Raw genomic sequence first — 144179 nt, 5'->3', positions numbered from 1 at the left:
CAGAGACACGTTGTGTTCAGGGTCTGCTGATAGTCAAGATGTTTGTGTGTCAATGTTCATATAATAGAGTGAATTTGTGAGGTAAATGTGTCCTAAGGTGAACAGCATGATGGCATACATTTAAAAAGGTGATTACCATCACTGTGTGTTTCCCCCGTTTTAATAGGTTATCTTCCAGCTACAAATTCCAGTGCCAGGGAAGAAGACCTTTGAGAAGCATCAATGCATCACTTGTTTGTGTCTCCTGCTTATTAAGTATTATTCAATAAATGTGCTGTTTAACAATTTCTTCTACTCATCTACACTTTACTGCAGCTGTACACTAGAGTGCTCCCTACATTTAGTCAGAAAATCACTCCAACCAAAGAAAGGACCGGAAGGAGGCGAAAATATACCAGACAAAAAACAGGGACCTGGACTTGGAAAACACAGACAGACTTACTTGACACAGAACGTCGACATGTAATGACGCCACACAAGACAAGAGACTCACAAGGCTTAAATACACAAGGGAGGTGCAGGTGGTTGGACACAGGTGGAAACGATCAGGCACGGCAGACAATCACAGGGGAAGACAGGACAAGGCAGGAAGTGAAGTTACCCAGGGACACAAGAGACATTGAACTACAAAATAAAACAAGACAAGAACCCAAACCGTGACACAACTTCAGTCTTCAGCATATCAAGTTGCTCATCAGGAGGTTTTAACAAATTTATAGAGTCCAATTTTTACTTTCAATGGGGATCGGTAGGTATATTTATTCTGTATCATCCTACAATGTGGAATTTTGTAAGTTGAAAAACACTGATCTAGAGGGTCTGAGCTCCACCCACCAGTCTCACGAAATCCAGCGGGAAACATTGCACCATGTATTATATTGTATTATAAAACACTCACAAAGATTGACATCGAGAAGCAGGGGAATTCTTTCAAGATTTCTGCAGTGGGGTGTTGTGATACACTCACCTAAATGATTATCAGGAACACCTGTTCAATTTCTCATGAATGCAATTATCTAATCAATCAATCACGTGGCAGTTGTTTCAATGCATTTAGGGGTGTGGTCCTGGTCAAGACAATCTCCTGAACTCCAAACTGAATGTCAGAATGGGAAAGAAAGGTGATTTAAGCAATTTTGAGCGTGGCATGGTTGTTATACTGAATACTGAAAAAAACACTAGTTACAACCGAGGTATGCAGCAGAGCATTTGTGAAGCCACAACACGCAAAAGCTTGAGGCAGATGGGCTACAACAGCAGAAGACCCCACCGGGTACCACTCATCTCCACTACAAATAGGAAAAAGAGGCTGCAATTTGAAAGAGCTCACATAAATTGGACAGTTGAAGGCCTAAAAAAATGTTGCATGGTCTGATGAGTCTCAATTTCTGTTGAGACATTCAGATGCTAGAGTCAGAATTTGGCGTGAACATGGATCCATCATTCCTTGTTACCACTGTGTAGGCTGGTGGTAGTGATGTAATGGTGTGGGGGATGTTTTTTTGGCAAACTTTACGCCCTTTAGTGCCCATTGGGCATCGTTCAAATGCCACGGCCTACCTGAGCATTTTTTATGGCCACCATGTACCCATCCTCTGATGGCTACTTCCAGCAGGATAATGCACCATGTCACAAAGCTCAAATAATTTCCAATTGGTTTCTTGAACATGACAATGAGTTCACTGTACTAAAATGGCCCCCACAGTGACCAGATCTCAACCGAATAGAACATCTTTGGGATGTGGTGGAACAGGAGCTTCGTGGAGGTGCATCCCACAAATCTCCATCAACTGCAAGAAGCTATCCTATCAATATGAATTCTCAATCTCAAGAATGCTTTCAGCACCTTGTTGAATCAATGCCACTTAGAATTAAGGCAGTTCTGAAGTCGAAAGGGGGTCAAACACAGTATAATGATGGTGTCCCTAATAATCCTTTAGGTGAGTCTATATGGTCTTCTGTACTTTTGTACTCTTTGGAGGCACTGTCGAATGGTGTCCAAGTTGGGCCTCATCTTTAGGCACTCCTGTTTAATTGTTTCCATATGGTGGCTCGTACTCCTTTCATCCTCTCTAGCATCCAATTAATCTGTTTGCTAAGTGATAAACAATGGCAAAGTTAGGATGTAGCTGGAGCATTGTAAATCAGATATAAAATATTCTGTTAAGATTATCAGCTACTTGCTTAAACTTATTCAACAATGTAGATGAAAACTAGCCCTGTTTTTCTTCAGAAGGACCAAGGGCTGAACATCTGACAATCTCTTTCTCCCTGTGTTTGGTGCAGAGTATTTCTGCCTCATTTTGTCTATCTCGTCCACATTTACCAGTGGCTTCCTTTCTTTTTTAAACTTGTTTTTCAAAGATTCATGCAATGCATCTTTGGAAAGATATAGATTTACTCCAGATTCTATACATGAATATTTAATAATCAATGACATCAAGTCAATTCTTAGTTGCAAGGTAATCAAGTTTGAAAATTATTAATCTCGTTTTGTCAATGCGAGAATACTTACATATCCAGTTCCATAACTTTCCTTCAGGAAAAATGAGCTGCACATACTGAATATGAGGTGGGTACCTGTAAGTTTTCAAAAGAAAAAAACACAAGAAGTTATACAAGATTGATGTCTCAGATCTGCGCAATATACAGAGATACCAACCTCAAATGATCAGAAAGTGCAGTAAAAAGGACTGCACATATGTAGTTTGCATCATTATGTTTTTATTAAACGTTTTGCTTCTATTATGAAACACACATGAAACTTACATTTTGTCTTGTCTCAGATGGTCAAAAAGCGCTTGAATAAGCATGTTTTTATTCTGTTCCTGGCATGGGACTTCTGAGCTGGATCCTTGTTGGTCAGTACCGAGAAGAGTGTTGGAGGAAACCGGACTTGGCATTTTATCATTGGTGGGGCAGCTAGGGCTCTCTGATTCTGAGGGGCTTCACTTTCACTGCAGAAGGGGAGAAAAATCCGATAATTTAAGACATCTCTTTTGAATTTTAGATAAAATGAGATGGTTTCACTATAAAACGTTACTCACACTTTCAGTGTTGTGCTAAAGCAGACACCAGCTTCACTTGGTGTTTTATCTTAGGAAAGATTCGCTCACTAATTCTTTCAGACATCTGGACAAGTGTAGGCCCATCTACTTCATTATCTATGGCAGAGAGAAAAAATAATGAACCAAAATCCTGTTAGGATGGGGTACGAATGGCCTTGGCTCATGTCCATGTTGCGGAATTAACATTCTTGCCTTGCTTACTGATGAAGATCTTTGAATGGGCGATTTATCAGTGTAATGAGGTCTTCACCATCACAACTGTACTTATCCAAAGATTGAAAGTCCACCTCATCTTCAGGTGGACTTCAAAAGCTCATCTGTATCTTGGATATGATATGAATGGTGATTGCTTACAAACTCCACTGTTGTGAAGAGTTTTCCAACAAGATGCCAGTTACCCCAAATTTGCAGAATCAGGGTTATCTTCACAAACAGCAGTATCTGCTCTGCCTGCACTAGATCAAAAATTAAGTGATCCCCGACATCATACTTGACAGAGTTCGTAACGATGCGCTTAGTTTTCCAGAGTTTCTCATCAACAGCAATCTCCAAGCTCTGAAAGTGAGCCTGGAAGGTCTTTTAAGAGGCAGCTCACTTGCTGCTGCATCATCTGTGATGAGACTTTTGGACTGCCACTCCCAACATTGCTGACGCGGATTTTTATTTTGTGCTAGTCTGATAAACATTCACGTAGGTATTGGTGACTAGCAATCTTCTTGAAATAGTAATGTTTGGCCTCAAACCGCATACACCAATGGGACCAGGCTGACCCATACTCAAGGATAAGTCAAGGATAATGTACCAGGAAATGAAGCTTAGGTATGAAGGAACTGGGAAACAGTTTACTGAAACCTGTCAGAAACAGATTAATCAATTAATCCAGATGGCTTATCTAATGAGTGCTGATGGTTGGAGTAAGAATTGTCTCTCTTATTTCTCTGACTACAAGGTAGAGATGCCAATACTTATTGCTCTCTTCGATCTTGTTTGCAATGAGGAAAGGCAGAGTTCTGAATAATGTCCATTTCTCAATAGCTTTTCCTGATATTTGTCCATCAAGTGCAACTTTCTCGGGTATCACAACAGGTTTGGAAAGGCAATCATTCTGGCCAAAAGAAAAATGCTTTAGAATGTCATTAACCTCTTGAATGCCAAAAGTTTTGTGCAAAGCCTTCAAAACAGACTTATCTGGTCTAAATATATGTTTGTGTGCTTTCCTCGTTGCAAACTGAACCCAATACGCTTAGCAATGGAATATACTGAAGAAAGTGTATTTTTTCCCAGTAGAAGGGTCTACACCCAAGATACTGTATATTGAACATGTTCGATGAAGTTCAATTTCTCAACACAGTATCTCTCTAGTTGATATGTGCTATTCACTGCACTAAAACAGTATTCAACCAAATTATCATCTTGGACAAATTAAAGTAGAAGATTTGAAATATCAACATTGATATTCTGCAAACATTCATAAAATATCTGCCTATTGTTTTCAATGAAATAGAGAGTCAACTGTTTCACTGATAGGGGGATCACAGTCTGGGATAAATTGCAATTCCAGGCCTTGACATCTATGTTTCTTTCTCAAATGGTTCCTCAAAGACTTCACAGAGGAGTAGTCTCTCGGACAGTTCTCTAGTCCACACACAATTAGAAATCCACTCTCGTTCTCATGGTATAGTTGTTGGTGTTTTTCATATGTTGGTTTCCTAGAGGTACATCGTGGACATTGGTAGGATGTCTCCTGTAATGGCAAACATATATGTAACTCTTCTAAATGGTTCATTTGTATAACCAGTTTATTAATTGCAAGTGCTGAGATGGAAAGGCCATGGTATGAGAGCTGAAGTGTTCTGCACTGATAAATGTCCCCAGCGTCCTAGCTCTAGAGACAAAACAAAGTAGGTCGTATGTGTGTAACCAGATTTGTTTTCAAGTGTTAGGAGGGCGAGTCCATGGTCAAAGAACTGATGTGTCACATGGATTAGCTGTCCCGAGTATCCTGGCTGTAGAGACTCAACAAGGTGGTCAAGGTTTCGGTTGACGCCACCGATAACTGAACTTGTGTATAAAAACTGCCTCGTTCTGTTAGGGGGCAAGTTGGTTCATGACAGTCTGCAGAGCACGTAGCTGTTGTGACCTTTCTTCCCTTGCAAGGAAATAAACGGAGAAGGACATATTTGACTCGGAGCCTTTTGTTTCTTACTTTACGATTGTCTGTGCAAAATCTTCCACCATAATTTGGTGTCAGAAGTGGGATCGTTTGAGGTTCCGTCAGGACGTCCGGGAAGGGGCCACTTCAGGATCCAGCAAAACGTGATTCTGCCCTATACCTCATCAGATCAGAGAGAGGGGACCGGCGACCAAAAGGGGCCTGATTGACTTCAACACGATCCAACGAGAAAGATTTTCTCACAAATCGGGTAAGAAGTTGATATTCTAATTTTCAAACAGGGTTTTCTGAATTGTAACGGGTGATAACAGATTACAGACGGGTATTTGGTACTCTGGGATTTTTTTTTTTTACATTTTTTTTCCTCTTCTTATGAAGTCCAAATTCCGGTTATTGATTGGGTTTCTAACGAGGATAACTTGTCTTTTTCCAGTTATTGAAAAATGTGTATGAAATCATAAAAGTAATTGTAAAGTATTTCCGGCTCATCAGCATCCAACTTTTTACTAAGGAAGACAGGGGCAATTTGCGGATTGACGATTGTATTCAGACTAACACTCGAAAATCGTATAATTGTGACCCTTGACCAAGAAGAAGACAGGGACAATTGACAATTGTGACCCTTGACCGAGGGGGAAGATGGGAGTGATTTTGCGAACTAACTATTGTATTCAGTCCAACACTGAAATCGCATAATTGCAGTCCTTGACCTAACAGGAAGACAGGAGCAATATTGGGGTTTTCAGACGGTAATCTGAAAACAGATATTTGCGCCCTTGACCTATATTTATTAACCAGTATTTTGGTTGGGTTTTAACTTGTATTTTTCCTACGTAAAAGAAAATCAAGACTTATAGTGACGACTATATTTTAAGGAATAAAAAGTATACTTCATCACGCCTGAAAGATGGGTGGTGTACAGGGTAAAAGTAAAAAGGAAAGGAGTCCTCCGGAGGGACCCACTATGGATCTGATGAGAAGGAAATATGGAGATCAATCTCTAGAGTTCTTGCCTGAGTGGTCAAAGGATTTTGGGTTCCCTGTAAATGCTTCTTTCAGTAGAATAAAACTGAACATGTTACGAACAGACTTAGAGGGAAAACAGAAGGTTATAAAAACTCAGAAGGTGATAAAAGGCAAAGACTTGGAAGACATTGAGAAACAGAGTAAATGGTTGAAATGGTGGGAGAATGAAAACCTGGGCTGGCGCACACTGCATAACTAGCGGTGGACAGTGAAGTAGTGTGGGGGGGGGGGGTGCAGCTGAAACAAATAAAGAGGCATGACACGCAAAACTTGTGTTTGGTCCCTGTGGGACATTTAGTAGGTGACACAAACAAAACAAAAACAAAACAAAAGGTACACACACACAACCAAATAAGGGAGGAGAAGGGGATTGTGGGGACTGGGGTCAAAGTAATGAAATAAACAAAATGTCCCTTTTGTTCTACACCCCTTTCCCTGCCTAACACAATCTATCCCTAACCAGCTCACCTCTCTATTGCAAAAACTACAGGGGTGACCCCACCCAGCTAATTTAGTGTGTGTAACAAAGTTTTACCTACGTGATGGAAATGTACACCCATGGGCAGAACTACCTACCCCTTCTCCAGAACTGAGGTAGAGCTGTGCCATCAGTGTGGCAACGTATGAAGAAATACATAAAAGAACATATAATGTTCACCCTAAACCAAAACGTTTGCTTGCCACTGACGATATACAACTCTATTAACATATACAAATCAACTAAAATCCCTTAAGCTCGGTTGGCCGAGTGTGTAGCACAGCCGCTTTGTGGCACACAGTTATTTTGCGCGACACGGTTCGAATCCCGGTAGAAGAAGAGGCGTATTGTGAGCGGCTGTACGCTCTCGTTTAACTTCGGCTTAGTTCATGTCCAATACAGTCTGTTAATGTACAAATGTCAGCTGTCTATTACGGAATCTTACAGACACAAACCACACTGATGACATGAAGAAGAGTTAAAGCCCCGTTATTATTGGACATGGATACAATCCGAAGCCGAAGGTGTTTTGGGCGCACGCTCCTGATCTTGAATCTAGAATCGATTGCTCTTCCTTAGTGTCCCGGATGTTGGTGTGCCAAAGTTGAATTTTTTTGGGTTGAATATTGTAACCTCCGGATGTTGGTGTGCCAAGGTTGAATTTTTTTGGGGTTGAATATTGTAGCCTCCATTTCGAATATTTCAACATTTTTTTTTTTTAGGTTGAATTTTTTTGCGGTGTTTTAATGTTGAAAAACATTCAGGTACATAATTACAATGCATAAATATTCAGTGCTAGAAATTCAATCAACTTTTTATTTCAACCCCCGATGGCACAGATTTACTTCCATAGGTAGAGTACAACTGGGTCTCGACAAGATCCAAAACAATATTGGCCAGGCCATACAAAACACACAGCCTCTCCTTTTCTTTCTCTCTCTCTTCTGTTCCTCAACCAGGCTGGTTATATAGGCCACCAGCTCATTAGCTGACTGCTCCCCAGGTCTTATACGGCCACGCCTCCTCGCCAACAACCAACCAGCACTGCACACCTGTAAGCCATGAAAAAAACAAAACACTACCCCCACTCACAGTTAAAGGCATAGAGACAAAACATGGGGACATGTAACATGAGTGTAGAGAAAGAAAGCGAATGGCTAAAGAATTGACATGCGCAAAAACCACATTGGTTGAAAAAACAGATCCAAATGTTATCGAACAAAATGACCGATGTGCATCTTCTCCTTTGTATCCGGGTCTCACAGGGGCTGGGAGCCCTCTCCTCAACACATGCCCACCGCCGTACCCTGCTTCACCAGCGGACCAGCAACCTCTGCCATCACAAACCACAACGGTTCACAACACCCGGCAGAGGGAGAGACAGGAAGCAGCAGCGAAAGCAGCACACGAACGACTCCTCACAGAGCAGGCGAGAGCACGCGAAGAGGAGGAAAAGAGACAGGACGCTCTCCTCACTCCATCTCGCTCCGAAGGAGCTACTGGGGTGGTTACTTCTCCCATCAAGAAACTGACTGCAGAAAAATTGGACAATTTGTCCCCCCCAGAGCAACAATCTACATCAGATGTTGTTTCCCTCTCTTTCGACCCTGAGGGAGTTCCCCGGGATGCAAAACCTGTGTTCCAAACCCCAATGATTCAAGTACCAGGACACTCAGGTCCCATACTTGTTTTCCGTCCTTGGACTGATACGGATGTCAGAGCTGCAATGGCTCATCTCCCGCCTATGCAGAACTCGGGAAGAGTGTTTGCTGAAGCATTCATGGACTTCTGTAAGCAGTTCCTGCCCAACTTTGCTGAAATTCGACGTGTTCTGATGAGTCACGTGGGTCGAACTCACTACCAAAAGCTCAACCAGCTGGTTGCAGGAGACACCAGTGCGCACAACGTCGATTGGAGTACAAATGAAAATAAGCCGTACAGAGACGCACTCACGGTTTTGAGCGACGGCATAAAGACATTGTTGCGCATGCGCAATCCATGGACATAGAGAGAGCTGACCACAAGGGGAAAACGCGTTCACATCAGATTGAACTCGCACAACTGACTATGCTCCAAGCTGTCACTCAACTTACCAGGAACGACCGCCCATGGAATCCCAACCAACGGGGCCGATTCAGGGGGCGTGGTCGGGGCATGACGAGGGGACGCTCCTCCTGGAACCAGGGGGGAGCACAGCTGTATCCACCCACTGACAATGATACGTGTTTCCGCTGTGGCGAACAAGGACATTGGCACAGAGACTGTCCACAAAAAACACCTCGTAGAGGATGGGGGCGTGAACTAGCCAGACGCGGAGGCACAATCACACACACACACACCAGAGCAACAACAAGCTCTCAAGGACATCACAGAGCAGTTGAGAACACAACAAAAGCTTTCACTTAAATACACATATGCAAAGTTTTCAGGAAAATCATTCGAAAATATGCCCACCACTATGGTGCAAGTTCAAGGCAAACTTTTATCATTTTTGGTTGATTCTGGGGCTACACATTCTGTAATACAACAAAAGTATTTTCCAGGTCAGAAACTTAGTGGCAAACAAGTTTTCTCACAAGGAGCCTCAGGGATGACTATTGTAGAGAGATTTACAGCACTTATGACCAGTACGCACACCGTTTTTGCTGTCCTCTTGCTGTCCCATTAATCTAATGGGCAGAGACCTCATGTGTTCTTTCGGCATTAGCCTCATCTCCACTCCTACAGGTTTGCAAGTGGTGAGATGCAGAGCCATTGACGAGATGGCAAAAACAGTGACCCAATGTTTGTGTACCAGTGGTGGCTTCCGGTTGCCCCAAAATCAGAACTGTCCCAACTGGCAGCATCACGCGTCCAGCCTGAGGCAGAGTGCATGGATGCTTCACATCTCCACTGTACTGCTCATGTGTCACATGGGCCAGATAAGCAATATGATGAATTGTTTCTACAGGATCTGAATGATCAAATTGCATGTATGACATTGTTTTGGTCCACATTTAAATGTGCTGTTTCCGTTTCTCTCACCCCCTCAGCAGCACCTCTTTAAAGTGGACTCTTCTTTCCCACACATCTCCTTGTCTAAAGCAGCAACGGACCAATTGAGAGATTTGGGACCTTTTGTCGCAGCGTGCGAGGCAATGGCAGATTGGGAGGCTACACCAGATCCAACTGTGATGCGCTCTCCGTCGACAGGCTTCTTTAAACAGCCATTCGCATGTTGCACACCTGCTCTCAGATCTGTTTATGTCACGGATGAAAATAGCATATTTTCTGACACACACACTGATGCATTTTTGACTGATGTCTCCTCTATTTCTCCTGCCCTCAGTTCTGTTCCAAAGACCTTATGGGCAGCGCATAAATATGACGTGGGACTCATCAAAAACTGCCAACCTGTGGTCCTCACAAACATCAATACCCACTGCGCCAAGCTCCAACACAAAAACAGTGTGAAAAGGACACACTCAATTGCTTCAACACTTAGCAGCAGAAGGACACAAGGCCAGCCTATCTAAACTACAGTTTGTTTCACAAAACGTTCATTTCCTAGGCCATGACATTTCCGGTGAAGGGAAGACACTCTCACCAAAACGCATTGCCTCAATTGTAACACTTCCAAAATCACAAACCAAGAAACAGATGATGTCATTTTTGGGCATGTGTTCCTACTGTAGGTTATTTATTCCAAATTACTCCCAACTCGAACAACCTCTGTCCGCATTGATACATGGGAAAAATCTCAGCGCGCATGATAAAATTCAGTGGCTCCCTGCAGCCTCTCAAGCTTTCACGGGCATGAAATGCGCGTTACAAGTTCCTCCGACTTTGGGTCTTCCTGATCCTCACAAACCGTTGACGAACGTTCTGGCTGTATGACATCAGTGCTCCTACAATCCCATGGCGATAAACAACAACCAGTAGCTTATTTCTCCGCAAAACTCGATCCGGTAGCAGCAGGCTTACCACAGTGCCTTCGAGCTGTGGCAGCGGCTGAAAAGGCTCTTACAGCCTCTCGTGACATTGTAGGCTATGCTCTGCTAACATTATTAGTTCCACATTCGGTGTCACTGATTCTTCTCGAACAGAAATCGTCTCATTTATCTGCAGCGCGTTGCCTTCGATATCACACATGTCTCCTAGACATGCCAAATGTTACAGTAAAACGCTGCAATGTCCTCAATCCTGCATCTCTTCTCCCCATTCCAGAGGATGGAGAGGAGCATAATTGTTTGGCTGAGCTGGAAGCTCAGTGCACACCTCGACCAGACCTCGCAGATACACCTCTGCACAACAGTTACCTGGTAATGTAAGTTGACGGATCTGCTTCACGGGAACCCCCTGACTGGTACTAATCTCGTGGGTTTCTCTGTTGTTTCAGACTCAGCTGTTCTGTGTTCCGGCCCTCTTCCATGTCATCTCTCAGCCCAAGCAGCAGAATTAATAGCGCTAACAGAAGCTTGTAAACTGGCTAAGGATAAAACGACAACCATTCACACTGATTCCAGATACGCTTTTGGCGTGGTTCATGATTTTGGCGCATTGTGGAAACACAGAAACTTTCTCAAATCAGATGGCAAACCAGTGTTACACCACACCCTTATAGCAGAACTATTGGATGCCATTTTGTTGCCCACAGCTATTGCCATTTGTAAATGTGCAGGGCACACATCCGACACGGGCGACATCGCAGAGGGGAATGAGCGAGCAGACTTAGCTGCAAAAGCAGCTGCTAGACGTCCTCTTCCCATAACATCACACCCAGTTCCTGCCATGTGTTCTCTTCCCTCCTCTCTTGCAGCCGTGCAGTCCCTCTCTACTTCAGATGAGAGACGTCTATGGTCCTCCTCCAACTTCAAATTCATAGACGGCATCTGGTATGGTCCAAATGGTAATCCATGCTTACCTAAACATTTCTTCCCTCACTATGCGAAATTGACTCATGGGTTAGACCATGTGTCAAGAGCAGGAATGTTAAGTATCATTGATGCAACATGGTTCACAAAAGGCTTTGCAGCTTACGCACAAAGGTTCTGCCAAGCATGCATAACATGTGCAACTCACAATATAGGTTGTTCAGTGCAGGTGTCACATCATGCAGCACATCCACCGCCTGCAAGACCGTTTGAACATGTAATGATGGATTTTGTGGAACTCTCCCCATCGGAAGGTAAGAAACACTGTCTTGTAATGGTAGACATGTGGTCTAAATGGGTTGAAGTGTTTCCTTCCAGTAAGCAGACAGCCTCCACAGTGGCTGAAGCCTTGATTTCAGAGATCATTCCTCGCTGGAGAATCCCAAGTAAAATTTCTAGCGACAATGGTTCACATTTTGTCAACCAAGCAATCACAGAATTAAGAGCATACCTGGTTATTAACTTAAAAACACACTGCGCATACCATCCGGCCAGTGGAGGAGCGGTAGAGAGAGAGAATGGAAGATTGAAAACAAAACTGGCCAAATGTTGCGCAGACACAGGTCTACCTTGGACAAAAGCGCTGCCATTGGTTCTGATGTACATGCGAATGAGGAAACGAACACGCAGCAACCTAAGCCCATTTGAAATCCTTTTTGCAGTTCCTCCCCATATTGGTGTGGAAGCCCCAGGGACACCACTTCCTTCCACCACACTGTGCGAGAATGACATGTTAACCTATTGCATTCGACTGTCTTCCACTTTGTCTGATGTAAGAAAACAGGTTGTAGCTGCACTTCCGAGAGAAGCAACGGGTCCGTTACACCGACTGCAACCAGGTGACTTCGTGGTGGTGAAGGATTTCAGGAGAAAGAGTTGGAAAGCTAAGGGGTGGCAGGGTCCATTCCGGATTCTCCTGGTCACCCAAACAGCTGTCAAGGTAGCTGAAAGGGCAACTTGGGTCCACGCATCCAATTGCAAGAAGGTTCCGGATCCAGTACCTGTAGAGGGCTCAGGCGACCCTACCCCCACAACAAGTGTCAATCAACCGACACCACCGTTGCAGTGACCACGGACAGGTTACCAACGGGCAGTTGACCGACAGACACACAGTGCATTGTGATCTGTGTTGACTGTCTACAACGCGGATGCCTCACAAGAAAGAAGGTTGGCAGACTCCACATCCCAACGTGTACCTGCGGACCAACACAAGAAGAAGAACACGACCAGGACCCCTCCACATAGACACAGTAGTCGTTTGTGTCACCACAGTTTTATTCATATTATTGCTTGCTTCAGTTTCATTGTATCTCAGCATCTTTTTGTGATTCCGTAGTCCGCTACCTAAAGAGTGGTTCTTTCCTTATCATGGAGCGACAACGCCCATGGAGCCCCCTCAGACGACTGGGGGGAACTCGGGTAACCATGTGTTTATTTGCAGGTGTCATTTTATTTGTGTTAATTCCATATTTTGTCCTCCACCAGAAACATTTAGACGACTTACGTGACCAACGCGACAACAAGACTCACTCTAACTCGACCATTCACAACCGCACCAAGCGAGGACTGACCCGCCTAGACAACTGGTTTGAAAATGGGATAATAAATAACGTTAAATCTATTCTTATTGGTGTCCTGCTGGAAGTTTCCGTTGAATAAGTTACATGTCCTGTTAAAAACTTGCTTGTGTCACTACATTAAATAATGTGTATATACACAGCATTCAGGGACTTTGCATTATTAAGGTCTGCATTATCTGTAGTCACAAAATGTGGCTCATAGTATAAGTGGCCACAAAGTGGCCCCGTCTCTCTCCTGTTCGCGAGCGAGAGCCATCAGAGGATAGTTTCATGGTGGGCATAAAGGGATGGACATTGTCAGAAACAATGCTCAGGTAGGCCGTGGCATTTAAACAATGCCCAATTGGCACTAAGGGCCCGAAAGTGTGAGAAAACACCATTACATCACTACCACCAGCCTCCACAGTGGTAACAAGGCATCATGGATCCATGTTCTCATTCTGTTTAAGCCAAAAAAGACTCTACCATCTGAATGTTTCAACAGAAATTGAGACTCATCAGACCATGCAACATTTTTCCAGTCTTCAACTGTCCGATTTTGGTGAGCTCTTGCAAATTTCAGCCTCTTTTCCTATTTGTAGTGGAGATGGGTGGTACCCGGTGGGGTCTTCTGCTGTTGTAGCCCATCCGCCTCAAGGTTTTGAGTGCTGTGCCTTCACAAATGCTTTGCTGCATACCTTGGGTTGTAACGAGTGCTTACAACTGAGGTTGCTCTTAAAGTTGCTCTTCTATCAGCTTGAATCAGTCGACCCATTCTCCTCTGACCTCAAGCATCAACAAGACATTTTGGCCCACAGGACTGCCGCATTCTGGATGTTTTTCCCTTTTCACACTATTCTTTGTAAACCCTAGAAATGGTTGTGCGTAAAAATCCCAGTAACTGAGCAGATTGTGAAATACTCGCTTTTTCATAGGGTTTTTTGGACCATTCTTAGTCTGGCCCCTCGCCTGAGACCACTTTGCAAAGGGTAACCCTACCAGGAGCACAAGGCTCCCGACAACACAGCCCTCAGGGTGAAAGGGACACACAAACCTTTTTATCAGCTTTTTATCATATTCAAAAACTCTTGCATTGTTGCATGTGCTTCAGAAGTGCGAAGAAGTGCAAAGAGTGCTCCCGCTGGAGAATTTTTTGCCCACTTTTACCGATTGACTTGAACTTTTGCACAGAGGTGCTCTTGGATGTGCTCTACAAAAAAGTAAATCATGGTCGACTAACTTTAGCGTTAGCTGTGTCGTTGCTGTCCACGGACAGATCTCCTCAAATCTCCTCACTTGTGTGATTCCAGTGCTCCAGATTTAAAAACAGAGTGGGTCAACAGGAGATCAATATGCCGAAACCATTAAAAGCAGAGAAGCAGTATGTAGATTTGGCAACGGAGGAGGAGTGCGTTAGCCTCAGTCGTGTCATTGGGCTAATGGATCAACAAAAGGATATGTTCAAGGAGTTACTCCAACAACAACAGGAGAACTTTAAAGCATTCATAAAAATGATTGTGGAAACTACAAACACCCTAACGGACGGAATACTAAAGGACATTCAAGATCTTAAAACAATCCTAAAGTTTACACAAGGTGAGGTGGACAATCTGAAGGAAGAGAAGGTAAAACTATCCGAACATAGTGATACATTGCAATCTGATGTCTACAAAGTATGTGAAAGTTTGCTCACTATCACCGACAAAATTGAGTACCTGGAGGCGCAGAGCCGTAGAAACAACTTTGTATTTGAGGGAGTGATGGAGTCGGCGGGGGAGACCTGGCGGCCAAGGCGGAGGAAAAACTGAAGCAACTGTTGACAGAGAAGCTCCAGCACAAGGTGGAGGTGGAACGGGCTCACCGTATAGGGAAACCTCACGGCGGGAGGGACCGGCCGAGACCCATTATAGTCAAGCTACGGCGCTGGAAGGATCGTGAAATTATTTTGCAGCGTGCAAAACGTCTCAAAGGATCCAACATTTTCATAAACAAGGACTATATGGACACCGTTAAAAAGAAGCGAAAAGAATTGATGCCAGAATTGAGAGCCGCAAGAGCGAGGGGCGATATAGCTTTCTTGCGGTATGACAAGCTAATAGTTCACCCGCGCACAAGCACACTAAACCCAGTTTAAACATCAGGATAATCGACATAATTATGGTATGTTGAAGCACTTCCTTTTTCATAGCCAATAATAATAAGTCTACTATAGGAAGTACCGATTTTGAACTTTCATTAAGGCAAATTACGGAATCAAATGATATGGATTTTGCATATTTGCAGTGTGACTTACAGAACACTGAGTTTGACATCGACCCTGAAAATAACTTCCTTACAAGAACTGTTAATAACTGTCAATATTATACAGAGGATTCTTACAACTGCAAGTTCAAAAATGTTAACTCATTCTCCGTAATCCACTTCAACAGTAGAAGCCTTTATGCAAATTTCTATCACATTAAGAATTACTTAAAACAGTTCTCAAATTCATTCAGTGTGATTCTAATAACAGAAACATGGATACACAATGATAAAGAAATGGAGTTTGCTATTGATGGTTATGAGTTCATAAGTCAGAAAAGAAGAATTAAGCACGGTGGGGGCTATGTTTGTATACTTGAATTTTAGTTATAAAATAAATGAAAATATGACCTCTGTGGTGGATGATATACTAGAATGTCTTACTATAGAAATTGTAAGGACAAAAAAGAAAAACATAATTGTAAAATGCATTTATAGAACACCGGGATCTAATATAGATGTGTGTAATAAGTGGATGGAGGAGCACTTTTCACAGTCAAATCAGAAACTTATGTTTGTTCGGGGTGTTGGGGGATCTTGACATCGATCTGCTAAACCCAAACAAACATAAAAACATTTATTTAGCATAGGATTGTTTGCTTTAATAACTAAACTGAGTAGAATTACAACTTATAGTGCTCCTTTAATCGATAACATTTTTTCAAATGAAATAGAAACTAATACAGTTAGCGGACTAATGATAAACGATATCACCGATCAAAAAAATGAAGATGGATACCATTTATTGGTTTAGAAGGGTAAAAACAAAGAAAACAAGCAGCGATGAACGGGCCTTCGCCCCCTTGCACGTTGTGGTGGGGCGGCGGTCGGCCGGACTCGCAGTTAAAAAGAAGAAAAAAACGCTGGCTCTAACGGGAAGCGAACCCGGGTCAAAATATTGAAAGTCCTGTGGCTAACCAACGGAGCTACGTGCTGAGTTGTGATTACATAATCGAAAAGTGACCTAAAAAAAGGAAATTCACCTACATTGCGTCAGGGCAGAGAAATCAATCTGTGGGGACTATATTTTGAAGCATTGTTCAATAAACACAATTTAAGTCACATCAGGAGTCTAATTAATTATGTTGGGGCGATGTACAAAGTGCAAAACATGAATAGCGGTTACTTTGAACAGAAATACATTACGTTAGAGCTGGCGAACTCTCGCGATAACAGCATAAACTCACGCGAGACTACGAGCTGTGGCTCCGCTCTGGGCAGAATACGTCAATTTATTAATTAAATTAAAAATGTAATTATATTGAACTGTTCGTGTTATTTGTCTAGTTTAGATATGTCAAACTTGCGACACGCTGCCGAACGGCTGCGGCGTCCAGACCAGTCCGCCACTGGACTGCGTACTGCAAGCTGCCCCGCGTCTGCCTTTCCTTCAGTCAGCTGTTAGTTCCGTTCCTGCTGATCCTACACCGCAGCCGACAGTAAACTCAAATGAGTTTGACAAACGTCCTCTAAAGTGTACAAAGTCAATAACCTCAGCAAGGAGAGTAAACTGACTCATTTTGTTCGTTAGATCAGCCGGAGACGCGGGAAAAAGAGTAGAAAAAAAAAAAGAGATTTTTGGGACGGGACTCGAACTCGAGATCCCCACGGGAAAAACGTTGGAGCATGCTTAGAGCTAAAGGCCCACTTGAGAATCTGGGAGGAAAACGTCCCTGATAAGGGGTTCATGGCTCTCTGCAAAAAATACAGTGAATAGTCACACTAAAAAAATTATAACTGCCTTCCTGTTTGTCTTAGAGAAAATTCCTCAGAGACTTTTTTAAGTCTCCCTTTAATACATATGGTAAAAAATCAGCAGACTTGTAGATTAAACGGCGTGCCGGCGGGGCTTCGTCAAAATCTTCCAGGGGGCGCAATGGAGGCAATTTTTCACTTTTGATCCAAAACTCCACATCAGGTCTGTAAAGGTCATCACGTAGGATACTCAGAGGTTTTCAAGAGTTTTGGAGTGTGCCGAGGCTCAGAAGATGTGCTTGAACTTTCATGCAAAGATGACGTCGTCACAGCAACAAAGTTGGTCCAAAACTCCCAATTCTCACTGTGAGCCATCGTCACAGTCGTACGTCTTATATTCCCAGATTTGAAGTTGATCACATTAAAGGGCTAGGAAATGGACATCTAAATGTAGAAACTTTGCATTGACCTAAGCCAATAGGTGGCGCTATACTTTTTCGAAAATCACTGCATGGCATTACTTTAAGGCCTACACAAGCATCACGAATAAACATTTCTAGCCAGAAATATCAATGTTCCTTGGAGTTATACCATTTTCCGTTCTGGAAAAAAATCTTCCAAAATTGTCCAAACTGCACGCACGCTCACGCCCAGGTAGTTTTATGAAAACTCTTGATTTTAATAACTTTTGACCCCAAGGGTGTCAGGAACCACTTGCCAGATTTTGAAATGGATCGGATTTAAACTCTCGGAGGAGTTCGTTTGTTTGTAAATGCAAAAATTGAAGGAAATGGCCAAAAATACACAGAATCACCACAGCGCCCCCTAATGTTCAAATATTCTGGGAAAATTTGGGGATGTTCTAGGACTCAATGTGAACATGTCCTCAAAATTTGGTGAAAATGACGGTTAGAAAAAAAAAAAGTTATAGGCCTTTGAATTTGCAGGACACAAACCTACAAACTTCATTGGTCCATAACTTTATTGAAAAATGAGATATCAACATTCTTTCAATAACTTTTGATCGCATCGAGCCAACGATCATTTTGCCGAAGATTTCGTAAGAATCGGACCAAGCGTCGGGGAGGAGTTCGCAAAAACGTGTTTTTCACAAAATTCAAAATGGCGGCCATAAAACGGTAGGCGCATTTGCATACCATAATTTTTTTTGTGTACAGCACATCCAAGAGAACCTGTGTGAAAAGGTTCCAAGTCGATCGGTGAAAGTAAAAAAAATAATTAACATTGCGATCACTTTGGGGGGCGCTAGAGAGTTCTTTTTTTTCTCCTCTAATTGCGGGACCCGAATCATACGTCAATTTTGCGCACTTCTGATGCGCGTGCAAAAATTCAAGAGTTTTTGAACATGATGAAGTCCCCAAAAGTGCGTTCGAAGTGGCGAAATAATAACGTAGAAGAAAAAAAATTAAAGCTGCAAGCAGCGATGAACGGGCCTTCGCCTATTCTCGCGCGTCGGGGTGGGGCGGCGGTCGGCCGGGCTCGCGGGTCAAAAAAGACTAAAGAGACTAAACGAATCACTCTCGGGGCTGCCATTCAAACCTGAATCTGCGGCCTCGCGAACGGAATCCACCGACGCCGGGCTGTTGCCCCGCTGCAAAAGACCTGCGGAGTAATTGTTACGGGTCTCGGGCACGATGACCACAATAAGTATCACAGCAACACTTGTCTCGTTCTCCAGTTTGCGTCTGTATAATTGATTCAACACATATACACATCCAGTGCATTTTTCTTGTCCTGTATATCTTAGATATCATAGATGCAGTCTCAATCAAGGTTAATTCCCAGAAATATCCACCTGTAATTACCTTAGCTGTTATTTCTGCCTACTATAGTTCCTATTGACCAACTACATAAGGGATATTTCCATACCATATTGACTATGATAAACGTATACAACTCTTATTCACATATGGACGTTGCACTTTAGAATGTGTATTGATTAACTCGGCATGTACCAAACCATATTGACAAGTAAAAAAAACAAAATATGACTAAACATGACTGAATAAATCACCGCCCAAAACATGTTAAAGATAAGTGGCATTATAAGTACAATTTAAGTGCTACCATTTGTTAGTGCTACGGTTTGCTAGTGTTTTGGTCAAGGTAGAGTCTAAAAAGGTGTGTCTTGAGTTTTCGACGGAAGATGGAGAGGCTCTCTGCGGTCCTGATGTCATCAGAGAGCTCATTCCACCATCTGGGAGCAGGACAGCAAAGAGTCGCCATCTCGTCGAGTGCTTTTCTCTCAGTGAGGGAGGAACAAGCAGCTTGCCAGATGCAGATCGGAGTGCGTGGGTTGGGATGCAGGGTTTCACCATGTCCCGGATGTAGACTGGTCCCGATCCATTCACAGCGTGGTCCGTCAGTACCAATGCTTTGAACTGGATGCGGGCAGCCACTGGTAACCAATGAAGTGAAGGGAGAAGCGGTGTGGTGTGGGAGTATTTCAGAAGGTTGAAGACCAGTCGAGCTGCTGCATTCTGGATGAGCTGCAGTGGTCGAATGGCGGTAGCAGGGAGACCTGCCAGCAGAGAGTTACAGTAGTCGAGGCGAGAGATGACAAGAGCCTGAATCAGTACCTGCGCCGCCTTCTGAGTGAGAAGGGGTGGTATTCTCCTGATGTTAACGGTGTTCGCCAAAGTTAACGGTCAGGTCCTGAGTGGGCGAGTTTTTTCCAGGGAAGAAAAGTAGTTCAGTCTTGTCGGGGTTGATCTTCAGGTGATGGGCGGACATCCACTGGGAGATGTCAGTCAGACATGCAGAGATCCGTGCCGCCACCTGAGTGTCCGAGTCGGGGAAGGAGAGAATTAGTTGGGTGTCTGTGTTTTACAATTATGCAGACAGAACAAAATATACATAAAGAAATGCTTTCCCACCTCGCTGGAGTTGAAAGCCACGTGTCCAATGTGCCATTCCCATTGCATGTGTACAGACTGTAAAGCCCTCTGAGGCAAATGTGTAATTTGCGATTTTGGCCTATACAAAATAAAATGAATTGAATTGAATTGATGGTGGCATGACTTTGCACGGGCCATCTGAAAATATTTGAGCACCAACGTGTATTATCAGAATACGATTATGGCTGTCAACAGATTATAGACAATTGACTAGTTAATCACACGTTTTGAAAACATTTATCTTGATTACAATATTTTTTTCTCTTATATTAACTGTTTACAGTTTAGTAATTTGTCGTTTCAACTCCATAATGAGCTTGACGTGTGTATATTATTTCTTTGGAATGAGGGGCATATTAATCATATCATTTAATGTTAGATTCATGCTCATTGTGAAGGCAATAAATATATAACATATTGAAAAGCATTGAAGACGCACAATACATTACGTGTCATTTAGCTGCGCCCGGCTGCACGCTGCGGGCAGATTATAGACAATGAAGTTAAACAACAAAGTAGTTAAGTTAGCTGCTGCGAGTAGTAGTGTGTAAATAAAGTGATTCAATCGGGCCAAGTTATTTAGGGCACACGGAAACGTAAACAAAGTGGCGCTGATAGAGTGAAGAGGGGTCTTTTATCCCCGTGAAGCTACCGTAGTTAGCTCAGCTAAAAGACGTATGCTGGTTGTTATTGTTCAGTGCTAAATAAAAACCCTCTTGAATGTAGAACACAACTCACGTCTGGCCTCATACCATGACAGGCACATTAATGTTGACAATTAACTTCGTTAGCCTTGTGTTCACCTTTCCTGCCGGTCCGTCTCTGACCGTAGTCGGAGTTTGCAGGGGGAGGCGTTGCTGTCTGCTCCAGGGCCAAAGTACTGTCGGCTAAGTAAACTTTGGGGTTAATTCCCTTCGTCCCGGGGTTGGTGAATAAAAGTCCGCTTTACTTTCTTTGAGGATTTATTAATCTAACACTGAGTAACACAGTTACAGTACAGACAATTCTCCGGCCGCTACATCCACTCCGTCATCACAACAACAACACAACTTCCTCATGCGCTCTCCCCCTCCGTAGCCCGTGCGTGTAGCTCTTAAAGGGGCCGCACCATTTTCTCTAGTAACATCACAATCACGTATGTTGCAGAATACGTCTATTTAAATCCAGATGTAAATATATTGAACTGTCCGTGTTATTTGTCCAGGTTAGATGTGTCGTTACTCGCAACCAGCTGCCCGGTCCGCCAGCTGAGTGCCTCAGTCTGCTGTTTCATTCTGTTCATGTGCCACGGAGCAGCTTCTGTCCTTAAACTGAAACGATTTTCACAAACCTGCTCTTAAGTGTAGTTATTTAAGTCAAACACATCAGCAAGGAGCGTAAACTGAATCATTTTGTTCGTTAGATCAGACGACACGCGTTTAAAAAGAGGAGGAAAAAAAAATGATTTCGTCGGGAGTCGATCCCACGACCATAACTTCGGGGGGCCAACACCTTACTCACTGAGCTATTCTTCCAGATGGATTTTAGAATTCGAAAAGTCATTGAAATAGGAATGGTCACTCTCCGCCAAAAGTACAGGTAATATTCACACTAAAAAAATTATAACTGCCTTCCTGTTTGTTTTAGAGAAAATTCCTCAGAGACTTTTTTAAGTCTCCCTTTAATACATTTGGTAAAAAATCAGCGGACTTGTCAGTCAAACAGGGTGCGGGCGGGGCTTCGTCAAAATCTTCCAGGGGGCGCAATGGAGGCAATTTTTCACTTTTGATCCAAAACTGCACATCAGGTCTGTAAAGGTCATCACGTAGGATACTCACAGAGGTTTTCAAGAGTTTTGGAGTGTGCCGAGGCTCAGAAGATGTGCTTGAACTTTCATGCGAATATGGCGACGTCACAGCCACAAAGTTGGTCCAAAACTCCCAATTCTCACTGTGAGCCATCGTCACAGTCTTACGTCTTATATTCCCAGATTTGAAGTTGATCAGATTAAAGGGCTAGGAAATGGACATGTAAATGTAGAAACTTTGCATTGACCTAAGCCAATAGGTGGCGCTATACTTTTTCGAAAATCACTGCATGGCATTACTTAAAGGCCTACACAAGCATCATGAATATACATTTATAGCCAGAAATATCAATGTTCCTTGGAGTTATACCATTTTCCGTTCTGGAAAAAAATCTTCCAAAATTGTCCAAACTGCACGCACGCTCACGCCCAGGTAGTTTTATGAAAACTCTTGATTTTAATAACTTTTGACCCCAAGGGTGTCAGGAACCAGTTGCCAGATTTTGAAATGGATCGGATTTAAACTCTCGGAGGAGTTCGTTCATTTGTAAATGCAAAAATTGAAGGAAATGGCCAAAAATACACAGAATCACCACAGCGCCCCCTAATGTTCAAATATTCTGGGAAAATTTGGGGATGTTCTAGGACTCATTGTGAACATGTCCTCAAAATTTGGTGAAAATGACGGTTAGAAAAAAAAAAAGTTATAGGCCTTTGAACTTTCAGGACACAAACCTACAAACTTCATTGCTCCATAACTTTATTGAAAAATGAGATATCAACATTCTTTCAATAACTTTTGATCGCATCGAGCCAACGATCATTTTGCCGAAGATTTCGTAAGAATCGGACCAAGCGTCTGGGAGGAGTTCGCAAAAACGTGTTTTTCACAAAATTCAAAATGGCGGCCATAAAACGGTAGGCGCATTTGCATACCATAATTTTTTTTGTGTACAGCACATCCAAGAGAACCTGTGTGAAAAGGTTCCAAGTCGATCGGTGAAAGTAAAAAAAATAATTAACATTGCGGCCACTTTGGGGGGCGCTAGAGAGTTCTTTTTCTTCTCCTCTAATTGCGGGACCCAAATCATACGTCAATTTTGCGCACTTCTGATGCGCGTGCAAAAATTCAAGAGTTTTTGAACATGATGAAGTCCCCGAAAGTGCGTTCGAAGTGGCGAAATAATAATAATAATAATAATTCTTGCAATTTCAATAGGGCTTTCGCCCGACTTTCAGTCGGCTCAGGCCCTAATTAAAGCTGCAAGCAGCGATGAACGGGCCTTCGCCTATTCTCGCACGTCGGGGTGGGGCGGCGGTCGGCCGGGCTCGCGGGTCAAAAAAGACTAAAGAGACTAAACAAATCACTCTCGGGGCTGCCATTCAAACCTGAATCTGCGGCCTCGCGAACGGAATCCACCGACGCCGGGCTGTTGCCCCGCTGCAAAAGACCTGCGGAGTAATTGTTACGGATCTCGGGCACGATGACCACAATAAGTATCACAGCAACACTTGTCTCGTTCTCCAGTTTGCGTCTGTATAATTGATTCAACACATATACACATCCAGTGCATTTTTCTTGTCCTGTATATCTTAGATATCATAGATGCAGTCTCATTTAAGGTTAATTCCCAGAAATATCCACCTGTAATTACCTTAGCTGTTATTACTGCCTACTATAGTTCCTATTGACCAACTACATAAGGGATATTTCCATACCATATTGACTATGATAACGCTGCGGGCAGATTATAGACAATGAAGTTAAACAACAAAGTAGTTAAGTTAGCTGCTGTGAGCACGGTTCTACTCATAGTGTGTAAATAAAGTGATTCAATCGGGCCAAGTTATTTAGGGCACACGGAAACGTAAACAAAGTGGCGTTAATAGCGTGAAGAGGTGTCTTTTGACGCTGTAAAGCTACCGTAGTTAGCTTAGCTAAAAGACGTATGCTGGGTAAGACTGGAGAACGCACAAGGAAAACGTAATCACTCACCGTCAAAAGCGTTTCCACTTCGTTGAGTACATGTGGACGTAACCATCGGTGTGTAGTTAGCAAGCTGGCTGACTGGCTGGCCCGTCCGGCAATCGCTAGCTCCTCTCTCTAGCCCAGTTAGCTGTCCGTGCCGTCGAGCAGATATAACAAGCCCTTAAACAAAACGTACCTCACTGGCTGCACACATCCAAGAGGGAATGAGAACACTTTGCTTACATCCACATAGTAGTAATAGTTCATGAAGTATAGGTGTGTAGTTAGCAGTTTAAAATACGGAGCGGTGATACTGTGCCTGTTCAACACAAACCCGGAATCCAGTGGCGTACATGCGCAGACTACGTGCGCACAGCCGCGCACGTAGTCTGCGCATGTCCGTCAACCAAGAATAGGGAATTCTGGGTGATGAAGTTCTTTAACTTACCAGTTCCCCGTAACATCTATTTACATCACAAAACGTATTTGCATCTCCACCCGTATGTTGCAGAATACGTGTATTTAAATCCAGATGTAAATATATTGAACTGTCCGTGTTATTTGTCTAGGTTAGATATGTCAAACCCGCGACACGCTGCCGAACGGCTGCGCCGTGAGCCAGCTGTCCTGCATCAGCCTTACCTTCTTCTGTCAGCTGTATGCGCGGCCACGGAGCAGTTTCTGGCCTTAAACTGAAACGAGTTTGACATACCTGCTCTTAAGTGTACAAAGTCCATAACCTCAGCAAGGAGAGTAAACTGAATCATTTTGTTCGTTAGATCAGAAGACACGCGTTTAAAAAGAGGAGGAAAAAAAAAAAAAAATTGACTTCGCCGGGACACGATCTCACGACCATTGCATCGGGGGGCCAACACCTTAGTGACTGAGCTATTCTTCCAGATGGCTTTGAGAATTCGAAAACTCACTCAAATAGGATTGGTCACTCTCCGCCAAAAATACAGGGAATATTCACACTAAAAAAATTGTAACTGCCTTCCTGTTTGTTTTAGAGAAAATTCCTCAGAGACTTTTTTAAGTCTCCCTTTAATACATTTGGTAAAAAATCAGCGGACTTGTCGGTCAAACAGGGTGCGGGCGGGGCTTCGTCAAAATCTTCCAGGGGGCGCAATGGAGGCAATTTTTCGTTTTTGATCCAAACCTGCACATCAGGTCTGTAAAGGTCATCACGTAGGATACTCACAGAGGTTTTCAAGAGTTTTGGAGTGTGCCGAGGCTCAGAAGATGTGCTTGAACTTTCATGCAAAGATGACGTCGTCACAGCAACAAAGTTGGTCCAAAACTCCCAATTCTCACTGTGAGCCATCGTCACCGTCTTACGTCTTATATTCCCAGATTTGAAGTTGATCACATTAAAGGGCTAGGAAATGGACATGTAAATGTAGAAACTTTGCATTGACCTAAGCCAATAGGTGGCGCTATACTTTTTCGAAAATCACTGCATGGCATTACTTAAAGGCCTAGACAAGCATCATGAATATACATTTCTAGCCAGAAATATCAATGTTCCTTGGAGTTATACCATTTTCCGTTCTGGAAAAAAATCTTCCAAAATTGTCCAAACTGCACGCACGCTCACGCCCAGGTAGTTTTATGAAAACTCTTGATTTTAATAACTTTTGACCCCAAGGGTGTCAGGAACCAGTTGCCAGATTTTGAAATGGATCGGATTTAAACTCTCGGAGGAGTTCGTTCGTTTGTAAATGCAAAAATTGAAGGAAATGGCCAAAAATACACAGAATCACCACAGCGCCCCCTAATGTTCAAATATTCTGGGAAAAATTGGGGATGTTCTAGGACTCATTGTGAACATGTCCTCAAAATTTGGTGAAAATGGGGGTTGGAAAAAAAAAAAGTTATAGGCCTTTGAACTTTCAGGACACAAACCTACAAACTTCATTGGTCCATAACTTTATTGAAAAATGAGATATCAACATTCTTTTAATAACTTTTGATCGCGTCGAGCCAACGATCATTTTGCCGAAGATTTCGTAAGAATCGGACCAAGCGTCTGGGAGGAGTTCGCAAAAACGTGTTTTTCACAAAATTCAAAATGGCGGCCATAAAACGGTAGGCGCATTTGCATACCATAATTTTTTTTGTGTACAGCACATCCAAGAGAACCTGTGTGAAAAGGTTCCAAGTCGATCGGTGAAAGTAAAAAAAATAATTAACATTGCGGCCACTTTGGGGGGCGCTAGAGAGTTCTTTTTCTTCTCCTCTAATTGCGGGACCCGAATCATACGTCAATTTTGCGCACTTCTGATGCGCGTGCAAAAATTCAAGAGTTTTTGAACATGATGAAGTCCCCAAAAGTGCGTTCGAAGTGGCGAAATAATAACGTAGAAGAAAAAAAATAATTAAAGCTGCAAGCAGCGATGAACGGGCCTTCGCCTATTCTCGCACGTCGGGGTGGGGCGGCGGTCGGCCGGGCTCGCGGGTCAAAAAAGACTAAAGAGACTAAACAAATCATTCTCGGGGCTGCCATTCAAACCCGAATCTGCGGCCTCGCGAACGGAATCCACCGACGCCGGGCTGTTGCCCCGCTGCAAAAGACCTGCAGAGTAATCATTACGGGTCTCGGGCACGATGACCACGATAACAAAAAGATGCATTCCTGTAAAATAAAGGTAGAGTCTGAAGCGCAAGAATCACAGCAAACGCTCGTCTCGTTCTCCAGTTTGCGTCCGTATAATTGATTCAACACACGTACAGTTTACATCCAGTGCATTTTTCTTGTCCTGTATATCTTATAGACGCAGTCTCAATCAAGGTTAATTCACACCTTGGTTTAGTCGAGGTAGAAGGACGACAGCTAACCCCACCTCTTTTGCTCCATCAAGATATGTTAACTTTTTAACCAAACCCGCTGGATGACGAAGTGGCTGTCTTCCTGAAGAGAGCTTTGCTGAATGAAATAATTAATAATACATTGACTAAGATACACTCTTCCTCCAGGGCTTAATATATCGGTAAGTTCAGTTTGAATCAGTTAAGCCGTGTAGAAACTTTGCATTGACCCAAGTCATTAAAATTAAAAAAGTTCCAAGCCATCCAGGCCTATATGTCGTCAAGACAATTGAGTAGTTGTCCAACAGAGTTATCCTTTTTTGTTTTAAGATAAAAACCATAGCTGTTATTACTGCCTAATATAGTTCCAATTGACCAACTACATGAGACATTTCCACACCATATTGACCGTGCAATCTCTTCTTCAAACTCCGTTTGAAAGAAGACCACTGGCTGAAAAACAAAAAATAAAAGAAATGGGACCGGACCAGCCACAAATTAACATCAGACAGCAGGTGAAAGACAAGGAAGCGTCGTACACTAGAGGCTTTTCGCGGACATGGTACACTAGGAAGCCGTGGCTAACCGGCTGTGGAGTAACTAACTCGCTGTTTTGCTTCCCTTGTTTGCTTTTTAAAACCGCAGCGACCGATCGAGTCTGGTGTGAAAACGGTGTTCAGGACATGAAACATTTCATCTCATCTGCTCCTCCAAGCACTCAGCATCTTATCTGCTCCTCCAAGCACTCAGCATCTCCTCTGCTCCTCCAGGCACTCAGCATCTCCTCTGCTCCTCCAGAGATGCTGTTGTGTCCCTGGAGGAGCAGAGGAGATGCTGTTGTGTCTCTGGAGGAGCAGAGGAGATGCTGTTGTGTCCCTGGAGGTGCAGAGGAGATGCTGTTGTGTCCCTGGAGGAGCAGAGGAGATGCTGTTGTGTCTCTGGAGGAGTTTTATGTTTTTTTTGTGTGTCTGTCTTAGAGGTGGTTTGCTGTACGATTTATGTGAACACTGGAGACAATGTAAATAATTTTTATTGACTTGCTCACCATTACAATTGGTAATGCACAGTCTTCTTCATCTAGTGGTTACTCCATGTAATAACAGCGACTATTTGCCTCTTTGTGTATATTGAATATTGACGCAAATTACAGCAATTATAAGTTCACCTTGTATGACTTGGTTTCCTAATATGATGTGTATGACTTGGTATGACCTTGTCTTTGAAAGAACAATATTTGAAATCTACAAGGACATTCTAAATTCATAATAATTACATTAGATGCTATTTGTTTTTAAGTCGTTACTTTGGTGTTAATGTAATAAATAAACGGCAGAAATCTCCCTCAGCCCCCCCTACTTTTTCCATCACCAGCCGCCACTGCTTAACAGTAACCCGTAATATCACAAAACGTGTTTGCATCTCCACCCGTATGTTGCTTCCCAACGGAGCCACCAGCTCACTGTGATTACGCAATACAAAATGGCGGAGAGTGCGATCTTTGGGGACTATATTTTGCAGCATTGTTCAATAAACACAATTGAAGTCACATCAGGAGTCTAATTAATTAAGAAAGGGCGATGTACAAAGTGCAAAACATGAATAGCGGTTACTTTGAACAGAAATACATTACGTTAGAGCTGGCAAACGCCAGGTCACTCACGTCTCCCCCTCCAGCTCCACACATACGGCAGCTGTGCCCAGCAGCCGTATGTGGCTGAAACGAGTGTGACACAGCTGCTCTAAGTGTACAGTTATTTAAAAACCTCAGCAAGGAGAGTTACCTGAATCATTTTGTCCGTTAGATCAGCCGGACACGCGTTTAAAAAAAGAAGTAACAAAAAAAAAAGTATGATTTCGTCGGGACTCGATCTCACGACCATAGGATCGGGGGGCGGTCTCTTACCAGGAGAGCTAAACCCTCTGATGGCTTTGAAAATTCGAAAACTCACTGAAATAGGATTGGTCACTCTCCGCCAAAAATTCAGGTAATATTCACACTAAAAAAATTATAACTGCCTTCCTGTTTGTTTTAGAGAAAATTCCTCAGAGACTTTTTTAAGTCTCCCTTTAATACATTTGGTAAAAAATCAGCGGACTTGTCGGTCAAACAGGGTGCGGGCGGGGCTTCGTCAAAATCTTCCAGGGGGCGCAATGGAGGCAATTTTTCACTTTTGATCCAAAACTGCACATCAGGTCTGTAAAGGTCATCACGTAGGATACTCACAGAGGTTTTCAAGAGTTTTGGAGTGTGCCGAGGCTCAGAAGATGTGCTTGAACTTTCATGCGAATATGGCGACGTCACAGCCACAAAGTTGGTCCAAAACTCCCAATTCTCACTGTGAGCCATCGTCACAGTCTTACGTCTTATATTCCCAGATTTGAAGTTGATCAGATTAAAGGGCTGGGAAATGGACATGTAAATGTACAAACTTTGCATTGACCTAAGCCAATAGGTGGCGCTATACTTTTTCGAAAATCACTGCATGGCATTACTTAAAGGCCTACACAAGCATCATGAATATACATTTATAGCCAGAAATATCAATGTTCCTTGGAGTTATACCATTTTACATTTTGGAAAAAAATCGTCCAAAATTGTCCAAACTGCACGCAAGCTCACGCCCAGGTGGTTTTATGAAAACTCTTGATTTTAATAACTTTTGACCCCAAGGCTGTCAGGAACCAGTTGCCAAATTTTGAAATGGATCGGATTTAAACTCTCGGAGGAGTTCGTTCGTTTGTAAATGCAAAAATTGAAGGAAATGGCCAAAAATACACAGAATCACCACAGCGCCCCCTAATGTTCAAATATTCTGGGAAAATTTGGGGATGTTCTAGGACTCATTGTGAACATGTCCTCAAAATTTGGTGAAAATGACGGTTAGAAAAAAAAAAAGTTATAGGCCTTTGAACTTTCAGGACACAAACCTACAAACTTCATTGGTCCATAACTTTATTGAAAAATGAGATATCAACATTCTTTCAATAACTTTTGATCGCATCGAGCCAACGATCATTTTGCCGAAGATTTCGTAAGAATCGGACCAAGCGTCTGGGAGGAGTTCGCAAAAACGTGTTTTTCACAAAATTCAAAATGGCGGCCATAAAACGGTAGGCGCATTTGCATACCATAATTTTTTTTGTGTACAGCACATCCAAGAGAACCTGTGTGAAAAGGTTCCAAGTCGATCGGTAAAAGTAAAAAAAAAAATTAACATTGCGGCCACTTTGGGGGGCGCTAGAGAGTTCTTTTTTCTCTCCTCTAATTGCGGGACCCGAATCATACGTCAATTTTGCGCACTTCTGATGCGCGTGCAAAAATTCAAGAGTTTTTGAACATGATGAAGTCCCCGAAAGTGCGTTCGAAGTGGCGAAATAATAATAATAATAATAATAATAATAATTCTTGCAATTTCAATAGGGCTTTCGCCCGACTTTCAGTCGGCTCAGGCCCTAATTAAAGCTGCAAGCAGCGATGAACGGGCCTTCGCCTATTCTCGCACGTCGGGGTGGGGCGGCGGTCGGCCGGGCTCGCGGGTCAAAAAAGACTAAAGAGACTAAACAAATCACTCTCGGGGCTGCCATTCAAACCTGAATCTGCGGCCTCGCGAACGGAATCCACCGACGCCGGGCTGTTGCCCCGCTGCAAAAGACCTGCGGAGTAATTGTTACGGGTCTCGGGCACGATGACCACAATAAGTATCACAGCAACACTTGTCTCGTTCTCCAGTTTGCGTCTGTATAATTGATTCAACACATATACACATCCAGTGCATTTTTCTTGTTCTGTATATCTTAGATATCATAAATGCAGTCTCATTTAAGGTTAATTCACAGAAATATCCACCTGTAATTACCTTAGCTGTTATTACGGCCTACTATAGTTCCCATTGACCAACTACATAAGGGATATTTCCACACCATGTTGACTATGATAAACGTATACAACTCTTATTCACATATGGACATTGCACTTTAGAATGTATATTCATTAACTCAGCATGTACCAAACCATATTGTCATGTAAAAAAACCAAAACATGACCAAACATGACTAAATAAATCACTGCCCTTGCATACTGAACAAATATTGCATTCTGGATTCATTTTAAGTCACATGAGGAGTCTTGTGCATGCCAAGAATCAAACCCTGGTTTACTGCGCCAGGGGCCAACGCTCTGCAGATGACCTATATGGTCCAATACAATTTCACAATCGAAACGTCACTCAAATAGGATTGGTGCCTCTCTTGCAAAAATACAGCGAATTTTAATACTTAAATGAGAGCTAAAGGAGAAAATAAACGCAGTAGGTCACATAAGTTCTGTCGGATGTTCAAGTTGCCCAGAAGGATGAGCGGCGAGCTGTCATCTGGAAGTTGTAACTCTTCCATTCGTTGTAGAAGTAAATAACTTCTTCTCTGGAAGGATCATTTTCCGCTGTGGTCCAGTCGACTTGGGTCTTTGCCACGATTGCCCGCGGTGAAGCCCACCTGTGCCGTGTGGTGGAAGAAAAAAAGAAGGCCAAATTATTACATCCATCGAGAGTCACACGATATGGAATGCTGTTGTACGAATGCGGGAAGAAGTCTTTTACAATTATGCAGACAGAACAAAATATACATAAAGAAATGCTTTCCCACCTCGCTGGAGTTGAAAGCCACGTGTCCCATGTGCCATTCCCAGTGATGTCCTCAGACTGGTGGCATGACTTTGCACGGGCCATCTGAAAATATTTGAGCACCAACGTGTATTATCAGAATACGATTATGGCTGTCAACAGATTATAGACAATTGACTAGTTAATCACACGTTTTGAAAACATTTATCTTGATTACAATATTTTTTTCTCTTATATTAACTGTTTACAGTTTAGTAATTTGTGGTTTCAACTCCATAATGAGCTTGACGTGTGTATATTATTTCTTTGGAATGAGGGGCATATTAATCATATCATTTAATGTTAGATTCATGCTCATTGTGAAGGCAATAAATATATAACATATTGAAAAGCATTGAAGACGCACAATACATTACGTGTCATTTAGCTGCGCCCGGCTGCACGCTGCGGGCAGATTATAGACAATGAAGTTAAACAACAAAGTAGTTAAGTTAGCTGCTGCGAGCACGGTTCTACTCAAAGTGTGTAAATAAAGTGATTCAATCGGGCCAAGTTATTTAGGGCACACGGAAACGTAAACAAAGTGGCGCTGATAGAGTGAAGAGGGGTCTTTTATCCCCGTGAAGCTACCGTAGTTAGCTTAGCTAAAAGACGTATGCTGGTTTTTTATTGTTCAGTGCTAAATAAAAACCCTCTTGAATGTAGAACACAACTCACGTCTGGCCTCATACCATGACAGGCACATTAATGTTGACAATTAACTTCGTTAGCCTTGTGTTCACCTTTCCTGCCGGTCCGTCTCTGACCGTAGTCGGAGTTTGCAGGGGGAGGCGTTGCTGTCTGCTCCAGGGCCAAAGTACTGTCGGCTAAGTAAACTTTGGGGTTAATTCCCTTCGTCCCGGGGTTGGTGAATAAAAGTCCGCTTTACTTTCTTTGAGGATTTATTAATCTAACACTGAGTAACAAAGTTACAGTACAGACAATTCTCCGGCCGCTACATCCACTCCGTCATCACAACAACAACACAACTTCCTCATGCGCTCTCCCCCTCCGTAGCCCGTGCGTGTAGCTCTTAAAGGGGCCGCACCATTTTCTCTAGTAACATCACCATGACGTATGTTGCAGAATACGTCTATTTAAATCCAGATGTAAATATATTGAACTGTCCGTGTTATTTGTCCAGGTTAGATGTGTCGTAACTCGCAACCAGCTGCCCGGTCCGCCAGCTGAGTGCCTCAGTCTGCTGTTTCATTCTGTTCATGTGCCACGGAGCAGCTTCTGTCCTTAAACTGAAACGATTTTCACAAACCTGCTCTTAAGTGTAGTTGTTTAAGTCAAACACATCAGCAAGGAGCGTAAACTGAATCATTTTGTTCGTTAGATCAGACGACACGCGTTTAAAAAGAGGAGGAAAAAAAAATAATTTCGTCGGGAGTCGATCCCACGACCATAGCATCGGGGGGCCAACACCTTACTCACTGAGCTATTCTTTCAGATGGATTTGAGAATTCGAAAACTCACTGAAATAGGATTGGTCACTCTCCGCCAAAAATACAGGAAATATTCACACTAAAAAAATTATAACTGCCTTCCTGTTTGTTTTAGAGAAAATTCCTCAGAGACTTTTTTAAGTCTCCCTTTAATACATTTGGTAAAAAATCAGCGGACTTGTCGGTCAAACAGGATGCGGGCGGGGCTTCGTCAAAATCTTCCAGGGGGCGCAATGGAGGCAATTTTTCAATTTTGATCCAAAACTGCACATCAGGTCTGTAAAGGTCATCACGTAGGATACTCACAGAGGTTTTCAAGAGTTTTGGAGTCTGCCGAGGCGCAGAAGATGTGCTTGAACTTTCATGCGAATATGTCGTCGCCACAGCAACAAAGTTGGTCCAAAACTCCCAATTCTCACTGTGAGCCATCGTCACAGTCTTACGTCTTATATTCCCAGATTTGAAGTTGATCAGATTAAAGGGCTAGGAAATGGACATGTAAATGTACAAACTTTGCATTGACCTAAGCCAATAGGTGGCGCTATACTTTTTCGAAAATCACTGCATGGCATTACTTAAAGGCCTACACAAGCATCATGAATATACATTTATAGCCAGAAATATCAATGTTCCTTGGAGTTATACCATTTTACATTTTGGAAAAAAATCTTCGAAAATTGTCCAAACTGCACGCACGCTCACGCCCAGGTAGTTTTATGAAAACTCTTGATTTTAATAACTTTTGACCCCAAGGGTGTCAGGAACCAGTTGCCAGATTTTGAAATGGATCGGATTTAAACTCTCGGAGGAGTTCGTTCGTTTGTAAATGCAAAAATTGAAGGAAATGGCCAAAAATACACAGAATCACCACAGCGCCCCCTAATGTTCAAATATTCTGGGAAAATTTGGGGATGTTCTAGGACTCATTGTGAACATGTCCTCAAAATTTGGTGAAAATGACGGTTAGAAAAAAAAAAAGTTATAGGCCTTTGAACTTTCAGGACACAAACCTACAAACTTCATTGGTCCATAACTTTATTGAAAAATGAGATATCAACATTCTTTCAATAACTTTTGATCGCATCGAGCCAACGATCATTTTGCCGAAGATTCCGTAAGAATCGGACCAAGCGTCTGGGAGGAGTTCGCAAAAACGTGTTTTTCACAAAATTCAAAATGGCGGCCATAAAACGGTAGGCGCATTTGCATACCATAATTTTTTTTGTGTACAGCACATCCAAGAGAACCTGTGTGAAAAGGTTCCAAGTCGATCGGTAAAAGTAAAAAAAAAAATTAACATTGCGGCCACTTTGGGGGGCGCTAGAGAGTTCTTTTTTCTCTCCTCTAATTGCGGGACCCAAATCATACGTCAATTTTGCGCACTTCTGATGCGCGTGCAAAAATTCAAGAGTTTTTGAACATGATAAAGTCCCCAAAAGTGCGTTCGAAGTGGCGAAATAATAACGAAGAAAAATAATAATTCTTGCAATTTCAATAGGGCTTTCGCCCGACTTGCAGTCGGCTCAGGCCCTAATTAAAGCTGCAAGCAGCGATGAACGGGCCTTCGCCCCCTTGCACGTCGGGGGGGGGCGGCGGTCGGCCGGGCGCGCGGGTCAAAAAGAGACTAAGGAGACAAAATAAATCACTCTCGGGGCTGGCATTCAAACCTGACTCTGTGGTCTCATGAACGGAATCCACCAAGACAAGGCTATTGCCGAGCTGCAAAAGGCCTGCAAAAAGTTGACAAGTCACATCAGGAGTCTTAATAAATAGGTTGAGGCGATGTACAAAGTGCAAAACCGAAATAGAGGTGAAAAAAAAAGATCTTCCGCACCTGGAATCGAACCCGCATCTCCAGAGCCAGGGGCCGAGTGCTCTGCAGATGAGCTATCTGCTCTGATACAATTTTGTACTTCGAAACGTTCCTCAAATAGGATTGGTGACTCTCCTTCAAATCTACAGGGAATATTCACACTAATAGAGTTATAACTGACTTCCTGTTTGTTTTAGAGCATAGTCCTCAGAGACTCTTTTAAGTCTCTCTGTAATACATTTTCTCAAAAACCACCGTACTTGTAAGTCAAACAGAGTGCCGGACGCCGCTTCGTCGAAAACTTCCAGGGGGCGCAATGGAGGCAATTATTAACTTTTGAACCAAAACTCCACATCAAGTCTGTAAAGACCTTCACTAAGGACACTCACAGAGGTTTTCAAGAGTTTTGAAATTTTCCAAGGCTCAGAAGATGTGCGTGAACTTTCATGCGAGGATGGTGTCGTCACGGCAACAAAGTTTGTCCAAAACTCCCAATATTCACGGTGACCTATCATCACAGTACTAAGGTTTATATTCCCAGATTTGAGGGGGATCAGATTAAAGGGCTAGGAAATGGACATCTGACTGTAGAAATTTTGCATTGACCTAGGCCAATAGGTGGCGCTATAGATTTTTCAAAATCCTTTCATGGCAATACTTATAGGCCTACACAAGCATCATGAATCAAAATTTCTAGCCAGAAATATCAATTTTCCTTGGAGTTATACCATTTTACATATTTGAGGAAAATCGTCAAAAATCGTCCAAACTGCACGCAAGCTCACGCCCAGGTAGTTTTATGAAAACTCTTGATTTTAATAACTTTTGACCCCAAGGGGGTCAGGATCAACTGGCCCGATTTTGAAATCGATCGGATTTAAACTCTCGGAGGAGTTCGTTCGTTTGTAAAACCAAAATACGGTGGAAATTGCGAAAAAAAGGCCAAAATACAGTAAATCACCATAGCGCCCCCTAATGTTCGATTTTTTTTTAATTCTCAGGGCAAGTTCTAGGACCCAATGTGAACATGTCCTAAAGATTTGGTGGCGACAGGCCTTTTACTTTTTAAGTTATTGGTCTTTCCTTTTTAGGCCACACCCCCGACAAATTGATTGGTCCATCAATTAAAAACCCAATGAGATATCAACAAGCTTTTAATAACTTTTGATGGCATTGAGCCACTGATCATTTTGGTGAAGATTTCGTCAAAATCGGACCAAGCGTCTGGGAGGAGTTCGCAAAAACGTGTTTTTCACAAAATTCAAAATGGCGGCCATAAAACGGTAGGCGCATTTGCATACCATGATTGACTTTTTTGTAGAGCACATCCAAGAGCACCTGTGTGCAAAATTTCAAGTCAATCCGTAAAAGCGGACAAAAATGTCCCCAGAGGCAGCACTTTAGGGGGCGCTAGAGAGCACTTTTTTTCATCCCCAAATTGCGCGACCCCAAGAATATATAAATTTTTCGCACTTCTGAAGCGCATGCAAAAATTCAAGAGTTTTTGAACATGGCAAAGGCCCCAAAAGTGCGATTGAAGAGGTGAAATAATAATAATAAGAAGAATTCTTGCAATTTCAATAGGGCTTTCGCCCGACTTTCAGTCGGCTCAGGCCCTAATTAAAGCTGCAAGCAGCGATGAACGGGCCTTCGCCTATTCTCGCACGTTGGGGTGGGGCGGCGGTCGGCCGGGCTCGCGGGTCAAAAAAGACTAAAGAGACTAAACAAATCACTCTCGGGGCTGCCATTCAAACCTGAATCTGCGGCCTCGCGAACGGAATCCACCGACGCCGGGCTGTTGCCCCGCTGCAAAAGACCTGCGGAGTAATTGTTACGGGTCTCGGGCACGATGACCACAATAAGTATCACAGCAACACTTGTCTCGTTCTCCAGTTTGCGTCTGTATAATTGATTCAACACATATACACATCCAGTGCATTTTTCTTGTCCTGTATATCTTAGATATCATAAATGCAGTCTCATTTAAGGTTAATTCCCAGAAATATCCACCTGTAATTACCTTAGCTGTTATTACGGCCTACTATAGTTCCCATTGACCAACTACATAAGGGATATTTCCACACCATGTTGACTATGATAAACGTATACAACTCTTATTCACATATGGACATTGCACTTTAGAATGTATATTCATTAACTCAGCATGTACCAAACCATATTGTCATGTAAAAAAACCAAAACATGACCAAACATGACTAAATAAATCACTGCCCTTGCATACTGAACAAATATTGCATTCTGGATTCATTTTAAGTCACATGAGGAGTCTTGTGCATGCCAAGAATCAAACCCTGGTTTACTGCGCCAGGGGCCAACGCTCTGCAGATGACCTATATGGTCCAATACAATTTCACAATCGAAACGTCACTCAAATAGGATTGGTGCCTCTCTTGCAAAAATACAGTGAATTTTAATACTTAAATGAGAGCTAAAGGAGAAAATAAACGCAGTAGGTCACATAAGTTCTGTCGGATGTTCAAGTTGCCCAGAAGGATGAGCGGAGAGCTGTCATCTGGAAGTTGTAACTCTTCCATTCGTTGTAGAAGTAAATAACTTCTTCTCTGGAAGGATCATTTTCCGCTGTGGTCCAGTCGACTTGGGTCTTTGCCACGATTGCCCGCGGTGAAGCCCACCTGTGCCGTGTGGTGGAAGAAAAAAAGAAGGCCAAATTATTACATCCATCGACAGTCACACGATATGGAATGCTGTTGTACGAATGCGGGAAGAAGTCTTTTACAATTATGCACACAGAACAAAATATACATAAAGAAATGCTTTCCCACCTCGCTGGAGTTGAAAGCCACGTGTCCCATGTGCCATTCCCAGTGATGTCCTCAGACTGGTGGCATGACTTTGCACGGGCCATCTGAAAATATTTGAGCACCAACGTGTATTATCAGAATACGATTATGGCTGTCAACAGATTATAGACAATTGACTAGTTAATCACACGTTTTGAAAACATTTATCTTGATTACAATATTTTTTTCTCTTATATTAACTGTTTACAGTTTAGTAATTTGTTGTTTCAACTCCATAATGAGCTTGACGTGTGTATATTATTTCTTTGGAATGAGGGGTGTAGGAGCCATACATCGTTTTGATTATTCTTTTGTATTATTCTTTCCTTCTACATTGTTTGTATGTGTGCGTGTGGTGTGACGTCATTTGTATCCACGACACCGTAAGGGGGTGTGGTGTGTGTGTGTGTGTGTATATTAGTGTGTGTCTGTTCACCTGTGGGGTGTGGTGGTTTGGAGCATGGCTGCAGGGTGAGCATGGGGAAAAACTCTCTTTTGACCGTCAGCGTCATTGTAATCGTCACCGTCATTGTTATCACCATCGTCAATGTCATCGTCACTTCAATGGAGTTTCATGTGCTTTGATACTCACTTGACCAATAAAATGCATCTGGTAAAGTAAGCGATTTGCGTATGTTACTTCTCGGTGAAACGGACGCGTCATTAGTATGATCCCCTCATGTCTTAGCCTGCTGCGGCTTTTTGGATATTGTTTATTGTGTAAAAGCCGCTATAAGGGGCATATTAATCATATCATTTAATGTTAGATTCATGCTCATTGTGAAGGCAATAAATATATAACATATTGAAAAGCATTGAAGACGCACAATACATTACGTGTCATTTAGCTGCGCCCGGCTGCACGCTGCGGGCAGATTATAGACAATGAAGTTAAACAACAAAGTAGTTAAGTTAGCTGCTGCGAGGACGGTTCTACTCAAAGTGTGTAAATAAAGTGATTCAATCGGGCCAAGTTATTTAGGGCACACGGAAACGTAAACAAAGTGGCGCTGACAGCGTGAAGAGGGGTCTTTTATCCCCGTGAAGCTACCGTAGTTAGCTTTACAGGAACAAAATACGTATGCTAGTTGATGTTCTTCAAGTATAGCTATTTAAGTCAATAACCTCAGCAAATAGAGTAATCTGAATCACTTTGTTCGTTAGATCAGCCGGAGACGCGGAAAAAAAGAGTAGAAAAAGAGATGTTTGTGACAGGACGTCCCTTAAACAGCTGTTAGCATGTTCCCCGCAGTATCCCCGCTATTTAAGTGGGTAAGACTGAAGAACGCACAAGGAAAAAGTCATCACTCACCGTCCAAAGCATCTCCACTTGGTTTAGTCCGTTTGGGTGTAAGCATAGGTGTGTAGTAAGCAGTTTAAAATATAAAATGCGGACTGGATACAACTGGACCTGCAGCTGTTCAACGCAGAGGCTCCAATGGCGACCTCTCGCGATAACAGCATTAACTCACGCGACACTACGAGCCGCCCTCTACTCTGCGCATGTCCGTCAACAAAGACTGCTGGGTAATTGAGTTCTTTAACGTAACAGTTTCCCGTAACATCAAGTAAAATCACAAAACGTGTTTGCATCTCCACCCGTATGTGGCAGAATACGTGTATTTAAATTCAGATGTAAATATATTGATCTGTCCGTGTTATTTTTCTTGGTTAGATGTGTCAAACTCGCGACACGCTGGCGAACGGCTGCACCGTCCAGACCGTACCGGGCTGCAACGCCAGCTCCTCCCTCCAGCTCCACACATACGGCAGCTGTGCCCAGCAGCCGTATGTGGCTGAAACGAGTGTGACACAGCTGCTCTAACGTGTACAGTTATTTAATAACCTCAGCAAGGAGAGTTAACTGAATCATTTTGTCCGTTAGATCAGCCGGACACACGTTTAAAAAAAGAAGAAACAAAAAAAAAAAGGATAATTTCGTCGGGGCTCGATCTCACGACCATAGGATCGGGGGGGCGGTTTCTTACCAGGAGAGCTAAACCTTCTGATGGGTTTGAGAATTCGAAAACTCACTGAAATAGGATTGGTCACTCTCCGCCAAAAATACAGGAAATATTCACACTAAAAAAATTATAACTGCCTTCCTGTTTGTTTTATAGAAAATTCCTCAGAGACTTTTTTAAGTCTCCCTTTAATACATTTGGTAAAAAATCAGCGGACTTGTCGGTCAAACAGGGTGCGGGCGGGGATTCGTCAAAATCTTCCAGGGGGCGCAATGGAGGCAATTTTTCACTTTTGATCCAAAACTGCACATCAGGTCTGTAAAGGTCATCACGTAGGATACTCACAGAGGTTTTCAAGAGTTTTGGAGTGTGCCGAGGCTCAGAAGATGTGCTTGAACTTTCATGCGAATATGGCGACGTCACAGCCACAAAGTTGGTCCAAAACTCCCAATTCTCACTGTGAGCCATCGTCACAGTCTTACGTCTTATATTCCCAGATTTGAAGTTGATCAGATTAAAGGGCTAGGAAATGGACATGTAAATGTAGAAACTTTGCATTGACCTAAGCCAATAGGTGGCGCTATACTTTTTCGAAAATCACTGCATGGCATTACTTAAAGGCCTACACAAGCATCATGAATATACATTTATAGCCAGAAATATCAATGTTCCTTGGAGTTATACCATTTTACATTTTGGAAAAAAATCTTCCAAAATTGTCCAAACTGCACGCAAGCTCACGCCCAGGTAGTTTTATGAAAACTCTTGATTTTAATAACTTTTGACCCCAAGGGTGTCAGGAACCAGTTGCCAGATTTTGAAATGGATCGGATTTAAACTCTCGGAGGAGTTCGTTCGTTTGTAAATGCAAAAATTGAAGGAAATGGCCAAAAATACACAGAATCACCACAGCGCCCCCTAATGTTCAAATATTCTGGGAAAATTTGGGGATGTTCTAGGACTCATTGTGAACATGTCCTCAAAATTTGGTGAAAATGACGGTTAGAAAAAAAAAAAGTTATAGGCCTTTGAACTTTCAGGACACAAACCTACAAACTTCATTGGTCCATAACTTTATTGAAAAATGAGATATCAACATTCTTTCAATAACTTTTGATCGCATCGAGCCAACGATCATTTTGCCGAAGATTTCGTAAGAATCGGACCAAGCGTCTGGGAGGAGTTCGCAAAAACGTGTTTTTCACAAAATTCAAAATGGCGGCCATAAAACGGTAGGCGCATTTGCATACCATAATTTTTTTTGTGTACAGCACATCCAAGAGAACCTGTGTGAAAAGGTTCCAAGTCGATCGGTAAAAGTAAAAAAAAGAATTAACATTGCGGCCACTTTGGGGGGCGCTAGAGAGTTCTTTTTTCTCTCCTCTAATTGCGGGACCCGAATCATACGTCAATTTTGCGCACTTCTGATGCGCGTGCAAAAATTCAAGAGTTTTTGAACATGATAAAGTCCCCAAAAGTGCGTTCGAAGTGGCGAAATAATAACGAAGAAAAATAATAATTCTTGCAATTTCAATAGGGCTTTCGCCCGACTTGCAGTCGGCTCAGGCCCTAATTAAAGCTGCAAGCAGCGATGAACGGGCCTTCGCCTCTTCTTGCACGTTGGGGGGGGCAGCGGTCAGCCAGACACGCGGGTCAGAAAGAGACTAAAGAGACAAAACAAATCACTCTCGGGGCTGGCATTCAAACCTAAGTCTGTGGTCTCATGAACGGAATCCACCAAGACAAGGCTACTGCCGAGCTGAAAAAGGCCTGCAAAAAGTTGACAAGTCACATCAGGAGTCTTAATAAATAGGTTGAGGCGATGTACAAAGTGCAAAACCGAAATAGAGGTGAAAAAAAATGATCTTCCGCACCTGGAATCGAACCCGCATCGCCAGCGCCGGGGGCCGAGTGCTCTACAGATGTGCTATCTGCTCTGATACAATGTAGTAATTCGAAACGTCCCTCAAATAGGATTGGTGACTCTCTTGCAAAATTACAGGGAATGTTCACACTAAAAAAAATTATAGCTGACTTCCTGTTTGTTTTAGAGCATAGTCGTCAGAGACTTTTGCTTCAGTGACCAGAGCAGAGACAGTTTATGGAGATCGCAGAGTAAACGTGTTTGCATCTCCACCAGTATGTGGCAGAATACGAGTATTTAAACCATAGATGTAATTATATTAAAGTGTCTGTAAGCTGCCCCGCTACCACAAGCGCCCCACGTCAGCTGTTCGCATTAACTCAGCATGTACCGAACCATATTCTCATGTAAAAAAACTAAACATGACAAATTAAATCACTGCTCCTGCATACTGAACAAATATTACATCCTGGATTCATTAAATACATTTTAAGTCACATCAGGAGTCTTATTAAATAAGTTGTGGCGATGTACAAAGTGCAAAACCGAAATAGAGGTGAAAATAAAAAGATCTGCCGTGCTGGGAATCGAACCCGCATCTCCAGCGCCGGGGGCCGAGTGCTCTACAGATGTGCTATCTGCTCTGATACAATGTAGTAATTCGAAACGTCCCTCAAATAGGATTGGTGACTCTCTTGCAAAATTACAGGGAATGTTCACACTAAAAAAAATTATAGCTGACTTCCTGTTTTTTTTAGAGCATAGTCGTCAGAGACTTTTGCTTCAGTGAGCAGAGCAGAGACAGTTTATGGAGATCGCAGAGTAAACGTGTTTGCATCTCCACCAGTATGTGGCAGAATACGAGTATTTAAACCATAGATGTAATTATATTAAAGTGTCTGTTAGCTGCCCCGCTACCACAAGCGCCCCACGTCAGCTGTTCGCATTAACTCAGCATGTACCGAACCATATTCTCATGTAAAAAAACTAAACATGACAAATTAAATCACTGCTCCTGCATACTGAACAAATATTACATCCTGGATTCATTAAATACATTTTAAGTCACATCAGGAGTCTTATTAAATAAGTTGTGGCGATGTACAAAGTGCAAAACCGAAATAGAGGTGAAAATAAAAAGATCTGCCGTGCTGGGAATCGAACCCGCATCTCCAGCGCCGGGGGCCGAGTGCTCTACAGATGAGCTATCTGCTCTGATACAATTTTATACTTCGAAACGTCCCTCAAATAGGATTGGTGACTCTCTTTCAAATCTACAGGGAATATTCACACTAATAGAGTTATAACTGACTTCCTGTTTGTTTTAGAGCATAGTCCTCAGAGACTCTTTTAAGTCTCTCTGTAATACATTTTCTCAAAAACCACCGTACTTGTAAGTCAAACAGAGTGCCGGCGCCGCTTCGTCGAAAACTTCCAGGGGGCGCAATGGAGGCAATTATTAACTTTTGATCCAAAACTCCACATCAAGTCTGTAAAGACCATCACTAAGGACACTCACAGAGGTTTTCAAGAGTTTTGGAGTTTGCCAAGGCTCAGAAGATGTGCTCGAACTTTCATGCGAGGATGGCGTCGTCACGGCAACAAAGTTTGTCCAAAACTCCCAATATTCACGGTGACCAATCATCACAGTACTAAGGCTTATATCCCCAGATTTGAAGTGGATCAGATTAAAGGGCTATGAAATGGACATCTGAGTGTAGAAATTTCGCATTGACCTAGGCCAATAGGTGGCGCTATACTTTTTCGAAAATCTTTTCATGGCAATACTTATAGGCCTACACAAGCATCATGAATTAAAATTTCTAGCCAGAAATATCAATGTTCCTTGGAGTTATACCATTTTACATATTTGAGGAAAATCGTCAAAAATCGTCCAAACTGCACGCAAGCTCACGCCCAGGTAGTTTTATGAAAACTCTTGATTTTAATAACTTTTGACCCCAAGGGGGTCAGGATCAACTGGCCCGATTTTGAAATCGATCGGATTTAAACTCTCGGAGGAGTTCGTTCGTTTGTAAAACCAAAATACGGTGGAAATTGCGAAAAAAAGGCCAAAATACAGTAAATCACCATAGCGCCCCCTAATGTTCGATTTTTTTTTAATTCTCAGGGGAAGTTCTACAACCCAATGTGAACATGCCCTAAAGATTTGGTGGCGACAGGCCTTTTACTTTTAAAGTTATTGGTCTTTCCTTTTTAGGCCACACCCCCGACAACTTGATTGGTCCATCAATTAAAAACTAAATGAGATATCAACAAGCTTTTGATAACTTTTGATGGCATTGAGCCAATGATCATTTTGGTGAAGATTTCGTCAAAATCGGACGAAGCGTCTGGGAGGAGTTCGCAAAAACGTGTTTTTCACAAAATTCAAAATGGCGGCCATAAAACGGTAGGCGCATTTGCATACCATGATTGACTTTTTTGTAGAGCACATCCAAGAGCACCTGTGTGCAAAATTTCAAGTCAATCCGTAAAAGTGGACAAAAATGTCCCCAGAGGCAGCACTTTAGGGGGCGCTAGAGAGCACTTTTTTTCATCGCCAAATTGCGCGACCCCAAGAATATATAAATTTTTCGCACTTCTGAAGCGCACGCAAAAATTCAAGAGTTTTTGAACATGGCAAAGGCCCCAAAAGTGCGATTGAAGTGGTGAAATAATAAGAATAATAATAATAATTAAAGCTGCAAGCAGCGATGAACGGGCCTTCGCCTATTCTCGCACGTCGGGGTGGGGCGGCGGTCGGCCGGGCGCGCGGGTCAAAAAGAGACTAAGGAGACAAAATAAATCACTCTCGGGGCTGGCATTCAAACCTGACTCTGTGGTCTCATGAACGGAATCCACCAAGACAAGGCTACTGCCGAGCTGCAAAAGGCCTGCAAAAAGTTGACAAGTCACATCAGGAGTCTTAATAAATAGCTTGAGGCGATGTACAAAGTGCAAAACCGAAATAGAGGTGAAAAAAAAAGGTCTTCCGCACCTGGAATTGAACCCGCATCTCCAGCGCCGGGGGCCGAGTGCTCTACAGATGTGCTATCTGCTCTGATACAATTTTATACTTCGAAACGTCCCTCAAATAGGATTGGTGACTCTCTTTCAAATCTACAGGGAATATTCACACTAATAGAGTTATAACTGACTTCCTGTTTGTTTTAGAGCATAGTCCTCAGAGACTTTTGCTTCAGTGAGCAGAGCAGAGACAGTTTATGGAGATCGCAGAGTAAACGTGTTTGCATCTCCACCAGTATGTGGCAGAATACGAGTATTTAAACCATAGATGTAATTATATTAAAGTGTCTGTTAGCTGCCCCGCTACCACAAGCGCCCCACGTCAGCTGTTCGCATTAACTCAGCATGTACCGAACCATATTCTCATGTAAAAAAACTAAACATGACAAATTAAATCACTGCTCCTGCATACTGAACAAATATTACATCCTGGATTCATTAAATACATTTTAAGTCACATCAGGAGTCTTATTAAATAAGTTGTGGCGATGTACAAAGTGCAAAACCGAAATAGAGGTGAAAATAAAAAGATCTGCCGTGCTGGGAATCGAACCCACATCTCCAGCGCTGGGGGCCGAGCGCTCTGCAGATGAGCTATCTGCTCTGATACAATTTAGTGGTTTGAAACGTCCTTCAAATAGGATTGGTGACTCTCTTGCACTACTACAGGGAATATTCACACTAATATGGTTATAACTGACTTCCTGTTTATTTTAGAGCATAGTCGTCAGAGACTTTATTTGAAGTCTCCCTTTAATACAATTGTTAAAAAAATCACCACAATTGTAGGTCAAACATGGTGCCGGCGCCGCTTCGTCGAAAACTTCCAGGGGGCGCAATGGAGGGATTTCTTAGCATTTGATCCAAAACTCTACATCAGGTCTGTAAAGGTCATCACCTAGGACACTCAATGAGCTTTCCAAGAGTTTTGGAGTTTGCCAAGGCTCAGAAGATGTGGTTGAACTTTCATGCGAAGATGACGTCATCACAGCAACAAAGTTGGTCCAAAACTCCCAATTCTCACTGTGAGCCATCGTCACAGTCTTACGTCTTATATTCCCAGATTTGAAGTGGATCAGATTAAAGGGCTAGGAAATGGACATGTAAATGTAGAAACTTTGCATTGACCTAGGCCAATAGGTGGCGCTATACTTTTTCGAAAATCTTTTCATGGCAATACTTATAGGCCTACACAAGCATCATGAATTAAAATTTCTAGCCAGAAATATCAATGTTCCTTGGAGTTATACCATTTTACATATTTGAGGAAAATCGTCAAAAATCGTCCAAACTGCACGCAAGCTCACGCCCAGGTAGTTTTATGAAAACTCTTGATTTTAATAACTTTTGACCCCAAGGGGGTCAGGATCAACTTGCCCGATTTTGAAATCGATCGGATTTAAACTCTCGGAGGAGTTCGTTCGTTTGTAAAACCAAAATACGGTGGAAATTGCGAAAAAAAGGCCAAAATACAGTAAATCACCATAGCGCCCCCTAATGTTCGATTTTTTTTTAATTCTCAGGGCAAGTTCTAGGACCCAATGTGAACATGTCCTAAAGATTTGGTGGCGACAGGCCTTTTACTTTTTAAGTTATTGGTCTTTCCTTTTTAGGCCACACCCCTGACAAATTGATTGGTCCATCAATTAAAAACCCAATGAGATATCAACAAGCTTTTAATAACTTTTGATGGCATTGAGCCACTGATCATTTTGGTGAAGATTTCGTCAAAATCGGACCAAGCGTCTGGGAGGAGTTCGCAAAAACGTGTTTTTCACAAAATTCAAAATGGCGGCCATAAAACGGTAGGCGCATTTGCATACCATGATTGACTTTTTTGTAGAGCACATCCAAGAGCACCTGTGTGCAAAATTTCAAGTCAATCCGTAAAAGTGGACAAAAATGTCCCCAGAGGCAGCACTTTAGGGGGCGCTAGAGAGCACTTTTTTTCATCGCCAAATTGCGCGACCCCAAGAATATATAAATTTTTCGCACTTCTGAAGCGCACGCAAAAATTCAAGAGTTTTTGAACATGGCAAAGGCCCCAAAAGTGCGATTGAAGTGGTGAAATAATAAGAATAATAATAATAAGAAGAATTCTTGCAATTTCAATAGGGCTTTCGCCCGACTTTCAGTCGGCTCAGGCCCTAATAAGAAGAATTCTTGCAATTTCAATAGGGCTTTCGCCCGACTTTCAGTCGGCTCAGGCCCTAATAATTAAAGCTGCAAGCAGCGATGAACGGGCCTTCGCCTCTCCTCGCACGTCGGGGTGGCAGCGGTCGGCCGGACTCGCGGGTCAAAAAGAGACTAAAGAGACTAAATAAATCACTCTTGGAGCTGGCATTCAAACCTGAGTCTTTGGTCTCATGAACAGAATCCACCAAGACAAGGCTATTGCCGAGCTGCAAAAAGTTGACAAGTCACATCAGGAGTATTATTAAATAAGTTGTGGCGATGTACAAAGTGCAAAACCGAAATAGAGGTGAAAAAAAAAGATCCGCGGTGCTGGGAATCGAACCCACATCTCCAGCACTGGGGGCCAAGTGCTCTGCAGATGAGCTATCTGCTCTGATACAATATTGTAATTCGAAACGTCCCTCAAATAGGATTGGTGACTCTCTTGCAAAACTACAGGGAATATTCACACTAAAAAAGTTATATCTGACTTCCTGTTTGTTTGTTTTAGAGCATAGTCATCAGAGACTTTTGCTTCAGTGAGCAGAGACAGTTTATGGAGATCGCAGAGTAAACGTGTTTGCATCTCCACCAGTATGTGGCAGAATACGAGTATTTAAACCATAGATGTAATTATATTAAAGTGTCTGTTAGCTGCCCCGCTACCACAAGCGCCCCACGTCAGCTGTTCGCATTAACTCAGCATGTACCGAACCATATTCTCATGTAAAAAAACTAAACATGACAAATTAAATCACTGCTCCTGCATACTGAACAAATATTACATCCTGGATTCATTAAATACATTTTAAGTCACATCAGGAGTCTTATTAAATAAGTTGTGGCGATGTACAAAGTGCAAAACCGAAATAGAGGTGAAAATAAAAAGATCTGCCGTGCTGGGAATCGAACCCGCATCTCCAGCGCCGGGGGCCGAGTGCTCTACAGATGTGCTATCTGCTCTGATACAATGTAGTAATTCGAAACGTCCCTCAAATAGGATTGGTGACTCTCTTGCAAAATTACAGGGAATGTTCACACTAAAAAAAATTATAGCTGACTTCCTGTTTGTTTTAGAGCATAGTCGTCAGAGACTTTTGCTTCAGTGAGCAGAGCAGAGACAGTTTATGGAGATCGCAGAGTAAACGTGTTTGCATCTCCACCAGTATGTGGCAGAATACGAGTATTTAAACCATAGATGTAATTATATTAAAGTGTCTGTTAGCTGCCCCGCTACCACAAGCGCCCCACGTCAGCTGTTCGCATTAACTCAGCATGTACCGAACCATATTCTCATGTAAAAAAACTAAACATGACAAATTAAATCACTGCTCCTGCATACTGAACAAATATTACATCCTGGATTCATTAAATACATTTTAAGTCACATCAGGAGTCTTATTAAATAAGTTGTGGCGATGTACAAAGTGCAAAACCGAAATAGAGGTGAAAATAAAAAGATCTGCCGTGCTGGGAATCGAACCCGCATCTCCAGCGCCGGGGGCCGAGTGCTCTACAGATGAGCTATCTGCTCTGATACAATTTTATACTTCGAAACGTCCCTCAAATAGGATTGGTGACTCTCTTTCAAATCTACAGGGAATATTCACACTAATAGAGTTATAACTGACTTCCTGTTTGTTTTAGAGCATAGTCCTCAGAGACTCTTTTAAGTCTCTCTGTAATACATTTTCTCAAAAACCACCGTACTTGTAAGTCAAACAGAGTGCCGGCGCCGCTTCGTCGAAAACTTCCAGGGGGCGCAATGGAGGCAATTATTAACTTTTGATCCAAAACTCCACATCAAGTCTGTAAAGACCATCACTAAGGACACTCACAGAGGTTTTCAAGAGTTTTGGAGTTTGCCAAGGCTCAGAAGATGTGCTCGAACTTTCATGCGAGGATGGCGTCGTCACGGCAACAAAGTTTGTCCAAAACTCCCAATATTCACGGTGACCAATCATCACAGTACTAAGGCTTATATCCCCAGATTTGAAGTGGATCAGATTAAAGGGCTATGAAATGGACATCTGAGTGTAGAAATTTCGCATTGACCTAGGCCAATAGGTGGCGCTATACTTTTTCGAAAATCTTTTCATGGCAATACTTATAGGCCTACACAAGCATCATGAATTAAAATTTCTAGCCAGAAATATCAATGTTCCTTGGAGTTATACCATTTTACATATTTGAGGAAAATCGTCAAAAATCGTCCAAACTGCACGCAAGCTCACGCCCAGGTAGTTTTATGAAAACTCTTGATTTTAATAACTTTTGACCCCAAGGGGGTCAGGATCAACTGGCCCGATTTTGAAATCGATCGGATTTAAACTCTCGGAGGAGTTCGTTCGTTTGTAAAACCAAAATACGGTGGAAATTGCGAAAAAAAGGCCAAAATACAGTAAATCACCATAGCGCCCCCTAATGTTCGATTTTTTTTTAATTCTCAGGGGAAGTTCTACAACCCAATGTGAACATGCCCTAAAGATTTGGTGGCGACAGGCCTTTTACTTTTAAAGTTATTGGTCTTTCCTTTTTAGGCCACACCCCCGACAACTTGATTGGTCCATCAATTAAAAACTAAATGAGATATCAACAAGCTTTTGATAACTTTTGATGGCATTGAGCCAATGATCATTTTGGTGAAGATTTCGTCAAAATCGGACGAAGCGTCTGGGAGGAGTTCGCAAAAACGTGTTTTTCACAAAATTCAAAATGGCGGCCATAAAACGGTAGGCGCATTTGCATACCATGATTGACTTTTTTGTAGAGCACATCCAAGAGCACCTGTGTGCAAAATTTCAAGTCAATCCGTAAAAGTGGACAAAAATGTCCCCAGAGGCAGCACTTTAGGGGGCGCTAGAGAGCACTTTTTTTCATCGCCAAATTGCGCGACCCCAAGAATATATAAATTTTTCGCACTTCTGAAGCGCACGCAAAAATTCAAGAGTTTTTGAACATGGCAAAGGCCCCAAAAGTGCGATTGAAGTGGTGAAATAATAAGAATAATAATAATAATTAAAGCTGCAAGCAGCGATGAACGGGCCTTCGCCCCCTTGCACGTCGGGGGGGGGCGGCGGTCGGCCGGGCGCGCGGGTCAAAAAGAGACTAAGGAGACAAAATAAATCACTCTCGGGGCTGGCATTCAAACCTGACTCTGTGGTCTCATGAACGGAATCCACCAAGACAAGGCTACTGCCGAGCTGCAAAAGGCCTGCAAAAAGTTGACAAGTCACATCAGGAGTCTTAATAAATAGGTTGAGGCGATGTACAAAGTGCAAAACCGAAATAGAGGAGAAAAAAAAAGATCTTCCGCACCTGGAATCGAACCCGCATATCCAGCGCCAGGGGCCGAGTGCTCTACAGATGTGCTATCTGCTCTGATACATTGTAGTAATTCGAAACGTCCGTCAAATAGGATTGGTGACTCTCTTGCAAAACTACAGGGAATATTCACACTGATAGAGTTATAACTGACTTCCTGTTTGTTTTTCAGCATAGTCGTCAGAGACTTTATTTGAAGTCTCCCTTTAATACAATTGTTAAAAAAATCACCACAATTCTAGGTCAAACATGGTGCCGGCGCCGCTTCGTTGAAAACTTCCAGGGGGCGCAATGAAGGGAATTTTTAACTTTTGATCCAAAACTCTACATCAAGTCTGTAAAGGTCATCACCTAGGACACTCAGTGAGCTTTCAAAGAGTTTTGGAGTTTGCCAAGGCTCAGAAGATGTGCTTGAACTTTCATGCGGAGATAGCGTCGTCACGGCAACAAAGTTGGTCCAAAACTCCCAATTCTCACTGTGAGCCATCGTCACAGTCTTACGTCTTATATTCCCAGATTTGAAGTTGATCAGATTAAAGGGCTAGGAAATGGACATGTAAATGTAGAAACTTTGCATTGACCTAAGCCAATAGGTGGCGCTATACTTTTTCGAAAATCACTGCATGGCATTACTTAAAGGCCTACACAAGCATCATGAATATACATTTATAGCCAGAAATATCAATGTTCCTTGGAGTTATACCATTTTACATTTTTGAGAAAAATCGTCAAAAATCGTCCAAACTGCACGCAAGCTCACGGCCAGGTAGTTTTATGAAAACTCTTGATTTTAATAACTTTTGACCCCAAGGGGGTCAGGATCAACTTGCCCGATTTTGAAATCGATCGGATTTAAACTCTCGGAGGAGTTCGTTCGTTTGTAAAACCAAAATACGGTGGAAATTGCGAAAAAAAGGCCAAAATACAGTAAATCACCATAGCGCCCCCTAATGTTCGATTTTTTTAAAATTCTCAGGGAAAGTTCTAGGACCCAATGTGAACATGTCCTAAAGATTTGGTGGCAACAGGCCTTTTACTTTTAAAGTTATTGGTCTTTCCTTTTCAGGCCACACCCCCTACAACTTGATTGGTCCATCAATTAAAAACGCAATGAGATATCAACAAGCTTTTAATAACTTTTGATGGCATTGAGCCAATGATCATTTTGCTGAAGATTTCGTGAAAATCGGACCAAGCGTCTGGGAGGAGTTCGCAAAAACGTGTTTTTCACAAAATTCAAAATGGCGGACATAAAACGGTAGGCGCATTTGCATACCATAATTGACTTTTTTGTAGAGCACAACCAAGAGCACCTGTGTGCAAAATTTCAAGTCAATCCGTAAAAGTGGACAAAAATGTCCCCAGAGGCAGCACTTTAGGGGGCGCTAGAGAGCACTTTTTTTCATCCCCAAATTGCGCGACCCCAAGAATATATAAATTTTTCGCACTTCTGAAGCGCATGCAAAAATTCAAGAGTTTTTGAACATGGCAAAGGCCCCAAAAGTGCGATTGAAGTGGTGAAATAATAATAATAAGAAGAATTCTTGCAATTTCAATAGGGCTTTCGCCCGACTTTCAGTCGGCTCAGGCCCTAATTAAAGCTGCAAGCAGCGATGAACGGGCCTTCGCCTCTCCTCGCACGTCGGGGTGGCAGCGGTCGGCCGGACTCGCGGGTCAAAAAGAGACTAAATCACACCACTTTTGCTCCATCAAGAAATATTCACCTTTTAACTACACACACCGGATGACCACGTCGCTGTCTTCCTAAAGAAATCTTTGCTTAATAAATTAATGAATACATTTAGTAAGATACGCTTCTCCTCGGGGGCATTTTATATTGGTGAATTCAAATTGAATCAGTGGAGCCAAGTCCTTTCAGCTAAAATTAATATTGCAATCTTATCCCTGTAAAATAAAAGGTAGAGTCTGAAGCGCAAGAATCACAGAAACACTTGTCTCGTTCTCCAGATTGCGTTTGTATAATTGATTCAACACATATGCTATTTACATCCAGTGCATTTTTCTTGTCCTGTACATCTTATAGATGCAGTCTCAATCAAGGTGAATTCACAGAAATATCCACCTGTAATTACCTTAGCTGTTATTACTGCCTAATATAGTTCCTATTGACCAACTACATAAGGGACATTCCCACACCATATCGACTATCATAAACCTATACAACTCTTATTCACATATGGATATTGCACTTTAGAATGTACATTCATTAACTTAGCATGTACCAAAAATATACAACATGACAAATTAAATCACTGTCCCTGCATACAGAACAAATATTACATCCTGGATTCATTAAACACATTTCAAGTCACACCAGGAGTCTTATTAAATAAGTTGAGGCCATGTACAAAGTGCAAAACCTAAAAAGTTAAAGCTGGCGAACTCTCGCAGTAACATGAACTCACGCGCTGTTACTTTGCAGTGGCTGAATAAACTTTTAAAAGGCTTGATCATATTTAGCAGGTCGACCCAACCATGAATGAAGTTATATTCAATGTAGGATTTAATTGGAGTTTAAAACAACTATTTCACACTGAAACGTTTCCCTTTGTTCATGACCAAGCTTTAACAGGGGCACACCAGTCCTACTCAATTAGTTATTGTAACTGAAGGGGGCTCATTAACCAGAACACAACAGATAAATCCCCTGTAACAACACACAAGCACCTCCAATGCGTGTTAATGTCATTAGCAACAAATAGCCATAGATGCGGTAAACGACAGGCCAATCTTAACACTGTTGCTCTTAACTGAATGCAGGAAAACATGCATTCACATCATTCAAGACTACCCATAACGAAGAGGTCCGTGCATACAATAAAGTTCAATGTTATTCACACTGCGTCCTCAGTATTATGTCCACCCGCAGTTCACAGTTCTACCCGTTCAGTTAAAAAAAAAGCTACGATCCGCTGCCCACATTGCTGTTCGTGGACAAAGTGGAGTAACATGTGGCAGGGTACTTACTCACAAACGTCTGTTAGTGGCGTGGGAGAGAGAGGGGGAGAAAGCCGGTGAGCTGCGGTCACATCACGGGCTGTCGAGGCGAGGCGGCTGGCCGTCGTTGTTTGCTGGCGCGGTGAAGCCTGCGGCGTTGGTGACGAGCTAATAAAGTTGCTAAAGTTAGCTAAACACTTCACTAGCTAGCGAGGAGACCCCACATAGCACTACACGAGCTATATTTTGCTAACCGCGGCGCCGGATGATCTTCAACGCCGGAGGTGACGCGGACCCTGAACTTAACTTGAAGCTAAACTTGCAGTTGCCAGACGTATCCTACCGTCCCGTGATTGTGAACGCGGTCCCCGCCATTCTTCCTCCTCCTTGCTCTTTGTCTGTCCCGCGTCCCGCACCTCTGCTCGCCTGGGCCATAGACATGTATAGAAAGGCTAGATGGCTTACCGGCGCTGAGAGCCAATGGGACCCGACGACGTCACACGGCGGCCATCTTAGGACAGGACCGCTCGTCCAGTTATAACATTAAAGTCTACTGTGCATGTAGTGCTGAAATAACTATATTTTGCTCAATTTTCAATCGATTTTCAAACGGCTTGGTGTGTCATAAACGTCAGGGATGCGGCTATTTGACTGCATACTAATACTACATACTGCATACTACATACTTTAAACATCGCCATGAGCAGAGCAGGCAGTTTATGGAGATCGCAGAGTAAACGTGTTTGCATCTCCACCAGTATGTGGCAGAATACGAGTATTTAAACCATAGATGTAATTATATTAAAGTGTCTGTTAGCTGCCCCGCTACCACAAGCGCCCCACGTCAGCTGTTCGCATTAACTCAGCATGTACCGAACCATATTCTCATGTAAAAAAACTAAACATGACAAATTAAATCACTGCTCCTGCATACTGAACAAATATTACATCCTGGATTCATTAAATACATTTTAAGTCACATCAGGAGTCTTATTAAATAAGTTGTGGCGATGTACAAAGTGCAAAACCGAAATAGAGGTGAAAAAAAAATGGTCTGCCGTGCTGGGAATCGAACCCACATCTCCAGCGCTGGGGGCCAAGCGCTCTGCAGATGAGCTATCTGCTCTGATACAATTTAGTGGTTTGAAACGTCCTTCAAATAGGATTGGTGACTCTCTTGCAATACTACAGGGAATATTCACACTAATATGGTTATAACTGACTTCCTGTTTGTTTTAAAACATGGTCCCCAGAGACTTTATTTGAAGTCTCCCTTTAATACAATTGTTAAAAAAATCACCATACTTGTAGGTCAAACAGGGTGCACTATGGAGGCAATTTTTCACTTTTGATCCAAAACTCCACATCAGGTCTGTAAAGGCCATCACTAAGGACACTCACAAAGGTTTCCACATTCATTCATTAAAACACATTTTAAGTCACATCAGGATTTTTATTAAATAAGTTGTGGCGATGTACAAAGTGCAAAACCGAAATAGAGGTGAAAAAAAAAGGTCTGCCACACCTGGAGTCGAACCCACAACTGCAGCACTGGGGGCCAAGTGCTCTGCAGATGAGCTATCTGCTCAGATACAGTTAAGTGATTCGAAACGTCCCTCAAATAGGATTGGTGACTCTCTTTCAAATCTACAGGGAATATTTACACTAAAAAAATTATAACTGCCTTCCTGTTTGTTTTAGAGCATAGTCCTCAGAGACTCTTTTAAGTCTCTCTGTAATACATTTTCTCAAAAACCACCGTACTTGTAAGTCAAACAGAGTGCCGGCGCCGGTTCGTCAAAAACTTCCAGGGGGCGCAATGGAGGCAATTATTAACTTTTGATCCAAAACTCCACATCAAGTCTGTAAAGACCATCACTAAGGACACTCACAGAGGTTTTCAAGAGTTTTGGAGTTTGCCAAGGCTCAGAAGATGTGCTCGAACTTTCATGCGAGGATGGCGTCGTCACGGCAACAAAGTTTGTCCAAAACTCCCAATATTCACGGTGACCAATCATCACAGTACTAAGGCTTATATCCCCAGATTTGAAGTGGATCAGATTAAAGGGCTATGAAATGGACATCTGAGTGTAGAAATTTCGCATTGACCTAGGCCAATAGGTGGCGCTATACTTTTTCGAAAATCTTTTCATGGCAATACTTATAGGCCTACACAAGCATCATGAATTAAAATTTCTAGCCAGAAATATCAATGTTCCTTGGAGTTATACCATTTTACATTTTTGAGAAAAATCGTCAAAAATCGTCCAAACTGCACGCAAGCTCACGGCCAGGTAGTTTTATGAAAACTCTTGATTTTAATAACTTTTGACCCCAAGGGGGTCAGGATCAACTTGCCCGATTTTGAAATCGATCGGATTTAAACTCTCGGAGGAGTTCGTTCGTTTGTAAAACCAAAATACGGTGGAAATTGCGAAAAAAAGGCCAAAATACAGTAAATCACCATAGCGCCCCCTAATGTTCGATTTTTTTTTAATTCTCAGGGGAAGTTCTAGGACCCAATGTGAACATGTCCTAAAGATTTGGTGGCGACAGGCCTTTTACTTTTTAAGTTATTGGTCTTTCCTTTTTAGGCCACACCCCCGACAAATTGATTGGTCCATCAATTAAAAACCCAATGAGATATCAACAAGCTTTTAATAACTTTTGATGGCATTGAGCCAATGATCATTTTGGTGAAGATTTCGTCAAAATCGGACCAAGCGTCTGGGAGGAGTTCGCAAAAACGTGTTTTTCACAAAATTCAAAATGGCGGACATAAAACGGTAGGCGCATTTGCATACCATGATTGACTTTTTTGTAGAGCACATCCAAGAGCACCTGTGTGCAAAATTTCAAGTCAATCCGTAAAAGTGGACAAAAATGTCCCCAGAGGCAGCACTTTAGGGGGCGCTAGAGAGCACTTTTTTTCATCGCCAAATTGCGCGACCCCAAGAATATATAAATTTTTCGCACTTCTGAAGCGCACGCAAAAATTCAAGAGTTTTTGAACATGGCAAAGGCCCCAAAAGTGCGATTGAAGTGGTGAAATAATAAGAATTAAAGCTGCAAGCAGCGATGAACGGGCCTTCGCCTATTCTCGCGCGTCGGGGTGGGGCGGCGGTCGGCCGGGCTCGCGGGTCAAAAAAGACTAAAGAGACTAAACGAATCACTCTCGGGGCTGCCATTCAAACCTGAATCTGCGGCCTCGCGAACGGAATCCACCGACGCCGGGCTGTTGCCCCGCTGCAAAAGACCTGCGGAGTAATTGTTACGGGTCTCGGGCACGATGACCACAATAAGTATCACAGCAACACTTGTCTCGTTCTCCAGTTTGCGTCTGTATAATTGATTCAACACATATACACATCCAGTGCATTTTTCTTGTCCTGTATATCTTAGATATCATAAATGCAGTCTCATTTAAGGTTAATTCCCAGAAATATCCACCTGTAATTACCTTAGCTGTTATTACGGCCTACTATAGTTCCCATTGACCAACTACATAAGGGATATTTCCACACCATGTTGACTATGATAAACATATACAACTCTTATTCCCATATGGACATTGCAATTTAGAATGTATATTCATTAACTCAGCATGTACCAAACCATATTGTCATGTAAAAAAAACCAAAACATGACCAAACATGACTAAATAAATCACTGCCCTTGCATACTGAACAAATATTGCATTCTGGATTCATTTTAAGTCACATGAGGAGTCTTGTGCATGCCAAGAATCAAACCCTGGTTTACTGCGCCAGGGGCCAACGCTCTGCAGATGACCTATATGGTCCAATACAATTTCACAATCGAAACGTCCCTCAAATAGGATTGGTGCCTACATACAGCGAATTTTAATACTTAAATGACAGCTAAAGGAGAAAATAAAACGCAGTAGGTCACATAAGTTCTGTCGGATGTTCAAGTTGCCCAGAAGGATGAGCGGCGAGCTGTCATCTGGAAGTTGTAACTCTTCCATTCGTTGTAGAAGTAAATAACTTCTTCTCTGGAAGGATAATTTTCCGCTGTGGTCCAGTCAACTTTGCCATGATTGTGATGCCAACCTGTGCCGTGTGCTGGAAGAAAAAAAGAAGGCCAAATTATTACATCGATATGTAATGGAATGCTGTTGTAAGAACACAGGAAGAAGGCTTTTACATTACATGTCATTTAGCTGACGCTTTTATCCAAAGCGACGTACAATAAGTGCATTTCCACATAGAGATACAAACTCAGAAGAACAAGTAACAAGAAAGTACATTTTTCATTAACTAAGCAGTTTCAAAACATGTTAAAGATAAGTGGCATTATAAGTACAATTTAAGTGCTACCATTTGTTAGTGCTACGGTTTGCTAGTGTTTTAGTCAAGGTAGAGTCTAAAAAGGTGTGTCTTGAGTTTTCGACGGAAGATGGAGAGGCTCTCTGCAGTCCTGATGTCATCAGAGAGCTCGTTCCACCATCTGGGAGCCAGGACAGCAAAGAGTCGCGATCTCGTCGAGTGCTTTTCTCTCAGTGAGGGAGGAACAAGCAGCGTGGCAGATGCAGATCGGAGTGTGTGGGTTGGGATGTAGGGTTTAACCATGTCCCGGATGTAGACTGGTCCCGATCCATTCACAGCGTGGTACGTCAGTACCAATGCTTTGAACTGGATGCGGGGAGCCACTAGTAACCAATGAAGAGAACGGAGAAGCGGTGTGGTGTGGGAGTATTTCAGAAGGTTGAAGACCAGTCGAGCTGCTGCATTCTGGATGAGCTGCAGTGGTCGTATGGCGGTAGCAGGGAGACCCGCCAGCAGAGAGTTACAGTAGTCGAGGCGAGAGATGACAAGAGCCTGAATCTGTACCTGCGCCGCCTTCTGAGTGAGAAGGGGTCGTATTCTCCTGATGTTAACGGTGTTCGCCAAAGTTAACAGTCAGGTCCTGAGTGGGCGAGTTTTTTCCAGGGAAGAGAAGTAGTTCAGTCTTGTCGGGGTTGATCTTCAGGTGATGGGCGGACATCCACTGGGAGATGTCAGTCAGACATGCAGAGATCCGTGCCGCCACCTGAGTGTCCGAGTCGGGGAAGGAGAGAATTAGTTGGGTGTCTGTGTTTTACAATTATGCAGACAGAACAAAATATACATAAAGAAATGCTTTCCCACCTCGCTGGAGTTGAAAGCCACGTGTCCAATGTGCCATTCCCATTGATGGTGGCATGACTTTGCACGTGGCATCTGAAAGTATTTGAGCACCAACATGTATTATCAGAATACGATTAGGGCTGTCAACAGATTATAGACAATTAACTAGTTAATCACACATTTTGTAAAACATTTATCTTGATAACAATATTTTTTTCTCTTATATTAACTGTTTACAGTTTAGTAATTTGTTGTTTCAACTCCATAATGAGCTTGACGTGTGTATATTATTTCATTGGAATGAGGGGCATATTAATCATATCATTTAATGTTAGATTCATGCTCATTGTGAAGGAAATAAATATATAACATTGAAAAGCATTGAAGACGCACATTACATTACGTGTCATTTAGCTGACGCTTTTAAACAACAAAGTAGTTAGTTAGCTGCTGCGAGTAGTAGTGTGTAAATAAAGTGATTCAATCGGGCCAAGTTATTTAGGGCACACGGAAACGTAAACAAAGTGGCGCTAATAGCGTGAAGAGGGGTCTTTTATTCCCGTGAAGCTACCGTAGTTAGCTTTACAGGAACAAAATACGTATGCTAGTTGATGTTCTTCAAGCATAGCATAGGCTGCCCTGGGCTGTGCTAAATAGTGCACAGCAGCCACAGCCGGCAGTAAACTCAAATTAGTGTGACAAATCTGCTCTAAAGTGTAGTTATTTAAGTCAATAACCTCAGCAAATAGAGTAATCTGAACCACTTTGTTCGTTAGATCAGCCGGAGACGCGGAAAAAAAGAGATGTTTGTGACGGGACGTCCCTTAAGCAGCTAATAGCACCGAATTAGTGTTAGCATGTTTACAGTATCCCCGCTATTTAAGTGGGTAAGACTGAAGAACGCACAAGGAAAAAGTCATCACTCACCTACCAAAGCGTTTCCACTTGGTTTAGTCCGTTTGGATTTAAGCATAGGTGTGTAGCTAGCAGTTTAAAATATAAAATACGGACTTGATACGAGCTGCAGCTGTTCAACGCCGGGGCTTCAATGGCGACCTCTCGCGATAACAGCATTAACTCACGCGACACTACGAGCCGCCCTCTACTCTGCGCATGTCCGTCAACAAAGACTGCTGGGTAATTGAGTTCTTTAACGTAACAGTTCCCCGTAACATCTAGTAAAATCCCAAAACGTGTTTGCATCTCCACCCGTATGTGGCAGAATACGTGTATTTAAATTCAGATGTAAATATATTGAACTGTCCGTGTTATTTTTCTAGGTTAGATGTGTCAAACTCGCGACACGCTGGCGAACGGCTGCACCGTCCAGACCGTACCGGGCTGCAACGCCAGCTCCACACATACGGCAGCTGTGCCCAGCAGCCGTATGTGGCTGAAACGAGTGTGACACAGCTGCTCTAACGTGTACAGTTATTTAATAACCTCAGCAAGGAGAGTAAACTGAATCATTTTGTCCGTTAGATCAGCCGGACACACGTTTAAAAAAAGAAGAAAAAAAAAAAAAGTATGATCTCGTCGGGAGTCGATCTCACGACCATTGCATCGGGGGGCCAACACCTTACTCACTGAGCTATTCTTCCAGATGGATGTGAGAATTCGAAAAGTCACTGAAATAGGATTGGTCACTCTCCGCCAAAAATTGAGGTAATATTCACACTAAAAAAATTATAACTGCCTTCCTGTTTGTTTTAGAGAAAATTCCTCAGAGACTTTTTTAAGTCTCCCTTTAATACATTTGGTAAAAAATCAGCGGACTTGTCGGTCAAACAGGGTGCGGGCGGGGCTTCGTCAAAATCTTCCAGGGGGCGCAATGGAGGCAATTTTTCACTTTTGATCCAAAACTGCACATCAGGTCTGTAAAGGTCATCACGTAGGATACTCACAGAGGTTTTCAAGAGTTTTGGAGTGTGCCGAGGCTCAGAAGATGTGCTTGAACTTTCATGCAAAGATGACGTCGTCACAGCAACAAAGTTGGTCCAAAACTCCCAATTCTCACTGTGAGCCATCGTCACCGTCTTACGTCTTATATTCCCAGATTTGAAGTTGATCACATTAAAGGGCTAGGAAATGGACATGTAAATGTAGAAACTTTGCATTGACCTAAGCCAATAGGTGGCGCTATACTTTTTCGAAAATCACTGCATGGCATTACTTAAAGGCCTACACAAGCATCATGAATATACATTTATAGCCAGAAATATCAATGTTCCTTGGAGTTATACCATTTTACATTTTTGAGAAAAATCGTCAAAAATCGTCCAAACTGCACGCAAGCTCACGGCCAGGTAGTTTTATGAAAACTCTTGATTTTAATAACTTTTGACCCCAAGGGGGTCAGGATCAACTTGCCCGATTTTGAAATCGATCGGATTTAAACTCTCGGAGGAGTTCGTTCGTTTGTAAAACCAAAATACGGTGGAAATTGCGAAAAAAAGGCCAAAATACAGTAAATCACCATAGCGCCCCCTAATGTTCGATTTTTTTTTAATTCTCAGGGGAAGTTCTAGGACCCAATGTGAACATGTCCTAAAGATTTGGTGGCGACAGGCCTTTTACTTTTTAAGTTATTGGTCTTTCCTTTTTAGGCCACACCCCCGACAACTTGATTGGTCCATCAATTAAAAACTAAATGAGATATCAACAAGCTTTTGATAACTTTTGATGGCATTGAGCCAATGATCATTTTGGTGAAGATTTCGTCAAAATCGGACCAAGCGTCTGGGAGGAGTTCGCAAAAACGTGTTTTTCACAAAATTCAAAATGGCGGCCATAAAACGGTAGGCGCATTTGCATACCATGATTGACTTTTTTGTAGAGCACATCCAAGAGCACCTGTGTGCAAAATTTCAAGTCAATCCGTAAAAGTGGACAAAAATGTCCCCAGAGGCAGCACTTTAGGGGGCGCTAGAGAGCACTTTTTTTCATCGCCAAATTGCGCGACCCCAAGAATATATAAATTTTTCGCACTTCTGAAGCGCACGCAAAAATTCAAGAGTTTTTGAACATGGCAAAAGCCCCAAAAGTGCGATTGAAGTGGTGAAATAATAAGAATAATAAGAAGAATTCTTGCAATTTCAATAGGGCTTTCGCCCGACTTTCAGTCGGCTCAGGCCCTAATAATTAAAGCTGCAAGCAGCGATGAACGGGCCTTCGCCTATTCTCGCGCGTCGGGGTGGGGCGGCGGTCGGCCGGGCTCGCGGGTCAAAAAAGACTAAAGAGACTAAACGAATCACTCTCGGGGCTGCCATTCAAACCTGAATCTGCGGCCTCGCGAACGGAATCCACCGACGCCGGGCTGTTGCCCCGCTGCAAAAGACCTGCGGAGTAATTGTTACGGGTCTCGGGCACGATGACCACAATAAGTATCACAGCAACACTTGTCTCGTTCTCCAGTTTGCGTCTGTATAATTGATTCAACACATATACACATCCAGTGCATTTTTCTTGTCCTGTATATCTTAGATATCATAGATGCAGTCTCAATCAAGGTTAATTCCCAGAAATATCCACCTGTAATTACCTTAGCTGTTATTTCTGCCTACTATAGTTCCTATTGACCAACTACATAAGGGATATTTCCATACCATATTGACTATGATAAACGTATACAACTCTTATTCACATATGGACGTTGCACTTTAGAATGTGTATTGATTAACTCGGCATGTACCAAACCATATTGACAAGTAAAAAAAACAAAATATGACTAAACATGACTGAATAAATCACCGCCCAAAACATGTTAAAGATAAGTGGCATTATAAGTACAATTTAAGTGCTACCATTTGTTAGTGCTACGGTTTGCTAGTGTTTTGGTCAAGGTAGAGTCTAAAAAGGTGTGTCTTGAGTTTTCGACGGAAGATGGAGAGGCTCTCTGCGGTCCTGATGTCATCAGAGAGCTCATTCCACCATCTGGGAGCAGGACAGCAAAGAGTCGCCATCTCGTCGAGTGCTTTTCTCTCAGTGAGGGAGGAACAAGCAGCTTGCCAGATGCAGATCGGAGTGCGTGGGTTGGGATGCAGGGTTTCACCATGTCCCGGATGTAGACTGGTCCCGATCCATTCACAGCGTGGTCCGTCAGTACCAATGCTTTGAACTGGATGCGGGCAGCCACTGGTAACCAATGAAGTGAAGGGAGAAGCGGTGTGGTGTGGGAGTATTTCAGAAGGTTGAAGACCAGTCGAGCTGCTGCATTCTGGATGAGCTGCAGTGGTCGAATGGCGGTAGCAGGGAGACCTGCCAGCAGAGAGTTACAGTAGTCGAGGCGAGAGATGACAAGAGCCTGAATCAGTACCTGCGCCGCCTTCTGAGTGAGAAGGGGTGGTATTCTCCTGATGTTAACGGTGTTCGCCAAAGTTAACGGTCAGGTCCTGAGTGGGCGAGTTTTTTCCAGGGAAGAAAAGTAGTTCAGTCTTGTCGGGGTTGATCTTCAGGTGATGGGCGGACATCCACTGGGAGATGTCAGTCAGACATGCAGAGATCCGTGCCGCCACCTGAGTGTCCGAGTCGGGGAAGGAGAGAATTAGTTGGGTGTCTGTGTTTTACAATTATGCAGACAGAACAAAATATACATAAAGAAATGCTTTCCCACCTCGCTGGAGTTGAAAGCCACGTGTCCAATGTGCCATTCCCATTGCATGTGTACAGACTGTAAAGCCCTCTGAGGCAAATGTGTAATTTGCGATTTTGGCCTATACAAAATAAAATGAATTGAATTGAATTGATGGTGGCATGACTTTGCACGGGCCATCTGAAAATATTTGAGCACCAACGTGTATTATCAGAATACGATTATGGCTGTCAACAGATTATAGACAATTGACTAGTTAATCACACGTTTTGAAAACATTTATCTTGATTACAATATTTTTTTCTCTTATATTAACTGTTTACAGTTTAGTAATTTGTCGTTTCAACTCCATAATGAGCTTGACGTGTGTATATTATTTCTTTGGAATGAGGGGCATATTAATCATATCATTTAATGTTAGATTCATGCTCATTGTGAAGGCAATAAATATATAACATATTGAAAAGCATTGAAGACGCACAATACATTACGTGTCATTTAGCTGCGCCCGGCTGCACGCTGCGGGCAGATTATAGACAATGAAGTTAAACAACAAAGTAGTTAAGTTAGCTGCTGCGAGTAGTAGTGTGTAAATAAAGTGATTCAATCGGGCCAAGTTATTTAGGGCACACGGAAACGTAAACAAAGTGGCGCTGATAGAGTGAAGAGGGGTCTTTTATCCCCGTGAAGCTACCGTAGTTAGCTCAGCTAAAAGACGTATGCTGGTTGTTATTGTTCAGTGCTAAATAAAAACCCTCTTGAATGTAGAACACAACTCACGTCTGGCCTCATACCATGACAGGCACATTAATGTTGACAATTAACTTCGTTAGCCTTGTGTTCACCTTTCCTGCCGGTCCGTCTCTGACCGTAGTCGGAGTTTGCAGGGGGAGGCGTTGCTGTCTGCTCCAGGGCCAAAGTACTGTCGGCTAAGTAAACTTTGGGGTTAATTCCCTTCGTCCCGGGGTTGGTGAATAAAAGTCCGCTTTACTTTCTTTGAGGATTTATTAATCTAACACTGAGTAACACAGTTACAGTACAGACAATTCTCCGGCCGCTACATCCACTCCGTCATCACAACAACAACACAACTTCCTCATGCGCTCTCCCCCTCCGTAGCCCGTGCGTGTAGCTCTTAAAGGGGCCGCACCATTTTCTCTAGTAACATCACAATCACGTATGTTGCAGAATACGTCTATTTAAATCCAGATGTAAATATATTGAACTGTCCGTGTTATTTGTCCAGGTTAGATGTGTCGTTACTCGCAACCAGCTGCCCGGTCCGCCAGCTGAGTGCCTCAGTCTGCTGTTTCATTCTGTTCATGTGCCACGGAGCAGCTTCTGTCCTTAAACTGAAACGATTTTCACAAACCTGCTCTTAAGTGTAGTTATTTAAGTCAAACACATCAGCAAGGAGCGTAAACTGAATCATTTTGTTCGTTAGATCAGACGACACGCGTTTAAAAAGAGGAGGAAAAAAAAATGATTTCGTCGGGAGTCGATCCCACGACCATAACTTCGGGGGGCCAACACCTTACTCACTGAGCTATTCTTCCAGATGGATTTTAGAATTCGAAAAGTCATTGAAATAGGAATGGTCACTCTCCGCCAAAAGTACAGGTAATATTCACACTAAAAAAATTATAACTGCCTTCCTGTTTGTTTTAGAGAAAATTCCTCAGAGACTTTTTTAAGTCTCCCTTTAATACATTTGGTAAAAAATCAGCGGACTTGTCAGTCAAACAGGGTGCGGGCGGGGCTTCGTCAAAATCTTCCAGGGGGCGCAATGGAGGCAATTTTTCACTTTTGATCCAAAACTGCACATCAGGTCTGTAAAGGTCATCACGTAGGATACTCACAGAGGTTTTCAAGAGTTTTGGAGTGTGCCGAGGCTCAGAAGATGTGCTTGAACTTTCATGCGAATATGGCGACGTCACAGCCACAAAGTTGGTCCAAAACTCCCAATTCTCACTGTGAGCCATCGTCACAGTCTTACGTCTTATATTCCCAGATTTGAAGTTGATCAGATTAAAGGGCTAGGAAATGGACATGTAAATGTAGAAACTTTGCATTGACCTAAGCCAATAGGTGGCGCTATACTTTTTCGAAAATCACTGCATGGCATTACTTAAAGGCCTACACAAGCATCATGAATATACATTTATAGCCAGAAATATCAATGTTCCTTGGAGTTATACCATTTTCCGTTCTGGAAAAAAATCTTCCAAAATTGTCCAAACTGCACGCACGCTCACGCCCAGGTAGTTTTATGAAAACTCTTGATTTTAATAACTTTTGACCCCAAGGGTGTCAGGAACCAGTTGCCAGATTTTGAAATGGATCGGATTTAAACTCTCGGAGGAGTTCGTTCATTTGTAAATGCAAAAATTGAAGGAAATGGCCAAAAATACACAGAATCACCACAGCGCCCCCTAATGTTCAAATATTCTGGGAAAATTTGGGGATGTTCTAGGACTCATTGTGAACATGTCCTCAAAATTTGGTGAAAATGACGGTTAGAAAAAAAAAAAGTTATAGGCCTTTGAACTTTCAGGACACAAACCTACAAACTTCATTGCTCCATAACTTTATTGAAAAATGAGATATCAACATTCTTTCAATAACTTTTGATCGCATCGAGCCAACGATCATTTTGCCGAAGATTTCGTAAGAATCGGACCAAGCGTCTGGGAGGAGTTCGCAAAAACGTGTTTTTCACAAAATTCAAAATGGCGGCCATAAAACGGTAGGCGCATTTGCATACCATAATTTTTTTTGTGTACAGCACATCCAAGAGAACCTGTGTGAAAAGGTTCCAAGTCGATCGGTGAAAGTAAAAAAAATAATTAACATTGCGGCCACTTTGGGGGGCGCTAGAGAGTTCTTTTTCTTCTCCTCTAATTGCGGGACCCAAATCATACGTCAATTTTGCGCACTTCTGATGCGCGTGCAAAAATTCAAGAGTTTTTGAACATGATGAAGTCCCCGAAAGTGCGTTCGAAGTGGCGAAATAATAATAATAATAATAATTCTTGCAATTTCAATAGGGCTTTCGCCCGACTTTCAGTCGGCTCAGGCCCTAATTAAAGCTGCAAGCAGCGATGAACGGGCCTTCGCCTCTTCTTGCACGTTGGGGGGGGCAGCGGTCAGCCAGACACGCGGGTCAGAAAGAGACTAAAGAGACAAAACAAATCACTCTCGGGGCTGGCATTCAAACCTAAGTCTGTGGTCTCATGAACGGAATCCACCAAGACAAGGCTACTGCCGAGCTGCAAAAGGCCTGCAAAAAGTTGACAAGTCACATCAGGAGTCTTAATAAATAGGTTGAGGCGATGTACAAAGTGCAAAACCGAAATAGAGGTGAAAAAAAATGATCTTCCGCACCTGGAATCGAACCCGCATCGCCAGCGCCGGGGGCCGAGTGCTCTACAGATGTGCTATCTGCTCTGATACAATGTAGTAATTCGAAACGTCCCTCAAATAGGATTGGTGACTCTCTTGCAAAATTACAGGGAATGTTCACACTAAAAAAAATTATAGCTGACTTCCTGTTTGTTTTAGAGCATAGTCGTCAGAGACTTTTGCTTCAGTGACCAGAGCAGAGACAGTTTATGGAGATCGCAGAGTAAACGTGTTTGCATCTCCACCAGTATGTGGCAGAATACGAGTATTTAAACCATAGATGTAATTATATTAAAGTGTCTGTAAGCTGCCCCGCTACCACAAGCGCCCCACGTCAGCTGTTCGCATTAACTCAGCATGTACCGAACCATATTCTCATGTAAAAAAACTAAACATGACAAATTAAATCACTGCTCCTGCATACTGAACAAATATTACATCCTGGATTCATTAAATACATTTTAAGTCACATCAGGAGTCTTATTAAATAAGTTGTGGCGATGTACAAAGTGCAAAACCGAAATAGAGGTGAAAATAAAAAGATCTGCCGTGCTGGGAATCGAACCCACATCTCCAGCGCCGGGGGCCGAGTGCTCTACAGATGTGCTATCTGCTCTGATACAATGTAGTAATTCGAAACGTCCCTCAAATAGGATTGGTGACTCTCTTGCAAAATTACAGGGAATGTTCACACTAAAAAAAATTATAGCTGACTTCCTGTTTTTTTTAGAGCATAGTCGTCAGAGACTTTTGCTTCAGTGAGCAGAGCAGAGACAGTTTATGGAGATCGCAGAGTAAACGTGTTTGCATCTCCACCAGTATGTGGCAGAATACGAGTATTTAAACCATAGATGTAATTATATTAAAGTGTCTGTTAGCTGCCCCGCTACCACAAGCGCCCCACGTCAGCTGTTCGCATTAACTCAGCATGTACCGAACCATATTCTCATGTAAAAAAACTAAACATGACAAATTAAATCACTGCTCCTGCATACTGAACAAATATTACATCCTGGATTCATTAAATACATTTTAAGTCACATCAGGAGTCTTATTAAATAAGTTGTGGCGATGTACAAAGTGCAAAACCGAAATAGAGGTGAAAATAAAAAGATCTGCCGTGCTGGGAATCGAACCCGCATCTCCAGCGCCGGGGGCCGAGTGCTCTACAGATGAGCTATCTGCTCTGATACAATTTTATACTTCGAAACGTCCCTCAAATAGGATTGGTGACTCTCTTTCAAATCTACAGGGAATATTCACACTAATAGAGTTATAACTGACTTCCTGTTTGTTTTAGAGCATAGTCCTCAGAGACTCTTTTAAGTCTCTCTGTAATACATTTTCTCAAAAACCACCGTACTTGTAAGTCAAACAGAGTGCCGGCGCCGCTTCGTCGAAAACTTCCAGGGGGCGCAATGGAGGCAATTATTAACTTTTGATCCAAAACTCCACATCAAGTCTGTAAAGACCATCACTAAGGACACTCACAGAGGTTTTCAAGAGTTTTGGAGTTTGCCAAGGCTCAGAAGATGTGCTCGAACTTTCATGCGAGGATGGCGTCGTCACGGCAACAAAGTTTGTCCAAAACTCCCAATATTCACGGTGACCAATCATCACAGTACTAAGGCTTATATCCCCAGATTTGAAGTGGATCAGATTAAAGGGCTATGAAATGGACATCTGAGTGTAGAAATTTCGCATTGACCTAGGCCAATAGGTGGCGCTATACTTTTTCGAAAATCTTTTCATGGCAATACTTATAGGCCTACACAAGCATCATGAATTAAAATTTCTAGCCAGAAATATCAATGTTCCTTGGAGTTATACCATTTTACATATTTGAGGAAAATCGTCAAAAATCGTCCAAACTGCACGCAAGCTCACGCCCAGGTAGTTTTATGAAAACTCTTGATTTTAATAACTTTTGACCCCAAGGGGGTCAGGATCAACTGGCCCGATTTTGAAATCGATCGGATTTAAACTCTCGGAGGAGTTCGTTCGTTTGTAAAACCAAAATACGGTGGAAATTGCGAAAAAAAGGCCAAAATACAGTAAATCACCATAGCGCCCCCTAATGTTCGATTTTTTTTTAATTCTCAGGGGAAGTTCTACAACCCAATGTGAACATGCCCTAAAGATTTGGTGGCGACAGGCCTTTTACTTTTAAAGTTATTGGTCTTTCCTTTTTAGGCCACACCCCCGACAACTTGATTGGTCCATCAATTAAAAACTAAATGAGATATCAACAAGCTTTTGATAACTTTTGATGGCATTGAGCCAATGATCATTTTGGTGAAGATTTCGTCAAAATCGGACGAAGCGTCTGGGAGGAGTTCGCAAAAACGTGTTTTTCACAAAATTCAAAATGGCGGCCATAAAACGGTAGGCGCATTTGCATACCATGATTGACTTTTTTGTAGAGCACATCCAAGAGCACCTGTGTGCAAAATTTCAAGTCAATCCGTAAAAGTGGACAAAAATGTCCCCAGAGGCAGCACTTTAGGGGGCGCTAGAGAGCACTTTTTTTCATCGCCAAATTGCGCGACCCCAAGAATATATAAATTTTTCGCACTTCTGAAGCGCACGCAAAAATTCAAGAGTTTTTGAACATGGCAAAGGCCCCAAAAGTGCGATTGAAGTGGTGAAATAATAAGAATAATAATAATATTAAAGCTGCAAGCAGCGATGAACGGGCCTTCGCCTATTCTCGCGCGTCGGGGTGGGGCGGCGGTCGGCCGGGCTCGCGGGTCAAAAAAGACTAAAGAGACTAAACGAATCACTCTCGGGGCTGCCATTCAAACCTGAATCTGCGGCCTCGCGAACGGAATCCACCGACGCCGGGCTGTTGCCCCGCTGCAAAAGACCTGCGGAGTAATTGTTACGGGTCTCGGGCACGATGACCACAATAAGTATCACAGCAACACTTGTCTCGTTCTCCAGTTTGCGTCTGTATAATTGATTCAACACATATACACATCCAGTGCATTTTTCTTGTCCTGTATATCTTAGATATCATAGATGCAGTCTCAATCAAGGTTAATTCCCAGAAATATCCACCTGTAATTACCTTAGCTGTTATTTCTGCCTACTATAGTTCCTATTGACCAACTACATAAGGGATATTTCCATACCATATTGACTATGATAAACGTATACAACTCTTATTCACATATGGACGTTGCACTTTAGAATGTGTATTGATTAACTCGGCATGTACCAAACCATATTGACAAGTAAAAAAAACAAAATATGACTAAACATGACTGAATAAATCACCGCCCAAAACATGTTAAAGATAAGTGGCATTATAAGTACAATTTAAGTGCTACCATTTGTTAGTGCTACGGTTTGCTAGTGTTTTGGTCAAGGTAGAGTCTAAAAAGGTGTGTCTTGAGTTTTCGACGGAAGATGGAGAGGCTCTCTGCGGTCCTGATGTCATCAGAGAGCTCATTCCACCATCTGGGAGCAGGACAGCAAAGAGTCGCCATCTCGTCGAGTGCTTTTCTCTCAGTGAGGGAGGAACAAGCAGCTTGCCAGATGCAGATCGGAGTGCGTGGGTTGGGATGCAGGGTTTCACCATGTCCCGGATGTAGACTGGTCCCGATCCATTCACAGCGTGGTCCGTCAGTACCAATGCTTTGAACTGGATGCGGGCAGCCACTGGTAACCAATGAAGTGAAGGGAGAAGCGGTGTGGTGTGGGAGTATTTCAGAAGGTTGAAGACCAGTCGAGCTGCTGCATTCTGGATGAGCTGCAGTGGTCGAATGGCGGTAGCAGGGAGACCTGCCAGCAGAGAGTTACAGTAGTCGAGGCGAGAGATGACAAGAGCCTGAATCAGTACCTGCGCCGCCTTCTGAGTGAGAAGGGGTGGTATTCTCCTGATGTTAACGGTGTTCGCCAAAGTTAACGGTCAGGTCCTGAGTGGGCGAGTTTTTTCCAGGGAAGAAAAGTAGTTCAGTCTTGTCGGGGTTGATCTTCAGGTGATGGGCGGACATCCACTGGGAGATGTCAGTCAGACATGCAGAGATCCGTGCCGCCACCTGAGTGTCCGAGTCGGGGAAGGAGAGAATTAGTTGGGTGTCTGTGTTTTACAATTATGCAGACAGAACAAAATATACATAAAGAAATGCTTTCCCACCTCGCTGGAGTTGAAAGCCACGTGTCCAATGTGCCATTCCCATTGCATGTGTACAGACTGTAAAGCCCTCTGAGGCAAATGTGTAATTTGCGATTTTGGCCTATACAAAATAAAATGAATTGAATTGAATTGATGGTGGCATGACTTTGCACGGGCCATCTGAAAATATTTGAGCACCAACGTGTATTATCAGAATACGATTATGGCTGTCAACAGATTATAGACAATTGACTAGTTAATCACACGTTTTGAAAACATTTATCTTGATTACAATATTTTTTTCTCTTATATTAACTGTTTACAGTTTAGTAATTTGTCGTTTCAACTCCATAATGAGCTTGACGTGTGTATATTATTTCTTTGGAATGAGGGGCATATTAATCATATCATTTAATGTTAGATTCATGCTCATTGTGAAGGCAATAAATATATAACATATTGAAAAGCATTGAAGACGCACAATACATTACGTGTCATTTAGCTGCGCCCGGCTGCACGCTGCGGGCAGATTATAGACAATGAAGTTAAACAACAAAGTAGTTAAGTTAGCTGCTGCGAGTAGTAGTGTGTAAATAAAGTGATTCAATCGGGCCAAGTTATTTAGGGCACACGGAAACGTAAACAAAGTGGCGCTGATAGAGTGAAGAGGGGTCTTTTATCCCCGTGAAGCTACCGTAGTTAGCTCAGCTAAAAGACGTATGCTGGTTGTTATTGTTCAGTGCTAAATAAAAACCCTCTTGAATGTAGAACACAACTCACGTCTGGCCTCATACCATGACAGGCACATTAATGTTGACAATTAACTTCGTTAGCCTTGTGTTCACCTTTCCTGCCGGTCCGTCTCTGACCGTAGTCGGAGTTTGCAGGGGGAGGCGTTGCTGTCTGCTCCAGGGCCAAAGTACTGTCGGCTAAGTAAACTTTGGGGTTAATTCCCTTCGTCCCGGGGTTGGTGAATAAAAGTCCGCTTTACTTTCTTTGAGGATTTATTAATCTAACACTGAGTAACACAGTTACAGTACAGACAATTCTCCGGCCGCTACATCCACTCCGTCATCACAACAACAACACAACTTCCTCATGCGCTCTCCCCCTCCGTAGCCCGTGCGTGTAGCTCTTAAAGGGGCCGCACCATTTTCTCTAGTAACATCACAATCACGTATGTTGCAGAATACGTCTATTTAAATCCAGATGTAAATATATTGAACTGTCCGTGTTATTTGTCCAGGTTAGATGTGTCGTTACTCGCAACCAGCTGCCCGGTCCGCCAGCTGAGTGCCTCAGTCTGCTGTTTCATTCTGTTCATGTGCCACGGAGCAGCTTCTGTCCTTAAACTGAAACGATTTTCACAAACCTGCTCTTAAGTGTAGTTATTTAAGTCAAACACATCAGCAAGGAGCGTAAACTGAATCATTTTGTTCGTTAGATCAGACGACACGCGTTTAAAAAGAGGAGGAAAAAAAAATGATTTCGTCGGGAGTCGATCCCACGACCATAACTTCGGGGGGCCAACACCTTACTCACTGAGCTATTCTTCCAGATGGATTTTAGAATTCGAAAAGTCATTGAAATAGGAATGGTCACTCTCCGCCAAAAGTACAGGTAATATTCACACTAAAAAAATTATAACTGCCTTCCTGTTTGTTTTAGAGAAAATTCCTCAGAGACTTTTTTAAGTCTCCCTTTAATACATTTGGTAAAAAATCAGCGGACTTGTCAGTCAAACAGGGTGCGGGCGGGGCTTCGTCAAAATCTTCCAGGGGGCGCAATGGAGGCAATTTTTCACTTTTGATCCAAAACTGCACATCAGGTCTGTAAAGGTCATCACGTAGGATACTCACAGAGGTTTTCAAGAGTTTTGGAGTGTGCCGAGGCTCAGAAGATGTGCTTGAACTTTCATGCGAATATGGCGACGTCACAGCCACAAAGTTGGTCCAAAACTCCCAATTCTCACTGTGAGCCATCGTCACAGTCTTACGTCTTATATTCCCAGATTTGAAGTTGATCAGATTAAAGGGCTAGGAAATGGACATGTAAATGTAGAAACTTTGCATTGACCTAAGCCAATAGGTGGCGCTATACTTTTTCGAAAATCACTGCATGGCATTACTTAAAGGCCTACACAAGCATCATGAATATACATTTATAGCCAGAAATATCAATGTTCCTTGGAGTTATACCATTTTCCGTTCTGGAAAAAAATCTTCCAAAATTGTCCAAACTGCACGCACGCTCACGCCCAGGTAGTTTTATGAAAACTCTTGATTTTAATAACTTTTGACCCCAAGGGTGTCAGGAACCAGTTGCCAGATTTTGAAATGGATCGGATTTAAACTCTCGGAGGAGTTCGTTCATTTGTAAATGCAAAAATTGAAGGAAATGGCCAAAAATACACAGAATCACCACAGCGCCCCCTAATGTTCAAATATTCTGGGAAAATTTGGGGATGTTCTAGGACTCATTGTGAACATGTCCTCAAAATTTGGTGAAAATGACGGTTAGAAAAAAAAAAAGTTATAGGCCTTTGAACTTTCAGGACACAAACCTACAAACTTCATTGCTCCATAACTTTATTGAAAAATGAGATATCAACATTCTTTCAATAACTTTTGATCGCATCGAGCCAACGATCATTTTGCCGAAGATTTCGTAAGAATCGGACCAAGCGTCTGGGAGGAGTTCGCAAAAACGTGTTTTTCACAAAATTCAAAATGGCGGCCATAAAACGGTAGGCGCATTTGCATACCATAATTTTTTTTGTGTACAGCACATCCAAGAGAACCTGTGTGAAAAGGTTCCAAGTCGATCGGTGAAAGTAAAAAAAATAATTAACATTGCGGCCACTTTGGGGGGCGCTAGAGAGTTCTTTTTCTTCTCCTCTAATTGCGGGACCCAAATCATACGTCAATTTTGCGCACTTCTGATGCGCGTGCAAAAATTCAAGAGTTTTTGAACATGATGAAGTCCCCGAAAGTGCGTTCGAAGTGGCGAAATAATAATAATAATAATAATTCTTGCAATTTCAATAGGGCTTTCGCCCGACTTTCAGTCGGCTCAGGCCCTAATTAAAGCTGCAAGCAGCGATGAACGGGCCTTCGCCTATTCTCGCGCGTCGGGGTGGGGCGGCGGTCGGCCGGGCTCGCGGGTCAAAAAAGACTAAAGAGACTAAACGAATCACTCTCGGGGCTGCCATTCAAACCTGAATCTGCGGCCTCGCGAACGGAATCCACCGACGCCGGGCTGTTGCCCCGCTGCAAAAGACCTGCGGAGTAATTGTTACGGGTCTCGGGCACGATGACCACAATAAGTATCACAGCAACACTTGTCTCGTTCTCCAGTTTGCGTCTGTATAATTGATTCAACACATATACACATCCAGTGCATTTTTCTTGTCCTGTATATCTTAGATATCATAGATGCAGTCTCAATCAAGGTTAATTCCCAGAAATATCCACCTGTAATTACCTTAGCTGTTATTTCTGCCTACTATAGTTCCTATTGACCAACTACATAAGGGATATTTCCATACCATATTGACTATGATAAACGTATACAACTCTTATTCACATATGGACGTTGCACTTTAGAATGTGTATTGATTAACTCGGCATGTACCAAACCATATTGACAAGTAAAAAAAACAAAATATGACTAAACATGACTGAATAAATCACCGCCCAAAACATGTTAAAGATAAGTGGCATTATAAGTACAATTTAAGTGCTACCATTTGTTAGTGCTACGGTTTGCTAGTGTTTTGGTCAAGGTAGAGTCTAAAAAGGTGTGTCTTGAGTTTTCGACGGAAGATGGAGAGGCTCTCTGCGGTCCTGATGTCATCAGAGAGCTCATTCCACCATCTGGGAGCAGGACAGCAAAGAGTCGCCATCTCGTCGAGTGCTTTTCTCTCAGTGAGGGAGGAACAAGCAGCTTGCCAGATGCAGATCGGAGTGCGTGGGTTGGGATGCAGGGTTTCACCATGTCCCGGATGTAGACTGGTCCCGATCCATTCACAGCGTGGTCCGTCAGTACCAATGCTTTGAACTGGATGCGGGCAGCCACTGGTAACCAATGAAGTGAAGGGAGAAGCGGTGTGGTGTGGGAGTATTTCAGAAGGTTGAAGACCAGTCGAGCTGCTGCATTCTGGATGAGCTGCAGTGGTCGAATGGCGGTAGCAGGGAGACCTGCCAGCAGAGAGTTACAGTAGTCGAGGCGAGAGATGACAAGAGCCTGAATCAGTACCTGCGCCGCCTTCTGAGTGAGAAGGGGTGGTATTCTCCTGATGTTAACGGTGTTCGCCAAAGTTAACGGTCAGGTCCTGAGTGGGCGAGTTTTTTCCAGGGAAGAAAAGTAGTTCAGTCTTGTCGGGGTTGATCTTCAGGTGATGGGCGGACATCCACTGGGAGATGTCAGTCAGACATGCAGAGATCCGTGCCGCCACCTGAGTGTCCGAGTCGGGGAAGGAGAGAATTAGTTGGGTGTCTGTGTTTTACAATTATGCAGACAGAACAAAATATACATAAAGAAATGCTTTCCCACCTCGCTGGAGTTGAAAGCCACGTGTCCAATGTGCCATTCCCATTGCATGTGTACAGACTGTAAAGCCCTCTGAGGCAAATGTGTAATTTGCGATTTTGGCCTATACAAAATAAAATGAATTGAATTGAATTGATGGTGGCATGACTTTGCACGGGCCATCTGAAAATATTTGAGCACCAACGTGTATTATCAGAATACGATTATGGCTGTCAACAGATTATAGACAATTGACTAGTTAATCACACGTTTTGAAAACATTTATCTTGATTACAATATTTTTTTCTCTTATATTAACTGTTTACAGTTTAGTAATTTGTCGTTTCAACTCCATAATGAGCTTGACGTGTGTATATTATTTCTTTGGAATGAGGGGCATATTAATCATATCATTTAATGTTAGATTCATGCTCATTGTGAAGGCAATAAATATATAACATATTGAAAAGCATTGAAGACGCACAATACATTACGTGTCATTTAGCTGCGCCCGGCTGCACGCTGCGGGCAGATTATAGACAATGAAGTTAAACAACAAAGTAGTTAAGTTAGCTGCTGCGAGTAGTAGTGTGTAAATAAAGTGATTCAATCGGGCCAAGTTATTTAGGGCACACGGAAACGTAAACAAAGTGGCGCTGATAGAGTGAAGAGGGGTCTTTTATCCCCGTGAAGCTACCGTAGTTAGCTCAGCTAAAAGACGTATGCTGGTTGTTATTGTTCAGTGCTAAATAAAAACCCTCTTGAATGTAGAACACAACTCACGTCTGGCCTCATACCATGACAGGCACATTAATGTTGACAATTAACTTCGTTAGCCTTGTGTTCACCTTTCCTGCCGGTCCGTCTCTGACCGTAGTCGGAGTTTGCAGGGGGAGGCGTTGCTGTCTGCTCCAGGGCCAAAGTACTGTCGGCTAAGTAAACTTTGGGGTTAATTCCCTTCGTCCCGGGGTTGGTGAATAAAAGTCCGCTTTACTTTCTTTGAGGATTTATTAATCTAACACTGAGTAACACAGTTACAGTACAGACAATTCTCCGGCCGCTACATCCACTCCGTCATCACAACAACAACACAACTTCCTCATGCGCTCTCCCCCTCCGTAGCCCGTGCGTGTAGCTCTTAAAGGGGCCGCACCATTTTCTCTAGTAACATCACAATCACGTATGTTGCAGAATACGTCTATTTAAATCCAGATGTAAATATATTGAACTGTCCGTGTTATTTGTCCAGGTTAGATGTGTCGTTACTCGCAACCAGCTGCCCGGTCCGCCAGCTGAGTGCCTCAGTCTGCTGTTTCATTCTGTTCATGTGCCACGGAGCAGCTTCTGTCCTTAAACTGAAACGATTTTCACAAACCTGCTCTTAAGTGTAGTTATTTAAGTCAAACACATCAGCAAGGAGCGTAAACTGAATCATTTTGTTCGTTAGATCAGACGACACGCGTTTAAAAAGAGGAGGAAAAAAAAATGATTTCGTCGGGAGTCGATCCCACGACCATAACTTCGGGGGGCCAACACCTTACTCACTGAGCTATTCTTCCAGATGGATTTTAGAATTCGAAAAGTCATTGAAATAGGAATGGTCACTCTCCGCCAAAAGTACAGGTAATATTCACACTAAAAAAATTATAACTGCCTTCCTGTTTGTTTTAGAGAAAATTCCTCAGAGACTTTTTTAAGTCTCCCTTTAATACATTTGGTAAAAAATCAGCGGACTTGTCAGTCAAACAGGGTGCGGGCGGGGCTTCGTCAAAATCTTCCAGGGGGCGCAATGGAGGCAATTTTTCACTTTTGATCCAAAACTGCACATCAGGTCTGTAAAGGTCATCACGTAGGATACTCACAGAGGTTTTCAAGAGTTTTGGAGTGTGCCGAGGCTCAGAAGATGTGCTTGAACTTTCATGCGAATATGGCGACGTCACAGCCACAAAGTTGGTCCAAAACTCCCAATTCTCACTGTGAGCCATCGTCACAGTCTTACGTCTTATATTCCCAGATTTGAAGTTGATCAGATTAAAGGGCTAGGAAATGGACATGTAAATGTAGAAACTTTGCATTGACCTAAGCCAATAGGTGGCGCTATACTTTTTCGAAAATCACTGCATGGCATTACTTAAAGGCCTACACAAGCATCATGAATATACATTTATAGCCAGAAATATCAATGTTCCTTGGAGTTATACCATTTTCCGTTCTGGAAAAAAATCTTCCAAAATTGTCCAAACTGCACGCACGCTCACGCCCAGGTAGTTTTATGAAAACTCTTGATTTTAATAACTTTTGACCCCAAGGGTGTCAGGAACCAGTTGCCAGATTTTGAAATGGATCGGATTTAAACTCTCGGAGGAGTTCGTTCATTTGTAAATGCAAAAATTGAAGGAAATGGCCAAAAATACACAGAATCACCACAGCGCCCCCTAATGTTCAAATATTCTGGGAAAATTTGGGGATGTTCTAGGACTCATTGTGAACATGTCCTCAAAATTTGGTGAAAATGACGGTTAGAAAAAAAAAAAGTTATAGGCCTTTGAACTTTCAGGACACAAACCTACAAACTTCATTGCTCCATAACTTTATTGAAAAATGAGATATCAACATTCTTTCAATAACTTTTGATCGCATCGAGCCAACGATCATTTTGCCGAAGATTTCGTAAGAATCGGACCAAGCGTCTGGGAGGAGTTCGCAAAAACGTGTTTTTCACAAAATTCAAAATGGCGGCCATAAAACGGTAGGCGCATTTGCATACCATAATTTTTTTTGTGTACAGCACATCCAAGAGAACCTGTGTGAAAAGGTTCCAAGTCGATCGGTGAAAGTAAAAAAAATAATTAACATTGCGGCCACTTTGGGGGGCGCTAGAGAGTTCTTTTTCTTCTCCTCTAATTGCGGGACCCAAATCATACGTCAATTTTGCGCACTTCTGATGCGCGTGCAAAAATTCAAGAGTTTTTGAACATGATGAAGTCCCCGAAAGTGCGTTCGAAGTGGCGAAATAATAATAATAATAATAATTCTTGCAATTTCAATAGGGCTTTCGCCCGACTTTCAGTCGGCTCAGGCCCTAATTAAAGCTGCAAGCAGCGATGAACGGGCCTTCGCCCCCTTGCACGTTGGGGTGGGGCGGCGGTCGGCCGGGCGCGCGGGTCAAAAAGAGACTAAGGAGACAAAATAAATCACTCTCGGGGCTGGCATTCAAACCTGAGTCTTTGGTCTCATGAACAGAATCCACCAAGACAAGGCTATTGCCGAGCTGCAAAAAGTTGACAAGTCACATCAGGAGTCTTAATAAATAGGTTGAGGCGATGTACAAAGTGCAAAACCGAAATAGAGGTGAAAAAAAAAGATCTTCCGCACCTGGAATCGAACCCGCATCTCCAGCGCCAGAGGCCGAGTGCTCTACAGATGTGCTATCTGCTCTGATACAATGTAGTAATTCGAAACGTCCCTCAAATAGGATTGGTGACTCTCTTGCAAAACTACAGGGAATGTTCACACTAAAAAAAATTATAGCTGACTTCCTGTTTGTTTTAGAGCATAGTCGTCAGAGACTTTTGCTTCAGTGAGCAGAGCAGAGACAGTTTATGGAGATCGCAGAGTAAACGTGTTTGCATCTCCACCAGTATGTGGCAGAATACGAGTATTTAAACCATAGATGTAATTATATTAAATTGTCTGTTAGCTGCCCCGCTACCACAAGCGCCCCACGTCAGCTGTTCGCATTAACTCAGCATGTACCGAACCATATTCTCATGTAAAAAAACTAAACATGACAAATTAAATCACTGCTCCTGCATACTGAACAAATATTACATCCTGGATTCATTAAATACATTTTAAGTCACATCAGGAGTCTTATTAAATAAGTTGTGGCGATGTACAAAGTGCAAAACCGAAATAGAGGTGAAAAAAAAAGATCTTCCGCACCTGGAATCGAACCCGCATCTCCAGCGCCAGGGGCCGAGTGCTCTGCAGATGAGCTATCTGCTCTGATACAATTTTGTACTTCGAAACGTTCCTCAAATAGGATTGGTGACTCTCCTTCAAATCTACAGGGAATATTCACACTAATAGAGTTATAACTGACTTCCTGTTTGTTTTAGAGCATAGTCCTCAGAGACTCTTTTAAGTCTCTCTGTAATACATTTCCTCAAAAACCACCGTACTTGTAAGTCAAACAGAGTGCCGGCGCCGCTTCGTCGAAAACTTCCAGGGGGCGCAATGGAGGCAATTATTAACTTTTGAACCAAAACTCCACATCAAGTCTGTAAAGACCATCACTAAGGACACTCACAGAGGTTTTCAAGAGTTTTGAAATTTTCCAAGGCTCAGAAGATGTGCGTGAACTTTCATGCGAGGATGGTGTCGTCACGGCAACAAAGTTTGTCCAAAACTCCCAATATTCACGGTGACCTATCATCACAGTACTAAGGTTTATATTCCCAGATTTGAAGGGGATCAGATTAAAGGGCTAGGAAATGGACATCTGACTGTAGAAATTTTGCATTGACCTAGGCCAATAGGTGGCGCTATACTTTTTCGAAAATCTTTTCATGGCAATACTTATAGGCCTACACAAGCATCATGAATTAAAATTTCTAGCCAGAAATATCAATGTTCCTTGGAGTTATACCATTTTACATATTTGAGGAAAATCGTCAAAAATCGTCCAAACTGCACGCAAGCTCACGCCCAGGTAGTTTTATGAAAACTCTTGATTTTAATAACTTTTGACCCCAAGGGGGTCAGGATCAACTGGCCCGATTTTGAAATCGATCGGATTTAAACTCTCGGAGGAGTTCGTTCGTTTGTAAAACCAAAATACGGTGGAAATTGCGAAAAAAAGGCCAAAATACAGTAAATCACCATAGCGCCCCCTAATGTTCGATTTTTTTTAAATTCTCAGGGCAAGTTCTAGGACCCAATGTGAACATGTCCTAAAGATTTGGTGGCGACAGGCCTTTTACTTTTAAAGTTATTGGTCTTTCCTTTTTAGGCCACACCCACGACAACTTGATTAGTCCATCAATTAAAAACTAAATGAGATATCAACAAGCTTTTAATAACTTTTGATGGCATTGAGCCAATGATCATTTTGGTGAAGATTTCGTCAAAATCGGACCAAGCGTCTGGGAGGAGTTCGCAAAAACGTGTTTTTCACAAAATTCAAAATGGCGGCCATAAAACGGTAGGCGCATTTGCATACCATGATTGACTTTTTTGTAGAGCACATCCAAGAGCACCTGTGTGCAAAATTTTAAGTCAATCCGTAAAAGTGGACAAAAATGTCCCCAGAGGCAGCACTTTAGGGGGCGCTAGAGAGCACTTCTTTTCATGGCCAAATTGCGCGACCCCAAGAATATATAAATTTTTCGCACTTCTGAAGCGCATGCAAAAATTCAAGAGTTTTTGAACATGGCAAAGGCCCCAAAAGTGCGATTGAAGTGGTGAAATAATAATAATAATAATAAGAAGAATTCTTGCAATTTCAATAGGGCTTTCGCCCGACTTTCAGTCGGCTCAGGCCCTAATAATAAGAAGAATTCTTGCAATTTCAATAGGGCTTTCGCCCGACTTTCAGTCGGCTCAGGCCCTAATAATAATAATTAAAGCTGCAAGCAGCGATGAACGGGCCTTCGCCTCTTCTTGCACGTTGGGGGGGGCAGCGGTCAGCCAGAAACGCGGGTCAGAAAGAGACTAAAGAGACAAAACAAATCACTCTCGGGGCTGGCATTCAAACCTAAGTCTGTGGTCTCATGAACGGAATCCACCAAGACAAGGCTACTGCCGAGCTGCAAAAGGCCTGCAAAAAGTTGACAAGTCACATCAGGAGTCTTAATAAATAGGTTGAGGCGATGTACAAAGTGCAAAACCGAAATAGAGGTGAAAAAAAATGATCTTCCGCACCTGGAATCGAACCCGCATCGCCAGCGCCGGGGGCCGAGTGCTCTACAGATGTGCTATCTGCTCTGATACAATGTAGTAATTCGAAACGTCCCTCAAATAGGATTGGTGACTCTCTTGCAAAATTACAGGGAATGTTCACACTAAAAAAAATTATAGCTGACTTCCTGTTTGTTTTAGAGCATAGTCGTCAGAGACTTTTGCTTCAGTGACCAGAGCAGAGACAGTTTATGGAGATCGCAGAGTAAACGTGTTTGCATCTCCACCAGTATGTGGCAGAATACGAGTATTTAAACCATAGATGTAATTATATTAAAGTGTCTGTAAGCTGCCCCGCTACCACAAGCGCCCCACGTCAGCTGTTCGCATTAACTCAGCATGTACCGAACCATATTCTCATGTAAAAAAACTAAACATGACAAATTAAATCACTGCTCCTGCATACTGAACAAATATTACATCCTGGATTCATTAAATACATTTTAAGTCACATCAGGAGTCTTATTAAATAAGTTGTGGCGATGTACAAAGTGCAAAACCGAAATAGAGGTGAAAATAAAAAGATCTGCCGTGCTGGGAATCGAACCCACATCTCCAGCGCCGGGGGCCGAGTGCTCTACAGATGTGCTATCTGCTCTGATACAATGTAGTAATTCGAAACGTCCCTCAAATAGGATTGGTGACTCTCTTGCAAAATTACAGGGAATGTTCACACTAAAAAAAATTATAGCTGACTTCCTGTTTTTTTTAGAGCATAGTCGTCAGAGACTTTTGCTTCAGTGAGCAGAGCAGAGACAGTTTATGGAGATCGCAGAGTAAACGTGTTTGCATCTCCACCAGTATGTGGCAGAATACGAGTATTTAAACCATAGATGTAATTATATTAAAGTGTCTGTTAGCTGCCCCGCTACCACAAGCGCCCCACGTCAGCTGTTCGCATTAACTCAGCATGTACCGAACCATATTCTCATGTAAAAAAACTAAACATGACAAATTAAATCACTGCTCCTGCATACTGAACAAATATTACATCCTGGATTCATTAAATACATTTTAAGTCACATCAGGAGTCTTATTAAATAAGTTGTGGCGATGTACAAAGTGCAAAACCGAAATAGAGGTGAAAATAAAAAGATCTGCCGTGCTGGGAATCGAACCCGCATCTCCAGCGCCGGGGGCCGAGTGCTCTACAGATGAGCTATCTGCTCTGATACAATTTTATACTTCGAAACGTCCCTCAAATAGGATTGGTGACTCTCTTTCAAATCTACAGGGAATATTCACACTAATAGAGTTATAACTGACTTCCTGTTTGTTTTAGAGCATAGTCCTCAGAGACTCTTTTAAGTCTCTCTGTAATACATTTTCTCAAAAACCACCGTACTTGTAAGTCAAACAGAGTGCCGGCGCCGCTTCGTCGAAAACTTCCAGGGGGCGCAATGGAGGCAATTATTAACTTTTGATCCAAAACTCCACATCAAGTCTGTAAAGACCATCACTAAGGACACTCACAGAGGTTTTCAAGAGTTTTGGAGTTTGCCAAGGCTCAGAAGATGTGCTCGAACTTTCATGCGAGGATGGCGTCGTCACGGCAACAAAGTTTGTCCAAAACTCCCAATATTCACGGTGACCAATCATCACAGTACTAAGGCTTATATCCCCAGATTTGAAGTGGATCAGATTAAAGGGCTATGAAATGGACATCTGAGTGTAGAAATTTCGCATTGACCTAGGCCAATAGGTGGCGCTATACTTTTTCGAAAATCTTTTCATGGCAATACTTATAGGCCTACACAAGCATCATGAATTAAAATTTCTAGCCAGAAATATCAATGTTCCTTGGAGTTATACCATTTTACATATTTGAGGAAAATCGTCAAAAATCGTCCAAACTGCACGCAAGCTCACGCCCAGGTAGTTTTATGAAAACTCTTGATTTTAATAACTTTTGACCCCAAGGGGGTCAGGATCAACTGGCCCGATTTTGAAATCGATCGGATTTAAACTCTCGGAGGAGTTCGTTCGTTTGTAAAACCAAAATACGGTGGAAATTGCGAAAAAAAGGCCAAAATACAGTAAATCACCATAGCGCCCCCTAATGTTCGATTTTTTTTTAATTCTCAGGGGAAGTTCTACAACCCAATGTGAACATGCCCTAAAGATTTGGTGGCGACAGGCCTTTTACTTTTAAAGTTATTGGTCTTTCCTTTTTAGGCCACACCCCCGACAACTTGATTGGTCCATCAATTAAAAACTAAATGAGATATCAACAAGCTTTTGATAACTTTTGATGGCATTGAGCCAATGATCATTTTGGTGAAGATTTCGTCAAAATCGGACGAAGCGTCTGGGAGGAGTTCGCAAAAACGTGTTTTTCACAAAATTCAAAATGGCGGCCATAAAACGGTAGGCGCATTTGCATACCATGATTGACTTTTTTGTAGAGCACATCCAAGAGCACCTGTGTGCAAAATTTCAAGTCAATCCGTAAAAGTGGACAAAAATGTCCCCAGAGGCAGCACTTTAGGGGGCGCTAGAGAGCACTTTTTTTCATCGCCAAATTGCGCGACCCCAAGAATATATAAATTTTTCGCACTTCTGAAGCGCACGCAAAAATTCAAGAGTTTTTGAACATGGCAAAGGCCCCAAAAGTGCGATTGAAGTGGTGAAATAATAAGAATAATAATAATATTAAAGCTGCAAGCAGCGATGAACGGGCCTTCGCCTATTCTCGCGCGTCGGGGTGGGGCGGCGGTCGGCCGGGCTCGCGGGTCAAAAAAGACTAAAGAGACTAAACGAATCACTCTCGGGGCTGCCATTCAAACCTGAATCTGCGGCCTCGCGAACGGAATCCACCGACGCCGGGCTGTTGCCCCGCTGCAAAAGACCTGCGGAGTAATTGTTACGGGTCTCGGGCACGATGACCACAATAAGTATCACAGCAACACTTGTCTCGTTCTCCAGTTTGCGTCTGTATAATTGATTCAACACATATACACATCCAGTGCATTTTTCTTGTCCTGTATATCTTAGATATCATAGATGCAGTCTCAATCAAGGTTAATTCCCAGAAATATCCACCTGTAATTACCTTAGCTGTTATTTCTGCCTACTATAGTTCCTATTGACCAACTACATAAGGGATATTTCCATACCATATTGACTATGATAAACGTATACAACTCTTATTCACATATGGACGTTGCACTTTAGAATGTGTATTGATTAACTCGGCATGTACCAAACCATATTGACAAGTAAAAAAAACAAAATATGACTAAACATGACTGAATAAATCACCGCCCAAAACATGTTAAAGATAAGTGGCATTATAAGTACAATTTAAGTGCTACCATTTGTTAGTGCTACGGTTTGCTAGTGTTTTGGTCAAGGTAGAGTCTAAAAAGGTGTGTCTTGAGTTTTCGACGGAAGATGGAGAGGCTCTCTGCGGTCCTGATGTCATCAGAGAGCTCATTCCACCATCTGGGAGCAGGACAGCAAAGAGTCGCCATCTCGTCGAGTGCTTTTCTCTCAGTGAGGGAGGAACAAGCAGCTTGCCAGATGCAGATCGGAGTGCGTGGGTTGGGATGCAGGGTTTCACCATGTCCCGGATGTAGACTGGTCCCGATCCATTCACAGCGTGGTCCGTCAGTACCAATGCTTTGAACTGGATGCGGGCAGCCACTGGTAACCAATGAAGTGAAGGGAGAAGCGGTGTGGTGTGGGAGTATTTCAGAAGGTTGAAGACCAGTCGAGCTGCTGCATTCTGGATGAGCTGCAGTGGTCGAATGGCGGTAGCAGGGAGACCTGCCAGCAGAGAGTTACAGTAGTCGAGGCGAGAGATGACAAGAGCCTGAATCAGTACCTGCGCCGCCTTCTGAGTGAGAAGGGGTGGTATTCTCCTGATGTTAACGGTGTTCGCCAAAGTTAACGGTCAGGTCCTGAGTGGGCGAGTTTTTTCCAGGGAAGAAAAGTAGTTCAGTCTTGTCGGGGTTGATCTTCAGGTGATGGGCGGACATCCACTGGGAGATGTCAGTCAGACATGCAGAGATCCGTGCCGCCACCTGAGTGTCCGAGTCGGGGAAGGAGAGAATTAGTTGGGTGTCTGTGTTTTACAATTATGCAGACAGAACAAAATATACATAAAGAAATGCTTTCCCACCTCGCTGGAGTTGAAAGCCACGTGTCCAATGTGCCATTCCCATTGCATGTGTACAGACTGTAAAGCCCTCTGAGGCAAATGTGTAATTTGCGATTTTGGCCTATACAAAATAAAATGAATTGAATTGAATTGATGGTGGCATGACTTTGCACGGGCCATCTGAAAATATTTGAGCACCAACGTGTATTATCAGAATACGATTATGGCTGTCAACAGATTATAGACAATTGACTAGTTAATCACACGTTTTGAAAACATTTATCTTGATTACAATATTTTTTTCTCTTATATTAACTGTTTACAGTTTAGTAATTTGTCGTTTCAACTCCATAATGAGCTTGACGTGTGTATATTATTTCTTTGGAATGAGGGGCATATTAATCATATCATTTAATGTTAGATTCATGCTCATTGTGAAGGCAATAAATATATAACATATTGAAAAGCATTGAAGACGCACAATACATTACGTGTCATTTAGCTGCGCCCGGCTGCACGCTGCGGGCAGATTATAGACAATGAAGTTAAACAACAAAGTAGTTAAGTTAGCTGCTGCGAGTAGTAGTGTGTAAATAAAGTGATTCAATCGGGCCAAGTTATTTAGGGCACACGGAAACGTAAACAAAGTGGCGCTGATAGAGTGAAGAGGGGTCTTTTATCCCCGTGAAGCTACCGTAGTTAGCTCAGCTAAAAGACGTATGCTGGTTGTTATTGTTCAGTGCTAAATAAAAACCCTCTTGAATGTAGAACACAACTCACGTCTGGCCTCATACCATGACAGGCACATTAATGTTGACAATTAACTTCGTTAGCCTTGTGTTCACCTTTCCTGCCGGTCCGTCTCTGACCGTAGTCGGAGTTTGCAGGGGGAGGCGTTGCTGTCTGCTCCAGGGCCAAAGTACTGTCGGCTAAGTAAACTTTGGGGTTAATTCCCTTCGTCCCGGGGTTGGTGAATAAAAGTCCGCTTTACTTTCTTTGAGGATTTATTAATCTAACACTGAGTAACACAGTTACAGTACAGACAATTCTCCGGCCGCTACATCCACTCCGTCATCACAACAACAACACAACTTCCTCATGCGCTCTCCCCCTCCGTAGCCCGTGCGTGTAGCTCTTAAAGGGGCCGCACCATTTTCTCTAGTAACATCACAATCACGTATGTTGCAGAATACGTCTATTTAAATCCAGATGTAAATATATTGAACTGTCCGTGTTATTTGTCCAGGTTAGATGTGTCGTTACTCGCAACCAGCTGCCCGGTCCGCCAGCTGAGTGCCTCAGTCTGCTGTTTCATTCTGTTCATGTGCCACGGAGCAGCTTCTGTCCTTAAACTGAAACGATTTTCACAAACCTGCTCTTAAGTGTAGTTATTTAAGTCAAACACATCAGCAAGGAGCGTAAACTGAATCATTTTGTTCGTTAGATCAGACGACACGCGTTTAAAAAGAGGAGGAAAAAAAAATGATTTCGTCGGGAGTCGATCCCACGACCATAACTTCGGGGGGCCAACACCTTACTCACTGAGCTATTCTTCCAGATGGATTTTAGAATTCGAAAAGTCATTGAAATAGGAATGGTCACTCTCCGCCAAAAGTACAGGTAATATTCACACTAAAAAAATTATAACTGCCTTCCTGTTTGTTTTAGAGAAAATTCCTCAGAGACTTTTTTAAGTCTCCCTTTAATACATTTGGTAAAAAATCAGCGGACTTGTCAGTCAAACAGGGTGCGGGCGGGGCTTCGTCAAAATCTTCCAGGGGGCGCAATGGAGGCAATTTTTCACTTTTGATCCAAAACTGCACATCAGGTCTGTAAAGGTCATCACGTAGGATACTCACAGAGGTTTTCAAGAGTTTTGGAGTGTGCCGAGGCTCAGAAGATGTGCTTGAACTTTCATGCGAATATGGCGATGTCACAGCCACAAAGTTGGTCCAAAACTCCCAATTCTCACTGTGAGCCATCGTCACAGTCTTACGTCTTATATTCCCAGATTTGAAGTTGATCAGATTAAAGGGCTAGGAAATGGACATGTAAATGTAGAAACTTTGCATTGACCTAAGCCAATAGGTGGCGCTATACTTTTTCGAAAATCACTGCATGGCATTACTTAAAGGCCTACACAAGCATCATGAATATACATTTATAGCCAGAAATATCAATGTTCCTTGGAGTTATACCATTTTCCGTTCTGGAAAAAAATCTTCCAAAATTGTCCAAACTGCACGCACGCTCACGCCCAGGTAGTTTTATGAAAACTCTTGATTTTAATAACTTTTGACCCCAAGGGTGTCAGGAACCAGTTGCCAGATTTTGAAATGGATCGGATTTAAACTCTCGGAGGAGTTTGTTCATTTGTAAATGCAAAAATTGAAGGAAATGGCCAAAAATACACAGAATCACCACAGCGCCCCCTAATGTTCAAATATTCTGGGAAAATTTGGGGATGTTCTAGGACTCATTGTGAACATGTCCTCAAAATTTGGTGAAAATGACGGTTAGAAAAAAAAAAAGTTATAGGCCTTTGAACTTTCAGGACACAAACCTACAAACTTCATTGCTCCATAACTTTATTGAAAAATGAGATATCAACATTCTTTCAATAACTTTTGATCGCATCGAGCCAACGATCATTTTGCCGAAGATTTCGTAAGAATCGGACCAAGCGTCTGGGAGGAGTTCGCAAAAACGTGTTTTTCACAAAATTCAAAATGGCGGCCATAAAACGGTAGGCGCATTTGCATACCATAATTTTTTTTGTGTACAGCACATCCAAGAGAACCTGTGTGAAAAGGTTCCAAGTCGATCGGTGAAAGTAAAAAAAATAATTAACATTGCGGCCACTTTGGGGGGCGCTAGAGAGTTCTTTTTCTTCTCCTCTAATTGCGGGACCCAAATCATACGTCAATTTTGCGCACTTCTGATGCGCGTGCAAAAATTCAAGAGTTTTTGAACATGATGAAGTCCCCGAAAGTGCGTTCGAAGTGGCGAAATAATAATAATTAAAGCTGCAAGCAGCGATGAACGGGCCTTCGCCTATTCTCGCACGTCGGGGTGGGGCGGCGGTCGGCCGGGCTCGCGGGTCAAAAAAGACTAAAGAGACTAAACAAATCATTCTCGGGGCTGCCATTCAAACCCGAATCTGCGGCCTCGCGAACGGAATCCACCGACGCCGGGCTGTTGCCCCGCTGCAAAAGACCTGCGGAGTAATTGTTACGGGTCTCGGGCACGATGACCACAATAAGTATCACAGCAACACTTGTCTCGTTCTCCAGTTTGCGTCTGTATAATTGATTCAACACATATACACATCCAGTGCATTTTTCTTGTCCTGTATATCTTAGATATCATAAATGCAATCTCATTTAAGGTTAATTCCCAGAAATATCCACCTGTAATTACCTTAGCTGTTATTACGGCCTACTATAGTTCCCATTGACCAACTACATAAGGGATATTTCCACACCATGTTGACTATGATAAACGTATACAACTCTTATTCACATATGGACATTGCAATTTAGAATGTATATTCATTAACTCAGCATGTACCAAACCATATTGTCATGTAAAAAAACCAAAACATGACCAAACATGACTAAATAAATCACTGCCCTTGCATACTGAACAAATATTGCATTCTGGATTCATTTTAAGTCACATGAGGAGTCTTGTGCATGCCAAGAATCAAACCCTGGTTTACTGCGCCAGGGGCCAACGCTCTGCAGATGACCTATATGGTCCAATACAATTTCACAATCGAAACGTCACTCAAATAGGATTGGTGCCTCTCTTGCAAAAATACAGCGAATTTTAATACTTAAATGACAGCAAAAGGAGAAAATAAAACGCAGTAGGTCACATAAGTTCTGTCGGATGTTCAAGTTGCCCAGAAGGATGAGCGGAGAGCTGTCATCTGGAAGTTGTAACTCTTCCATTCGTTGTAGAAGTAAATAACTTCTTCTCTGGAAGGATAATTTTCCGCTGTGGTCCAGTCAACTTTGCCATGATTGTGACGCCAACCTGTGCCGTGTGCTGGAAGAAAAAAAGAAGGCCAAATTATTACATCGATATGTAATGGAATGCTGTTGTAAGAACACAGGAAGAAGGCTTTTACATTACATGTCATTTAGCTGACGCTTTTATCCAAAGCGACGTACAATAAGTGCATTTCCACATAGAGATACAAACTCAGAAGAACAAGTAACAAGAAAGTACATTTTTCATTAACTAAGCAGTTTCAAAACATGTTAAAGATAAGTGGCATTATAAGTACAATTTAAGTGCTACCATTTGTTAGTGCTACGGTTTGCTAGTGTTTTAGTCAAGGTAGAGTCTAAAAAGGTGTGTCTTGAGTTTTCGACGGAAGATGGAGAGGCTCTCTGCAGTCCTGATGTCATCAGAGAGCTCGTTCCACCATCTGGGAGCCAGGACAGCAAAGAGTCGCGATCTCGTCGAGTGCTTTTCTCTCAGTGAGGGAGGAACAAGCAGCGTGGCAGATGCAGATCGGAGTGTGTGGGTTGGGATGTAGGGTTTAACCATGTCCCGGATGTAGACTGGTCCCGATCCATTCACAGCGTGGTACGTCAGTACCAATGCTTTGAACTGGATGCGGGGAGCCACTAGTAACCAATGAAGAGAACGGAGAAGCGGTGTGGTGTGGGAGTATTTCAGAAGGTTGAAGACCAGTCGAGCTGCTGCATTCTGGATGAGCTGCAGTGGTCGTATGGCGGTAGCAGGGAGACCCGCCAGCAGAGAGTTACAGTAGTCGAGGCGAGAGATGACAAGAGCCTGAATCTGTACCTGCGCCGCCTTCTGAGTGAGAAGGGGTCGTATTCTCCTGATGTTAACGGTGTTCGCCAAAGTTAACAGTCAGGTCCTGAGTGGGCGAGTTTTTTCCAGGGAAGAGAAGTAGTTCAGTCTTGTCGGGGTTGATCTTCAGGTGATGGGCGGACATCCACTGGGAGATGTCAGTCAGACATGCAGAGATCCGTGCCGCCACCTGAGTGTCCGAGTCGGGGAAGGAGAGAATTAGTTGGGTGTCTGTGTTTTACAATTATGCAGACAGAACAAAATATACATAAAGAAATGCTTTCCCACCTCGCTGGAGTTGAAAGCCACGTGTCCAATGTGCCATTCCCATTGATGGTGGCATGACTTTGCACGTGGCATCTGAAAGTATTTGAGCACCAACATGTATTATCAGAATACGATTAGGGCTGTCAACAGATTATAGACAATTAACTAGTTAATCACACATTTTGTAAAACATTTATCTTGATAACAATATTTTTTTCTCTTATATTAACTGTTTACAGTTTAGTAATTTGTTGTTTCAACTCCATAATGAGCTTGACGTGTGTATATTATTTCATTGGAATGAGGGGCATATTAATCATATCATTTAATGTTAGATTCATGCTCATTGTGAAGGAAATAAATATATAACATTGAAAAGCATTGAAGACGCACATTACATTACGTGTCATTTAGCTGACGCTTTTAAACAACAAAGTAGTTAGTTAGCTGCTGCGAGTAGTAGTGTGTAAATAAAGTGATTCAATCGGGCCAAGTTATTTAGGGCACACGGAAACGTAAACAAAGTGGCGCTAATAGCGTGAAGAGGGGTCTTTTATTCCCGTGAAGCTACCGTAGTTAGCTTTACAGGAACAAAATACGTATGCTAGTTGATGTTCTTCAAGCATAGCATAGGCTGCCCTGGGCTGTGCTAAATAGTGCACAGCAGCCACAGCCGGCAGTAAACTCAAATTAGTGTGACAAATCTGCTCTAAAGTGTAGTTATTTAAGTCAATAACCTCAGCAAATAGAGTAATCTGAACCACTTTGTTCGTTAGATCAGCCGGAGACGCGGAAAAAAAGAGATGTTTGTGACGGGACGTCCTTAAGCAGCTGTTAGCATGTTTACAGTATCCCCGCTATTTAAGTGGGTAAGACTGAAGAACGCACAAGGAAAAAGTCATCACTCACCTACCAAAGCGTTTCCACTTGGTTTAGTCCGTTTGGATTTAAGCATAGGTGTGTAGTTAGCAAGCTGGCTGACTGGCTGCTCCATCCGGCAGCCGCTAGCTTCTCTCGCTACCCCAGTTAGCTCTCCGTGCCGTAGAACAGATATAACAAGCCCTTAAACAAAACGTACCTAAATGGCTGCACACATCCAAGAGGGAATGAGAACACTTTACTTCAGGAACTATTACTACTGTGAAAGCTACCTTAAAATGATGATCCCGTTGCTGAGTTTTACCGTAAATTAGGACTTCACACACATGGTGGATCTGTGACATGTGTCCGCGTAAAACATGTCCCCCCCGAAACTAACCACGTAAAATTAGTTCCTACCCAAAAAACGAAACAAATATTTCTGTGCACAAACCACACAACAAATAAACAAGTTCATGAAGATATGATACAAACGACACGAATTACATTCACCTCACCAAGGAAAGTAAACTAAATCCCTTTGTTCGTTAGTTCAGCTGAACACGCAGTTAAAAAGAAGAAGAAAAAAAACACTATGGCTCTAACGGGAAGCGAACCCGGATCAAAATATTGAAAGTCCTGTGTCTAACCAACGGAGCTACGTGTCGAGCCGTGATTACGAAATCGAAAAGTGATCTAAAAAAAGAAGATTCACACACATTGCGTCAGGGCAGGGAGGTCGATCTGTGGAGACAATATTTTGAAGCATTGTTCAATAAACACAATTTAAGTCACATCAGGAGTCTAATTAATTATGTTGGGGCGATGTACAAAGTGCAAGAACTGAATAAAGACCAGTCCGCCACCCGACTGCAAACGCCAGCTCACTGACGTCTCCCAGCAGCTCCACATACGGCAGCTGTGCCAGCCGTATGTGGCTGAAACGAGTGTGACACAGCTGCTCTAACGTGTACAGTTATTTAACCTCAGCAAGGAGAGTTAACTGAATCATTTTGTCCGTTAGATCAGCCGGACACGCGTTTAAAAAAAGAAGAAACAAAAAAAAAAGTATGATTTCGCCGGGGCTCGATCTCACGACCATAGGATCGGGGGGGCGGTTTCTTACCAGGAGAGCTAAACCTTCTGATGGGTTTGAGAATTCGAAAACTCACTGAAATAGGATTGGTCACTCTCCGCCAAAAATACAGGTAATATTCACACTAAAAAAATTATAACTGCCTTCCTGTTTGTTTTAGAGAAAATTCCTCAGAGACTTTTTTAAGTCTCCCTTTAATACATTTGGTAAAAAATCAGAGGACTTGTCGGTCAAACAGGGTGCGGGCGGGGCTTCGTCAAAATCTTCCAGGGGGCGCAATGGAGGCAATTTTTCACTTTTGATCCAAAACTGCACATCAGGTCTGTAAAGGTCATCACGTAGAATACTCACAGAGGTTTTCAAGAGTTTTGGAGTGTGCCGAGGCTCAGAAGATGTGCTTGAACTTTCATGCGGAGATAGCGTCGTCACAGCAACAAAGTTGGTCCAAAACTCCCAATTCTCACTGTGAGCCATCGTCACAGTCTTACGTCTTATATTCCCAGATTTGAAGTTGATCAGATTAAAGGGCTAGGAAATGGACATGTAAATGTACAAACTTTGCATTGACCTAAGCCAATAGGTGGCGCTATACTTTTTCGAAAATCACTGCATGGCATTACTTAAAGGCCTACACAAGCATCATGAATATACATTTATAGCCAGAAATATCAATGTTCCTTGGAGTTATACCATTTTACATTTTGGAAAAAAATCTTCCAAAATTGTCCAAACTGCACGCAAGCTCACGCCCAGGTAGTTTTATGAAAACTCTTGATTTTAATAACTTTTGACCCCAAGGGTGTCAGGAACCAGTTGCCAAATTTTGAAATGGATCGGATTTAAACTCTCGGAGGAGTTCGTTCGTTTGTAAATGCAAAAATTGAAGGAAATGGCCAAAAATACACAGAATCACCACAGCGCCCCCTAATGTTCAAATATTCTGGGAAAATTTGGGGATGTTCTAGGACTCATTGTGAACATGTCCTCAAAATTTGGTGAAAATGACGGTTAGAAAAAAAAAAAGTTATAGGCCTTTGAACTTTCAGGACACAAACCTACAAACTTCATTGGTCCATAACTTTATTGAAAAATGAGATATCAACATTCTTTCAATAACTTTTGATCGCATCGAGCCAACGATCATTTTGCCGAAGATTTCGTAAGAATCGGACCAAGCGTCTGGGAGGAGTTCGCAAAAACGTGTTTTTCACAAAATTCAAAATGGCGGCCATAAAACGGTAGGCGCATTTGCATACCATAATTTTTTTTGTGTACAGCACATCCAAGAGAACCTGTGTGAAAAGGTTCCAAGTCGATCGGTGAAAGTAAAAAAAAAAATTAACATTGCGGCCACTTTGGGGGGCGCTAGAGAGTTCTTTTTCTTCTCCTCTAATTGCGGGACCCGAATCATACGTCAATTTTGCGCACTTCTGATGCGCGTGCAAAAATTCAAGAGTTTTTGAACATGATGAAGTCCCCGAAAGTGCGTTCGAAGTGGCGAAATAATAATAATAATAATAATTCTTGCAATTTCAATAGGGCTTTCGCCCGACTTTCAGTCGGCTCAGGCCCTAATTAAAGCTGCAAGCAGCGATGAACGGGCCTTCGCCTATTCTCGCACGTCGGGGTGGGGCGGCGGTCGGCCGGGCTCGCGGGTCAAAAAAGACTAAAGAGACTAAACAAATCACTCTCGGGGCTTCCATTCAAACCTGAATCTGCGGCCTCGCGAACGGAATCCACCGACGCCGGGCTGTTGCCCCGCTGCAAAAGACCTGCGGAGTAATTGTTACGGGTCTCGGGCACGATGACCACAATAAGTATCACAGCAACACTTGTCTCGTTCTCCAGTTTGCGTCTGTATAATTGATTCAACACATATACACATCCAGTGCATTTTTCTTGTCCTGTATATCTTAGATATCATAGATGCAGTCTCAATCAAGGTTAATTCCCAGAAATATCCACCTGTAATTCCCTTAGCTGTTATTTCTGCCTACTATAGTTCCTATTGACCAACTACATAAGGGATATTTCCACACCATGTTGACTATGATAAACGTATACAACTCTTATTCACATATGGACGTTGCACTTTAGAATGTGTATTGATTAACTCGGCATGTACCAAACCATATTGACAAGTAAAAAAAACAAAATATGACTAAACATGACTGAATAAATCACCGCCCAAAACATGTTAAAGATAAGTGGCATTATAAGTACAATTTAAGTGCTACCATTTGTTAGTGCTACGGTTTGCTAGTGTTTTAGTCAAGGTAGAGTCTAAAAAGGTGTGTCTTGAGTTTTCGACGGAAGATGTAGAGGCTCTCTGCGGTCCTGATGTCATCAGAGAGCTCATTCCACCATCTGGGAGCAGGACAGCAAAGAGTCGCCATCTCGTCGAGTGCTTTTCTCTCAGTGAGGGAGGAACAAGCAGCTTGCCAGATGCAGATCGGAGTGCGTGGGTTGGGATGCAGGGTTTCACCATGTCCCGGATGTAGACTGGTCCCGATCCATTCACAGCGTGGTCCGTCAGTACCAATGCTTTGAACTGCATGCGGGCAGCCACTCGTATCCAAAGAAGAGAGCGGAGAAGTGGTGTGGGAGTATTTTGGAAGGTTGAAGACCAGTCGAGCTGCTGCATTCTGGATGAGCTGCAGTGGTCGAATGGCGGCAGCAGGGAGACCTGCCAGCAGAGAGTTACAGTAGTATTTGGTGTATTATCAGAATACGATTAGGGCTGTCAACAGATTATAGACAATTAACTAGTTAATCACACATTTTGAAAAACATTTATCTTGATTACAATATTTTTTTCTCTTATATTAACTGTTTACAGTTTAGTAATTTGTTGTTTCAACTCCATAATGAGCTTGACGTGTGTATATTATTTCATTGGAATGAGGGGCATATGAATCATATCATTTAATGTTAGATTCATGCTCATTGTGAAGGAAATGAATATATAACATATTGAAAAGCATTGAAGACGCACATTACATTACGTGTCATTTAGCTGACGCTTTTAAACAACAAAGTAGTTAGTTAGCTGCTGCGAGCACGGTTCTACTCAGTGTGTAAATAAAGTGATTCAATCGGGCCAAGTTATTTAGGGCACACGGAAACGTAAACAAAGTGGCGTTAATAGCGTGAAGAGGTGTCTTTTGACGCTGTAAAGCTACCGTAGTTAGCTTAGCTAAAAGACGTATGCTGGGTAAGACTGGAGAACGCACAAGGAAAACGTAATCACTCACCGTCAAAGGCGTTTCCACTTCGTTGAGTACATGTGCACGTAAGCCTCGGTGTGTAGTTAGCAAGCTGGCTGACTGGCTGGCCCGTCCGGCAATCGCTAGCTCCTCTCTCTAGCCCAGTTAGCTGTCCGTGCCGTCGAGCAGATATAACTAGACCTTAAACAAAACGTACCTCACTGGCTGCACACATCCAAGAGGGAATGAGAACACTTTACTTCAGGAACTATTACTACTGTGAAAGCTACCTTAAAATGATGATCCCGTTGCTGAGTTTTACCGTAAATTAGGACTTCACACACATGGTGGATCTGTGACATGTGTACGCGTAAAACATGTCCCCCCCGAAACTAACCACGTAAAATTAGTTCCTACCCAAAAAACGAAACAAATATGTCTGTGCACAAACCACACAACAAATAAACAAGTTCATGAAGATATGATACAAACGACACGAATTACATTCACCTCACCAAGGAAAGTAAACTAAATCCCTTTGTTCGTTAGTTCAGCTGAACACGCAGTTAAAAAGAAGAAGAAAAAAAACACTATGGCTCTAACGGGAAGCGAACCCGGATCAAAATATTGAAAGTCCTGTGTCTAACCAACGGAGCTACGTGTCGAGCCGTGATTACGAAATCGAAAAGTGACCTAAAAAAAGAAGATTCACACACATTGCGTCAGGTCAGGGAGGTCGATCTGTGGAGACAATATTTTGAAGCATTGTTCAATAAACACAATTTAAGTCACATCAGGAGTCTAATTAATTATGTTGGGGCGATGTACAAAGTGCAAGAACTGAATAAAGACCAGTCCGCCACCCGACTGCAAACGCCAGCTCACTGACGTCTCCCAGCAGCTCCACATACGGCAGCTGTGCCAGCCGTATGTGGCTGAAACGAGTGTGACACAGCTGCTCTAACGTGTACAGTTATTTAACCTCAGCAAGGAGAGTTACCTGAATCATTTTGTCCGTTAGATCAGCCGGACACGCGTTTAAAAAAAGAAGTAACAAAAAAAAAAGTATGATTTCGTCGGGACTCGATCTCACGACCATAGGATCGGGGGGCGGTCTCTTACCAGGAGAGCTAAACCCTCTGATGGCTTTGAGAATTCGAAAACTCACTCAAATAGGATTGGTCACTCTCCGCCAAAAATTCAGGTAATATTCACACTAAAAAAATTATAACTGCCTTCCTGTTTGTTTTAGAGAAAATTCCTCAGAGACTTTTTTAAGTCTCCCTTTAATACATTTGGTAAAAAATCAGCGGACTTGTCGGTCAAACAGGGTGCGGGCGGGGCTTCGTCAAAATCTTCCAGGGGGCGCAATGGAGGCAATTTTTCACTTTTGATCCAAAACTGCACATCAGGTCTGTAAAGGTCATCACGTAGGATACTCACAGAGGTTTTCAAGAGTTTTGGAGTGTGCCGAGGCTCAGAAGATGTGCTTGAACTTTCATGCGAATATGGCGACGTCACAGCCACAAAGTTGGTCCAAAACTCCCAATTCTCACTGTGAGCCATCGTCACAGTCTTACGTCTTATATTCCCAGATTTGAAGTTGATCAGATTAAAGGGCTGGGAAATGGACATGTAAATGTACAAACTTTGCATTGACCTAAGCCAATAGGTGGCGCTATACTTTTTCGAAAATCACTGCATGGCATTACTTAAAGGCTTACACAAGCATCATGAATATACATTTATAGCCAGAAATATCAATGTTCCTTGGAGTTATACCATTTTACATTTTTGAGAAAAATCGTCAAAAATCGTCCAAACTGCACGCAAGCTCACGGCCAGGTAGTTTTATGAAAACTCTTGATTTTAATAACTTTTGACCCCAAGGGGGTCAGGATCAACTTGCCCGATTTTGAAATCGATCGGATTTAAACTCTCGGAGGAGTTCGTTCGTTTGTAAAACCAAAATACGGTGGAAATTGCGAAAAAAAGGCCAAAATACAGTAAATCACCATAGCGCCCCCTAATGTTCGATTTTTTTTTAATTCTCAGGGGAAGTTCTAGGACCCAATGTGAACATGTCCTAAAGATTTGGTGGCGACAGGCCTTTTACTTTTTAAGTTATTGGTCTTTCCTTTTTAGGCCACACCCCCGACAAATTGATTGGTCCATCAATTAAAAACCCAATGAGATATCAACAAGCTTTTAATAACTTTTGATGGCATTGAGCCAATGATCATTTTGGTGAAGATTTCGTCAAAATCGGACCAAGCGTCTGGGAGGAGTTCGCAAAAACGTGTTTTTCACAAAATTCAAAATGGCGGACATAAAACGGTAGGCGCATTTGCATACCATGATTGACTTTTTTGTAGAGCACATCCAAGAGCACCTGTGTGCAAAATTTCAAGTCAATCCGTAAAAGTGGACAAAAATGTCCCCAGAGGCAGCACTTTAGGGGGCGCTAGAGAGCACTTTTTTTCATCGCCAAATTGCGCGACCCCAAGAATATATAAATTTTTCGCACTTCTGAAGCGCACGCAAAAATTCAAGAGTTTTTGAACATGGCAAAGGCCCCAAAAGTGCGATTGAAGTGGTGAAATAATAAGAATAATAAGAAGAATTCTTGCAATTTCAATAGGGCTTTCGCCCGACTTTCAGTCGGCTCAGGCCCTAATAATAATAATTCTTGCAATTTCAATAGGGCTTTCGCCCGACTTTCAGTCGGCTCAGGCCCTAAATAAGAAGAATTCTTGCAATTTCAATAGGGCTTTCGCCCGACTTTCAGTCGGCTCAGGCCCTAATAAGAAGAATTCTTGCAATTTCAATAGGGCTTTCGCCCGACTTTCAGTCGGCTCAGGCCCTAATAATAAGAAGAATTCTTGCAATTTCAATAGGGCTTTCGCCCGACTTTCAGTCGGCTCAGGCCCTAATAAGAAGAATTCTTGCAATTTCAATAGGGCTTTCGCCCGACTTTCAGTCGGCTCAGGCCCTAATTAAAGCTGCAAGCAGCGATGAACGGGCCTTCGCCTCTCCTTGCACGTCGGGGTGGCAGCGGTCGGCCGGACTCGCGGGTCAAAAAGAGACTAAAGAGACAAAATAAATCACTCTTGGGGCTGGCATTCAAACCTGAGTCTGGTTTCATGAACGGAATCCACCAACACTAGCCTATTGCCGAGCTGCAAAAGGCCTGCAAAAAGTTGACAAGTCACATCAGGAGTCTTAATAAATAGGTTGAGGCGATGTACAAAGTGCAAAACCGAAATAGAGGTGAAAAAAAAAAGATCTGCCGTGCTGGGAATCGAACCCAGATCTCCAGCGCCAGGGGCCGAGTGCTCTGCAGATGAGCTATCTGCTCTGATACAATGTAGTAATTCGAAACGTCCCTCAAATAGGATTGGTGACTCTCTTGCAAAATTACAGGGAATGTTCACACTAAAAAAATTATAGCTGACTTCCTTTTTGTTTTACAGCATAGTCGTCAGAGACTTTTGCTTCAGTGAGAAGAGCAGAGACAGTTTATGGAGATCGCAGAGTAAACGTGTTGGCGTCTCCACCAGTATGTGGCAGAAAACGAGTATTTAAACCATATATGTAATTATATTAAAGTGTCTGTTAGCTGCCCCGCTACCACAAGCGCCCCCCGTCAGCTGTTCACATTAACTCAGCATGTACCCAACCATATTCTCATGTAAAAAAACTAAATATGACAAATGAAATCACTGCCCCTGCAAACTGAACAAATATTACATCCTGGATTCATTAAACACATTTTACGTAACATCAGGAGTCTTATTAAATAAGTTGTGGCGACTTACAAAGTGCAAAACCGAAATAGAGGTGAAAAAAAAAAGATCTGCCATGCTGGGAATCGAACCCAGATCTCCAGCGCCAGGGGCCGAGTGCTCTGCAGATGAGCTATCTGCTCTAATACAATGTAGTAATTCGAAACGTCCCTCAAATAGGATTGGTGACTCTCTTGCAAAATTACAGGGAATGTTCACACTAAAGAAATTATAACTGACTTCCTGTTTGTTTTAAAACATGGTCCCCAGAGACTTTATTTGAAGTCTCCCTTTAATACAATTGTTTAAAAAATCACCACAATTCTAGGTCAAACATGGTGCCGGCGCCGCTTTGTCGAAAACTTCCAGGGGGCGCAATGAAGGGAATTTTTAACTTTTGATCCAAAACTCTACATCAGGTCTGTAAAGGTCATCACCTAGGACACTCAGTGAGCTTTCCAAGAGTTTTGGAGTTTGCCAAGGCTCAGAAGATGTGCTCGAACTTTCATGCGAGGATGGTGTCGTCACAGCAACAAAGTTTGTCCAAAACTCACAATATTCACGGTGGCTTATCATCACAGTCTTAAGGCTTATATTCCCAGTTTTGAAGTGGATCAGATTAAAGGGCTAGGAAATGGACATCTGACTGTAGAAATTTTGCATTGACCTAGGCCAATAGGTGGCGCTATACATTTTCGAAAATCCTTTCATGGCAATACTTATAGGCCTACACAAGCATCATGAATCAAAATTTCTAGCCAGAAATATCAATGTTCCTTGGAGTTATACCATTTTACATTTTTGAGAAAAATCGTCAAAAATCGTCCAAACTGCACGCAAGCTCACGGCCAGGTAGTTTTATGAAAACTCTTGATTTTAATAACTTTTGACCCCAAGGGGGTCAGGATCAACTTGCCCGATTTTGAAATCGATCGGATTTAAACTCTCGGAGGAGTTCGTTCGTTTGTAAAACCAAAATACGGTGGAAATTGCGAAAAAAAGGCCAAAATACAGTAAATCACCATAGCGCCCCCTAATGTTCGATTTTTTTTTAATTCTCAGGGGAAGTTCTAGGACCCAATGTGAACATGTCCTAAAGATTTGGTGGCGACAGGCCTTTTACTTTTTAAGTTATTGGTCTTTCCTTTTTAGGCCACACCCCCGACAAATTGATTGGTCCATCAATTAAAAACCCAATGAGATATCAACAAGCTTTTAATAACTTTTGATGGCATTGAGCCAATGATCATTTTGGTGAAGATTTCGTCAAAATCGGACCAAGCGTCTGGGAGGAGTTCGCAAAAACGTGTTTTTCACAAAATTCAAAATGGCGGACATAAAACGGTAGGCGCATTTGCATACCATGATTGACTTTTTTGTAGAGCACATCCAAGAGCACCTGTGTGCAAAATTTCAAGTCAATCCGTAAAAGTGGACAAAAATGTCCCCAGAGGCAGCACTTTAGGGGGCGCTAGAGAGCACTTTTTTTCATCGCCAAATTGCGCGACCCCAAGAATATATAAATTTTTCGCACTTCTGAAGCGCACGCAAAAATTCAAGAGTTTTTGAACATGGCAAAGGCCCCAAAAGTGCGATTGAAGTGGTGAAATAATAAGAATAATAAGAAGAATTCTTGCAATTTCAATAGGGCTTTCGCCCGACTTTCAGTCGGCTCAGGCCCTAATAATAATAATTCTTGCAATTTCAATAGGGCTTTCGCCCGACTTTCAGTCGGCTCAGGCCCTAAATAAGAAGAATTCTTGCAATTTCAATAGGGCTTTCGCCCGACTTTCAGTCGGCTCAGGCCCTAATAAGAAGAATTCTTGCAATTTCAATAGGGCTTTCGCCCGACTTTCAGTCGGCTCAGGCCCTAATAATAAGAAGAATTCTTGCAATTTCAATAGGGCTTTCGCCCGACTTTCAGTCGGCTCAGGCCCTAATAAGAAGAATTCTTGCAATTTCAATAGGGCTTTCGCCCGACTTTCAGTCGGCTCAGGCCCTAATTAAAGCTGCAAGCAGCGATGAACGGGCCTTCGCCTCTCCTTGCACGTCGGGGTGGCAGCGGTCGGCCGGACTCGCGGGTCAAAAAGAGACTAAAGAGACAAAATAAATCACTCTTGGGGCTGGCATTCAAACCTGAGTCTGGTTTCATGAACGGAATCCACCAACACTAGCCTATTGCCGAGCTGCAAAAGGCCTGCAAAAAGTTGACAAGTCACATCAGGAGTCTTAATAAATAGGTTGAGGCGATGTACAAAGTGCAAAACCGAAATAGAGGTGAAAAAAAAAAGATCTGCCGTGCTGGGAATCGAACCCAGATCTCCAGCGCCAGGGGCCGAGTGCTCTGCAGATGAGCTATCTGCTCTGATACAATGTAGTAATTCGAAACGTCCCTCAAATAGGATTGGTGACTCTCTTGCAAAATTACAGGGAATGTTCACACTAAAAAAATTATAGCTGACTTCCTTTTTGTTTTACAGCATAGTCGTCAGAGACTTTTGCTTCAGTGAGAAGAGCAGAGACAGTTTATGGAGATCGCAGAGTAAACGTGTTGGCGTCTCCACCAGTATGTGGCAGAAAACGAGTATTTAAACCATATATGTAATTATATTAAAGTGTCTGTTAGCTGCCCCGCTACCACAAGCGCCCCCCGTCAGCTGTTCACATTAACTCAGCATGTACCCAACCATATTCTCATGTAAAAAAACTAAATATGACAAATGAAATCACTGCCCCTGCAAACTGAACAAATATTACATCCTGGATTCATTAAACACATTTTACGTAACATCAGGAGTCTTATTAAATAAGTTGTGGCGACTTACAAAGTGCAAAACCGAAATAGAGGTGAAAAAAAAAAGATCTGCCATGCTGGGAATCGAACCCAGATCTCCAGCGCCAGGGGCCGAGTGCTCTGCAGATGAGCTATCTGCTCTAATACAATGTAGTAATTCGAAACGTCCCTCAAATAGGATTGGTGACTCTCTTGCAAAATTACAGGGAATGTTCACACTAAAGAAATTATAACTGACTTCCTGTTTGTTTTAAAACATGGTCCCCAGAGACTTTATTTGAAGTCTCCCTTTAATACAATTGTTTAAAAAATCACCACAATTCTAGGTCAAACATGGTGCCGGCGCCGCTTTGTCGAAAACTTCCAGGGGGCGCAATGAAGGGAATTTTTAACTTTTGATCCAAAACTCTACATCAGGTCTGTAAAGGTCATCACCTAGGACACTCAGTGAGCTTTCCAAGAGTTTTGGAGTTTGCCAAGGCTCAGAAGATGTGCTCGAACTTTCATGCGAGGATGGTGTCGTCACAGCAACAAAGTTTGTCCAAAACTCACAATATTCACGGTGGCTTATCATCACAGTCTTAAGGCTTATATTCCCAGTTTTGAAGTGGATCAGATTAAAGGGCTAGGAAATGGACATCTGACTGTAGAAATTTTGCATTGACCTAGGCCAATAGGTGGCGCTATACATTTTCGAAAATCCTTTCATGGCAATACTTATAGGCCTACACAAGCATCATGAATCAAAATTTCTAGCCAGAAATATCAATGTTCCTTGGAGTTATACCATTTTACATTTTTGAGAAAAATCGTCAAAAATCGTCCAAACTGCACGCAAGCTCACGGCCAGGTAGTTTTATGAAAACTCTTGATTTTAATAACTTTTGACCCCAAGGGGGTCAGGATCAACTTGCCCGATTTTGAAATCGATCGGATTTAAACTCTCGGAGGAGTTCGTTCGTTTGTAAAACCAAAATACGGTGGAAATTGCGAAAAAAAGGCCAAAATACAGTAAATCACCATAGCGCCCCCTAATGTTCGATTTTTTTTTAATTCTCAGGGGAAGTTCTAGGACCCAATGTGAACATGTCCTAAAGATTTGGTGGCGACAGGCCTTTTACTTTTTAAGTTATTGGTCTTTCCTTTTTAGGCCACACCCCCGACAAATTGATTGGTCCATCAATTAAAAACCCAATGAGATATCAACAAGCTTTTAATAACTTTTGATGGCATTGAGCCAATGATCATTTTGGTGAAGATTTCGTCAAAATCGGACCAAGCGTCTGGGAGGAGTTCGCAAAAACGTGTTTTTCACAAAATTCAAAATGGCGGACATAAAACGGTAGGCGCATTTGCATACCATGATTGACTTTTTTGTAGAGCACATCCAAGAGCACCTGTGTGCAAAATTTCAAGTCAATCCGTAAAAGTGGACAAAAATGTCCCCAGAGGCAGCACTTTAGGGGGCGCTAGAGAGCACTTTTTTTCATCGCCAAATTGCGCGACCCCAAGAATATATAAATTTTTCGCACTTCTGAAGCGCACGCAAAAATTCAAGAGTTTTTGAACATGGCAAAGGCCCCAAAAGTGCGATTGAAGTGGTGAAATAATAAGAATAATAAGAAGAATTCTTGCAATTTCAATAGGGCTTTCGCCCGACTTTCAGTCGGCTCAGGCCCTAATAATAATAATTCTTGCAATTTCAATAGGGCTTTCGCCCGACTTTCAGTCGGCTCAGGCCCTAAATAAGAAGAATTCTTGCAATTTCAATAGGGCTTTCGCCCGACTTTCAGTCGGCTCAGGCCCTAATAAGAAGAATTCTTGCAATTTCAATAGGGCTTTCGCCCGACTTTCAGTCGGCTCAGGCCCTAATAATAAGAAGAATTCTTGCAATTTCAATAGGGCTTTCGCCCGACTTTCAGTCGGCTCAGGCCCTAATAAGAAGAATTCTTGCAATTTCAATAGGGCTTTCGCCCGACTTTCAGTCGGCTCAGGCCCTAATTAAAGCTGCAAGCAGCGATGAACGGGCCTTCGCCTCTCCTTGCACGTCGGGGTGGCAGCGGTCGGCCGGACTCGCGGGTCAAAAAGAGACTAAAGAGACAAAATAAATCACTCTTGGGGCTGGCATTCAAACCTGAGTCTGGTTTCATGAACGGAATCCACCAACACTAGCCTATTGCCGAGCTGCAAAAGGCCTGCAAAAAGTTGACAAGTCACATCAGGAGTCTTAATAAATAGGTTGAGGCGATGTACAAAGTGCAAAACCGAAATAGAGGTGAAAAAAAAAAGATCTGCCGTGCTGGGAATCGAACCCAGATCTCCAGCGCCAGGGGCCGAGTGCTCTGCAGATGAGCTATCTGCTCTGATACAATGTAGTAATTCGAAACGTCCCTCAAATAGGATTGGTGACTCTCTTGCAAAATTACAGGGAATGTTCACACTAAAAAAATTATAGCTGACTTCCTTTTTGTTTTACAGCATAGTCGTCAGAGACTTTTGCTTCAGTGAGAAGAGCAGAGACAGTTTATGGAGATCGCAGAGTAAACGTGTTGGCGTCTCCACCAGTATGTGGCAGAAAACGAGTATTTAAACCATATATGTAATTATATTAAAGTGTCTGTTAGCTGCCCCGCTACCACAAGCGCCCCCCGTCAGCTGTTCACATTAACTCAGCATGTACCCAACCATATTCTCATGTAAAAAAACTAAATATGACAAATGAAATCACTGCCCCTGCAAACTGAACAAATATTACATCCTGGATTCATTAAACACATTTTACGTAACATCAGGAGTCTTATTAAATAAGTTGTGGCGACTTACAAAGTGCAAAACCGAAATAGAGGTGAAAAAAAAAAGATCTGCCATGCTGGGAATCGAACCCAGATCTCCAGCGCCAGGGGCCGAGTGCTCTGCAGATGAGCTATCTGCTCTAATACAATGTAGTAATTCGAAACGTCCCTCAAATAGGATTGGTGACTCTCTTGCAAAATTACAGGGAATGTTCACACTAAAGAAATTATAACTGACTTCCTGTTTGTTTTAAAACATGGTCCCCAGAGACTTTATTTGAAGTCTCCCTTTAATACAATTGTTTAAAAAATCACCACAATTCTAGGTCAAACATGGTGCCGGCGCCGCTTTGTCGAAAACTTCCAGGGGGCGCAATGAAGGGAATTTTTAACTTTTGATCCAAAACTCTACATCAGGTCTGTAAAGGTCATCACCTAGGACACTCAGTGAGCTTTCCAAGAGTTTTGGAGTTTGCCAAGGCTCAGAAGATGTGCTCGAACTTTCATGCGAGGATGGTGTCGTCACAGCAACAAAGTTTGTCCAAAACTCACAATATTCACGGTGGCTTATCATCACAGTCTTAAGGCTTATATTCCCAGTTTTGAAGTGGATCAGATTAAAGGGCTAGGAAATGGACATCTGACTGTAGAAATTTTGCATTGACCTAGGCCAATAGGTGGCGCTATACATTTTCGAAAATCCTTTCATGGCAATACTTATAGGCCTACACAAGCATCATGAATCAAAATTTCTAGCCAGAAATATCAATGTTCCTTGGAGTTATACCATTTTACATTTTTGAGAAAAATCGTCAAAAATCGTCCAAACTGCACGCAAGCTCACGGCCAGGTAGTTTTATGAAAACTCTTGATTTTAATAACTTTTGACCCCAAGGGGGTCAGGATCAACTTTCCCGATTTTGAAATCGATCGGAGTTAAACTCTCGGAGGAGTTCGTTCGTTTGTAAAACCAAAATACGGTGGAAATTGCGAAAAAAAGGCCAAAATACAGTAAATCACCATAGCGCCCCCTAATGTTCGATTTTTTTTAAATTCTCAGGGGAAGTTCTAGGACCCAATGTGAACATGTCCTAAAGATTTGGTGGCGATAGGCCTTTTACTTTTAAAGTTATTAGTCTTTCCTTTTTAGGCCACACCCCCTACAACTTGATTGGTCCATCAATTAAAAACGCAATGAGATATCAACAAGCTTTTGATAACTTTTGATGGCATTGAGCCAATGATCATTTTGGTGAAGATTTCGTCAAAATCGGACCAAGCGTCTGGGAGGAGTTTGCAAAAACGTGTTTTTCACAAAATTCAAAATGGCGGCCATAAAACGGTAGGCGCATTTGCATACCATGATTGACTTTTTTGTAGAGCACATCCAAGAGCACCTGTGTGCAAAATTTCAAGTCAATCCGTAAAAGTGGACAAAAATGTCCCCAGAGGCAGCACTTTAGGGGGCGCTAGAGAGCACTTTTTTTCATCGCCAAATTGCGCGACCCCAAGAATATATAAATTTTTCGCACTTCTGAAGCGCACGCAAAAATTCAAGAGTTTTTGAACATGGCAAAGGCCCCAAAAGTGCGATTGAAGTGGTGAAATAATAAGAATAATAATAAGAAGAATTCTTGCAATTTCAATAGGGCTTTCGCCCGACTTTCAGTCGGCTCAGGCCCTAATAATAATAATTCTTGCAATTTCAATAGGGCTTTCGCCCGACTTTCAGTCGGCTCAGGCCCTAATTAAAGCTGCAAGCAGCGATGAACGGGCCTTCGCCTATTCTCGCACGTCGGGGTGGGGCGGCGGTCGGCCGGGCTCGCGGGTCAAAAAAGACTAAAGAGACTAAACAAATCATTCTCGGGGCTGCCATTCAAACCTGAATCTGCGGCCTCGCGAACGGAATCCACCGACGCCGGGCTGTTGCCCCGCTGCAAAAGACCTGCAGAGTAATTGTTACGGGTCTCGGGCACGATGACCACGATAACAAAAAGATGCATTCCTGTAAAATAAAGGTAGAGTCTGAAGCGCAAGAATCACAGCAAACGCTCGTCTCGTTCTCCAGTTTGCGTCCGTATAATTGATTCAACACACGTACAGTTTACATCCAGTGCATTTTTCTTGTCCTGTAAATCTTATAGACGCAGTCTCAATCAAGGTTAATTCACACCTTGGTTTAGTCGAGGTACAAGGACGACAGCTAACCCCACCTCTTTTGCTCCATCAAGATATGTTAACTTTTTAACCAAACCCGCCGGATGACGAAGTGGCTGTCTTCCTGAAGAGAGCTTTGCTGAATGAAATAATTAATAATACATTGACTAAGATACGCTCTTCCTCCAGGGCTTAATATATTGGTAAGTTCAGTTTGAATCAGTTAAGCCATGTAGAAACTTTGCATTGACCCAAGTCATTAAAATTAAAAAAGTTCCAAGCCATCCAGGCCTATATGTCGTCAAGACAATTGAGTAGTTGTCCAACAGAGTTATCCTTTTTTGTTTTAAGATAAAAACCATAGCTGTTATTACTGCCTAATATAGTTCCAATTGACCAACTACATGAAACATTTCCACACCATATTGACTATCATAAAACGTATACAACTCTTATTCACATATGAACATTGCACTTTAGAATGTATATTCATTAACTCAGCATGTACCGAAGCATATTCTCATGTAAAAAATCAAAATATGTACAACATGACTAATGAAAGATACTGCCCCTGCATACTGAACAAATATTACATCCTGTATTCATTAAAGACATGTAAAGTTACATGAGGAGTGTTATTAAAGTCCATAACCTGAATAGAGCTTACTTTGAACAGAAATACATTAAGTTAAAGCTTTAACAGGGGCACACCGGTCCTGCTCAATTGAGAGTTATTCTAACTCATTAACCAGAACACAACAGATAAATCCCCCGTAACAACATCCATGCATTCCAATGTGTGTGACAGTCAGCAACATAGAGCCATGGATGCGGCAAACGACAGGCCAAGCTTAACACTGTTGCTCTTAACTGAATGCAGGAAAACATGAACTAACATCATTCAAGACTACCCATAACGAAGAGATCCTTGTATACAATAATGTCCAATGTTGTTCACACTGCGTCCTCAGTATTATGTCCACTCGCAGCTCTCGGTTCTGCCCGTTCTGTTAAAAAAAAAGGAGTCACACTTGCTGGCCCCGTTGCTGTGGGTGGACAAGGTGGCGTCACTTGTGGCACTTGTGGCCAATACTCACAAACGTCTGTTAGTGGCGTGGGAGAGAGAGGGGGGAGAAAGCCGTTGAGCTCCGGGCACATCACTGGCTGTAGAGGCAAGGCGGCTGGCTGCCGTTTGCGTTCGCGGTGAAGCCTTCGGCGTTGGTGACGAGCTAATAACGTTTCTAAAGTTAGCTAAACACTTCACTAGCTAGCGAGGAGACCCCGCCTAGCACTCCACGAGCTATACTTTGCTAAACTAGCACAGTCCACTGTAATGCTACCCCCGGGGTCTGCCGCGCGCTGCTCTGCGCATGTCCTTCAACACAGACTAGGGGACGCTGGGTGATGGAGTTCTTTTATCCCCGTGAAGCTACCGTAGTTAGCTTAGCTAAAAGACGTATGCTGGTTTTTTATTGTTCAGTGCTAAATAAAAACCCTCTTGAATGTAGAACACAACTCACGTCTGGCCTCATACCATGACAGGCACATTAATGTTGACAATTAACTTCGTTAGCCTTGTGTTCACCTTTCCTGCCGGTCCGTCTCTGACCGTAGTCGGAGTTTGCAGGGGGAGGCGTTGCTGTCTGCTCCAGGGCCAAAGTACTGTTGGCTAAGTAAACTTTGGGGTTAATTCCCTTCGTCCCGGGGTTGGTGAATAAAAGTCCGCTTTACTTTCTTTGAGGATTTATTAATCTAACACTGAGTAACACAGTTACAGTACAGACAATTCTCCGGCCGCTACATCCACTCCGTCATCACAACAACAACACAACTTCCTCATGCGCTCTCCCCCTCCGTAGCCCGTGCGTGTAGCTCTTAAAGGGGCCGCACCATTTTCTCTAGTAACATCACCATGACGTATGTTGCAGAATACGTCTATTTAAATCCAGATGTAAATATATTGAACTGTCCGTGTTATTTGTCCAGGTTAGATGTGTCGTAACTCGCAACCAGCTGCCCGGTCCGCCAGCTGAGTGCCTCAGTCTGCTGTTTGATTCTGTTCATGTGCCACGGAGCAGCTTCTGTCCTTAAACTGAAACGATTTTCACAAACCTGCTCTTAAGTGTAGTTGTTTAAGTCAAACACATCAGCAAGGAGCGTAAACTGAATCATTTTGTTCGTTAGATCAGACGACACGCGTTTAAAAAGAGGAGGAAAAAAAAAAAATTCGTCGGGAGTCGATCCCACGACCACAGCATCGGGGGGCCAACACCTTACTCACAGAGCTATTCTTTCAGATGGATTTGAGAATTCGAAAACTCAATGAAATAGGATTGGTCACTCTCCGCCAAAAATACAGGTAATATTCACACTAAAAAAATTATAACTGCCTTCCTGTTTGTTTTAGAGAAAATTCCTCAGAGACTTTTTTAAATCTCCCTTTAATACATTTGGTAAAAAATCAGAGGACTTGTCGGTCAAACAGGGTGCGGGCGGGGCTTCGTCAAAATCTTCCAGGGGGCGCAATGGAGGCAATTTTTCACTTTTGATCCAAAACTGCACATCAGGTCTGTAAAGGTCATCACGTAGAATACTCACAGAGGTTTTCAAGAGTTTTGGAGTGTGCCGAGGCTCAGAAGATGTGCTTGAACTTTCATGCGGAGATAGCGTCGTCACAGCAACAAAGTTGGTCCAAAACTCCCAATTCTCACTGTGAGCCATCGTCACAGTCTTACGTCTTATATTCCCAGATTTGAAGTTGATCAGATTAAAGGGCTAGGAAATGGACATGTAAATGTAGAAACTTTGCATTGACCTAAGCCAATAGGTGGCGCTATACTTTTTCTAAAATCACTGCATGGCATTACTTAAAGGCCTACACAAGCATCATGAATATACATTTATAGCCAGAAATATCAATGTTCCTTGGAGTTATACCATTTTACATTTTGGAAAAAAATCTTCCAAAATTGTCCAAACTGCACGCAAGCTCACGCCCAGGTAGTTTTATGAAAACTCTTGATTTTAATAACTTTTGACCCCAAGGGTGTCAGGAACCAGTTGCCAAATTTTTAAATGGATCGGATTTAAACTCTCGGAGGAGTTCGTTCGTTTGTAAATGCAAAAATTGAAGGAAATTGCCAAAAATACACAGAATCACCACAGCGCCCCCTAATGTTCAAATATTCTGGGAAAATTTGGGGATGTTCTAGGACTCATTGTGAACATGTCCTCAAAATTTGGTGAAAATGACGGTTAGAAAAAAAAAAAGTTATAGGCCTTTGAACTTTCAGGACACAAACCTACAAACTTCATTGGTCCATAACTTTATTGAAAAATAAGATATCAACATTCTTTCAATAACTTTTGATCGCATCGAGCCAACGATCATTTTGCCGAAGATTTCGTAAGAATCGGACCAAGCGTCTGGGAGGAGTTCGCAAAAACGTGTTTTTCACAAAATTCAAAATGGCGGCCATAAAACGGTAGGCGCATTTGCATACCATAATTTTTTTTGTGTACAGCACATCCAAGAGAACCTGTGTGAAAAGGTTCCAAGTCGATCGGTAAAAGTAAAAAAAAAAATTAACATTGCGGCCACTTTGGGGGGCGCTAGAGAGTTCTTTTTTCTCTCCTCTAATTGCGGGACCCGAATCATACGTCAATTTTGCGCACTTCTGATGCGCGTGCAAAAATTCAAGAGTTAAATAATAAGAAAAAGAAAAATTCTTGCAAAAACAATAGGGCTTTTGCCCGACTTGCAGTCGGCTCAGGCCCTAATAATTCTTACAGTTTCAATAGGGCTTTCGCCCGACTTGCAGTCGGCTCAGGCCCTAATAAGAATAATTCTTGCAATATCAATAGGGCTTTCGCCCGACTTTCAGTCGGCTCAGGCCCTAACTATTGAATAACTTAAAAAGGATCTATTAACGCAAGATTAGAGTATTGTATATAGAGAGAACGACACTTACAATGCATATGATGATGAAAAAATACGGTAAAAAAAGGAAGTGCAAAGAAAACAAATGGATGTCTAAGGGGTTACTGAATGCGTGCAAAAAAATCACTTCATAAAAACTATAAAAAATAGAACAAAAGAGGCGGAGGATGAATATAAGAAATATAAAAATAAATTGACCGGGATCATAAGAAAATGTAAACAGGATTACTACAATCATTTGTTAGATATTGATAAGAATAATATTAAAGCATTGTGGAATATCTTTAATAGTTTAAATGGAAACAAACAAGCATCTCTTTACTAACAATAGGCCAGTTTCCCTATTACCACAATTTTCAAAAATCCTAGAGAAGGTTTTCAATTCTAGACTTGACAGTTTTATTTAAACAAATAATTTACTCTCAGATTATCAGTTTGGTTTTAGGAATAAGTGTTCGACTTCGCATGCACTGTTTAACATAATTGATGAAATAACTAATTCTGTAGACAACAAGAAATATGCAGTAGGGTTATTTATTGACCTAAGTAAGGCATTCGACACAATAAATTATGACATTTTAAGTAAGAAGTTAGAACAGTATCGGATCAGAGGGGTAGCCCTACTGTGGGTTACTAGTTATCTAAAAAATAGAAAAAATGTGTGGTTATAGGAGACTATCAGTCAGGTTATCAATAAATTGTGTGTGGCTTACCTCAAGGTTCAATTCTGGGCCCAAAATTGTTTAACATTTATATAAACGATATTTGCAAAACGTCTAAAATACTTAAGATTTATTTTGTTTGCAGATGATACAAATATTTTGCATCCAGAAACGATTTAAAACAACTGTGTCAAATGGTTACTTTGGAACTCAAATGGGTGGTTTCAACAAAACAAACTCTCACTAAATCAGAGTAAATGCAAAATGATGATATTTGGAAAAGGTAATTCCAATGCCCAGGAAGTTATTAAGATAGACGGTGTCTTTATAGAGCGAGTGCATGAATTCAAATTCCTTGGAGTTATTATATAAAAAAAAAATCTCCGACAGGCAGAGACGCAACGCGAGTCGCATTCTTAAGAACCACGTCTTAATAAACCCCACGTTTACCTAAACTCTACTAATTAACAACAACCGAAGTAAAAAAAATTAATTTGAAGCCGAAGAAATCCTTTAAATTTATGGCGAAAGACCCGTGAACCTGACGACAGAGAGGGAGAGAGAGAGCTGTTCACTTCTCAGTGTTCTGTGTGTGAGCCGAGCGGGACACAGCAACACAAACAGTATGTGTGTAGGGGAGGGGCGCTGTGACTACCAGCCAATCACAGAACGCAGACACAGACAGCTACCCAATGAGGACTTTTATTCAATCCGATCACAGATATTGACTTGTATTACTCGTATAATACTCGTACTCGGCAAAAGTGCTTTATCCGTACCGGATACTCGGCTGAAACAAGTATCCGGCTCATCTCTACAAACTACTACCAAGTCAAATACAACGAAGGTTTGAAGAACGTACTGGTGGTTATGCGTTACGTGATGAATTGAATTTTAGGACGCAAAAACATAGTACAACCTTGAAAAGTTTTAGCCTTACGGTTAATGGGGTGCAATTGTGGAATAACTTTGAGATGGACATGAAACAATGTCCAAATATCAACCTGTTAAGTATAAAGAGAAAATATTGTCCATTAGGAGTATTCTACCATGAGCAGACATTATAAGTGTGTATAATCCCTTTTGCTTTTGTTTTGTAATTGTTGTTGATGTTGTTTTCTTGTATTTGGCACTATGGTCTGTCTGTAGTACTATTGTGAGATGACAAATTTTATTTAATTTTGGGGTGGGCGCTTATAAGCTCTTTTGCTTCGGCACACTCCTTTTGAGCAGAATGGTTACTGCTCAAATAAATGAATAAATAATAAATAAATGGTATGCAAATGCACCTCCCGAAATTTTCAGCCATTTTTAATTTTGTGAAAAACATGTTTTTGCAAACTCCTCCAAGACACTTGGCCCGATTCTTACGAAATCTTCAACAAAATGATCATTTGCTCGATTTCTTCAAAATTTATTGAAAACATTTTGATATCTAATTTTTCATTAAAGTTATGAACCAATGAAGTTTGTAAGGGGTGTGGCCTAATAGTTAAAGGCTTATAATGTCACAAAGGCCTGTCCTCACCAAATCTTTAGGACATGTTCACATTGAGTCCTAGAACATCCCCAAATATTTTCAGAATATTTGAACATTAGGGGGCGCTATAGTGATTCTCTGTATTTTTGCTTGTTTTTTGCAATTTCTATTGTTTTTTGGATTTACAAACAAACTCCTCAGAGTTTAAATCCGATCGATTTCAAAATCAGGCAATTCTGACACCCGTGGGGTCAAAAATGATTAAAATCAAGAGCTTTCGTAAAACTACCTGGGCATGAGCTTGCATCAATTTTTGACAATTTGCTTGAAAATGTGAAATGTTATAACTCCAAGGAACAAACTTTGTTGCCGTGACGACACCATATTCGCATAACACTTCAAGCACATCTTTTGAGCCTTGGCAAACTCAAAAAGCTCTGAGTGTCCTAGGTGATGACCTTTACAGACCTGATGTGGAGTTTTGGTTCAGAAATGGACGAACAAAATCAACGAAGCAGTGCTGGCACCCTGTTTGACCTACAATTATGGTGATTTTTGAACAAATGTATTACAGGGAGACTTACAAAAGTCTCTGGGGATGCTCTATGCTCTAAAACAAACAGGACGTCAGTTATAATTTTTTCGGTTTGAATATTCCCTCTATTTTAGTCTTACTATTATATCAACCTAAAGAATTAAACAATAACATTTAAGAACTAAATGACTGCAAATGAATAGTCCCTACAGATCGCACTCTTTGCCTTGACTGAATGGACATGATCCAACCTATTTCACTGACGTTTTGATTACTAAAATGCAAAAGAGCCAATGGCCTAAGGTTAGTCCAAGCTAATCAAGCTGTAGACCTGGGTTCAATTCCCTTAAGAGGCATGGTTTTTCAATTCTTTCCCAAGGTGTCAAGTGTGTACGATTTTTTTTTGTTATCATTGCAACCCCTTTCTGCAAGGTTTATGGTGGCCATTCATCAAGGACCTGGGTAAAGAGCTTATCATGCCACATTTGAAAAGGCTCATGGAGGGCATTTCCTAGAGATGAGCCGGATACTCGGCTGAAACGAGTATCCGGTACGGATAAAGCACTTTTGCCGAGTACAAGTATTATACGAGTAATACGAGTCAATATCTGTGCTCGGATTGAATAAAAGTCCTCATTGGGTAGCTGTCTGTGTCTGCGTTCTGTGATTGGCTGGTAGTCACAGCGCCCCTCCACTACACACATACTGTTTGTGTTGCTGTGTCCCGCTCGGCTCACTCACACACAGAACTCCTCTCTCCCTACCTCAGTCACCAGGTTCGCGGGTCTTTCCCGATAAATTTAAACGATTTCTTCGCCTTTATTTTTTTTTACTTCGGTTTGTTGTTCTTAACTAGTAGAGTTCAGGTAAACGTGGAGCTTGTTAAGACGTGGTGCTTAAGAATGCGACTCGCATTGCGTCTCTGCCTGTCAGAGTTTTTTTTTTCAGTCGGCTCTAACCAGTTTTTTTTTTTACTTCACGCACTGACCTCTCTCTCTCTCTGTCTCTCATCAGTTTTTTTTACCGTCTGCTAGCTCTCTTCACGCACTCAGTGTCTGACGTTGACTAGTTGTGTTGAATAACTCAATATTTATTTATTTATTTATTAAGCCACACACACACTTCCCCTCTCTCTCTCATGATCATCAGTGATACGAATTAAGAAGGAATGCTGTTTTAACCGCAGAAAGGCTTAACCTGACAATTCATGGAGTAAATCCTTCCTACTTCCGGGTTAGGCCCCGCCCAGTCCGAGTACGGATACGGATACAGATAATTCATATGGTTCAACAGATACAGATACAGATAATGCTGTACTCGCTCATCTCTAGCATTTCCCACATCCACGCATATTGTAGGCGCTGCGACCACCCAGGCACTTTGGGACATCAGACAGGAGGGCCAAGTGAAGAGGAAGTGCAATTGTGTGATGGAATATTTTGCAGTCAATCGTAGAATGATAAATAAAGGCTCTGAATCATATGTGTCTTTCTCTGTTCATTTTCTTGCAAGGGAAAAAAGGTCACAACAGCACAGCAGACTGTCAAGAAACCTTTTTTGCCCTTCCCAACAGAGCAAGGCCGTTCTTATACTTCAGTTTAGTTACAGGTGGCCTCAAAAGGAAAACTTGCTTACATCCAACACATGTGATCCAACTTGTTGAATCTCTACAGCCAAGACACTGGGTACATCTTATCAATGTGAGACACTATAGCTCTTTTCCCATGGCCTTGCCATCCCAGCACTTGCAATAAATCAATAAATTGGTTTTACAATGAAGCATTTCATATAGTTGGCCATTACATGGTTCATGACTGTCAGTCAGCAGGTTTTCAAAGTGCACCAGCCCGGTGTACAAGAATCACAAACATGTGATTGTCATTTGTGAGCCGGTTATGCACTGAGATAGCAATTTGGACTGTTTATTGAATTAATTTTCCTTTCATTTCTTTTTCCATTTTATACATTCACTACAGTAACATTACAGATACACACGCAGGTCATTATCTCGGTTATCGATAGTATGGTGTATGTTATGTGTGAAAAAGGAAACATTTCAAACATTAAATGTGTTATTCTTTGGTCGAAATGATTGCTAAAATAATATTCTTGACTCAGGTGAGACTTGTATATAAATTTGATTTTCAATAATTAAATTACTTTTGAAAACCTTTCAGTACAGCAGGGTCTGTGGCAGACTGGCTGATCAAGGGTCGGTATGTGTAGGGGCCAAGTACACATGCCATCCCAGGATAACCTTTTTTTTTCGAACGCGTGTCCGGCTGACCGCTGTCCCCCCCGTCATGCAAGGGGAGGCAAAGGCCCGTTCAACGCTGCTCGTTTATAATTGCACTCTAATTTTACTCAAATAATGTATTTTCAGTGAATCCAGAAATATTGTATTTAACCATGTACTGACATTTTACTGTACAAACTTACAACTGGTAAGTTGAAAAGGTATAGTATACAAAGTACTTTAGACTTCTAATGTATGAAGTTCATCGTCCTGTTTTTTCTTATTTGATTGTAAAGCTTCCCATATATCCAAGCCTTAAATTCATACCAGTAACATATTTTAGTTTCAACAAATGTTCCTGCATTTTTCTTTGTCAGTAAAACTTACACAATAAAAAAATATGAATAAACATGCATACAAAAAATGTTTATTTCTAAAATGCTCAATGCATTGCATTATTTAAGCTCAGGGAGGGATTTGTTTGTAATAATCTAAAACAACTCTTTATTAAGGCACTGTTATTGTCAGAACTCTCACGAGTTGTGGCCATTTAAACTCATTAAATAATCCTGAATCTTTGTTGCATCGAATCACAATTAAACCAGGTTCTACACAACATTTGTTTAGATTTTTCACAACAGATTGTACAAATGACACTATATACATTTTAACACTACAGCGGCTGGCCCTTTGACATTCCTGCTGTATGTGAACACCGTTTTCATACACCGTTCCTGCTCTACCATCAGTGTCCCTCTAACAGAGAGATATCTCTTACTCAGCACATTAACGCTCAGCACATATAGGATAAACAATGCCACTGTCAAACCCATCACTAGGCTCCGTCCCAAAATCAATTCCCCACACTCTTCCTGGATTAGACATGGATGACTTAATTGATTTAGTACAGTCAATGATCTTCAAACAAACAGGCTTTTCAAACTTGAAAAGGGAGTGACAGCCACAGAACCTGAACTCTTTGTAGATGACAAATCATTCCTTCAGGCAACAGACGTTATTCTCAACAATGGTGGCTGGCTGCTGCTGAAAAGGTATCTCTCCACCATTACTGTAGGCTACAAGAAATTGGGTGAAAAGTAAACCAAAACCAACGATGTGTCATTGCTGCAGTTTACCAATTGAAGATACATTTATGTGAACAAATATACCTTGTGGTTGGCACCTGCCTCAGAGTAGTTGGGGAAGGTGGCACAGCGATGCTTTCTCTGGGTTTTACCGACTTTTACACCACAGTTTAATCTTGCCTTCGAGATCAGAGATCAGAGTCCAGTTGGTGAAGTAGACGGTAGGCCAACATTATTGATGTAAATTGAATTAGGTTTACACATGACACATGGCTTACTACTCTTTCGGTAAGATACCAGAAAAATGTGTGTATAAAAAAAGACTGCATTTTATAAATTACTCTCATTCATACAAAAATCAGCATGGTGTCAGCACAGAAGAAATCTTAACATTTATCATATTTTTGGTTTCAAAAAGAATTTAATGCAAGTATTCAAAATAATATGTTTTGCATCATAAGATGTACATGTGGTTAGATTAGGGTTAGTGTTAGGGGTCACTGTTCTCAACAAAATATAAAATGTTTGCAAACAAGAAACACAGTTGACACACACACAAATCATGCGTCAAGGTTGCTCAAAGGTTTTCTTTTGCAGCACTGACTGTAGCACAAGGTTCATACACATTTTGACCGATGACATCCATGACTTTTCCCATGACATTTTGCAACATCTTGGTGTATATAGGAAAACGTATTTTTTATGACGTCATGATTGCAGCAGGTGCAACACAGAACAACATATTGTTGGTATAACAAATTTCCATGACTTTTCTAGGTTTTAGAAGACTGCACAAACACTGGTAGTAGAACAAAGTCTGCAGACTTGCCCTTTTCCCACCTGACAGAAAAGAGGGTGGGGCAAGATTAAAATTGAGCACACCTTTAATGGAGGATCAGCAAGTGCCAGAGGTACGGTGTTCATTTTAGGACATCCTCAGATCTCGGACTCAAGTGTCAGACTCAAACGAAAGGGCGTCAGGTCTCAGACCAAAAGTCCTCAGACTCATGTGAAAGGGCTTCAGTCTCAGAAAAACCTCCGTCATTCTAAGACTAAACAGTGTCAAACCAAACGGCGTCAGACCAAATTCCGTCAAACCAAACTCACAAAATAGGACATCTTTTAGATACTATGCATACTAGAATTTTTACGCTACGACTAGTCGTAGAGGAACCTATTGTATTTCAAGGAATTATTTGGGTCCTCGCTACGACTAGTCGTAGAGGAACCTATTGTATTTCAAGGAATTATTATTAGGGTCCTGGCTACGACTAGTCGTAGAGGACCTATTGTATTTCAAGGAATTATTATTATTAGGGTCCTTGCTACAACTAGTCGTAGAGGAACCTATTGTATTTCAAGGAATTATTATTATTATTCTCACAAACCGCAGGCCTTTTTGGAGCCTTTATCATATTCAAAAAGTTGTTAAATTTGGCATGGATATCTGGACTGTTAAAAAATTTGATAATTTGTGGGTCTCACATTTGTGTATAAAGAAGTGTCTCTATAGCGCCCTTTAGAAATTTAAAAAAGACCACACACCCTAATTTTTTCATAATTTTTTAACAATAGGGGGCGCTGTAATTAATGGTTGAAAATCTGCCTTTTTGGCCTGTTTTGGGGATTAATCAGGGATTAAACCCGATTATTTTCAAAATCGCGCAGTGTGATCCTGAGACCTTAGGCTCTAAAAATTGCATTTTGCCTATGTATGTAGGGAGCATTTTCAAAAAACCACCATTTGCCACAAACGTTAAATTGTTTTAATTCGACCATACTTTATCTAATCTGTTCCATATTTCTCATATAGCATGAACTTCTCACCCTTTAAACATCCATATGATCATTTCTAACCTGTTTTATGGTTTTAAGAAGATATTACGGTTAATGAACTTTGCAAGGGGTGTGGCTTAATCTGGCAAGATTTATAACTTCCAAATGGCGTGGCCTGCCCTCACCAAAATTGCAACCCCTGAACACACCCTAATTCCTTCATAATTTTTGAAGATTAGGGGGCGCTGCTAAGATGTGCCTTTTTTATTTTCTTAGAGTTGTAAAAGACCGAACGCCTCCCAGGGATTAAACCCTGATTCTTTTCAAATCCACGCAGTCTGCCCTCTAGACCTTGGGCTCTAAAAGTTGCATTTTTCCGGAGGAAATATTAAACTATGTGTGTGGGGAGCAATTTACAAAAAACACCTTTTAAAAGATTTCGAAGGAAGTTGGGTCATGTATAGTATTTTGAGAGGGTTTTATTTTGGGATGGAACATCAGAATGGTTATCCATAAGTGTCACCTTGAGGATGTGTACTATCAACCGGAAGTGGAATTGTCATGAAAGTATTGATTGTTTCCTTTTAAATCTAATCTGAAAATGACAAAATGTAGTCTGGTGATTGAGATATGGAAGGAAATTGACTCATCTATGGTAATCTGAGAGGCTTTCATTTTGAATGGTACATCAGAAGCTCCTGGTTATATGTTGACATAAAAGGCCTAAGACCATAATAATGTCAAAGATAAATTTTGCAAAGCGGCATTCCTGGCGTTGCTCCACACGGTTAACGACCACTGACTTGCGAACGCTTCATCCGACAGCCGCATGGTTCCTCGGCCGCATTTGTAACTGTCCGGTCAGTGCCCCGACGTGCAAGGAGTAGCGAGGACCCGTCCAACGCTGCTCGTTCTTATTGTTACTGTTGATTAGAGATTTATTGATTATTGATTGATAATGCGAAAATAAAATCAACCCTATTTTATCTGTAGCAGCTCTCTGTGATTATTTGTGCATTTGTTGTGGTAGCAGCTTGTTTTCAAGAGCTGAGATTCAACCCCTCACTTTTAGCTTCATGAATTTGAATATTAAATACTTTCTGAGGGAACACGCCTCGTTTTGAGACAGTATTAATTCTTTCACTATATATATATATATAATCATGAATATTAATTGCCGATAACCAAATCTGCCTAGATTCATAAAATTATTAAAGTTTCTCATATGAATGCAGTGATCAAAATGGTTTTGTAACGTTGCAGAAATGGGAGTGTCAAAAGTATTGACATTCATTACTCAAGTAGAAGTATAGATTCCAGGGTTTAAAAATACTTTTGTAGAAGTTGAAGTATCAACTCAAGTAAAGTGATAAAAGTACTGGTTTCACTGGACATGTCGGTCCGTTAGAATATGATCAAAAGGTGCCTTTAGATCACGTGACCTTCCGTTCATATGATGGAAACATGCCGACATTTAAAGAGGCCTTAAAACAACAAAGGGACATGCATGCTTATACAAATAAAACGAAAAGCCATTTTCCAGTGACGGCTGAATGACATGAGTCAGAGGACGGACACACATGCTGCTTTCCCCGCAGTGTCTCCCCTTACTACTTGATGGTGGGGCGCACCGCTGTTATAAAAATGGGGAAACATGTCAAAACATTGAACAAATACAGAATCCCTTTGTCAGGAATCAGGGAACGTTTATTGCCATTATATGTTAGACATACATGGAATTTTACTTGGCGGTTGGTGCATGACAGAAGACAGTGTAATAAGATAAAAAATAAAATAAAATATATGCTATGGGTTAGTACGCTAAAGCTATGGGTTAGTAAGTTGAGAAATAAAGTGCACCAGCTAAACAGAAAGTACATGGGAGTGAGAGTCAGTCAGGGGGGTGCCCAGGCTCTGTTGATGAGCCCGACTGCCGAAGGGAAGAAACTGTTAGTATGGCGGGAGGTCTTAGTCCTGATGGACCTCAGCCTCCTGCCGGATGGAAGGGGCACAAACAGTTCATGTCCGGGGTGAAAGGGGTCGGCTACAATCTCTCTAGCCCGCTTCAAAGTCTTGGAAGCGAATAAGTCCTGGAGAGACGGAAGATTGCAGGCAATTACCCTCTCTGCAGAGCGGATGACACGCTGCAATCTGCCCTTGTCCTTGGCTGTGGCTGCAGCGTACCACATGGTGATGGAGGAGCAGAGGATGGACTCGATGATGGCTGTGTAGAAGTGCACCATCATCGTCTTTGGCAGGTTGAATTTCTTCAGCTGCCTCAGGAAGAACATCCTCTGCTGCGCATTTTTGGTGATGGAACTGATGTTCAGCTCCCACTTGAGATCCTGGGTGATGATGGAGCCCAGGAAACGGAAGGAATCCACAGAAGTGACGGGGGAGTCACACAGGGTGAGGGTGGGGCTGCGTTCTTCCTGAAGTCCACAACCATCTCCACTGCCTTCAGGGGGAAAAGCTCCAGGTTGTTCTGGCTCTGCACGTGCGGCTGAGAGAGTTTGGACTGCAGCAGAGACGGGATGATGGTGTTGAAGGCAGAGCTGAAGTCCACAAACAGGATCCTGGCGTAGGTTCCTGAGGAGTCCAGATGCTGGAGGACGAAGTGGAGGGCCATGTTGACAGAATCGTCTACAGACCTGTTGGCTTTGTAGGCGAACTGGTCCAGGAGGGGGTCTGTGAGGGTCTTCAGGTGGGACAAGACTATCCGTTCAAAGGACTTCATGACTACAGAGGTCAGGGCGACGGGCCTGTAGTCATTCAGTCCTGTGATCCTGGGCTTCTTGGGAACAGGAATGATGGTGAAGGCCTTGATGCAGGCTGGAACTTGGCATGTCACCAAGGAGGTGTTGAAGGTGGCGGTGAACACAGGAGACAGCTGGTCAGCACAATGCTTCAGGCTGTGGGGCGAGACTGAGTCCGGTCCGGCTGCTTTACGGGGGTTCTGTCGTTTAAAGAGCCGGTTGACGTCTCTCTCCAGGACAGAGAGGGGCGGTGGGGGAGGCGAGAGTAATCCAAAGGTGTGAGCTACTGATGGGTCGGGGGAGGGAGGGGTGGTGGAGTTGTGGGGGATGGAGTCAGGACATTGTCTTTCAAATCTGCAGTAGAACTCATTCAGCTCGTCTGCCAGGCGGAGGTCATTCATGGAATGGGGGGTTTTCGCTTGTAGTTTGTGAGGTGTTTAAAGCCTCCCCAAACTGAAGCAGGATCATTAGCTGAGAACTGATGTTGAAGTCTCTCAGAGTACAGTCGTTTAGCGTCTCTCACTGCCTTGCTAAACCTGTATTTAGACTCTGTGTACAAGTCTTTGTCCCCAATCCTGAGTTCTGCTGTGAACCACGGTTTGTCGTTATAACTCACCCTGGTGCATGATGGTACACAGCTGTCTTCACAGAAGCCGATGTAGGAAGTTACAGCCTCTGTGAAGTCATCCAGATTGTGCGAAGCAGTCCTGAAAATATCCCAGTCTGTGCAGTCAGAACACGCCCGAAGATCCTCTAGCGCCTCGCTGGTCCACTTCTTGGATTCCCTCACCACAGGTTTGCAGAGCTTTAGTTTCTGCCTGTATACAGGAATCACCTGGAAAATGACGTGGTCGGAGTGTCCCAGTGCAAAACAAGGGACGGCATGATAAGCCCTGCTTGCTGTGGTGTAGCAATGATCCAGCGTGTTTTCCTCTCTGGTCAGGCATTTTATAAACTGTTTAAACTTAGGAAGTTCGTTGGCTGAGGTTTCCTTTGTTAAAGTCCCCAAGGACAATAACCAAAGAGTCCGGGTTGGTCCACTCCACCCGCTGTATCTGGTCGGCGAGTGTCCGCTGTGCCTCGTCGACGTTGCCCGCCGGTGGCATGTAAACACTGACCAGGTTCAATGAAGCAAACTCACGGGGGGAGTAGAAGGGTTTGCAGTTGATGAAGAAAGATTCCAGAGCAGGTGAACAGTTTTGCAGGATCACTCTTACGTCGCTGCACCAGCCGTTATTAAAGTAGAAACAGATTCTTCCACCCTTCGTCTTGCCGGAGAGCTCTGTGTCACAGTCCGCTCTGAGCAGTTGGAAGCCTGCCAGCTGGAGCGCGGAGTCCGGTATCGATCCACAGAGCCAGGTCTCTGTGAAGCACAAAACGGAGGATGAAGAAATATCTCTGTCTCTTCTCAACAGCAGCAGAAATTTGTCCAGTTTGTTGCACAGTGAGCGCACGTTGAAGAGAAAGATGCCTGGCAGCGGTGTGCGAGAGCCACGCTTGCTGCGTCGCACTAACGAGCCGGCACGTTTTCCTCTCCTCCGGCGTCTCACTGCGTGAGTAAAGGTGAGCACACCTTTCACTAGAATGTCCAGTAATTCCACAGATGAGAGAAGAAAAGTTGGAAAAAACTCCGCTGGAGTTGTTCCACGGATGTTTAAGAGCTCATCTCTGGTGAAAGAGGTCCGGGAATCGCAATGGGAAAGACAATTTATGACGAAAACAACAAAAAACAAAGAGCACCGAAACTCAGAGGAAGCCATCTGTGGCACCATCTTGGAATATCTTGTCTTCATTTCTAAAGCCTTGCAAGACATACATCACTTTATTTAAGACGCTGCACTAGTTGCAGGTCGCTGTGTTGTGCCAGATTCTCAATAAAGTTAGAAATAAACATGTACGGAAAACCCATGGTTATGAAGATTCTCATTTAACGTTATATGGACTTTGCATGCCGCTAAATACCCAACTGAGACCAAGGACAAAGGATCCTACCACCGACCACCGGAAGAACCACCGACTATTGGCACCTCCAGTTCTGAAAAAGGAACCTCGGACAACTTTTCTCACTTGGGCGACACTCTAATACGGTGAGTTTGCAAGTCCTAATTTATTTTTCTGAGATCGGCTTGTACCGCTACCACCAACCAGTGGAGGAACCGACCACCGCAACCTTCCGTCCTGAAAAAGTAACCTTGCACCAACCACTTCTCACACAGCGTCACTCTGATTTCTTGTCATCTGCAGGCGCATCGCGGAAAAAACTGGTAAATGTTAATAGTTCTCATTCAACCACAATCAAATTCACTCAATCCGGATGCTGCAATTTTTCCGGATAGGTTTTTTTATGTCTGTGTTGTTGACCAATAACAAGCCGGAAAACATGAGTAACAAGGCTATTTTGAAAATGCCATTTGTACTTCGGTACTTGAAACCTCTGCAGTAGGTGGATAGGACCTAACAGTGGTAACAAAGACATGACATAAAATTGCAAGTATTAAGATAAATCCACTGAAAGATGAAGGAAGAGGGGTGAGAGCATAGACATTGGATAAGAAATAGAGTAAGCTAAGGTGTAGAAAGCTGGGGTGGGAGGGGGTTTAGTGTGAAAGGGGTTAATGGCAAAGTGGAGTCACAAAGCTGATCGAAATGCAAAGCGGGTCCCCCCAGCCCTGTGCTCAGTGATGAGTTGGAGCTGAGATCTGGCACCCGCTATAAAGGAACTCCTTGAAAATAATTCAGAGTGACGGCTGTGCAGGAAGGGAGGCATAGGGGCATTGTGTGTGTGGGGAGTTGGAGGGGGGTGGAAGGTTGGAAGGGAGAAACTGGTTTAGCTACAAAGGGAGCTAGATGGAGAGTGAAAAGTGGGAAGAAAGAGAGGTGGGGAATGAAATTTAAGGGGATACCAGCATGAATGACAGTTGATAAGGTGAGAGGGGACAGAATTATGAATGAGTTCGGAAGTCAAAAAATAAAAGCTTTGTGTGGAAAGGTGCATGGTTCTGAGGTGAAGAAATCATAGAAGATGTATTACTGCACTTGCAATCAAGTCAAACATACTTCTAAGCCAACTATGGAAGATGCCAACAGGTCATGTTTAAAATACTATTAAACCACTAAAGATGGCATGGGACAGCTTTTTACCTAATTAATGGAGATATCAACCGCATTGAACACATTAACATTTTTGATGGACTTTCAAAATTAAGTAAATGAAATTGACATACAATTTTTAAGTCAAGGCAAAAAACCTGTCACACAAATATAAAGGAAATCAAAAGGAAGGCTGATATCGCCAGACCAAATAAAAAAGACTGGAACCACTCAGTACATTTTCAATTTCATTGGGCGTCAATCAAGATGCCTCTGGTTGCAAATGGATAGACCTACGACCAATTAGAGCTAAAAAAAAAACATGTAACGAACTGAACGACAGTTAAAATGTAAGTGGAATACGAGAGAACAGATGAGTAGGGATGGTGTTGTATGAATAAGTGTATTGCGTTTTTGACTTTGCCTGGGAATCAAACAAATCCAACCTCTTGTTGTATTTTCACTGACAGAAGCAATTGAGTTTAGGCAGCGTCAGGCTATAAGTGCAGCTCCAACAGAATGTTCCTTGATACATCTTTGAAAATGCTTCAAAAGTAGTCTGTTCTCTGTATAGTCATCCAAAGCAAAACACATTCTATGTGTTTAATTTGCCATCAAATCGGTGGATCCAATTGTTGTAACTTCTTTCAAACACTAACATTCAAAATAATAATAAATGAATGGGTATTTTTACAAGAAGGCCACATGACGGAAAGGAGGAAAACGGCTCTTAAACAGGATGCCATTGACCACATCGTTCTGGGCTGAAACAAATCTTTTTTAGAAACCTTTTAGAAAGGTTAGTTTTTCATCTTTATTGTTTAGAGTCCACTGACATAGTGATAGGGCACAGTGGGTGATTATTATGCTTTTGGAACATCTTATACAAATTTATCATGTGCAGCAAAGAAGTGGTACAGCACCAGCTGACTGTAGCACAGGATGTTGTACACATAGGGTTAGGGTTAACTCTGCACCCGACACAGGTAAAATATCACTACATAGGAGTAGAAATCAATACACATGGACTCTGCACCCCAGACACAGGAGTAGATATCAATACATATAAACTCTGAACCCCTCTAGAACAGAGGAAGCCCCCGCCCCCATGTTCCACCCTGTTGTTGTGTATGTGTGATGGATGCAAATAAAAGGCTGTTGTAAAGGAAAGTTCGTCGGAAGTCGACACTGCATAAGCTGTGTGGCTGGGCTTCCCCTTTGCAAAGTGAAATATATACGACTTGTCTGTGGTTTGTTCTCACCTCTCGGTAAGGTAGCAGAAATACCTTTCAATAGACATGTCTTTTGACAAGTTACTGTTAACACCTTAACGTGCAAGTGTAGAGCTTATTGTATGAAGAAGGCTGTGCTGATCTGTATTGCCTCGTTAACCTCATGTGTCGCTGTGCTGCATCCTTAAGGACACAATCGTTGACTGCTGCGACTCGCCTGTCCCATTCCGTTGGCTCCTCCGAACGCGGTCGAGGGACGCAGACCTACAGGAGGCAATTTGGATGACATATCTTATTTATCCTTTGCTGCCCAGCTTATCCGGGTTATCACCCGCCTGCGTCCGACAGCGGAGAAGAGTTTAGTTTTAACTAATGTGAAGTAATATAATTCATTTGATTATCTACCGATATAGATGTAATAATATATCATATAACATCACATCTTAGTGAATTAAATTAACTAATTAATATGTACTCGGATGGTCCCCATCGTCCTCATCATGAACACAGTTGTGAAAGCGTCAATTCTATCGGAAGCATTAGTGTCCTGGCTAGAATAAGCAACAAACTACTTAATAATACTGCAAACACAACTTTAACTGTCTTAATATTAGTCAACTAAAAATGTGTCCAAAAACAGTGCGTATAGTGGTGTAGAACCTTTTCCAGTTTAGTCATGCTCATAGCTAGGCTTGGTTAGCCTTGTTTTCAACATCAGAGCCCTGGTTACAATAAGCCATAAACTACTTAAAAGTACTCCAACTAACTTTAGTGGGTGAGGTAAGAGTAAGAACATATTCCACGCAGATTTGTCCAGAAATTTTGGAGTTCACTGACCAAAAGTGCCATATTTTATGCTTTATGCTACATTACGATTGCAGACAACAAACAACACGAGCAGAACGTGCTGTTTACGGTGATAAGTATCATTTCGCTCAGACAAACCATGCCGAATTACCGGTACAAAACCCATCAAGCGATGGAAGAAAAAAAATCGCACCTTTTTTTTCACAGAAATTATGGATTATAATCCGCGTTATTTGCAAAAAGCTCTTGTTAGCATTTAGTTAGCAGGCAGATCTCGTTGCTAGTGAGGCAACATGGCTGCTCAAGCAGTCTGGTCGGGTTTTTTGAGCCAATCAGAAATCTTGAGTGACATGTGACGCGCTAGCCATTTTTCAAAGTAAAAGCCTGTGGAAGCACTTTAGGCGTATTCAGGCTAGAATGGTGGTATAATGGGAATCGGCCGATCTGAACTCAACTTGAAAGAAAATGAAGAATCTGAGCCAGCTATTCGTCTGACGTGAGGTCTTCACAGAAGCCTTCTGTAGTTTATCCTTGCTCCATTAACTTGAAAATGTCCATGTTTACTGTCCACAAACTGGGATATCACGTAGATGTGTTTCTACATTGTAAAGCTTTATGAGATTTATACGGCAGGTTTGTGACATTATTTGAGGCAATTCTCAAAATTCTAACTTTTTTTGTGTGTAATATTGATATATTGTTTTCAATATAGACATATAGACTGCAGACTCACACATTATGACACTCAAACACAAAAAATAAATTGTAAAAATAGACCAAGTAATTCCAGAGCTATTACACTTTTTATCATGGGTGTGTGTTGGTTGATTGATGAGAAGAATCCGACACGTGAATCAATTAAAGTTCAAAAGAAGAGACAAAGATGCATGAGCAATTCGCACAGATATATCTAGAGACCCTAAAAATCCATCCAACCAGTCTGTCTGCTGTCAAACAGTGACCTCTTTTATATTCTCCACCCCCCCTTCTCACAGAGGCACTTTCAGTTCCTCAGTGACTCTGCAATTGTTTCGTAAAAAGCACAGCATCAATTGTTTTACCTTAACACTTCCCCATTACCCTAAAAACTAGTTTGAACAGGTTCGTTCTAGACCAGGGGTTTCAAACTTATTTCAGGGTCGGGCCGGATGCTGCCCACTTCGACCGAACGCGGGCCACAATCGGTACGGCTTTCTGTGGTTTCCATTCTGTTCCATTTTGTTGCAGGTGTACTTTTATTTTTACTGCATTATTTCCTGCGTTGTCACATTTGTTCACCGAGTAAGTGAGAAGTAAGAATATGAAACAACAGACAGGAACATACAGTATATCTCACATCTCACATGTGCCAAAATAGAGACTAGAGTTACAAGACGTGGGTAACCGATGTTGTGTTTTTAAATACACAAAAGACGCAAGAATAAACTTAGTGATAATTAGCTATTAGTGATAATAACGTTAACTCCATCCTGCTTACCCCCCCTCGTACAACCCCTGACGTAGACTCTCACCTGAATCTCCCCGGGTCCATGTACTGCTTCTTATGAAGATAAATGTACCAACACACATTTAAAACAAATTCAGAACAAACAGCTCACGTTACCGGGAGCCCCTGCGCTGTTAACGGCAGCTTGTCTGTAGTTATTAGTGAAAACTAACTTTAATGACTTAACTTTCACACTTTGGAAGTTTACACTGATGGTATTATATATAGTTTATACTTTATATTATGAACCTGAAATCACTTTTTAAGTAACGTTACAGAATAAATACATGAAGAAACTGAACTTGCTTTGCTCCCTTTTTGTTTTTTGTAAGCATCATCAAGCTGAAGGGCTTTACATTGTTTTCATCCATCATAGTCTCTCCATACCAGGGGAGGGATCCTCCTCTGTCTTTCTAAAGGTTTCTAAAGGTTTTTCCTGTGCCTATTTGAGGGTTTTGGGACAGACGATGTGTACTGACTGTAAAGCCCTGTGAGGCAAATTTGCATTTTTTTGCAGTAGAAAATAAAATGAATCACATAATAATGGCAAAAATGGACACCGCACCCCCGCAAGGATTAAAAGGCCAACTAACTATCACACAAGTTATGCTAAGTGCCTCATCACTCTAATGAATCGGATAATAGTTCCTTAAATGTGCCTGCTAGCAGTAGGCTTCATTGAATTTATCATCATCCAATGAGATCCTGCTGATAAAACTAATTATCTCAGATCTTTCAGGATAAGTAGATAAAAAAGCCCAAGGAGTCTAATTGATACAGTAGATACATCCTCATAACTATTTATTTGTATCAGCTTATGTATCGTATGTATGTGTAGATAACCAAATGAGAACTAAAGTTTAATTATGTGTGTGTGAGGATCTGTATATATCTAATGAAGCTTTGGACAGGCGTTGCCCTTCTCGGTAGGCTTCCTCTCTCCATGGGGGCACACGGCCAGCTGATTAGGGGCGGGGTCAGGTAGTACCAGCCAACCAGATGTGGGTGATGTTACCGTAAACCAATTGCATCAGGGCTGGCAAACGTTAAAAGACTGTTCTCTCTCTCTGCTGTCAGTTGTCATTTCAGCGCGCACCAAAGGCGAGTCAGAGCGCACCAGACGTGAGCAGGTGTCATTGCAACGCAAAACCAGATGCGATAGATTGGCTCTGACGGCGGGGCATTCTCGGTAAGACGATTCCGGAAGAGAAACTATTATCCCCCAGCCGCACGTCCTTGCGCAACTGTGCATGTGACCGGTCGACCATCAAACGAGCGATTATTCAGCGGCAGAGAGAACGAGGGAGAAAGAAGAAGGGGGTCCGACACAACAATGTTGCGGTAAACGCCGAAACGCCGATGGGACGTCGATTGATTGCGATCGATCGAAAAGCTAAAGCAAAATCTGAGCCGGCGAGCCACCCGCCGAGGTACCGGCGTAGTAGCACTTTTACGAGGCGCAGCAGGAAGCAGTTATGCTAAACGTAAGGGCTCTGCACGGTCCCAGCACCAAGCATCCCTCTGCCCAGGTGTGAGTGGGTAAGGCTCACAGCTGGCAGAGAGCGAGTCGATCCCTCCCTGCCAACCGCACCGAATTGAAACAACCCATTATGTTTTTATGTCATTTAGCATACGAATTAATCCAAAGGACAAGAAGTGCATTCAGCAGAGGGTATAGAACAAGAAGCAATAGAGTACTGCAGCCCGAGCGCTACACCCCGGACCGGCTCTCCAGCTACTGCGGAACATCGAGGACGGAAATCACCTTCATCTCCAACGCCTGGGAAACGCGCAGCGTTCCGTCCAGCAAGCAGCCCCTCGATGGGCTAACACTCAGCAAGTCGACCCTCCGCATCCACGCAGAATGAAGCAGCTTCGGCATTCACAGGCACCCGCATTCCCTGATCGTCCACTGGGTAAGCACGCAGATACTAAGCTGTTAACGTATGGACACGCTCCGCGATGCGAAGCTATTCCCCGGTTAGCACTGTCCGGCTGTCCTCATGTGATGCTAGCGCAGCGTCGCGAGGTAACGCTCCGTGGTGTTTGAAGTAAGCGCTCCACGGCGGAGCACCCATTGCTGGCGTCTACCGTTGTTTGCGCGGTGTAATGTAATGTTTACCCTGAGAGGGGGCATGAGCTAGATTCTTACAGAGCTGGGTAGCGATCACAGCGTGAACTACGGGAGTAACAGCTCGGCAACCAGTACCGTGAAGCTTCTAAGGTACTCAGGCCGGGTCCACCGTATTGACTACAAGTAATCGATCAGAATAACTGCTACAACTGGACATGATGTTCTAGTCAAATAGGCTAAGCTATAGCTAATGTTTTGCATACATAAATACAGGACCACTAGCAATAAGGGGGAAGTGTCATAATTATGTGCCTATGCAGGTGCATGGCTTTCAAGCTAAATAAATATAAGGATGAATAAATAAAAAATAAATAAAATAAAAGGAAGCTTGCGCGACTCCTGCATACAGAAACAAGTCCGCAAGCAACATTCAACTGCAATCTATCCGTGCGGCGCTTTGGGTCACCCAGCTCAGATTGCCCGTCAGCGACACGTTAACCACCGGCATCGGGCTCGCAACAGTCATAGCAGCGGCATGAGGTCCTAAAAAGCCCAGTTCATGGTCATGCGTTTTCAGAGGAACACAGGGGCATGCATACAGGACCCGGTGCACGTCCGTTCCGTGCTTGGTTACCCCTTCTGGCAGCTGTCAACCAAATGTGCTGGGCTAGCAAGCTACCCAAGCCTCGCGCAAACCACAATGCTGTGATTGGTCGGAAAACTATGTCCTTTCCATCCATCCTGTTAGCATAATACCGGCGTATAAAAGATGTTCAGGAGAAACAAATCGACTTGAAGCGCTTTTTTGGAAGTAATACAGAGCTGCGTTTACTAGAGATGAGCGAGTACAGCATTATCTGTATCTGTTGAACCATATGAATTATCTGTATCCATAAACGTACTCGGACTGGGCGGGGCCTAACCCGAAAATGGGCGGGGCCTAACCCGGAAGTAGGAAGGATTTACCCTGTAAATTGTCGGGTTAAGCCTTTCTGCGGTTAAAACAGCATTCCTTCTTAATTCTTATCACTGCTGATCATGAGAGAGAGAGGGGAAGTGTGTGTGTGGCTTAATTTGTACTATCAATATTTAGTTATTCAACACAACTAGTCAACGTCAGACACTGAGTGCGTGAAGAGAGCCAGCAGACGGTAAAAAAAACTGATGAGAGAGGGAGAGAGAGAGAGAGGGACAGGTCAGTGCGTGAAGTAAAAGAAAAAAAACTGGTTAGAGCCGACTGAAAAAAAAACTCCGACAGGCAGAGACGCAATGCGAGTCGCATTCTTAAGCACCACGTCTCAACAAGCCCCACGTTTACCTGAACTCTACTAGTTAAGAACAACAAACCGAAGTTAAAAAAAATGAAGGCGAAGAAATCGTTTAAATTTATCGGGAAAGACCCGCGAACCTGATGACTGAGGAAGGGAGAGAGGAGTTATGTGTATGTGTGAGCCGAGCGGGACACAGCAACACAAACAGTGTGTAGGGGAGGGGCGCTGTGACTACCAGCCAATCACAGAACGCAGACACAGACAGCTACCCAATGAGGACTTTTATTCAATCCGAGCACAGATATTGACTTGTATTACTCGTATAATACTCGTACTCGGCAAAAGTGCTTTATCCGTACCGGATACTCGGCTGAAACGAGTATCCGGCTCATCTCTAGCGTTTACCCATTCAACCAGTTGGCTGATTATAAGGATGCACAGATGGGCTCCAAACTCATGGAGGGAGATCTCTGAAATTGCCGGTTGAGGGGCGTAAAAGTCCTCGAGGAAACTACGGGACAAACGTGGCTGCGGAAACTAATAACTGAACATATCAACAACTTCCACACGCAAAAGACTTTGTGTTCTGGGTCGCCTTCTACAAGGGCCGGTGTGCCACCTATGCTGGCGGTGAATGGCTTTGCAGCACGGGCAGGCCCCTTTCAAAACCATGGATGGGAATGAGTATCGACTCAACTGCCCATAAGACGCAGCCGCGTTGCAGAAGCAGGCACCGGAACCATATAAGCTACACTCGTCGCATGATGACAAGAGTTTGCGCGAAGAGGCTAATTCGCCATACGCATTATGCCGCGGGGAAGCGTATTTCCATGCTGCTAGCAGGACATGGCGTCTTATTTATGCAAACAGCCGCAACCGATATGGGAACAGGAGCGGTACTGACGGAGCGTGAGTGTCAGTGGTTTCAATGTGTTAGTGTAACGGCCACAACAGCGGTTCTGAATCAGTAACATGGAGGCATGCAGGCCAGCTGTGTTTTGGGGGGGTTTTGGTCAAAGCCACGGCTGGCTAGACCAGGGCCTCCTTTCTTCAGATGATTCCATTTAGCGTGACAATCAAGCGCGGCCTGCAACTAAGGGCTAAAATTATTCTTGGTTGGCTGAAATATTTATCCGCTTAATAAGTTGCCACCAACATTACGCAGGGCATTCATTTGGGGGCAGCTACTTGACTGTAAACCAAGGTATCTTCTCGTCATCCCTGCCTAAGGGTACGTTGCGCCGCGGCAACCCACACATTCTCCAACATCAAGGATGGCGAGTTGGATTCTGGAAGCCTAAGAGGGTCTGTGAATTCCAGAAGGTAATAACTGCTAGAGCTGCTAGCATCCCAGTGACAAGCTCTCAGCCAACAGGGCAGGGGGGTCGTCAGAGGTTGTGACATTCCTCCGCCCTGGTCGTAGCGCAGTACGTGCAAAGCAAGATCTATAAGCAGTAAATGAGCGGGTAAGCATGCATATAACTGGTGGTGGTGGTGCATTCCCTTTTGGCATGTTGGAAGGCCAGGTCAGCGTCCCCTATGCAGGGGACCGGCATAGTTCCTCCCAGTCTCCCTGAGAAAATCTAATTTCCTAGGTGAACGTGACCTGACTTAACGTGGCTGTGTTTCCTAGGTTTAACGTTACCTGGCTTATTGTGTCTGTTTACTGGTCTAACGGGACCACATCAATTTCCCCAAAAGATGTCCGAAAGGACCCGTCAAGCTGACAACACTCTGTTTCGCGGTCTCACGGGACGGGATGTCTATTCTGCGGTCTCCCTTGACCCTGACTGTCCTGTTCTGCGGTCGACCGTGACCACATCTATCTTGTCTGCGGGCTTACACGACCACACCCTGCCCTTGGCGTGGGTCTATCTCGCCCCCAACCTATACCGTCCTTTGGTCTAGCAGACACTCTCTTTTACTTCAGGATCTGTTGAAATCCCACCATGCCTTACTGTGGCCCAGCTAGGCCCTCGCTACGTCCTGCGGCTTCCCTTGCCCCCGTGTCCTTGTCTGTGTTTCAACGAGATCTTCCTGTCCTTTCCTTGTTAACTGTGGCCGCTATCGGCTCTTGACTCCCCGTGACCCATGATATGTTCCCCTACCAAGCTAACCCCTTGTCCCATCAGCTCCACTTAGTCTGGCTAGGACTCCTCAGTGGCCGTAAGTATCATTTTATTCATCATAAAATAAACCTGTTTTTGGGGGATATAGCTCGGCTCAGCATCCCGGCCCCTGGTCTTTCCTACGGCAGGATGGAGTCCAAGCCCCAAACACATTGCAATAACAAAATTAATGCATGTTATAATAAAGCACTGTTCAAACTTCAACAAGTCTCTCCGGATTGAATTATTCTTAATCAGAAATGTGATCAATGAAACAGTGAAGTGAAACATGGAACATCCAGAAGTCTATTAAGCGACAAATAAACAAATAAAATGTTTATTATTTAACAACTTTGTGTTACTGCCACTGATTAGATTGAATACAAGTATTGGTTCAGGCTCTCTTTAAGCCAGCGTTATGTTTTTAAAGTATCGTTTTAGCACTGGTATCAGGAAAAATCCCCCTAAAAGATATTCATCCATAGTGAATAATTGTAAACATCAAAAACATACTTTCTAGGGGCCCAAATTGAATGTAGCGCCCCCTAGCTGTCCTGGCTTTGTTAAAGGAGTGCGCTGCCCGAATTCTTAACTATTTAATTTATATAATCAATACTAGGTTACTACACTGTTATCCCTATTATTTTAGCACCTTATCACACCAATTATTTAGGAAGACATACCACGTACACAATAGAATACATTTAACCTTTTACTTGACATGGGATTCACAAATACACATAAAATACCACTCAAACATTAGGCTTCTGTCCAACCATTACTTATTTAAGCCGGCAGGTAACTAACTAATATACATAAACCAAACGTGGGTACCCAATCAATTGTCCACTGTACGGTGCAGGCCTGTTGCGCGGGGGAGGGAGCGGGGAAGCCTCCTAATAAGAAAAATGGCTACTTCGCGCCAAAGTGCCCCCCGAACAGGAAACACTCACTCGTCCTCCTCACGGTGTTGGCGAGTCGGAATCGGGGCTGGCGTCGCAGACGTCCGTATCGGTGTTGGTCCCTCCGGATCCGCGAACCGATGGTTAAAAGAATGGCCGGGTTGGATACTCTCTCTCCCTCTCGTGCAGGTCCGGATCTCCCAAGCTAAAGCCTGGCTCACTCCGCTATTGCCGCCGCCGTCCTATAAACGGCGCGGATCTCTATCCAAGTTCCGTTACACAAAACAAAACCAACGTAGCGCAAATCGTGCAGATATTGCTGTCTTTTCTAGTGGAGAGTCACTCGCCGTTCCGCTCGTTAATCCCTCTACTATCTCACTTTACGCTGTCTTGTTATTGTCCGTCATCCTTCTTCGTATCCCCTTCTTCTTCTCTCTTCTTCTTCTTCTTCTCTCCCTCTTTTTCGTCCCTCTTCCTCTTCTTCTCTCCCTCTTTTCTGATTGGAGTACTATCCCTTCAATTAATACAATGTTTAAACATGCTCAACATTAACTACAATAACAAACACACAAATAAAATACAATCATTCCAAGATACAACCCAATTGGCCATAGGGCTACATCCTCCCCTTACTAAATGTCTAAATGTCCTCATAGACATAAACCAGGCACTCTTAACATTACATGTTATTTAGCCTTTAACTATGTATGAGAAAGAGCCCATCAGAACTGGATACTCATTTGGAACTAAACATGCTCTAGTTTTACACTAGTTTGATAATGATACCTCTATGCGCAATTGTTAGTGGTTGCTCACTAGCTTTTCCAGGTTCATCATAGGTAAGTCTCAACACTGGTTTTACTGTTCTTTTCCCACGGGTCTGTGACCTAAGTACTCTGTCGGTTTTTGATTTAGAGCTCAGTCTTTGTGTTGGGGCACCAACAGTTTTTCTCCCATCCTCCCGGTCTGTTTCAGAGTTGTAGGAGTCTGTGTTGGTCAGTGCCGGCCCTTCTTCTTCTTCTCCGTCCGCCTCAGGCTCCTCCGCGGCACCGTCAGGAGTCAGTTCTCTGGCCTCCTCGTTCTCTGAGCTCTCCGAATCTCCATCATATTCTTCTCTCCTCTTTAGTAGGTTCTCCAGATACTCCCGGTATGGTCTACAGGACCTGTTACCCTCCACATCAGACGAGGAATCGGACGTCTCTGTGCCCTCTTCTCTTTGACTCCTTATTGGTTGTATTTGTCTCTTATTGATTGAGCGTGTTCTCGGTCTCGCAGGGACTTCCTCACAATCTTCAGCTGGTGGGATCCTCACTGACGGCCCAATTGGTAAGATGTGATCTCGATGGAGGGTCCTAACTCCACCTCGGCCCCCTTCAGTTTTCACACGGAATACAGGTAAGTTCGGCATCTTGCCTACCACCACATGCGGTATGGCACTCCATCGGCCGACCAGCTTGTGTTTCCCTTTGAGTCCTAAATTCTTGAGAAGAACCCGGTCTCCTTCCTGGATGTTCTGAAAACTGACCTTCTGGTCATAGGCTCTCTTGTTGCGCAAGTGAGTCTTGTCTGCAGCTTGGTTGGCCAGTTCGTAGGCTCTTTGCAGGTCACGCTTCAGGCTTTCAACATACTGGTAACGCTCTCTTTCCTGGCTCCCAGGTTGTGTTGTGTTGAAACACAGATCTACTGGTAGTCTCGCTTCCCTACCAAACATCAAGTAGTAAGGAGAGTATCCAGTTGCGTCACTCTTCGTGCTGTTGTATGCATGCACTAATGAGACTACATGTTGACTCCAGGATCTCTTCTTCTCGTGCCCCAATGTCGCCAACATAGAGAGCAGTGTACGGTTGAAACGCTCCGGCTGTGGATCTCCTTGTGGATGGTACGGAGTCGTTCGCGATTTCCGTATGCCCAAGGTTGTCAGCATGTCTTTGATCAGTCTCGACTCAAAATCTCTTCCCTGATCAGAATGAATCCTAGCAGGTAAGCCATAGTGTACAAAATACTTTTCAACCAGGATCTGTGCTACCGTCAGGGCTTTCTGATTCCTCGCAGGGAAGGCTTGAGCATATCTGGTATAATGGTCTGTCACCACCAAGACGTTACTAATGCCTCTGGAATCGGGTTCCATGGACAAAAAGTCAATACACACCAGGTCCAGTGGACCACTGCTAGTGATGTGATGTAGGGGAGCAGCTTTCTTGGCAGGTGCTTTGCGAGTGAGACATAGTCCACAATTTCTGACATACTGCTCTGCATCTTGAGCCATCCTCGGCCAGTAAAATCTTGCTCTTAGAAGGTCAGTCAGTCGTTCCACTCCTAAGTGACCCATGTCGTCATGAAGAGAATGGAACACCACTTCTCTGAGATGGGCCGGCAGCACTAACTGAAGTGTCTCCTCTGCAGCTTTCTTACTCGCTCGGAGCAGAAGTCCATCTCTCATCACAAGTCTGCCAACTTCTCTCTTCATCAACCTCATCTCTGGATTTACGTCTTTGCCACTAGGCCAAACTCCCCGTTTCACAGCCTCAATCACCTGCCTAACCACTGGATCTCTTTTCTGAGCAGCCACTAATTCTGATTTTGACAGTTGCTCCAGTGAGCTCAAGTGTAACTGTGACGGAAAGGCATACACGTCTGGACTACCGGCTGAAGTGTCTTCTAACTGCACCACACATCTCAGGGACGTGTCTGGTGTGTCTTCCACCTGCACCCACTGACATATGGACTTCACCACATTCTGGGCCATGCTATCCCATTCTCCATCCTCTACCTCTTCAGGGATGTTGCGGGACAACAAATCAGCATCTATGTTCGCTTTACCCGGCCGATACTGTATGTCGAAATCATAGGTGGCCAAGGCTGCAAGCCAACGGTGACCAGTCGCGTTGAGTTTGGCCGTGGTAAGCACATAGGTCAATGGGTTGTTGTCGGTGCGTACAGTAAACCTGGCTCCATAAAGGTAGTCATGGAATTTATCCACTACCGCCCACTTCAGTGCAAGGAACTCCAACTGGTGTACTGGATATCGCTGTTCTGGAGAGCTCAACTTTCTGCTGGCAAAGGCGACAGGCCTTAGCCCTTCTGGGTGTTCCTGGTAAAGCACGGCACCAATCCCTTGGAAACTTGCATCAGTATGTAAGACATATGGCTTGTTGGCATCGGCAAATGCCAACACGGGGGCATTAATCAGACATTGAATGATGCGATTGAAAGCGTCCGTGCAGGACTGGTCCCATCTGTCCTTGAACGGTTCTGAAACTTTAAAGTAGGTCTTGTTCTTGTCCAGGACCTGCTTCTTTCCTGGCTGAGTCGGCGCATAGCCCCTGGTCAGTTCAGTGAGGGGCCTAACTATGGAGGAGTAGTTCGCTATGAAGCGTCTGTAATAACCACAGAAACCCAAGAAGGATCGCAGGGACTTAAGGTCTGTGGGTTTTGGCCACCTGGTGACTGCTTCAATCTTCTCAGGGTCAGTAGCAACACCATCGGCTGAAACAATGTGGCCTACATACTTGACCCTGGGCTGGCAAAATTGACACTTGTCAAGGGAGAGTTTTAGCCCTACTTCTTCAAGTCTGTCTAACACCTGCAACAGGCGCTCTTCGTGCTCTTCCAACGTGCGTCCAAAGACAATGAGATCGTCTAAATATACTAGCACTTGCAGGAGATTCATATCGCCAACCGCTTTCTCCATTAGTCTTTGGAACGTCGCCGGCGCTCCTGTTATGCCTTGGGGCATCCTGTCAAATTGGAAAAATCCAAGGGGGCAAATGAAGGCGGTTTTCTCTTTGTCTTGGTCTGCCATGGCAATCTGATAGTACCCGCTGCGCAGATCGAGGACTGAAAACCATTTGCTCCCAGTTAAGCAATCCAACGCATCATCTATGCGCGGGGTGGTGTACTGGTCTGGAACCGTGCGCCTATTAAGGGTCCTATAGTCAATGCACATTCTGATACGCCCATTTTTCTTTCTGGCTATCACAATTGGTGATGCATACTGGCTACGTGACTCAGAAATGATTCCAGCCTTTAACAACTCCTGCAAGTGCTTGCGGACATCATCAATATCGGCTGGAGCGAGGCGCCTGGAACGTTCTCTGAATGGCTTTGGATCGGTCATCCTGATGTGGTGCTCCACGTCCTTTGCCAGGCCGACATCCCACTCATGCAATGAGAACACATTTGCTCGCTCACATAGCTTTTGACGGAGTCGCTCTTTCCATTCAGGGGGGATGGGTGAGTCACCAAACTGAAGTAGCTCAGGATCTAACTTGGTTGGAACAGTCTCAGCTCCCGCCTTGGGTGATGGAATTACTGGATCGGCATGGCACAGCTGTCCTAGGACGATTCCAACTGGGATGACTATATCCTTCCGAGACTCATTCATGATCAGCACAGTAAAATGGCCCTCATTCACTGCTGCACTTTGTATGACCATGGGCTGCAGCAGCACCCCAGCCGGTAACGGAGTGAGGGGTGAGGCTTCAACCATCAGCATGTCTTTATTCAGAGGCTGCTTCAACTCCACTTCACAGATGACACAGCACTCACCCCCAGGAGGTAAGGTAAGTGAGCCTGGACCCATCCACTTCACACATCCCACCTCCTCCTCTTCTCCCTCAGCAGTTGATTGGTCGGGGTGCATGACTGGGTCCCTTGCTTTAATGCCAAGTGTCTGGGCAATGTCGACTCCGGTGGTCTCTTTGCACAGTCTGGAGAGTCTCTGGAACAGGTTAGCATTGGTGCCTAAAATCACAGGAGTCTGCTCAGGACTTGAGGGACTTGGGCAAATCAGAGCCAAGACTGACAGGTTCTCTTTGGTGCCTGTTACCTTCTCTGGAAACGCCATATCCACCACCACATATCCCAGGTAAGGGTAACTGTTTTCGCTCGACCCCCATATTGCCAACCCGGACACTGGCTGGATTGGGACATCAGGTAAATGACGCTTGTACCAGGACTCAAAGATTATTGTGACTTGGGAGCCGCTATCAAGGAGAGCGTTGCACGGTTGTCCATTTATCTTCACTGGTACAATTGAAGAGGGGCCAATTAATCCCTGGGGAATGTCTCTCTGCACTGTGATTATCTCACTTTTCTTAGCTGAACACACTGTGTGACTGCCTCCTGTTGCTTGAGCTGATGATTCACCCTGTTAAGCTTTCTTTAGAGATTGAATCAACTTCTGGATCACTTTGGCCTGATTCTCTGCATTATGACATTTGGCAGAGAAATGGCCGTTTTCACCACAGCGATAACAAAAGTTCACATCCGAGTCGAAAGATGGTTGCCTTCTAGTCTCACTGTAAGTTTGTCTTGATGGCTCTACTCTTAGAGCTGTTGCAGGGGATTCAGACTGTTGGCCTACTATTTGTTTTTGCAGGTTCTTCACTTGTTTCCTCAGGGATGCTACTTCTTCTTCACTGCCAGTCTCTGGGGCGAGCACTTTGGTTAGTGACTCCGGTTCTTTACCATATGCTACCGCTTGGCTAGATAGAGACCTCATGGCAGTGAACATTGACTTGAGTTCTTGAACTTCAGACCTCAAATGTTCCACATCTTCATGTCTACTGTCAAGGTCAGGCCTCGCATGAACTCTCTGGATAGATGTGTTCAGCTTCATCCTTGAAGACTCATATTCCTCCTCGTTGCGAATGTCACTCAGGAGTTCCAAGAAAGTTGGCGGATCCTCTCTCCGTTCCCTTAGCTTGAGCTGGACCAGCATCATATCCGAGTGGATCGCACCTCGCAGCAACTGCTCCACTCGAGCGCGGTCGGCCCGGCCTGGAGGGAGACCTTCACGACGAACCACCTTGCTCAACGACAACTCCAAACGCCTAAGAAAGTCCGACAACTTTTCCTTTGGCTGCTGCTGTAACAACCTAAAGGCAAAATACAAGTCTTCGCCAGTCTCCGCAGATCCAAAAGCACTCTCAATGGCATCTAAGCATCGAGCTGGACTAACCTCTGGATCAGCAGTTCTGACAGCTTTAACCACAGCTAGCGCAGGACCCTTCAGACATTCCATGATACACCGCCGTTTCTCCTTGAAAGAACACTCGCTCTCCTCCACCATCAGGCGCGCATGCTCCAACCAATGCTCCAAAGACTCTTCTCCAGCTGGGGTTGGCAAAGTACCCGAGAACACTCTCAGGCGACGGTAGCTGCTGTTCTCACCCGATGGTTTCTCCATCTTGGCCAACAAATCACCAACCGCACGAATGATGGACTCTGCCGAACCACCTGCTGGTTGATCTTCCAACAAACTTTTTAACGGGCTTGGAGAAATATTCTCGACAGGACTTTCAGCAGCTATGACAATCCTCCATTTTTTCATTGTGCCCTCTGGCAGCAGTTCGGGAGGGACTCTGGTGGGGTCCGCCTTTTCTCTGCACTCGCACAGCACTGTCAGATGGTTCAGTTTCAGGCTGAGTGTCCGTCCTCTCACTCGCACTCGGCCTAAGGCTTTGACGTTTCCCACAGTCTCTTCAATAAGTGCATTGTCCACATCTTCTGGGATCAGCACCATAAGGGAGTGGTCTTCATCTAGTTCTTCTCTTTTGCACCACTCTTTGAGCTCTTTAACTAAATCTACCGTGCTGCGCAGAGGCTCCATATTAGTAAAGGCTTGTGGCTCCTATTGGACTTTGTAAATTTTATGGGAGAGTAATAATACTAAGTTAGACTTAATGCTTAAATAACGGTTAACTTATCTGTACTAATAACCTAATTGTATTAATTACAATCCCGGACGAGCCCCCATTATGTAGCGCCCCCTAGCTGTCCTGGCTTTGTTAAAGGAGTGCGCTGCCCGAATTCTTAACTATTTAATTTATATAATCAATACTAGGTTACTACACTGTTATCCTATTATTTTAGCACCTTATCACACCAATTATTTAGGAAGACATACCACGTACACAATAGAATACATTTAACCTTTTACTTGACATGGGATTCACAAATACACATAAAATAACACTCAAACATTAGGCTTCTGTCCAACCATTACTTATCTAAGCCGGCAGGTAACTAACTAATATACATAAACCAAACGTGGGTACCCAATCAATTGTCCACTGTACGGTGCAGGCCTGTTGCGCGGGGGAGGGAGCGGGGAAGCCTCCTAATAAGAAAAATGGCTACTTCGCGCCAAAGTGCCCCCCGAACAGGAAACACTCACTCGTCCTCCTCACGGTGTTGGCGAGTCGGAATCGGGGCTGGCGTCGCAGACGTCCGTATCGGTGTTGGTCCCTCCGGATCCGCGAACCGATGGTTAAAAGAGTGGCCGGGTTGGATACTCTCTCTCCCTCTCGTGCAGGTCCGGATCTCCCAAGCTAAAGCCTGGCTCACTCCGCTATTGCCGCCGCCGTCCTATAAACGGCGCGGATCTCTATCCGAGTTCCGTTACACAAAACAAAACCAACGTAGCGCAAATCGTGCAGATATTGCTGTCTTTTCTAGTGGAGAGTCACTCGCCGTTCCGCTCGTTAATCCCTCTACTATCTCACTTTACGCTGTCTTGTTATTGTCCGTCATCCTTCTTCGTATCCCCTTCTTCTTCTCTCTTCTTTTCTCGTGTTCTTCCTTCTTCTTCTTCTCTCCCTCTTTTCTGATTGGAGTACTATCCCTTCAATTAATACAATGTTTAAGCATGCTCAACATTAACTACAATAACAAACACACAAATAAAATACAATCATTCCAAGATACAACCCAATTGGCCATAGGGCTACATGAATGTAGCACTTTGTATACCTTTTGGAATTCTCATTGTTTAGTTTAAATATTTTCAGACAGAGACACGCACGGCCGTCCTCCAATCAGAGAGTTGGCGGTTTCATCCCAGGCCCGGCTAACCCGCATGGTGATGTGTCCGGCAAAACACTAGCAATGCTTCCATAGCTGTAACTACAGTGTGTGAATGTTAGGTACTGATGGGCAGGTGCCACTGTGGTAGGTCCTGTCATCAGTGTATGAATGGGTGAGTGATGTCATGTAGTGTTAAAGCGCTTTAAATGGTCAGAAGTGCTGTACAAGTTAATTTACCAAGTCCATTTAGTTTGAATGAAAAACATTCTCTCTCCCAACCAAAATCTTCAATGATTATCTGTACCACAACCATTAGGTACACCACAATTGCTTTCAAATACTAGTATAACTAGTACTTACTTCTTCTACTGCTAGTACCACTAGTACAACTATAACTAGTACTAAACGTTAAATTACTAGAAAAAAGGTATTTCTTAATTTTCAGCTTTTCCTATTTCTATTCTATTCAGCAATGTTTAGAAGCAATTTAAGCTTTTATTCTGTATTTTTTCGAATTTATAGAAGCTTCTCCCATTTGTTTTTTTGCAATTCTTTCAAGTTCATTTCAGCAATTTTTAGAATTATTCATTTCTATCATTTCTGTTTTTTAAGCAACTATCTGAAATGAATTTAAGCTTTATGCATTCCAACGCATTTTCAGCAGGAAATGCATTTTCTAGTTTCAAAATAAAACCCCCATGGAATAGGTGTGTACATACGTTAAAACAATGTCGGACACCGTAGTTTTCTCTGGCCCCCTCCCAAACTTGATCAGTGACGACATGTATAGCCGCATGTCGTCATTCCGCCGCTGGTTGTCGAGGTGGTGCCCAGTAAATAATGTGGGCTTCGTTGATCACTGGAAGACGTTTTGGGGAGTGCCTGGTCTGATTAGGAGGGACGGCATCCATCCAACTTTGGATGGAGCTCAACTCATTTCTAAGAACCTGACCCAGTTTCTTAATGGACTTAATCCATGACCCAGAGTTCAGACCAGGAAGCAGAGTCACAGTCTTACACACTTCTCTGCGCTTCATTCCGAGCAGTCACTCAGCGTAATTAACTCTATAGAAACTGTTTTTGCCCCACGGACACCGTTATTTAAGTTAAAGGAAAACAACCGAGGAGTTATATTTAATAACTTAATCAAAGTTAAATGTAACAATACAACTGTGCAACAAACTAGGAGAATTAAAGGGGGTCTTTTGAATATTAGATCTCTGTGCTCTAAAGCTGTTTTAGTAAATGAACTAATATCTGACAACCATGTTGATATTTTCTGTCTTACTGAAACATGGCTATCGGATGGGGAGTACTTTAGCTTAAATGAAGCGACTCCTCCAAGTCATGTTAATACTCATATCCCCCGGGGCACAGGCCGAGAGGGTGGAGTGGCAGCTATTTATGACTCCTGCCTTTTAATAAACCTTAAACCTAAACTGGATTATAACTCATTTGAAAGTCTGACTTTCAGTCTTTCACAACCAACCTGGAAAATAATCCAGCCGGTTCTCTTTGTAATAGTGTACAGGGCCCCAGGTCCTTATTCTGAATTTTTATGTGAATTTTCACAGTTCTTAACGAGTTTGGTCCTTAAAACGGACACGGTAATTATAGTGGGTGACTTTAACATTCATGTGGATGTCAATAACGACAGCCTTGGTACTTTATGTCTCTCTTTGCTGGAATCAATTGGTTTCTGTCAGACTGTAAACAAACCAACTCATTGTTTTAACCACACCCTCGACTTGGTTCTTGTGTATGGTATTGTAATTAAACCTATTCTGAAGAAACCTACCCTAGCTCCAGAGGTGTTGGCTAACTACAGACCCATCTCTAATCTTCCCTTCCTCGCTAAGATCCTGGAGAAATCTGTCACGAATCAATTATGTGACTTTCTACAAAACAATGCTTTGTTCGAGGATTTCCAGTCAGGATTTCGAATGCATCACAGCACAGAAACAGCACTGGTGAAAATTACAAATGATCTTCTACTTGCATCGGACCAAGGACTTGTCTCTTTTCTTGTATTGCTGGACCTCAGTGCTGCATTTGACACCATCGATCACCGTATCCTGCTGCAGAGACTGGAACACTTGATTGGCATCAAAGGAACTGCACTCAGCTGGTTTAAATCGTATTTATCGGATCGATCCCAGTTTGTGTTTGTGAACGGTGAATCATCGAGGACCACCAATGTTGGTCACGGAGTTCCACAAGGTTCTGTGCTTGGACCGATTCTATTTACCCTGTACATAATTCCTTTGGGCGACGTTATCAGAAAACACCGCACAAACTTCCATTGTTATGCAGACGATACTCAACTGTATCTATCGATCAAGCCAGAAGACACCAACCAACTTGTTAGACTTCAGGACTGTCTTGGAGACATCAAAACTTGGATGACCTGCAACTTCCTGATGTTGAACTCGGAAAAAACGGAAGTTATCATGATAGGCCCAGAGCGCCTTCGAAGTCAGCTGTCACGTGATACAGTCTCTATGGATGGAATTGCTCTGGTATCCAACAGCACCGTCAGAAATCTTCGAGTTCTCTT

At 42.9% G+C, this 144179-nt stretch overlaps 4 long non-coding RNA genes across 4 annotated transcripts; all 4 read right to left on the bottom strand.

Annotated features, from left to right (window-relative positions):
* Window positions 1-19300: 19300 nt before the first annotated feature.
* LOC134126992 (uncharacterized) lies at window positions 19301-24363 on the bottom strand. Its single transcript, XR_009955927.1, has 3 exons — window positions 23914-24363; window positions 20111-20269; window positions 19301-20012 (listed from the first exon to the last, which is right to left on the bottom strand). It is a non-coding gene; the product is annotated as an uncharacterized LOC134126992 (long non-coding RNA).
* Window positions 24364-30534: 6171 nt separating this feature from the next.
* On the bottom strand, window positions 30535-32440 carry LOC134126949 (uncharacterized). The gene is made up of 3 exons (XR_009955890.1): window positions 32096-32440; window positions 31336-31418; window positions 30535-31185 (listed from the first exon to the last, which is right to left on the bottom strand). It is a non-coding gene; the product is annotated as an uncharacterized LOC134126949 (long non-coding RNA).
* A 3240-nt stretch (window positions 32441-35680) lies between these two features.
* On the bottom strand, window positions 35681-95202 carry LOC134126993 (uncharacterized). Its single transcript, XR_009955928.1, has 3 exons — window positions 94894-95202; window positions 37421-37503; window positions 35681-37270 (listed from the first exon to the last, which is right to left on the bottom strand). It is a non-coding gene; the product is annotated as an uncharacterized LOC134126993 (long non-coding RNA).
* On the bottom strand, window positions 56835-58937 carry LOC134126948 (uncharacterized). The gene is made up of 3 exons (XR_009955889.1): window positions 58814-58937; window positions 57904-57975; window positions 56835-57805 (listed from the first exon to the last, which is right to left on the bottom strand). It is a non-coding gene; the product is annotated as an uncharacterized LOC134126948 (long non-coding RNA).
* Window positions 95203-144179: the final 48977 nt, after the last annotated feature.

Source organism: Pungitius pungitius, chromosome 3 (genome assembly GCF_949316345.1).
Source record: "Pungitius pungitius chromosome 3, fPunPun2.1, whole genome shotgun sequence".
Classification (NCBI taxonomy): Eukaryota; Metazoa; Chordata; class Actinopteri; order Perciformes; family Gasterosteidae; genus Pungitius; species Pungitius pungitius.
Note: the sequence above shows the minus strand (reverse complement) of the source record. Positions and strands in the feature narration are given on the sequence as shown.